The sequence below is a fragment of the Ambystoma mexicanum genome, chromosome 2p, assembly GCF_040938575.1.
Source record: "Ambystoma mexicanum isolate Mex_15411 chromosome 2p, UKY_AmexF1_1, whole genome shotgun sequence".
NCBI lineage: Eukaryota > Metazoa > Chordata > Amphibia > Caudata > Ambystomatidae > Ambystoma > Ambystoma mexicanum.
This window is the reverse complement of record NC_090923.1, coordinates 856276642-856420820: the sequence shown is the minus strand read 5'-3', so window position 1 is coordinate 856420820 and position 144179 is coordinate 856276642.

The window sequence follows — 144179 nt, the reverse complement described above, 5'->3', positions numbered from 1 at the left end:
AGACAGACAAAAAGGGATAACTATTAACCCTTTCCAGTACTCTATGTAAGATAGTTTGTACTGGGTCTGTGGTTTTAAAAAGACTAATAAAGTCAATGGCAATTTTACATGTTCAGGGAGACAGTAGTCACTCCCAGAAAATTGATTCTTAGTTGGGAAGTCGAAAAGACAACCCTGTGTCACTGCACTGAAGGTGCTGTGTAACACACAGTAAAAAGATGATGTCTATGGAGGAGGTGAGGCTCCTCGGTCTATGAACACAAAAAGTGTTAAACACACACAGCAAAGCACATGTAAGAGTGGGGAAAAAAACGCTCACACTCTTACCAGGTGAAGAAATAAATCCTAGAAATCCAGCAAAGCTGCTGAGGGACTCAGTATGTAAGGGAAATTAGCCATTCTGGGGAATTCTCCCTTACATGTACCCATGCCAGTACCCCCGTCCATAAAGTTGGAGCAATCTGCTCTGCTGTAAAACATGCCAGAAAGATGCCCACTACCACAACCTCCTTAAAACTGATTGCTGGTGCCTGGAGTTATTTTGGCAAGTCTGCCCAGATAGAGTTGCCAAATTTGCAACAGCATTATCATGCACAGCTTAAATTGATTGGCCTACAAGGGTTTATAGGATTTCTCACTATGGGTACCCCATGAACTGACTGACAAACGGAACCCATAGTCTGTTTGCCTCTTGTTTTGGAAATCTGGGAGCTCTGATGTTGTTCATCGATTAAAGTTCTACATTTTCTTGGTATGAAAACCTGCTACTCATTCATTGATTCAGAATTATTTCAAATTCAGTCAAATTCCTACCTAGTTACTTTTTCAATTTTTCCTGAGAAAGTTCACATTTGAAATATAAGTTCATGAAGCTAGAGTTACAATGATGTGATATTCAAGAAAATGTTCTCACTCCACAGCTGACCCACTGTCCCTGGCCCTGATTCACATCATTCTAGCAATGTATTGACATATTTCCATTTAGCATTAAACAGGTTTCCAAAGTTTGATCAGAGGTGATGTCTAAGATGTCAGGAAAACTGGATTCCTACTATCCTGTCAGAACTCCTAGAGTCTTCCATTATCCAGAAAGCAATGTACCTTTGACAAATTGTCTTCTGCCTTTTAGGAATATAAGGATAAGTAGAGGTTAAACTGCCTACTCAGCTCTCACACTTCCCTCGAACAGGAGTGAACAGGAAAAACAGGCACAGTTAAGAGATATACCTCCTTCACCATTTGTGGTAACATGGGCCGAGGGAAGGCTATTCTCTCAAGACTGGAGTGAATGTGATCCATAGCAACCAAAACAGCAAAGCACAACAGTCCAATATAGAGTCTAATCAAGGTTCTAAAAAAAATGTACTTTAATTAAATATATTATCACCAATAATAACCAAATAGAAAACAACATACAAAACTCACCCCTGTTGAAACAACAGAGAATATGGAAATGTATAAAGATGCAGCAATCTGGGTATTGAAGCAGGGGGAGAAAATGCAATAATTAACCACAAATTATTTCGAAAGGTATATGTTCTGGTGCAGAAAGGGATGCATGGCGATCTAGCCAGTCTTAAGTGCCCAAAGATAGGGTAATGGGCCTGTAAGCAGTCAATAGTACCTTTCTCTTTTCTTGAAGGTTTGACAACAGTGAACCAGGCTTCTAGGTGCTGCTTATGTGTCTCAAAGCGGCCCAAATGTGGAAGTCACACTGTTCCAGACAAGAAAGTGCTGTAGAGCATCATGTGAGCTGATGATCATTGTGGTTCGAAGTGATGCTTTCCGAAAAGGGGTCAATGGTGAGGGCCTCCAGAATGAGTTCAACAGTCGCTTTCACTGCAAAGATGTTGGTAACTGGATGTGCTGTTCTATGTGCATGGGGCGCTCAAAGAAGTGTGGCTTATGAGTGCTGCCAGGGTCAGTTCAACAGTCATTTCTATGGCAAAGATGCTGGAGAATGGATGATTAGTTTGTGTCAGGGGGTTTGATGCAGCAGTCAAAGTGAGTTCAAGAGGGTTGGTATGACTGGCAATGAAGATCGACAGCAAAGATGCAGGGGATTTGAACTGCAGTTCAAATGTGGCAGAGGCAATATGGACTTCTAGTTCAAGCCGAGGCAACAACATGCTCAGCTGGTCAAGTGCAACTGGTTTGAGTGTGCGAGATAGTGCTTCAAAGATCGGTCAAGTGCCAGATGCAGCTGGAGAGTGTCCTGTTGGTTTGAATGTGTTTGAACCAGCTCGAAGTATGGCTCTCAGTGATTAAATGGCAAAAACACAGGATTCCTGGCTCTTTTGGCTCTCAGGTGACGTGAGACCCCCCTCTTTGTTTATGTTTGTTGCAAAGTGAATCAAAGAGAGCCCTTTGTTCGAAGGTGAAGGTACACAGATGATTGGACTAAAGCAAGCTTTAAGGGGTCCAATCCCTATGCTTGAGACAAGTGGCCTTTACATGCTGACATCATACCCAAAGTTCAAAGGAAGTGCTGGTGACAGGAAGTAAGGGTAGCAATAGAGCCAAACAAGACCGTGAAAGCTACTTTCCACTGGTCTGAGGTCCCTCTGTCCATTGGACAGAGGTCCCTCTGTGTACACTACTTCTGCTCCATTCCCATGTCAAAATCATCAAAGGATCCTTTGGATTATGGCCCGCTGGTATGAGGGTAATCCTTTTTATGCTGAATGGGCCCTTTGAAGTCTGTTTCAGACTAAAGGTCCTGATACGAGGCTGTCCCGGAGGAGGGAGATGTTACCAGACCCCCATTCAGTCTTCTCTAATGCAATCTGCCAGTGCCAGGCTGTCTGACCAGAAAACATATAAACTTTTCATATCTGAGCTTGGCTCAAAGTGATGTTATGTTATGTTAAATTGCATTATAACACAACTGTGACTATTGGCATAGTCTCCAGGTGCTCATGTGGTTCTGTAGGAAAGAAGTTGGGGTGGGTAAGTGAGGAAAGAGGGATACAATAGTAGATGTGCTCTTCTGTTGGTACTTGAGGAACCAGGAGGAACTACCCTCTTGTGTGAGTCAGTTTTCTAAGTGGATTTGATTGTGTGCATTGGCTTGTTGTATCCAGATGGGTAAGGCTCATTGTCATGGATAGTTTGCTGTTTGCAAATGTTTGTTATGTTGGAGGTGTGTTTTGCATGCAATTTGGCTGGCACCAAGGGCATGTGTGGCATTTGGGAGGTATGCCAGAGAGGAGCAGGAGTAGGGGTGGTTAGTACATTGGCTACTCTCAATGTTATCAAAGTTTGTTACCTTGGCTACCTTCACAATATGTCCAACCTGTCATACATAGGCTAACCATCATAACTCTTCTAAGTGCAACACACTGGGTAATCTTCACAGTTCTATCTGTAGTACACTGGCTATCCCTGAGGGTTCTCCCAAGTGCAATATATAGGCCATTCGCACAACTCCTCCAGGTTTTACACATTGTTCCAATCTCAGAAACCTCCAAGTGCAACACATTGTCTATCCTCACACTTCACCTACGTATTTGATATCCTCATAAATCTGGTGTGTGCTGCGCATAGTCTAGCTTCACCATTCTTCCAAGTGCAATACATGGCTACCCTGTAATTTTAATTCTGAATGCAAAGTAATGGCCCATCAAGAGCAGTAAGGGACTATCCTTCACAGTCCATTATAGTGCTAACACACTTATGATAATAATTTGATGTGGCTTTAATAAGCATGATAGCCACTAGCCACTGTGTATTACACTCGGACGTGGCTTATATTTAAAGTGTAAAACTACCACAAGGATAGTAACTCTCGTAGTTATGTGATTTTGGGAAACAGGAGTGCATCTCTTAAATGCATCCCTCGGCTGAAGTGACTTGGCTGTCACTGCAGCTGTCAGATGGCACCTTTGACCCCTGAACTTGCTCTGTGCCACCGGAGAACAGGTGCTGTGGATCAGGAGACTGATTCAGCAGGATACAGGTGTATGCTATGCTTTTGGTATGTAGATTTTGAAAGGGAGACCTAGTTGGCAGATCAGTCTTTCTGAGAACCAGTCACATAATTGTATTAATTAATACAAAATGAAAAAGCAGGGCTCTACTACGCCCTTGTCAGATGGCTATTCTTTACAGGTCCTTCCAGGGGTTACCTTACAAGGCACTCAGCACCACTACCCAACCTTTATTGGGCATAGATTAATGTCTGTCATGGGAACCCACTGCTTTGAGTATGTGCTTCTCAAGTGATTAGGAAGCACACTGACGTGGGCTGCCTTATAACAAACCTCTCTCCCATGCTGATGGGAGTAGTAAAGACTGATAAGATAGCCTTGGATTTTTGCCTTCCCAGAACATTCTAAGTAAGTCCAAATTCATGCTGAGAAATAAGTGCTTAGTGACAGAAATACATCCATTATTACTGTCTTGATTGTGCCCATTCTCGAGAGGCTCAAACTGTTCCAGTATTGGAAATCCAATTGAATAGTTTCCCACATGGATGGGTATTTGATTTGATACAGGATGAATAAGGTGGAAGACAGCAAAATGCTAACTTATTTAATTTAATCATAAGCAGTTTTAAAGTTCCCAGCTCTACACAGAGGCCTGAGATTGATACATGAATTGTGCAGGATAAACATATCTTTATTTATCTTATAGCCCAACATTTCCCCATAAACCTGGAGCACAGAGAACAATCTTGGAACATACGTTAGCAGGAGGGTGAAATAACATTTTATCTGCAAATAGGCTAAGTTTAAATACACTGACACCAACCTGTCTACCTCTTATGCCATCATTCTGTCTGATTAACATAGCCAATGCTACAATTACCGAAACCAACCTCAGTGGCAAAAGGAGACACCCAGGCTGTCTTCTCAGCAAGTGAAGAGGTCCAGATGATGCCCAATTCACTGTGTTCAGATGCAGGTTCTGCGTCCACAACATGAGCGCAGGTATCTCCCGAGTAAGGTCCACTAACAGGGCATCAGGTCCCTGACAGTGATGTAATGCCCACGTGCCACGAGGGCAGTAGCAGTGCTGACAACCTTAGGGATATTAAATAAGAGGTAGCACAATATAATACATAGTAGTAGATTTTTGGTATTTACACAGCACAGGCAATTGTTCCACAGTAGCTTGGGGCATATTGTAGCTTTGCTTTTTACCAGTATGGTGGTACATAATGTTCTATTTCCTGCATGCCCTGCAGCTCACAGAGAGAACACAGCACATTATCCTTCATGTAGCACATGCCCCACTTCTGAGCACTAAACGCAGCATGCTGCAGAACACCACACTGACTGCACTTTGGCTGCACGACGATGGCAGGAAATATTTGGTGCATGGTACCACATTCTCAAATGCATCACATTCCCTAGACAACACACAGAATATTGTGTGGCACACCTGCCCCAATAGGGCTCACAACACCAAATCTTCGAGTTACATGGCAGCTGGACAGAAGCTGCATAGCACATGCCCAGTAACACTTTCAGCATCTAGTGCAGCAGACACACATACGCAGCTCACCAGGTTATATTTTCATGAATGATAAGGATATGCACCTTTTGGTTTTGGTAGTTTTAGAACGCCTAGTGTGAAGCACATGGCCCAGCATTATTGTGCCTTGTGCTTGTAGAGGTGTTAGGTGCTATGTGCAAGAGCATCACCATTTTAGGCTCACCTCAGTTAGAGACAAAGAGACAATGAGCTCTTATTATAAATGTATTAGGTCATAGTTGTGAGCTGAGAGCGCTTGATTGGATTTCATCTTGTCCTGCAAACAGGATGAGAGATGAAGGGAAGGTGAAGAGGGGTGCAAGATAGTTGCCAGGTCTTATTGCAAGGGAAACATTTATCAAGGGATGAATATTCGGCCCCAGGCAGCAAACTCTGACTCATCAAATATGGAAAGAATACCTGATGTTTGTGAAGGCCACAATGAGAGCTAGTGCTGGTTGTCAAGCAGCCACAATGTGAAATGAACTGAATAATATGGAGGAATTACCAGAAATGATGATCCAGGGGCGGTGTTCAGCAGTGGACAGATCATATTTTTTCTAGACGCCCATTCATCGCAGGAAGGGAAGTAGAAGATGGTGTACCATGACTGGCAACTTGTAACGAAATAGGGAGTTAAGAAATGAGCAGGTTCTGATGGTGGGAATGGGAAATGAACAGAGGAGGTGTGTGCCATGTTGTTTTTTGCTCATTGGTCCATCTCAGTGGGATGTTGCAGGCCCAATTGACGGAAGTGGCATGGTCCAATTAAAATGAAGCCCTCTATCAAAGTGTTTTCCTGAGATGGGATTGGTGCATTTTTTGAGCTGACCAACGGGGTGTGATCATGTTGAGGGTGTGGTATTCTTTTGTGATGAAATGTTAAGTGCCAATATTTTTTGAACAATGTATTTGGATGTTTAGAGGACTAGTGATGACCAGCCCATTATAATGTTAGGATGATGTTTTTGTTGCATTTCTTTTGTGATATGTTCATGTTCTGCTTATGGCTATATAAAACGTCTTGCCCGCAAGGGGCGGGTTGAATTTGAATATGTTCAGTTCATCATCCTGGCGGTGATGTAAAAATACATTTTGTGTTTTTTCCTGCATATGGTGCACTCCTTTTTGAATTTTTGTGGATAGATTTTTCCTGCATTTGGACATGTGCTGGGCGCACCCCTAGATCAACAACCTGTATCATCACAGTTGGTGTCAAAATAATGTACCTAATTCAACTTCCGCAGTGAGAGCCTAATGAAGTGTTTCCCAAATAATGAACTCCTACTGACTATTTTGAAACCCTTCTTCGCCTCAAGCCATTTAAGGACAGGGTCAGCGTGGATATTTCAGGCTGAATACATCAGATTAATGGTTTCCTGATATTATCATCACCCTGTTTTCTAGGAATCCCACCTTATCTGTATGAATCAGGGCAGGGAGATGTTGGTAAGGGATATAGGCCTGTAGCCAGCACAAGATCCTACCATTCCTTATGAAGAATTGAAATGTAGACTTTCAAAAAGATTGATCTCAAGAACGACAGTAAAAATGGTGCAAACCTTTGGAGCCAAGAGCTACATGAATATTATATAAACACTTTCAGGGAAGCCATAAGGGCCTGGTGATTTGCCAATTTTCATTCTATCATTTGCTGATTGTACCCCATGAACTATGTTCAGAGCATCTAATGGCTTGGTGCATCCTCAGAATGTTGGGGCAATCTAAGGCATAGATACTCTTTAATTTGTTCAGCTGAATAAAGGTCTTATAGTGAATATCTATGATTGCAACAAGTGGCAAATGCCTCTGTGATATCAAAAGATACTCTGGACCCCTCCTGAGAATTATCTTTCTTAAATGTCACCTGAGGTTCACTGCTTTGTTTTGTGAGATTCCTTCCTAGTAGTGTGTGTGTGGGTGTGTGTGTGCGTGTGATTTCCCCCCTCTCTAGTGCTATCAAAGCTCCCTATAAACTTCATCTAGTTGTAGATAAATAATCTACAACTTCACTGACTGGATCCTGTTCAGTTTGTCTTCAGGTTGAACCTTCCTGTGCCCTGAACCCACAACATCTACTTCCATCTAATTACATTACCTTTCCTTTTGACCCTTTCCTCCGTTGGAAGGTAGTTTTAGCTGCAACCCAAACTATGCGCTTGTTTACCTTAAATAACTATCCCCTACCCTATGAAGCATTGGGATTGCTAGTCCAGAAGTAAGACATTAATTATTACAGTTCCACCTGCTTTTCCTTGGCCTGAGGTTGGGGGATTCCGTGTTTTTTTATTTATGTATTTATATTTATTCATTTTTGCATTTATTTGAACGCACACAACCCTGGGCATCTAGGTGCTACTTACAGAAAGTGCACAATACATTAGTGAAGTGCAGGAGTACGCATATGGTTACAGACAGATTGGTGTGTGTATATACAACCTGACAAAGCCACTCCTCATGTTACGGGGGACTACATCATGTAGTACCATTAGGCATAGCAGTGGTAGATTTTTAAAACACAGCTTGATTAGTTTTTAGGCAATTCGATAGAACATGCACAAATCGGCAAAGCCACACCTCATGTTATGGGGCTACATCATGTAATATAGGTAGACATAGCAGTATCATAGTATCCCGATTGCTGCACAAGTACAGTATCTAGGATCTGTGGTTTGTTCATACCGCACACAAATGCCTCTGACATCCCTACTGAAGAGTAAAATCCTTCAACTGAGTGATCAAATGTAGAAATTGGCAAAGAAATTCTGTACATTTTCCCTCCAACCAGTCATAAAATACTATATTGGGAAAGTCATTCCTTTACTACTGTTTGGCTGAGAGTCTAATCCCCAGTCACATAACATAGATGGGGCTAGATTGGAGGGTCGCCTGTGGAAGAATGTATAACATCTTCGCCATTGTGTACCAATCGCTAGTTTATGATATGAAATAGGGCTTCAGTCCATGAAAGCATGGTTGGAATGGAAATGGATCTCCCTATATAGATTGATCTTGGTCCCCCCAAGTTATCTTTATATGAAGATATTTTGCTTACCTTGGAGGGCAATTTGAATTATTTCCTAAATAACTTGAAGTCCATGGCACTGGAAATCCTTACAGCCTGTGAATGTACAGTGGCACTCTTGATTGAGAATCCCAAGAAAGTCAAAGAGCGCATAAAAAGGGAGGACGGGATGAGAACGATAGCAGACATGCGCTCCTCAAGGGTCTCCCCTTCACTTTCTTGCTTGGATAAACCATGAATATGACTGCCCCGATATTTGAAGAGATTTCCAGATCCTGTCAATAGGTCGCACTTTTTGACATTTTGTCTAAATCCTCTATCCACTTACGAAATACTTTTCATTAGACAGAAAGAGGAGTTTGGGGGACAACTTCTGCCTCCTATGCAAGTATTCTAGTCCACAGACTTTGAAGCACTTGTTGAGTATATGCAGGGGGACTCTTCAAAAGAGAGTGAGCAGGTTGTTCCGCTTTCTGAATAAAGAGTGGTGGTTACGAACTGATTGTTTTGGGAAAGGTTAAACTCAGGCTATGAAACACTACTGACAACAGAAGTAGTGAACTTGTTGGATCAACTAACGGTGAATTGTAATTGTATTGATCAATGGGTTGAGAAGTTTTATTTTATTTTAATTTCATCGGCTATTGTTTATTGTATTCTAATGTTTTTTTCTTTTCTTATGGCACTGTTTCTTGCTTTGCTTTTATTTTGTATCTTCCTCTCTTGATATCACTTTTATCTCTCATGATTGTTATAGCTATTTCCTTTTTTTGTTCTCTTTTAAGAATGGACACTAATAGGTTCATGTGTCTTTTTTTAGAATGTATTTTAGTCATTTATTTTTTTAATTTGTACTGTTATTATTATGTTTGTGAAAAGTTCTTTTTTGGTCTATTACACAATAAAATAAAAAAATAAAAATGAATAGATTTTTTTTTAACACAGCTAGAAACGTTTTTATGTCGTCCGGGAGAACATGCACAGCTTGGCAGGCCATCTCTCTTAGTACGGCTACTGCAGGCATGCAACCCCATAGTGGGTGAGTCTACAATGTCTGTGCAAAGTTGACAAAAGTGCATACTAGCAGCATAAGGTAATACAGGGCAGGTAAAGTCTTGACCATAGGTCAGGTTTGGATGTAGCGTACAGCGCTAGAGATTGATCGGAGTGACCAGAGACGAGGACAACCATAGGTACAGTGGAGGGCATGGTATCCGAGTAGCAGTGCGACGTCGGCAGGAGGGGGAGAGCATCATGGAGGGAATCTGGGAGTATCAATGGTCAGGGTGCCGACAATGCATGTATAGAGCATAAACAAGTCAGTGCTTACCATCGTAAAGGAGCCAGGAGGAGTCATGGAGAGTGCAGAATCCAGCTAGTAGAAAGTACTTTCGCTGGCACTCTGCCACAGCGTATAGGCCGAGACAGACAATGAGCCTTAAATAGGGGCCTTCGGAGGGGGGTGCCAGCCCAGCCTGCCGGCCTGAACCCACAGCTGCATTTTCTTTGGCCATCAGCCAATCTGGAGGCAAAGGGAGCTTCCTTAAGGCAGCAAGTGGTGTAGAGCATCACGGCAGTCTCTATGGTGGAGGGCATGGTGGGCGGCCATTTTCAAGCGGAGCAGGAGCTCCTAGATTGCAAGGGAATTTGTGGCAATGGCCTCCTCCTGTGATGTGAAGTGCTGCAGGAGGGACTCAGATGCTGTGCTCCAGATGGATTTGGAGAAATAATGGCCAAGAAAGGCAACAGGCCTTAAATCCTTAAGTGTGAAAAGATCTGAGGCCCAGATTCAGTACAGGCAGCTACAGAAAGACACCACAAACCAGACACTCAAGACCAGAACAGAGACCTGTACTCCCTAACATCAAATATGGCATTACTACTCTGTAACAATCCTATTGGAAGGTCACTACAAGGGGCTCTGTGTAGAGTATAACTAGCAACATAAGAAGGGTGATAGATAGGCCTCTATTGAACCACCATGTATCACAAAATCTACATATTGACTCAGAAATGCTCTAATGAAGTTGTGTTGTTAATGCAACAATCTACTAATACAGAAACATAGACAATGGCTACAGCATCAACCATAGAAGTAGAGTATTCCTACTGTGGTATGAATGGCCAGTAGAATTATAAGTCCAAACCTATCAGAGTCTTGACTAATTTTAAACTTGGAATCAACAGATAACAATACAAGTATGAATACACACGTGTTAGTATAGAGAGTATATGCAGAGCATCAATGTATACACACCTGAGGATTGTACAGGACAACTCTAGTAAGGAGGAAACAAAAGCTATGACCAGAAAATTAAACTAAGATTAGAGACCATCATCATGTATACACATTGTATTATCTGTCTGCGGTCTGCTTATTGTTCCATGTATGTCCACCATGAGCTCAGGCCAAACCTTAAGGAAAGTAAATTAAGAATGCAGCAATAGGATGAGGACTACATATAACACACCCTCACAGTAGGTGTATCATATTTCAATGCAGAATGACCAGATCAAGTCATCTTCTTAAAATGCTCTATGTCACTGGACAAAAACAGCTCTCCACGATATGTGATGTCATCAGCGATGCTATCGTTGATGACATTTGTGATGTCATATTTGACGTCCTGTTAGTTAGGCTAGCAGTGCATGGCCGTGGCACAAGTTATGATTGCAAAGCTTACCATTACTGGTTGAATGTGTTTGCTCAATTTGACCTTCTAAGCATAAGGTCCCTTTAACAAAGTTTATTTCAATGAATTTCATAGGTTTCAATTAGTGCAACCTAACTATAACGTCCCTTTAACAATTTATTTTTATGTTAATTGCATAGGTTTAGTGGAACATGTACCACATATTGAATAAAATTGAAACACCTGAAATGCACTGACGTATAACATTGGCTGCTGTGAGGAAGATAATGTCAAAACTTTAGTAAGTAAACAGTACCGTTTCATTTAAGTTATGAGCATGCAGCATGTAATTCTAATAAGTGTGTGAACATGTTGTTTTACCTACACTAGCAAAAAGTAACCCTACTGTTCATGGGCTCTGTAGGCAGACATGATAACACTCTCATGAATTGTTGGAAATTAATGACTGTTTCGAGTCACTTAGCGCTTCATTTGCTTTGCACTCTGAAGTAAACTGCACAGAGAATCATCATGTGTCTCTGGCTGACATACCCCGAAGTAGACGTGGAGGGTAGGCCAGAGTTGGCATGCTGCAGCATAGTGGGACCTTCTGTGCACTCTCACCACCTGTCCCTGTCGAACACACCCTGGAATGGTGCAGTCAATAGCTCAGAAAGGGTGCATCCTAGTGCCTTGAAGCATGGTTTTTAAGGCCCTTTGAGTTGTGTTCCTCATGTCGAGTCTCTCAAAATGAGCTTTGTCTGCTGCTTCTATGACCACATCGATATTTCACGGATTTCACGTAATCGTCTAATGGGTGAAAGGACTGAAAATGGGGAAAGGGGTGTCCAAATGTGATATAGCCATTAAAGTCCTAAGGTGCTAACAGCTAACTATGCAAAATGTGATGCAAATTGGTGGAAAAGTGTGTAATTGTATAAGGAACAAACTAACAGAGTTTCTGCTTTATAGATTTATATAGATATAAACATTGGACATTGTAATCAAATGGCAAGCACTCTGGAATGGATAGAGTTATACTTTCCAAAAGAAGATATAACTGAAGAAGAACCTATTAATGGTAAATAATTTTATATATTTGACAAAATAATTACATTCTGTTATGTATACATAAACTATTAAACTCTATGTCAGTAGGTGTCTCTTATACCTCACAATCTACAACAAGAAAAAGAAAATAATCATGAAGAAAAAAAGAAAAAGCTTTGAAAAAAAATGAACTAATATTGAAACTCAGATAAAAAATGATAATCATCATCATGTACAGTGTTATCACACAGCGTTCCCAATCTGACCGCCATTTCCATGATTTGGACCACTTGTCGTGGAAGCTCTTGAGAGGCCAGCTGCCAGATGCTTGAGCGGGAGTGTGCTTTGCCTGATTTGTCTGAATGGAGGCGGTGAGCAGACTCTGCAGACTCCGGACTCCAGAAGTTAAGCAGGAACATATTCCAGCCCCTTCCTTCTACTACACAATTTGGCCTAACATCTGTCTGCAACACACATATGAGCCGGACAGTGCTGGTGACTCTGGTGATTGGTGTGATCCAGCAGTGAGGGAGAAGGGGATCACACTTTTTCGTGGGTCTTTTACTTTATGCCCTGACGAAAGCGGCTATCATGACTTCCATCCACACCACCAGCGAAGCACGATTTCTATGAGGCCACAGATGTGGCTTCTTTATCTGGCCAAATATTAACTATTTGGACACAACCTCTGTTCTCCACAACAACCTCCTTGTCCCCTGTCACGTTGGCAGACCCCCTCTTGTGCCAAAATACTTTTCTTCAAAGGACCCAATAATGAAACATTGGGGGTCATTCCGAGTCGGGCGGTAAGGGTTAACGGTCACTGTTAACGAGACCGGTGGCGTTAAACCCTTACCGCCCTACTCCGAGTTCCCTTTGCGGGTTGGTACTTAACGCCTGCTTTTTGCAGGTGTTAAAAAACCAACCCGCAAATGGACCTAGGAGCTAATTACGGCACCGTAATTAGCGCCTTCCCCATTGCCCTATGGGGCAAAAATGGGAATGGTGAAGGGCCCTTGGTGAATGGGGAATTACCGACCCCGCCAACCTTGGAATGGGGTGGTAATTCCGCCATTCACCATGGCGGAGTCGGAAAGATAACGGCGTCAACCAAGGCGCTAATGGCGCCTTGGTTAACGCCAGGGTCGTAATGAGGCCCATTATCCTGTTCACAAACAAGTGCATTAATGATGAATATTAATTAAAGTACCTATCTTCATGCACAATCATTTATTTCTTGCAAGTTGGGACCAATTCTGGCATTAAAGAAAAATTGTTAGGATATGAGAGTTCATACTCTGCATATAATGATTGTATTTCCTTTTTGATTGCTCTAGAAATTGACTTGTATTGACATGAATCCAACATCAACAATTTATTGGTCATTGCTCTTTGTATTATTTACATAAGTCAATATGTGAATGACTACTTTGATGAAATACCATCTCTAAATCCTCGTTTGTCTATGTCTCCTTTCTCTGAGACCGCTCGGTCTACACAGTCTGTTTTTTGGGGTCTTCTTATGCTGTGTTTTTTTCCCTTTCTTTTTTACCCTAAAACTACAACTATGATTTCACTCTTTGTTCCTTTTTCTGATTCTTTGATGTGAAATTGCAGATCGAGTCTTTTTTTAAAATTGTATTTCCTCTTTATATAAGATATGCCAAATATTGTAACTTGATGAACTGATATGTGTCTCATGTTTAGTATGTTCAACTCATTATGCATGCCTATTTTCCAACACGATATAAGAGTAAAATAAGACAACTCTTTCAGCTCTATGTGTTTTCTTCTAGCACAGAACATAAAAATAATTTGACTTAGAGTTCCTTTCAAATCAGTGGTTGATCCAATTAGGTTTTGAATAATACAACCTCTTTGTTGTCAACGTGGGCCAGGAGCTGCTTTTTCTTGTTTTTGCCATATCCATGGTGGCAATGATACACTTTTAATTAATTTGTGAACATAAAGGGATGGTCGCGGTCTCCATAGCATGCCCAAATGACGTCACCCAGCTGCACAAAACATTTGCAAACAATGAACTTGTCTGCAATGACGTGATGCTCTTTTAATTAGTTCACAAACATCAATGCTTGGCTGCAGTCCTCGCAGCTCCCCCTTGCGTTGTCATCAAAGTGTGCTAACATTCGCAAATGCCGTGATATGGTCACAGACAGCTGCGAATGATATGACGCGACCCCGCCCCTGCAGCATGATGACATGTCGATGTCTGTGCTTCGCGGACATTTTATAAAATCCAATTTTTGCCCACCCTACCAACTCTCAAGTTGAAACTTTAAACGTCCACAACTGCTAGCATTTTTCGCTGTTCTCTGAATTTTGAACAACTTTTAATGCCCTTTTTGGCCTCAAAGAGGCAGAGAGATGACAAAAGTTCCTCCAATGGGACCCACCCAAATTTCTTATATTTGTTCCCATTCTAACACGAGAGGAACCACATTTTGAGAGCTACTAAACTGTTGATATTGTCATTTGTCATGGACATCCCTCAACCTCAGGGGCAACCACCAGCACCACATAGAGGACCTAGAGAAGGGAACAGGGGCGCTGCAGCAGATGAGCTGCTGGAGTAAGAGGAGGAGGATGATGCAGTGGAGGACGTACCGTCTACGTCTAGTGGTCAGAGCAAGCCCTGGGTGTGGCAGTTTTTTACTACCATTGGGAGAGTGCCCGGAGGCTCAGGCTGCCTAAGTGCACTGCACTGAGCGTTGTGTCGTGGACAGTCATGACCAGAAGGGGCAGTACTCCTTTGGCACCACCTCCATGCATTACCACACCCGTACTTTTCACCCAACTGCCCTGAGAAAGTCAGTACCTTTCCTCTCACACATAGACGTACCTCTTCTACTGTGCCACAAGCTTCCACTACTGCCAACACTCATTCCACCTCAGTGGGGCAAATGATTCCGCCTGCTGCATTGCAGGTTACACAGAAGACACTTGATCCCTACCTTCAGAGCACAACTGTCTTATGTATAGATGGCAATACACTCATTTGCAGGGTGGAACAATTATGTAGCACATTCAATGCTTCTGTGAAGACCCACCAGAACAATAGCCTGCTACCTTAGTTTCACCAGCAGTGCTCAACATCTTCCCTTCTCCACCTGTCCATTCTTTATAGTTGGTGCCCATCCCATCCCCCACGCTACCTCCCTCACTTCCTCCTTCTGCCAAAAAATAAAAAAAGCACATAAACAAATAAAAAGGCTTTTACAACTTCCATTGTCATTACACCACCAAAGTAGAAAGTAAATGAGCTCCTTTTCTGTGTACTTCCATCCTTGATGTCCACAGACAAGAAAATATGTCTGCAGACTTCATCATAAAAAACATAGAATGGAATCTGTGTCAACCTGACTCCTGTTTTTAGTACTCTTTAATGTTGGCACTTGCAAGAGCCTTTTTGTTCTTGTAAGATTGTGATCTTGATATATATGCATGCAATGTGTACCCATACATTTTTTCATTAGGTACTCTTCATCTTCCAATTTAATTTCTTTCACAAAAAATGTTTCACGCCATTCTGAATGTTGTAAAGTAAATGGTAATTTCTAACACTTGTTAGATGTACTCCATCTTTTCTAAAAATGTTCACTCCATCATGTCATAAATTATAATTTTCAAAGGAAAACATTCCAATTAAAATGATTTTCGTCCCCCCACCCCATGACTGGAATTTGAAGGTGTCCACGGACTACTGTGCTGTCCGTAGACAATACAGGCTACAAAGGGTGAGTGACATTTTTTCTCAGTTCTATTTTTTAACTGTGAAAGGTGGCTGATGAAGGAACTGTTTTGTATGTGTTTTTTTGGTTTTGTATCTTTTTTGTGTTTTTTCCAGTAGAGGCAATGTAAACTAAGGTGGGGGAGGGAAGGAAGGGAAAGGAGGGAAGGGGCACCAACCACAGTGACAGAGGGGCAGATGGAATGAGGAAGGTGTTGGGCGGGCCTTAAATGTAAGGTAAGGGGCAGTGTTTCTCGTGCTCCTTGACAGCGGCCTCGAAAGCACTCCAAAACTGCCCCCCCCACAGATCGGTGAATTGCAGTACAAGCATAGTACTGTGAACCTCAAAAGGCAAGGGTCAACAGTATTCTGTATTGCCTGTGAGGTGGCTGCTGGGATCCTCTGCCCCAAAGGAGTGTCTTTTGTGGTGAAAGGAGCAGTTGAAGAAGATGGGTTAGAGGGTATCAACCTACTGTTCCCTTACTCAGAGAACCTGGGTGGTTAGATTTGGTGTGGTGCCACATGGAGGTGGTCCCGTAGGAATACAGCCCAGGTTTTCCATGACTGTGTACAACGCGGCACATAGTGCATCTTACCCTGGCTGCACGAGCCTTCAGTACACCCACAACGGTGGTGAAAAATTACCACACCCAGGACTCACTCCGTGTGCTGGAAATAGGGACTTTTTCCACCTCATCTTCATCTTCCTCTTCATCCTCCTCTGTATCTCCATGCCGGGTTCCCCTATCCAGGCCCTCGAGGTTGTTGTGGTGGTTGTGGTGGGGGTGGCAGCAGAGGAGGAATGGCCACAACAGATGCCATTAGAGCAACTAACAAGCTTAATAAAACAGATCTCCAAAGCAGGTGCTCTCTTCTGGATAGCCAGATTAAGAATGTGGAAAAGTAATTGGTGGGTCCCTTCAGAGGAGTTGTCCGCGGACCGCTTGACTGTCTGCATACTACTGAGTCGCTAATAGGACTTGGAAAGTTATAAAAAGTTGCCAGATAAACTAAGATATGATCTAGGAGCTCTAGAAGGGTAAACATTCAACTTGAAACACCCTAGTCCTGCTGAAAATGCAGTTTTAAACTGTGGCAGCGGACACCGTTCGCAGACAGACTGTCACTCTTCATGGGTGCAGTGACATGATGATGTCCAGGGACATCTGTGGCCCTGACGGCTGTCCGCAGAAACCCATCGGGTAGGAGATGAAGAGCACATGCGAATGGATGTCCTTAGAACTGGCGTGCTGTCCGTGGACTAATTAAAAGTGCGTCATGTGAAAATGAATATGTCCGGACACAGCGTCCCGTATGCAGACACCCCAATTTTGTAAACGGACACCCCGGACATTCGCATAGTACATGGATTATTATTTGGTCTTTTAAAAATAAATAACAACAATATACAACACATTTATACTATATAAAATACATGCATTTATGAAAGGGATGGGGTATCGGAATGGGAAACATGAATGTGAGAATTAGGAATTTCTGTACAATAATGATCAGGGGAGGAAAGGAGTGAGGTTTCATTAAAGCGTCTTTCATTTCAATTTTGGGTGATTTCTGGGGACAAATGGGACAGGTGCAAGAAGGACAGTCTTAGTGAACATTTTTATTCACATGATTATTAACATAATTTAAAAGTTCCTTAAAGTCATTAATTAGTTCGTCAAATTTTGCAGGCAAGTTCATGATTTCATTATGTACAGTTGGGGATAGGGCTTATCTTTGTGATTCTTGGGATTGTTGATATTTACATTGGGGCAACTATGTACTTTAAGAAAAAAATATTATTTCAGTGAGGTCTGTACAAATTAAACTATTTGTTTATATTAAAAGATGCATTGTATACCATTAGAGATGTTCTCATCAGTCATTTCTTCTTTTGGGAAGTTCTCCTGCAACCAATCAAGTGTGTTTGCTATTTTGGTCAAAATGAAAAAAATAGTGTGTTTTCCTTATAAGACATGTTTATATAACAAATGGTAATAATAGACAAAAAATACAGTGTATTTTCTATTGTGTAAGAGATTATTTTCAAATAAGTGCCTGCTGTATGTGATTCTGTATGCAGAGTTGTACTGAGGTGCAAAGTTAGGACTTGTGCTTGGTGAATTCCATTATGTGGTGTTGTAAATGAAAACATAATTTGTACATTTTGAAATTATCATTTTGTACAGAAACTTATTTTTGGGTGTAATAAATATATGTAATCTTGTTTTATGTATGTGTTTGTTGGTTGAAGAGTACAGCATTTTGTGTTCTCCCCTGTGCTTCTGGGCTTTGTGAATGCTGCCTGATATCTGCAGACATTCGTACTGTTAGTGGACTCTATAGCTGCTACACTGGGGGGAGAGTATAATATAAGGAATGTGTAGGAACTTAATGGTGTACTGGTAAAAACCTATGAAATTCAGTGAAAAGACTTTGTTAAAGGGACATTATGGTTAAGTTGCACTAATAAAAACCTATGAAATATGGTGAAAAAACTTTATTAAAGGGAGGTTATGGTTACAAGTAAAACCAAAAAACACCACAAATTTGCCAGTTATGGTAAGCTAAGCAACCATAACTCGTGCCAAATCTGTGCACTGCTAAGACTATCTCCCAGGACATAAAAGATGACATTGCAAATGTAATTGATGAGATCACTGAAGACATCACATATCTGGGCCACATCTTTTTGGTCACTGACATATCTAGGACACATGGTTTGGTTCAATGCTAGAGACAATTTTAGAATTCAAAAGGTGTTACATATGTAGACATTAACCTTGTTGCATGTTGTTAAGGCACTTTCCTTAGGATTTGGCATCAGCTCATTGCGCACATTCAAGGGGAAATAACCATGCCTCAAGTCAAAAATTCATGTGTACATGATGATGAAGTCTAATGTTACAGTCATTTTTTGTAGTATTGTTTATTTCCTCCTTACTGAATATTCTCTGTATGTGCCTCGGTTTTGTATGCATTGTGGTTCTTCATATGTACTGTTTGTACTAACACAAGTATGTAGTAAGTCTTGTATTATTAGCTATTTATTACATGTTTAACATTGCTCAAACGTATGATAAGGTAGCACTCACTATGTTACTATCCAAAACCTCCAGATAAAAAATATGTTACTTCTATGGTTCATGCTGCAGCCATTGCCTATGTATATGTATGATTAGGTTCCTGTATTATCAACAACACTGCAATAACACATTTTCTTTACATGAGTACATTCTTTAATACATTAAGTAGTTCATGACAGGTCTTTGGATCACCCCTGACATATTGTTACTAACATTATAAACACAACCCGTTTTAGGAACTTTCTATCAAAATCTATTTAATATGTGATGTCAGCAGCGATGTCATCTATTACATCTGTGATGTCATCTTTGATGTTCTGGGTGTTAGTGTTAGCGCAGTTATGGTTGCTTAGCTTACCATAACTGGCCATTTCTGTTGTTTTCCGGTAATACTTGTAACATATATCGTCCCTTTAATCAAGTTCTTTTTTACTGAATTTCATAGGTTATTATTAGTGCAACTTAACCATAACGTCCCAATAACAAAGTGTTCTCACTGAATAAATATATATATATACACACATTTGTATTGGACAAAAGAACATTAATGCTTGACATGCTGTATGCCATGTAAGAACCTATTTTTTAATGGCATAATAAACTTATTTTTCTCTATATTAGGTTTGCTAACTATTTCATCATAATTTGCATTGCAAACTTCAATTTCTTGCATTGCACGTTCAACTTCTTCTATGGCAAGCTCAACAACCGTTTTAATTAGCTCAGCTAGCACATTTTGACTTCCTGCTGCAGAATCTTGACTTCCCACACAAGTATCTTTTGCCAATTCAGCTGCCAAATGTTCTTCTTGATGTAATTTTTTTCTCCAGTAACTTCAAGTACTGCTCTAATTTGGGAAATGTAATTAAACTTGTTTTAGCAAAAAATGATTCTTCAAAAGTTTCAAAACTTCCAAGCAAATCAGACATGTTCCACAAGGCCTAGTGGAGCATTTTCTTTATTACATATAAAGTGTAACATAGCAACCAATCTATGATGAAAGAACTGCAATACATTTACAGGGCCCACGGAACACAATTCTCCTATTGTGACATGTTCTATGTTTTTTTTCTGTGAATTACTTTCACAAATCCACTCTGCAAGATCATCCCAACCATACTCAGGACAACCTAAAGTTAAAATACAAGTTGGAGGGCCCAGGTTTTTGATCATGGATATAACCTCGGAATGTCTCTTATACCAATGTTCCTTAGTTCCTCTCATTGTAGAAAGAACATTGGTAAGATTGCCCTCTAAAACTTCATTTTTTTCTTTCACCTGTGGCAGCATCTCACATGTAGAAAGATTATGAAATCTAGTGCCGAATTGGGAATCTTCAAAATACATTCTTATACAATGATATTCTGAAGAGGAGATTGGAACATTCTGATCATCCAATATTCCCCATGTACCAATAGGAAAAAGAAAAGGAAAACACAAGCTTCTAAAATCTTAAATGGTGTAATGTTGATACAACCTATTTCCTATTGCAACAGATAGACTTTTGGAACTGACCTTCACTGCTTTTGTTTGTTGACCCAACATCAAGCAGAGACAAGTCTTGTACAGTCAGAGTGCCTTTGTATAAATCATTGTTCACCAATAGAAACACCAATTCATTTTTCCTGTTTCCAAAATCTATAAACTGTTTTTATCTTTAGTGGCAACACCATTTACTAAAACAAACAAAGAATCTGCAATGACAACTTCACCCCTAGAGTGTTCACATTTTCTTCCGAATTGAGTGGTAAAAACACAACTTTGGCTCTCAGACCTTGCACTAATGATTTTTCAGGCAGGTTGACATCTTTGTTTGCAATGTAACAATTACTTGGAAAGAATGAACGTGTGCAATGCAATCACTTCAAACATGTGCACTGTATATTTAAAAAAAACTAACATGCCACCAACCATAGACTTTGTCCTTCACCAGTGACATCTATAAAATAAACACCAGGGATATCCCTAAATTACATTGGACATTGTCACTTTCTTAGGGAATTTGCAAATTGCTTGCTCCAACTTCACAGGAAACCTGCTCAACACAAACGGGAAAAAGCAATTAAAGAAAGGTATGACTGTGTGCATGGGAATGGTACATATTTGCCTTAAGTCCATGAAAGAATCAGTGTGCCCAGAAAATGTTCACTAACAGCTGCAGTATTTCTGTATCAAGTAGCATTGGAGAAAGAAAGACATTACAAATGTTCTATGTGTTTCATTTTGTAAGCTCTTTCAGATGTAAGCTTCCAATAAACCTTCTCAAATTTGTTCAACTTCAACTTGTTCAACTTCTAATTTGAATAATCACCTCATCCAGAAATTACGTCAATATAGAGCAACCCTATACAAAGGCTAACTTACATCAAAATGTACAAACCCATGACCTATAGTCTGGGCACATGTATCTACTGTCAAAAGGCATCACTGTTGATGCTATTCTCATGGTTAGACATGTTCCAATGTTCAACTGATGAGGAAAATATGAAATAACAAATAGCTTATTGTTAATTAATAATGTCCTGCAACACAGATGTGCAATATATTACACACTTAGACTGAAAAACAGTAATTCCCCAAACTGGTGTGTAAATTAATCGATTTACATGTTTTTCTTTTTTATTGAAAAATAATGTGCGTAAACAATACTTTATCAAAAAGCAAGCGGTAAATAAGAGTTTCCAGTGCAAAAAAAGCTGTAAATATGTACTGGAACTATCTGCTTATCCAAAAGATCCACATATGTTTACAACAACATCACAGTAAGCATATGCACAGTGTGACGTATGTAAACATACCTACATTATTATTAAGAAATTAAAAATGTTCATAACCAAACATATAAATAACATTATGTCTAACGCCATAAGTGTTTCATCTACGTACACATAATCTTTATGTTTTTTTAAGATGGAAAAAATTGCAACTTAAAACAAATATAAAGTATGACATATTTTGTGGTATTCAGGTAAACTTATCCCAATTATTAGTTGCACCACCTCTCACAGCAACCCATTTGTTGCCTCGATCACATATAAGCCTCAAAATTTAGATAGACTTAAGCAGCTGGTAAAACTAAAACATATGGAGTTGACACAGCTGCCAAAGTGTTGGTGGCATCGCACTGATGAAATCAGCTGCTAGTATTGGTGGAATTGCACTGGTGAAATCAGCTTCTGGAAGTGGTACCAATATCCATGCACGCTTTACACGAGCCCCAAGCATTTTTTTGTTGTGGTGCTCATGCAATTTCCAATAGGCATCATCCATATCCCAGGAGAATTGTACCAGATCATTTATCATGATTGATGTTCCCAAGCTTTCTGACAGAATATTACAAGTTCCACATCGTTGTGATTTCTTGCATAATTGTGAGGAAAACATAAGATAACCAAAATGACAACTCTAAAAAGACAATGCCACAAAAGATGAAGCCTCCTCTATGAACATTTCTAGCATTTGTAATGACTCTTCAAATAGATTGTCCAAGTGCTGCAGGTGTTTGAAGATTCCGGCTGTTGCTGGACGCACCTTTAATAGGTGGAGGTTGATTCTGCACAACCACCCATCAAAGATACAGTAAAGATATTACACCACATTTAAGACAAACAATGCTGCAGCCCAGTATCGACCAGACCATCTTGTACAATTTCCAATATGCTTCATCCACATCATCCAAGGAGACTCACACCAGATGATTTATCATGATTGATGTTCCCAAGCTTTCTGATGGAAAATTAGAAGGGCCAAGTCTCAGTGTTTTCTTGCACAATTGTAGGCATGTTCAAATGTCCAACTGGTGAGCAAAACATACAATAACAAAAATGACAACTCTAAAAAGGCAATGCCACAAAAAATAAAGCCTCCTCTGTGAATCAATCTAGCAAATCTAACAACTATTCAAATAGAGTGTTCCAGTGCTACCAGTGTTTGAAGACTCTGGCTGTTGCGAGCAGCACCTTTAATGGGTGAGGTTGATTATGCAAAAACACTGCTCACAGCTACAGTGAAGATAGTAGACCGCATATAAGCCAAAAAAGTCTATAGCCCAGTATGACCATCTCGTGCAATATCCAATACGCAGCATCCACATCATCCCAGGAGACTTGCACCAGATGATTAATCATGATTGATGTTCCCAAGCTTTCTGATGGAACATTATAAAGGCCACGTCTTAGTGTTTTCTTGCACAATGTTAAGCATGTTCAAATGTCCAATTGGTGAGGAAAACATAAAATAATAAAAATGACAAATCTAAAAAGACAATGCCGCTAAATATGAAGTCTTCTTTCAGAAACTCTCAAGCATTTCTAATGACTGTTCACATAGAGTATTCCAGTGCTTCAAGTGTTTGAAGACTCTGGCTGTTGCTAGCAGCACATTAATTGGATGAAGGTTGATTCTGCTCAACCACCGCTCAAAGCTACAGTGAAAATAAAAGGCCACATGTAAGCCGAAAAAGGCTGCAGCCCAGAATGGTCCAGACCATCTCATGCAATTTCCAATATGCATTATCCACATTGACCCAGGAGACTCACACCACATGATTTATCATTATTGATGTTCCCAATTGTTCTGATCGAACATTAGAAGAGCAACGTCTGAGGGTATCCTTGCACAATGTTAGACATACTCAAATGTCCAACTTCTGAGGAAAACATAACATAAAATAAATGACAACTCTAAAAAGACAATGCCACAAAAATGAAGCCCCTTTCTCTGAACCTCTCATGCATTTATAATGACTCTTCTAATAGAGTGTAACTTTGCTGCAGGTATTTGAAGACTCTGGCTGTTGCTGGAAGCACCTTTAACTACAATAAAGATATAAGACCACATATAGGCCAAAAAGGCTGCAGCCTGAGTAAAATCATTATTAAGGTATTTACTTGTCCCAATCCTTCATTGCACCACCTCCAACAAATAGCCATTGGCAGCATAGATCAGAGATAACTCTCATAACTTAGACATTGTCAGACGGTAAAACTGGAACATGTGGAGTTGACACTGCTGCCAAAGTAGAGGGCTTATTAACTGTTCGTGGTGTCAAACTAGTGGAATCACCTACTGGACGTGATGCCAATTGCCATTCACGTAACACATGAGCCTCGAGCATTGTTATAGTGGGGTTCACATACAATTTCCCATACGCATCATCGACATCATCCCAGGAGACTTGCACCACATGATTTATCATTATTCATGTTCACAATATTTCTGACAGAACATTAGAAATGCCATGTTTTACTGGTTTCTTGCACAGTGTGTAATGAACATCCTACCCCTTGCTTTTAAGGCTTAGCCTATAATCTTCTTACAGGAATATACTGTAGAAAAAACATCACTACTGCAGCTGTTCTCCAACCAAATAAAGGCACTATTACTACTCCAATCTAATGAGCCACAGTCCTAATAGCAATAAGCCCAGAGCCTTGGTGGCATTCCTGCATCAGATAATGCCCCACAATCTTTATTAAAGCCCTCATATTGGTCAGACCTGTCTCTATGGGCATGCTAAATATTCACCTTAAATCCATGGAAGAACCAGCGTGCCCAGTAAACTGCCATTGACAGTTACCACTATTTATGTATCAAGTAGCAGCAGAGTAACAAGAACATTAAAATAAATCAGTTAAAACTGTTGCACATGGAAACTTCCAATCAACCAACCTCTAATTTGTGTACTAAAATTGGATTGCTGAGCATATAGTGCACCTGCATTGATTGGAGCAATTTGCACCAGAAAATCCATTCCATTTTCTATTTTACATAATAGAAATTTGCACAACTAATATAATTCCTATATTTTTTATCGATGTATATTTAGAAATAAAACCAATCAAACATATTTTTCATGAAATTAAACACTAGGTTTCACAAAACAAGAAACAAATGAAGACAATAATGCATTTTCTCTTATAGATAATCAAACTTTAACACATTCAGCAAAAACAAATCCTTTTTAAAGCACACATATTTTCAAATCACCCCACACCAGCAAAAAATATTTTTAAACACACACATCACCCCAACAAGCATGTTAACACACACACCATAAGTGATTATAAAAACATAGCAAATAAAATCACATTTCTACTGCTCTTTGATTATTCTTTTATTTTGAGTGTAGGTAGTATACTTAATGATTCTATGTCGAGACAGGAGGCGAGCATTATGCTTATCTTTTTACTGCATGACAGCAATTTCAAATTAAAATATTTTAACACTTCACAACTTTAAACTGATCGACACATTTTCTGTTGTTTGCTTTGCACTTGCTACTAAAAAGTGGTTGTTAGTTTCTTCCCTTTAAAATGTGTCTTAAGAACTACAAAGTCCCATAACCTCCTGCTGACTTGTAGTTCAAAATGTTTCACCTAATAACCAATCAGGCTCTGACAACTCCTCTTTCTTTGTTGCTGCATGCAAAAGATAAGTAATTGCTTTGTTGTCATGTGTGTGTTACTAGCAGAGCGTTTAAACTGGATATGTGGAATATTGTCATCGATAGTATTTATGCGCCTAGTGCCCATAAGTTGATTTAAGTGCGCGTGCCTGAGAAGAGTATGAGCGAATGGAACGAAGAATATTAGAATGTTACTGATTCTGTTGACAGGTGCAGCGTTGTGTGAATAATACAAGTGGGGCGCATAGCATTAGCAACCATCTCTTCCCCCAACGTTCTGCATGTATTGGAAGCCAGATTCAGAGCCGCGAGCGAATGCAACCCCGTTAGGCAGCCGGCCCCACCTTCCTCTGCTTGTCCTTCGATTCAGGCACCCAAGAAGCATGGTACGCAGAGGTCTTTAGGACCCCGCGGATGCCGGTGGGCGGGAAGTCCCTTACCAACTTGCACAGCGTGGTTGAATCTCCTGACAGAGATTTCGTATGCACTTCTACCCACAGATCTGACATCCCTGATAACGCGGCTAGGAAAATAACACATTTACATAAAAAATGTTTTAAAAAATGAAGCGTACAGCATGTGGCTCTTAAGCTGAGTTCCCTACATCAGCCTGCAGTAGCTGTATTCTATAATGGCACACTATAAGGAGCACACAGTATCCCAAAGCACTTCTCCTGGGTGGAGTGCTGAGGAATGGCAGGAGCAGCCTGTGGCAGAGGAGGAAGATCTCTCCCTCAGCTTCAAGCGGGTTTTAGGAGACTCCCTGTCACAGGCAGTTTCGGAGGGCATGATGCCCCTAACCCAGGGGTCTGCAACCTTTGGCTCCCAGATGTGTTTGGACTACCATTCCCATCCTGCCTGTACAGCATAGTCAATGTCAGGAGATCATGGGAGTTGTAGTCCGAAACATCTGGAGAGCCACAGGTTGCAGACCCCTGCCCTAACCCAGAGGCTAGACCACATGCAAGCCATGCTTCAAAAGCAGAAAGCAGGAGAAAAATTGAGAAAGAAAAGGGTGCAGAGCCCGGTAGAGGGAACTTCAGCAAGACACCCCGATGGTGGAGTTGACCAGGGCTGTAAGAAGGATCAGAAGAGGTCTTCCTCTTTGACACCCAGAACACGTCAGAAGGGGTGGGATTAATGTACCATGAGCCAGCTGACCCAGTAAGCAGGCTAATGAAAGTTTTTTTGGTGAGGGCGGCAGTGCCGGGCTCTCAACCCCCCACCCCTGAGGTGAACAATGAGGGGGAGGAGGATGTGGGCTACTCGCCAGATGATGAGGGCGAGGAGGACTTTGTTATGCCTCAGCCCAGGAAGACAGGGAAGCCTCATGAAGATGAGGAAAAAAGTCTGCTGGACATGGTTGACACTGAGGCTATAGCGCACACGGGATCCTCAGAATAGGTGCCATTGCCCAGAGTGGCACAGTACATGGCACAGCATTTGTGGAAGCAGCTAGACAGGGAAGTCAGAGCAAAGATGAGATCAGAACGTCCCAGACCTCTGCTACCGGAGAAAATCACAAACACCCCAGAGTTGGACCCAAAAATGGTGACATTCATCACGAAGGCGGCAAAGGATATCAGGAAGGGTGTTGATAGAGCGTGGCAAGGGTGCCAGGACAGGGTACTGGACCTAGCAGGCCTGCTTGATAAAATAATGGACAGGCTAAAAAGGCTGTGGATAAGGGATAGCCAGTAGATGTGGTAGCCCTAGGAAGTTGGGCCTAACGAGCGTTGTGCCTATTGGGCAATGCTAACTGCGCCCTCTCTGCTGAAAGGAGAAGAGGAGTGTTGCAAAAAATAGATAATAAATTGAGCGATCTAGCCTCGTACAAGGCAGGTGGAGAAGCGAAGGGCTTATTGTTTGGTGATACCTTTGCCAAAGAGATGTCCCAATTCGTGGGGACATATTCAGCGCTTTAGAAAGCACAAAGCTCCATCCGGCAAATATTCCCGTGCCAGGTTTTTGCAGGAACTGGATGGCATGGAGATCGGGCGTCCAGTCGCTTCGGACAATACAGGAGACCTCAAGGACACAGAGCCCAATACTGGGAGAGTCACCAACAAGACAACTTCTTCCTGACCAGAACTCGCTTCCCAAGGGCTTGCAGAGGGAGAGGGCCTACAGCCAGCCGAATACACCATGCGGTGAGTACATAGCTAGCAGTGACAGTGAAAGTAGGATGCAGAACGCGTTGGTTCTTGAATGCATGGCAAGAATTGTCCAGCGATGCATGGGTATTGCAAGCAGTTTCAGGCATGCGATTAGAATTTGTTGGCGACTAAGCGCAAGCGCGAGAACTGGCAGCGATACACATGCCACTAGAGGAGAAACAGCTGCTACACAGCGAGCTGCGCAGTTTGGTGGACAAGGGAGCCATAGAAAGAGAGGAGCAGGAGAGCGAAGGTTTCCTCAGAAACATGTTTTTAGTACACAGGGGAGAAAAGGTCAGAGTGGTGATCAACTTGAAGAGTCTGAACGAGTGGGTAGTATACCGGCACTTCAAGATAGAAGGGATTCACCTTCTGCGAGACCTGCTCAGGACAGAGGACTGGCTGGTCAGGTTGGACCTCAAAGACGCTTATCTGACCATCCCAATAGCAGTACAACATCAGAGATACTTGTGATTCCAATGGGGGCCAGAGATTTGGAGGTTTATGTGCCTCCCTTTCGGGCTGGCATCCGCACCGTGGGCGTTTACCAAGATCATGCGCCCAGTAGCGGCAGCCATTCGAGAGAGGGGAATAAGGATTATCTTGTATCTAGACGATATCCTCATCCTAGGTCAGAGACCCACAAGCCTACGGGAACAAGCGGTTTGGGTATGCAAGCTCGTTTCTTCCCTCGGCTTCGTCGTGAACAGAGAAAAATCCAACCTCAATCCTTCTCAAAGGATGGAGTTTACGGGGTTCGTAGTAGACACCAGAAAAGCTTCGTTAGAGCTCCCATCAGCAAAGATAAAGGCCATAAAGAAAGAACTGAGAGCAGTAGTAGCAAAGAGAATAGTATTGCTTCGCAGTGTAGCATGGATAGTGGTGCTACTAGCAGCGTCCGTACAAGCCATATTCCCCGGCACACTCCATTACAGAGCCCTTCAGAGGCTGAAAATAATACATCTCAGAGGAGGGCTAGGTTATCATCAATTAGTGACATTAGGCCAAGAAGCCATCACCAAATTTCACTGGTGGCTGCAGAATATGGAAGCATGGAATGGCAGGGCCATTTGCGGGGACACCCCAGACATCGTGATAGAGTCAGACGCGAGCAGAGCCGGTTGGGGTGGGCTATGCAGATCCTTGGAAACAGGGGGAAAATGGCCCGAGGAGGAGCTGTCTCTTCACATCAACTGCTTAGAACTTCTAGCAGGGTCTTTCGCAGTATGGGCCTTTACCAAGGACCCAGCCAAGTGCTGTGTGCTGCTCAAAATGGACAATATTTCGGTGCTCCGATATATCAACAAGTTATTGGGGAACTCCTCCAAGAGGTTGGCCGAGCTGGAAAAAGATTTTTGGCACCACTGTCTATGACAACAGATATCAGTGTCAGTGGAATACTTACCAGGAGTTCAGAATACGATAGTGGACTGGAATTTGCATTATTTGGTAGACTCCAGCACCTGGAGTCACCCATCACGATTCTTCAAGCAGTTTCAGGAGTTATGGGGTACCCTGGACACCGACCTGTTTGCCTCAGGCTCAATACACAGATACCCAAGTTTTTTAGTTGGAGAATAGACCCAGCTGCAGCAGGGACGGATGCGTTTCTGCAGGTATGGAAGGGAGCAGTCCACTACACTTTTCCCCCATTCGAAATACTGACGAGGGTGCTAGCAAAAGTCTGCAGGGAGCAAGCAGAGTTAATTCTGGTAGTTCAGATATGGAAGTCACAGTCGTGGTTGCCAGTAGTGATGGAACTTTCTACGGATTTCCCGAGAGTGTTTCCTCTCACAGTCGACTTGCTTCGGGCCCAAACGGACAGGTCCACCCCTTAGTAGTGGCAAGAACCCAGCGGCCTATGGCATGCAGAGTCTTGGGCAAATATGGCAGCTGCCAGGAATTTCGCAACTGGCTGCCAAGTGTATTAGGGACTCCTGGGTGCCCTCTACCATCAGGATCTATGGTGCTGCATGGAAACAGTGGAGCACATAGTGCACAGGAGCTAGTGTTGATCCTGTTTCAGCCCCTTTAATACAGATACTGAACTTCCTAGCCCAACGATTTTCAGAAGGTGCCGCATACAGGACAATAGGAGTGTATAGATCCGCTATCTCAGCAGTGCAGGAGAGGATAGATGATAAACCGGTAGGGGAGCATCCAACCATTTTACAGTTAATAAAAGGTATCAAGATGCGGAAGTTGCCGGAACCCAAATATTCCTCTCTCTGGGACATCCAGGCGGTCTTTTGACTATTCCTAGCCTGGCCGGAGAGTCTACTTCTTTCCCAGTTGCAGTTGTCGGGAAAACTGGCTATGCTTCTGTGCCTCATAGCTTGCAGGAAAGTATCGAACGTAAAGGCTTTGGAGGTGGACAGGAAGATATTTTACCCCAAAGGGGTGGCCTTCAACGTAGCCAATAGGATGAAGTCAGACTCTAAAATCATCTCCTACCTATATTTTCCTAATAATAGCAAATTATGCGTAGTGCCGGTAAACCCTTGCCGCCTTACTAAGAGGTCCCTTTGTGGGACCCTACCTTAATGGCTGGTTTTACCAGCCGTTAAGGACGGGACCCGCAAAGGGACCTTGGAGGTAATTACGGTACCGCAATTTGCATTACCATAATTACCGCCTTCCCCATTCCCATTGAGCCCTATGGGGCAAAAATGGGTATGGGGAAGTGCCATAGTGAATGGGGAATTACCGCCCCCACACACCTTGGAATAGGGCGGTAATTCCACCATTCACCATGGCGGACTTGCTAAAATACCAGCGGCAACCATGGTGCTCATTACACGGACAGCGGTAACCATGGCGCTAATAGCGCCATGGTTACCGCTGTCCGTGTAATGAGGCCCTATGACACAGCTATGATACAGGTTAGGCCGAGAGGGGTCACAAAGCTTTTAATTGCATGCAGGAAGCCCTTCCACGCAGTAGCGACAGCCATGATAGCGAGATGTGTGTGTGAGGTGATGCACTGGGCTGGTATTGATTTATCACTATTTGGAGCACATTCAGTAAGAGGCGCAATGCCTCTAGGGCCTTTTCTGCAGTTGTTTCATTGCAAGAAATCATGAAGGCTGCTGATTGGTCGAATGAGTCCACATTCAAAACCTTCTATTTTAAGCCTATCTCTTGGATTTCGAGTACAGTGATTGACAGCTTTGAACAATCATAATGCTCGCCTCCTGTCTCGACATAGAATGAAGATTGCCCATGCTGAGAGCGCTGGGCAGTCTTAATTCTATTAAAGACTAGGAGGCAAGCATTATGTCCCGCCAAGGGGGATTTGTAAAATAATGCTACTGTGAAATATTCTGTTGCATATTTTATGTAGAGCCCGCCCTCATGATTATGTGTCCCAGTGCTTAATTTGTACAAAAATAAGTGCCAGTTCCCCAAAAATGTCTTGGCCCCATAATGCCGACCGTGGGGCTGGCGGGTGCTGCCTGCAGTGCAGCCGGCCAGGGCCAGTTCACTGCTAGACCTAGAGCGGCCCACCACCAGCCCATCACACTGCTGCTGCTCCATGTCACATGCTTTGCGCCCACTTTCCTTGAGTAAGCAAAACAATGACACCCGATTTATGCTTGGTAATTTAACCTACATCTTACCTTGTTTTCAGGGATGAGGATGCCTACCACAAAGCGGTCTGAGACTCTCAGACTCTGACTGCCACCACGATGAACCTATGATGAAGTCTCTCACTGCAAACCTAATGGGGGGGCGAAGGCACCAAGTCAATGAAATTGCAAACCGTTGGTGTGATACCTCGTATGCTAGGAAATTCAACTGCTGGAGCCAGAATTGGGATATTTTGGTTCACAAAAAAGGCTCCCTGAACTGTATGCAGCAAACGTGAGGGTAGGAAAAAGAAAGCCTCATAGGACAGAGTGGCCCAAATGTAGGCATTGCAAATGAGACATTTTACTAACAGGTCCCAGTTTCTATGGCAGAGTGAATTTAAGATGACAGGAGGTTAATATTTTACTGACCTCCATCACAGCACCCACAGACATATCAATATCATAGCATAACAGGGGAGAAAATGTAACGTTCGTTCTACCACAGTTAGTCCGCTATACTAGAATCTCTGGTGCAATGACTGGCTGGTGAGATTATGTCTGCCTGTCAAATTCTTTTTTTTTTTTGTAATGTAAACTCATGGGCTGTGGCCAGCACCATGTGGGTCTTTAGTTCTGGAGTGGCTGGCTTTCTTGTTAAAGCCCCTTACAATAAGAAGAAAAAGAAGAAAACGAGTGACACAAGTCTAACACTTTCCGCACTGACCCTAAATAAGAAATATTAGGAATAACAAATAATGTGTCTTTCTGGAATTCTATACAATAATTGCTAGACTCATTAAAGGTTTATTTCAGGCACACTTCAGTGGGTGAGTCACTGATTTAGTCTGTTCTTAAACGCCTCAACTCAGCCTTTCATCCTTCTGAGGTCGATAAATGAGTACCAACACAGGTTGGGTGATATTGGGTGTATATTTTTTCTATATAAAGCGCGTAAGCGTAAGTGCTATATAATAACACATCATTATCATTTGGTCATGGACGTCTGCTTGCATTCACAGTAATTTGGTAATATGGGCCTATATACACTGACCTTAACGGTACATATGGCGATCCATTCTTGTATGAAATGTAAATCACATTAAAGCGATATCGTAACCATATTTTTTGTAGGGTACAATGCTATGTGATAGCACTTCCTGTTTTGTCAACGGGTGAAAGGTTGCGTTCCATTGCATCCCGCGATATCACATCGGGTGGGGTCAAATAACATCACTTCCTGTGATGTCACCAGGGGCCAAGGGTCGTGTGATGTCACTTCCACTTCCCCTGGCATTTTGGTTAAATGACGTCCCTGAAAATAATATCAGTGTACCTTTATCTTCCACATCCTGAATGGTAAACTATAAGATGCAAAAGGCAAAATATTAATTTGCCCACTTTCTTTTCAGTGCTTTTAAGTCAAAATTCAGCTTGCATGTTCTTTGAGCTGGTCCTGTTCTTTAAAGAGCCAACTGAAATCTGCGTCTCTAAATGTAGCATGCAATGAACAACATATAAGCCAAATCTATCTGCTTTTTCAATGCTTGTTTATGTTTTGAGCCAAGTGCACTGCATTAAGGTTGAAGGCTATGGTTTTCAGCTTTCGCTGCTGTCCTCATTGCACATGGAGGAGGTTTTTGTGCTGCTGTATTCAGGTGTCCTTCATGAGCAGTCAACCTTTGGAATGCATGCAGTGATTTGTGATGAGTGGCCGGCGTTGTTAATTGGCAAGTTCTGGCACTGGCCATACATTGAACTGATGCAGCAATGTTAGCATGTGGCCCAAGTATCATGCCCTGTGTCGCATCCATCAGTGGGTGCTGAAGATTGATTCCATTAATGTGCAAGCCCGAGATCAGAGGTTGACCATCTTTAGCTCTGTTGTCATAGGGTCAAGTGTTGGAACATTGCTGTACATTTGCATGTCAATAACAACTGTGGTGGTTGTCCATATGTGCGTGAGGCATATATTTTATTTTTGGTGGAAGTAAAGCAAGATTTAGAGACCTGCAGTGCTCCGGAGGGCAATGGGGTGGGTGTGGTGATGGGAAAAGCTGAGATAGTCCTCGCACTCGTTTCTGTGTTACAAGCCATACACCTTCAGACTGGCAAGCATGTATGCTATGCATGTCGAATATTGTTCTGGGGGTGGTCTCAGCCTCTGGTGTTGTGAACAGGCTAATGTTTGTCGGCGCATGCCATTCCCTTCACGGTTGTAAATGCGATTGACTGGAATCCATCGGCTGTTGGGACACTAGAGACACGGATTCCTTCCTTCATGGGTGGGCTGAATTCCGTGATTCTATTCATGTTCTATGTTTGTGAAGTTTCACAGTGTATTGTTGTGCTGTAGTTTCATGCATGATACATTTCTCAGAAGCCGGCTTGTTGAAGCCCTTCCACTTGTATATGGCTTTGAAGGGGCGTTTTGTTTGCTGGTATATTCGGGGCATAGTGCTCATAAGGTGTGTACAAAGGGTGCACTCACTTTGTTGTCTGAAGTTAAGTCCCGCATTCGCACAGTGTTTGCGTTCTACACCTGTGGGTTACTTTCATTGGGTAGTGTAGGGGAAGGCAACATTTTCATGTTGTTCTTATTGTTTTAAAGAGGATTCAGTTGGCACTGACATGTCTACGATTGAGCCGTATTACTCGGAAGTCTTGGAAAAAATGAACCCGGTATAGGCGTGAGAAAGACGATGGGGTTTGTACTAGAGGGTAACCAGGATTCCGTTGAATTACATTTTGTTTTGAAATTGGTTGAAATACTGACTGCATACACATGATAAATAGTACACGGCCACTATCGTGGCCGTGTATTTATGGTTAAGTTGCTGTTTCCATAGGAAGAGCACTTTTTGGGCGGCCTATAACTCCGCTCGCCCTGGATGAATCATCACCAAACCTTGCATAAACAGTATATGGGCCGATTTGAATCTTTTTGCAAAGTTTGGTGATGTTTGGTCCAGGGGGGAAAACTTATAGGGGGGGTCCCAACACGTTTTTTTTCCCATAGACTGAATGGGGGAAAAATGTTGTGCACGCCTACAGTCTAAACCGCTGGACGGATATTCACCAAATTTGCGGCAGGGGCATGGGCTTGGTTCCGAAAGTGTGCTTTTGTAGATTTGGTGACAATCCGTGCAGTACTTTTCTTTAAAATGACCAAAAAGTAGGTCTCTAAAAGTTAGTGATATCTATGTCCGCTCCGCGGTCACACTTCCCTGTTCGCTCAGCGGATAAGATACCGATTGGCTAAGGGGCTGCCGTCCTGGACGCGGACACGCGACGTGTCTGCCAATTGGCTGCAGTGAGACGTGTTCTGCGTCAGATTGTTTGAATGCGCCCAACATCTTGGATCCGCTGACAGCCCAGTGGCGACCAGCGGGAACATGCTATTTCGAAAACTATTTTGCTGTGTCATAGTGCTTGGGGAGGTTCAGAGACTAAGAGATGGGTGAAAAACTGTATTTGTTCAGGCGGTAGGTGTTAATGATGTATTTTCTATGCCCGCCTTGTTCGAAATGTTTGCACCTACAGAAAATGAGGGGTTTAATAAGGGTCGTATTTCACACAGTGCTGTGTAAAGGCACCTTGAAACTGTTCTAAGGACACGTGTGATATTGGCGAACATTGAAATTGGGTACATATCGTTATTACATTATTTTTTCCTATGGGTGTGCTATTGATTAGTGCGTCGCCATGGGTGCAGTCAGTGCTGTGCAAAGGCACCTTGAAACTATTCTAAGGACACGCGTGGTGTTAGCGAACATTGAAATTGAGTACATATCGTTACTACATTATTTTTTCCTATGGGTGTGCTGTTGATTAGTACGCCACCATGGGTGCAGTCTGTGCTGTGAAAAGGCACCTTGAAACTGTTCTAAGGACACGCGTGGTGTTAGCGAACATTGAAATTTAGTACGTTATTAAATTACTTTTCCCAATGGGTGTGCTGTTCATTAGTACGACGCCTGGTGTGACATGCTGCGGTGGTTGTGGCCAGGGCCTAGAGTCTCGGATGTATGGCCGTAGTCTTCCAAGACTGTAGGCACCGGCCACAACCACCACAGCATGTCACACCTAAGGGATACACCTGTTGTACTGATTATCAATTAGATGGTTTTGGGGAGTGTGTATAGTCTTATAGTATAGTATAGAAGGCCATGCAACCGAGAACAAAATTGTCAACTCTAAAGTTACAAGCCAACATGGATTTCACACAGTGCGGTGGTTGTGGCCAGGACGTGCAGTTTTGGGTGCATGGTTGCAGGCTGTAGGCCATACACCAAAGACTGTAGAACCTGCCTACAAGCAGTGCAGGATATCACATTCATGCATCACACTCATACATTCTATTACGTATCTGGTAGCTGTGGGCAGGGCCTTGAGTCCTGGGTACAAAATGAGTACATGCTACAGCTATAATGTTTCATTTTATGGGTGTGTTACTCATGTATAAGCGAGCATGGGTGTAATATGCTGTGGTGGTTGTGGCCAGGGCCTAGAGTCTTGGGTGCATGGCCGTAGGCCGAAGGCCATACTTCCAAGACTGTAGGCCCTGGCCACAACCACCGCAGCATGTCACACCCATGGATACACCTGTAGTATTGCTAATGGGTTAGATGGCTGTGGAGAGTGTGCACAGATTTGGGTGCATGGCCTAAGGCCATGCACCAAAGAACAACGTTGTAAGCATGACAGTAATAAGCTACTGCACACCCATACATTGCAATATCTATGGATATACAGGTAAGAGTTTATACTCTCGCCACATCCATTGCTGCATACACACCTATAGACACACCCGTAGTGTTGCACATCACTCAGGTGATTGTGGGGAGGCCCTGCATTCTTGGGTGCATGGCCAAAGACCATGCACCCAACAGAAAAGTTATAACCTCTTAACTTATCAGCCAACATGGGTTTTACATACTACGGTGATTGTGGGCAAGACATATACTTTTGCATGTATGGCTGCAGACTGTATGCCTTATACCCAAGTATATACACTCTGCTCACAACCACTGCAGCATGTCATATTCAAACATGACTCCCATACAATCGAGTATGTATCTGGTAGGTGTGGGCAGGCCGTAAACTCTTGGGTGCATGCATGTAGGCTGTAGGCCGTAAGCCATACTTCCAAAGCTTTAGGCCCTGCCCACAACCACTGCAGCATGTCACAGCAATGGGTACACCTGTATAATTTGTTAACACTCATACGGTTGTGGTGAGTGTATAGAGTCTTGGCTGCATGGCCGAAGGCCATGCACCCAAGAACAAAATTGTAAATTCTGGATACGTAGTGTTGTTAAAAGCACAATGGGTATGATATGGTGTGCTAGTTGTGGCCCAGACGTAGAGTCTTTGGTGCATGGCCGAAGAGCATGCAGCCAAAAACAAAGTTATAAGCACTGCAGATGTAAGCCACTATGGATTTTATATACTGAATACCCATACATTGAGAAATCTATGGACTTACAGCCAAGTCTGTAACCTGTTGGCACAACTACTGCAGTATATCACAGGTATAGGTACCCTTGTACTATGAAATATTGCTCAGGTGGCTGTGGGGATGGCGTACCGTTTTGGGAGCATGGCCGAAGGCCCTGCTCCCAAAACCAAGTTTATATGTGCTGAAATTAGTTGCCAAAATGGTTGCGATATGCTTTGGTGGTTCTGTGCAGCACCCAGAGTCTTGGGTGCATGGCCAAAGGCCATACACCCAACACTGAAGTCATAAGTAGTGAGGTTATGAGTGAACATGGGCGTGGTGCGGTGGTTGTGTGCACGTTGTAGTGTCTTGGCTGCATGGTTGCAGACCATGCACCGAAAACTAAACTTAGAAGTAGTGAAAATAGAAGCAACATGGCTTTTATATGGAGTGATGGTGTGGGTTGGACCTATAGTCTTTCTTGCTTGGCTGTAGGGTGTAGGTGGTAGGTTGTTCATCAAAGATGCTAGGCCCAGCCTGCAGGCACTGCACCATATCACTGCCATAGATTAGCCGTGTACATACGCATATGTTTGAAATTACTGTTATTATACTTACTCTTCAACTTGTTCAGAATCCATTCATGTGTTACATGATTGGAGTACTTAATTTCTGTGATAAAAGAAAAAAGTATGTTAGTGTTTGCATTTTATAAAGATTTTTCACAAAGTATAATAGACAGTTCCGTTTTTTTTTTGGACCCTCAAATTTAGTTCACAAACCAGTGTATTGTGCATTGTGCTCAGTTTCTGTGTTTGTTTTTCTAATCCTTGGGTCAGGCGGAAAGAAAATACTTGTCGGATTAAAAAAAACCTTAATTTGCTATGCTACAATCTATTTCTTTGTTTTCTTTGAGTGTTTCTTTGTTCTTTCTGCTTAATGTTATGTTTGTTGCCTTGTTGCCGATTTTTAACAACAGCTAGATACCTGTTGGCGTATTCTAACTGTGCATTTATTGTTACGGTTGTGTGGTATTCATTTATCTGTGTCCTTGTTATACAGTCTTGGGCTGTTAGATACCTGATGGCGTATTCTAACTGTTTGTAGTCTTTCACTTTGTGTTTTGGTAATGTAGAAGTACACATTAGTTATTAAACCTTGGCTTCAAGAAGATTAAATACGCATTTGAAGATTAGCTGGTAATCTCTGCTTTAGAGTAATGGTGGTATCATTACATTCCACACATCCGCGTTTCTTTTTAATGTATGCAGTGTAGTGGCCTGCAACTGGTTGTTGCTCCTGCATGGTAGATTATACCTACTGTTGTAAAGATTTTCTTTCCAAGTGACACTTGACCGTGTGTGAATCCAGTCAGCTTGCAGTTGTTTTTGGTACCATCTGCTTTATAACATAGCAGCATAAGTATTATGTACTTACTATGTGTTTGTATTAGTAAGGTGGAGCGATTTTCTGAATTACACATAGTACATAATCTGCAATGGTTTGCATTCTGTACAAGATGCTGAAATGGAATGGGTTCACAATTAGGTATGGATACATACACAAAGCGCTCATTTGGGATTTGTTCCTGTATCACATGTTTCCACATGTATGAAATCTGGAATATTTCATTTATAGGTATGCTTTTGTTTTCCAGTACTTATAGTAAATACATTAGAAATTCTTGTGGATCTTCTTGTGAGTTTATAGTGAATTTCACTAGTCCAGCGCAGTAGTTCAATTCTTGTCTTATTCCGTGAACACTGTACGTGTTGTCAGGATTGTTTGTTGCGTTTCTATGAAGGACTAACATTTGTAAACACAATTGGTCTGTACTGTGTAAGTAAATGTTGTTAACAATTGGTAGCAATTGCAATAGAATATTTATTGCTGCATTTGCATAGCAATTTACACCAGTTTCTTTTGAACATTTGAATGGACCAGCTAGTTCTGTATCTGAGTGTTTTTTTCAGAGTTTGTCTTCCTTCTTTGAAGAAGTACCTGGTTTACTTTCCCTAATAGGTTCCTCTCTGCTTGTGGTACTTGAGGAAGCTTTACCTTCCTTTGTTTTCTTTGAAGTTTTTGCTGTGAGATTCTGTTGCAGTTCTGTTTCAATTAGTTTTGTTTTACCACGTTTAACTTTTTCTAGAACAGGATATTGTTTGAGATGGGGGCTGTACAGTGAATGTAGTCTATTGTATTCTAAAATGCAAGGAATATCAGCGTTCACTTTACTTGCATCAAAGTTGATTAAAGATAGACTGTCAAGTGTGCGTAAGCGTTATAGTGCTACGTAGGCCATACCTTCTTTAAAGACTGTGTTTCCTATATCTCTCAATGCTTTGTCTAGGGTAAGACCTTGGGATTTATGAATGGTGACTGCATATGCAAGAGTTAGAGAAAATTGTTCTCTACGTACATACATGTCTTTGAATAGCAGGAATCGAGCAGGTGAGCGCCCTATTCTTTTCACTTATGAAAGTTTGTCAAAGCAAATATTGACAAACTGAATGTTGGTGTCATGTGGGTATGATTGAAAGGCAACAACTGTACCTAGTGCTCCATTAACTAGTCCTTGATCTACGTCAAGGTTACGTTTAAGCATTACTCTACAATTTAAGGATAATTTTAATATTTTTTCCAACCCAGCTGTGTTGGAGATTGAATTTTCTAAGCTATTTGGTCTTGTTGTGTCTTGTTGACACATGGGTAGTGTCATACTCTGTATGCCCAGTTTGTCTGTGGAGCAAATTTCAATTATTGGTTGCATTTCTTTTTTGAACATTGTTTCATTGAATTTGTAACAGCTTGCAAGAGTTGGCATTAAGGCCATACAATTGACATTTTTGTGCGCTAATTGTTCCATAACATCAGTGGCACATGCATTATCGCCATAAAGTGCATGAATGTGCCGGTTTCTCAATATTGCTTGTGCTTCTTGAGATAGTACACCAATTCTAATATTTTTTAGGATGTTGGTATAAGTGAGATCTGCAGATTGCTGCATGTTTTCTGTTAATTACCTGTATTGGAAATGTTGCCAAAGGTTGACATGTCCTATGCTGCCAACCATTTTGCAGCAGAATTTGTGTCCTAAGGTTTTAAAAATAGGTTCACCTTTCACTGGTGTCAATTGTAGAAGATCTCCGAAAACGATAATGTGTTTCCCTGCAAAGAGTTCTTCGTAGTTTTTTTAAGTACTTCTTGCATCTGAGGTGAATCAAAGCCAGCATTAGGTTGGAGACCATGCTCACTTCATCTATTAGTAGCATTTTCATTTGCTTTAATACTCTGCGTAGTTCCATTGCAGCTTCGGCAGAAAGTTTGTAATAGTCTGATTTGTTTTGGTGTTCTACTGGAAGAAGTAGTAATCGGTGTAAAGTGACACTGCCTATGTTGTAGGCAGCTAAACCTGTGGGGGCAGTTACAACAGCTGACAGTTTGTTGTTTGTCAATTGCTGAAGGAACTTGCTGATGATTTTGATTAAGAATGTTTGTCCTGACCCAGCTTCACCACTGATGTACAGTAGTATTGGTTTGTAATTTAGGCAGGTACATTCTTTATTTTCGTGCTGTGCACCATGTTCTATTTGTTTTGTTACGTCTTCAAAAATGGTGCGCTGATCTTTGTTAAGTTTTGCTTGCTGTACAGTTAAGTCTTCTATATTTTCTTGATAGTGACACATGGTGTTTTCCACTTATGTCATAGCTAATTCTGCCTCATTTGCTATTAGCGGCTGCCCTAGTGGTTCTTGGCTTCCTGTTACAGAAGGTTGACTACTGTCGGAAGAGTCCTTATCTAGCTGGGCCTGAAGTTCTTCTTTGTGTAGCTGTTCATTGTGCTTATATGCTTTGTATTAAAATTGTATTTAACCAAACTAATAATGAAGTTAGGTTGTATTTTCCATGAACTTCTTAGCGTCACTGTTTTGCATCATGTTTTAGTGTGATAATTCGTTCAACCAGGATACAAAGTGTCCAAACCCTTATTAGGTACTGGAGCCTTTATGGTCTATTGTTTTCTAATAAGATATGTCAGGTTTTCTCCCTGACTACCTCTAGTATACCTGATTTCCCTCAAAGTGTGTACAGCTGTTCATTGTGCAACATTGTTTTGTACTGTGTAAAGTTCACATCGGTGATAGCGCTTTCATTTGCTTTGAAAGTATCTTCATAGCAGTTATCTAGTATCTCTTCCTCTTTTCTCCATGGTTTAAAAAGTTGTAGCAGAGACATGTAATATAGTTATTTCTGTTGAGGAGTTTTTAATGACAATTTAACATGATTAATTAAGCTTCGTTTGGTAAGTTTCACTAAGCTTCCTTCACAATCTGTGACTTTATATCTGCCTTTGTTTTCATTGGGTTTTATATTATTTTTGTATGCAAAGTTTATGCCTAGATTGTATAATTTCTGAGCTAGTGTTTTGTCTGATGATAGGTCATCCCACTGGTCTTGAAGCTCTGTTTTTTCTGCTTTTGTTAAGTAGGCTGTAACATATCATGCAACAGCAGTGGAATTGTCTGCAATGTACTGCACATCTATGTTTGCATTCCATAATAGGGCAATGATTGCATTGTAATCATTGATGTATTTTGATTCTTCTTTTCTTTTTTCTTCTTTTCTTTTTATGTAATACGTGTTCTTAGGTGATTTACCTTTAACAGTATGTCGAACTGAAGACATGAAGTTGTTGACTTCACCTGTTTCTGTAACTGGTCTAGGGAAACCAAAGCGGCATTTGGTGTAGTATTTCCCTTTGTTTTTGTATTTGTGATGACAATATTTGCCACATTTGTGTCTTGGAAATTGTAAAATCTGCCCATGCAGGTCACTGTGTGTCCGTTGTGAAGGGATTTCACAAGTGGCATATTTTTGGATGAATTGCAAAACAGTGGCATCAGTGTTGTGACCAAATTTAGGTGCACATTTCATCCGTAATAGCATGTGACTATGTGGTGCTCCTCTCGATTGGTATTCTTTTCTCCAAAAGATGTGTTGCACTTCTCCGAGGGGAGGAACAGTTGTATTGCAAATAAAGTGTAGCATAGCAATGAAAGGATGATGGAAATATCTTGACACATTAACTGGATCTAGAGAGCAAAGTTCTCCAGGTGTTAATAAATGTATGTCGGTTTTGTTGTTGTTTGATATGCGTAGGAACTCATGTAAATCTTCCCATGCATATTCTGCACAACTTAGTGTAACAAACCAAGTCGGTGGTCCAAGGTTTCTGATCATACAACGTACGTCTCCGTGCCGTCGGAACCAGTATTCTTTTGTACCACGCATGTTTGCCAACAAATTTGTTATATTTGATTGTAAATCCTCAACTTTTTCTTGTACTTTTTGTATTAATTGCATAGCTGACATATTTTGAAAGTGGGTTCCAGATTTCAAAATGTGTGCATCTCCGTAACATAGGGTTGCTAGTTCACTTTCAAAGAGTAGGTGGGATATGTATTCTACATTTTGTCTAAACCTGGGATCATGCGAATACATTCGTAATGGGCGGTATTCTGATGCTGCAATTTGAGTGGGTCTATCATCGTATCTTCCACTTTTGCCAGTAGGAAATAGCAGTGGAAAAGCATGTGCTTCTATACTTTTTTCCCATATGCTCATTGGTGAACCTTTGGTTTGTCGCATTTGGTAAGTTTCTAGCGCATCATCTATGCCTTCATTGGAATGCAAAGGATGAATTGTGTACTGGTCCAAAAGAATGGATACTACAGCAGGATCCAGAAGTTCAAATTGTCCAGTTTCTGTTGACTCTTCAATTATTTCAGTTGTTTCCCTTAAGCTTTCTTCAATATTTATTTCCTTGTAGTATTCGTTATTGTCTTTTAGATATTGCAAGGCTTCTCTAAATTTATATAAGTCCACCAGTTGTTGCCAAATGTTTGTGTCTTTTGTTGGTACACCATTTACCAAGACAACTAAAGAATGCTCCATTGAACGTTCCACTCCTAGAGTGCGTACATTTTCTCTTAGATCTAATGGCAAGTAAACTACTTTGCCACAATTGCTTTTCACCAATTCAGAGGCAGGTACATTTGCTGTTTTTGGATGAAGGCGTATAATTGCTTGAAATGGGTGAACTGTTTGAATTATGATGCTCTCATACTAATTGAGTAGGGTTTTTGGTAGTGGGAACAATTCCAAATTATTTGTGATAGCACGTGAAGGAGTTTGGTTGTTGTCTAGTTTTGTAGTGCAGTAACTGCAACATATTAGTGGTTCACTTATTTGATATTTATTTTCAGCTAAAAGGTAGAGAGCTAATTCAAACCATTTGGAATCTTCATTGTCTTCTATTTTGAATGCTACGTCTATATTGTTTGTGTTCCTTTTGTAAAACGTTCTGCGGCAACACACATACACATGGTTTGGTATTTCAGCTGATGCACTTTTAAATTTTAGTATTTCTTTTTTGTATGTGAGTAATAGAAGGTTGCTATGTGCAGAATTGTTGGTACTCTGTTGTACAACTATTGCATTTTGTAAGTGGGTTTCATTTCCAAAATATTTTCTCTGTATACAGTCCATTTCTTCGTGTAGATATTTGGGTGTACCATGTAGAAGAGTGTTATTTAAATTGGCTAATTCTGAAGCTGGACTTTTAGCATATTATATTTTATACACTAGATTTCTTACATTTGTATGATGTATTGCTATCCTTTTGATATCATGGAAGGTGCTTTTGCAAATAGGTCCAGAAAAGCAGGCTAATGTATATCTTTGTAGTCCTGTGTACATGCGCACTGGACAGATATCTATATTTTGCAGCACTTTAATTTTAATTTTGTATTTATCTTTCACATACTGATTGAGGAACTTACGTAAAGATTTGAATAATTGGTTAGGAATGGCACACCTTGATGTGCACGGCCATTTGTACACTGGACGTTCTGGGTCAGGCGAATCGAGAGGTAATTCTGAGTTTTCAGGGGATACTTTTCTAAGAAGTGTTTCTTGTTCCATGATGCTACGATTGATTTTTTCATACCCTCTTCTACTGCTATGGATGGCAATTGTGTTTGTTTCATTTTGTTTGTATGCTTCTTCATTAAAATATGGTTCTGTGGTTGTTGTGTGACTCCATTCACCTCCACAAATACGTAAGAAGTTATTTTGTTCATATTTCGTTTATTTATAAGTTTCTTTTGTAGTTTGGCACTTAGTTTTGTTAGTGGTTTCATCCTATGTAATACTAATATAAACAACTTTTCTTTTCAGAAGGATTGCACTATCCGCAAGAGCTTGTAAAAATTTTCTACGGTACGTTTTAAGGGTTGAGGATGATTTCGGTCCTCTTCTTATTAGATTCTGAATGACTCTATGGCGAAACATTTTGGCTAAAATACTTTTTTTACTATAGATTCTTGTCACTATATGAGGATTAATAGTAGCATTGTTAGGAGTACTGGTAGCCGATTTTTTGTGAAGAGTTTTGTCTTTCGTGCCACATTTTGTTGGAGGAGGTAACGTTTTGGTAGTTGAAGCTTCCTTTGTTTTGCTAAATGACTGTGTTAGCTGCATTGTTCCAACGTTCTCTACAAACTCAGCTACAGATGGATGGTTAGGTTGGACACTTTTATTTTTATTGGCTCTACTTCTGCGTTCCTTTCTACGGACTTGCTTTTTGGTAGACATTATTTGGGGTCTGTTGAAAAAAAGAAGGCATGGTTTGGTCTGTTGTATAATGTATGTGTCCTGTGTGCATGCGTGCATGAGTTTGATGGGGAAGCTCTTTGTGGTGGTGTGTGAATGTGCTTTGGTCTCTTACAATGATTTAGGGAGGATATTTTTCGGGTTGTATACTACTACAATGTGCTTCAGATGAGAGTACAAAGAGGCCTAGTGGTGAGGAGATGCATTAATAGTAAACGTAATGGCATGAAATTGAAACAGCTATTTGTTTTCTACTACTAACATTGTAAGGCATCTGTATGTTATTTGGGTTCCAAACAGATGGGCATTTGTGAGCCATTCTGCCTGTTAATCTTTGTTTAATAAATGGGGATTTGTGGGTAGAATGGTTCAGAAATAACTGTTTGCTTTGGTGCACACATTAAATACATAATTCACACTCTCTGTTTCAGGAATATTTAGAATATAAAAGTCGTTCTGTACTTACCTTTTTTTGCAGAATGACCAGCTTTCTTCGGATATGTCATTTGCAATGTAGATGCTGTTGATTTTGAGGACAGTAGTATTCACTGCGATTGTAAAAAGAAGAGTTAGTAACTTGTGTGTTTAAAGTAGTGATGTTACCGTAGACGTTAATTTTGCATCTGTCGTCGGAGTATTCTCCTTTGATATTTCACACAGTGCATGTGTGCATTTCACTTCACTATGTGCTGCCTTTGTATTTTACTTGCAGTATGTTAGTTGCAAGTGCTTCAGAAATGAGTACAATTTTTAGATTATGAAAATGCCTTGTTTCTTTTGAGCTGTGTTATCTGCAGCAGAGAGGTTTGTAAGCGATAGCTCATTACAGTTGCTGGGAAAAATGTCGGTACTTTCCTATTACAAGTACGATTTCGAAAGATCGGGAGACCCTCAGAGGGCCATGTCACCACAGCAATCGGGAGCGTTTATTTTTCTCATACAATCGCATTGGAAGTAGCATTGATTAAGGCGGTATTCAGTAAAAAATTGTGCCATTTTCTAATGGAAAATCTAATTTCGTACTAAATAGGGAAGGTTGTAACATATGTATAGGTTATGCAGGAAACAGTAAGAAGTAGTGCGCTTTGTTAGTGAACAATCGGACATCTTGCATTTAAAGGGGGAGCGTTGGTATGTATTGGCTATGCAGATTTAGTAGCATTAATTTGTTTAAATGAAATCACACGGGTTGTACATGTTCTCTGATTAAATTATGCATACCTGTACTTTATACGCATGCAAGTGCGCATCGATGGAGCTGTATGTAGAAATCCGCGACACTTGTACAGTACTTTTTGAAGTAGGTGCTTTGCAATGATATGCAACTTGTAGTTAGAGTGATCAATAGTACATTTGAGGCACGAAATTGTGATGACGGAGTTACATGTAGGGATGTTGAATCTGATTGGTGGATGGTTGTATGACTGCTTAAGTGTGTCCAATGAGGGAATGGATTTGTGAGTGATGTGGATAGGGTATAGGGACTTGTTAAGAATTACATGCTGCACGTACACAACACTTGTGTGCGGGTAGGGCATGTCACATACAGGTTTCTACAGCAAGTCTAGCATGGAAAGGGAACTGTAGCCATCAGCCAATCAGATGTTCACATTGCTCTTTTGTGTCGAAAGACAGTGTCTATACTGAAGATGGCAGAGGTGCAGAGGGTCAAGGTTTTGGTCGTTGGAGATACTTTTGTGCATGGTTTACAGCACTATTCCGAAAGTAGGAATGTAGCGCACCATTTCGATGTGAGAGGAGTAGAGGTGGTGTGGAGCGCTGAGACTGATTGCAATGTTGCGGCAATTCTCTGAGTTTGCACTGAGATGCGTGCGATGAGCACTCCTCATGTGGTCCTTTTGTACTACTGTGCTTGTCATTTGGGCTACGTGAGTGCACGTACTTTGTTGGACGATTTGGAACAGTTGGTGCAAGCAGTTATGAACATATTTCCAACTGCAAAATTAATTTTTTCTGGGTTACTCCCTAGAGAAAAATGGGACAACAGTTCTGTTTTCTGTCCTGATCAAGGAATTGGGAGGTGTACAATCAATCGCGGCATGCATGCTTTTATGTTACGCGCTGGTATGTTTTTCTGCAGCCAGGAGAACATTGTGCCCAGTAATGCAGCTTATTTTGAAGCAGATGGTGTTGCATTATCTTCTTTGTGAAATGCCATGTTCTTTTGGAATGTGAGGCTTGCTTTGGAGAAGGTTCTATAATGGTTTTAGGAGTATAGTTAGAAGAAAAAATATTAAAAAAATACAAAATAACAGATGTCTGTAAGGCATCTGCCCAACAAATACAAAAAAAACCCGCTCTTTTCGGAGCCCACCTTAAAGGGGAAAAGGGGAATAGTATTTAAATGTACAGTCCTCACGCTTTGATCCTGTACGTGTCCGCGAACATGGCAGTGGTTTGCAGGTGGCACCGATTCTGGGGTGGAGACGCATGCAAATGAGAATGTGCGAACCTAGGGATTGGTCAGTAAAGTTCAGTGGGTGTGTTTTGTTCAGAGATATTTAGTGAGAATGTCTTTTCACTGACAGGAGACCAGACAGCCATGGCTCTGTGTGCTCGAAAACAGATTATCTGGATTTTGGGATACTCATGGATTCATTGGTTGAAGGTGCATGCTGAAAGTTGCGGTCTATGTGCAGATCTTGGATATCCTAATGTAGAAGAGCACTGGCATGGCGTGCGTGGAATGAGATGGCTGGACTTGGTACCTCGCTGTGCAACTTTACAGACAGAGGGTCATCCAGACATCCTTATCATTAGGGAAAGGCATGGTGTTTGCAGTACTTCTGGGTGTACTGTGCATGTGCGTACATGATCTGATGACTGTACAGACAGGCCCAGGGTCCTTAGGACACCTCCATTTTGTTTGACTACAAACATGCTGACTACGGCACCTGTTCTACGGACGGTTCCATTTTGGCTGCGGACGATACGGACGGTTATAGTATCCTTAGGACACTACCACTTTGCTCTTTTACAGACATTCCCGCCTCCTGGTGTGTTCTAGGAACATGTTTTATCTCGTTTGTGAGTGGTACGGAGAGGTACAAAGTCCTTAGGACGTCCCATTCTGTTAATTTACGCATAACTTGCACAGATGGTGTGTTCTAAGATTACTTTCATCTTGGGTGGCATTGGTATGGGTAGCTGTATTGGCATTAGAACATCCATATTCTATTGCTTACGGCTAGCTTGAACAGGCACAGTGTTTGCGAACATTTTAAGTCTTTTTTAGAAGAAAAGAAATTCCTCAAACAGTTCAACTACAGTACATATACAAAAACTTTGCAAAAACAAATACACACTTTAATCAACAGAAATACCGGGGGAAGCAGATACTGACACGAATATAGAGGAATTAGGGTTCAACACGGGCTGATTGTCAGGAGATGATTTGTGAGGGGAAGAAGGAATGGATATTTCATCAAAACGTCTATTTTCTCCTTGAAGGTTTGGGGATGCTTCACTAGCAAATGGAGAATGGGGCAGGTACAGGTGGGACAGTGATAACATATTTTTCCTCTCATATACTCCTCCACAAATTGCCTTAAACTATTAAAGTTGTCACTAGTGTGTCCATTTTAAGTTCTATACTTTTCAGCCTGTCTTCCTCTGTGTTGTTTGTTGGCCTTTCTTCTTTTTTTTCCTGGTCTGTTAAAAATAAATATATATATGTTAAATGACCATACAATACTCACCATTAATTTGCATATGCAGAGCACTGTGTACCATTATTATCGCTATCTTTGGACATTTCCCCATGCAGGAAATTTTCCTCGAGCCACTCCGAAGTACTGGATATTTCTTTGTCAAAATAAGAAAACGAAATTATTTTTTCTGTCCCTCATAGCAAAAAAAGTACACACACATATAAGAAGGTCACTTACTATTTTCTTGTAATTTGTGTAGGTTGTAGTGCCTGCGTCTACTGTCGGTCCTGGCTGCAGAGTTTCTGTGAGGTAATTACGTTGGAGGCATACATTTTTTTTAATGGTATAATCCATTTAATTTCACATGGTCATTAAATGCATGTTTTTATTTCAGACGTTTAGGTTTCCCTATTTATATACTAGTACTTATAATGTCTTTGTGTGTCCTTTTTCTAAGTGGCGCATTTTTTGTGTAAGACATTAGTACAATTTCAGATATCTCCTGATTGTTTGGGTGCTGTTCGTCTCATCAGTCCGTGCCTTTCAAATATGAAGAGGAAGGGGGTTCTGTATGTTCTATGTTACATGTATATAAAGTAAGCAGATTATACATTATATCTCCCATGATCACATGATGATAGTGTATATTGAGCAAAAAAACGTTATTAACGCGATGTTATGATTAGGTTCCCCTTCAAAAAACCTGTGAAATTCACACAAAAAAAACCTTGTTAAGGACATGTGTGATGTGAAAAAAAACACAACTGAAAAAAAATTAAGCCCAGCAAGCCAGTTATGTCCATGAGTGAGAAAGTTCATTCACATCATTGCATTTGACAACAAGACTTTAATGACAAAGATTCCACCGATTCTGCTGCCATTACGGCCATACACGTCAACACGTCAACAAAGCCATCTGCTTCTATTTATAGACTGTACATTTTGTAACAGACAGTAGAATCAATCTTTCACATTATCTGGGGTGTTAGGCCCGAGATGATGCAACCCTAGCCCAGTCACTCACGGTGTGATATGCAATTCCTTCTGTGCATTCACCGAGTTAAAGGGTCTGTCAGTTAAGAACAGCTCTCAGTAACCATTCCGTACAAGCCCAAGGTAAAGCATTAATTTTACTGCGGCATCCAATGATTGCAATCAATCAGGCCCATGTTTGTGTTGCACTAATTCAGTTTGTTCAGACGTACAATCCCAGTTCTCTGTGAACGCATCACAACATGTGTAATGGGGACGGTGGATTGTAATACTCTGCCAACATGCAGGCCCGCTGAGCTCTGCATGTTTAAGCAAGGCAATGGACCAGGGAAAAAGCAACGTCTGAAGCACGTCCGTTAAAAGAAAATGGCACATTTTACGGTTGCAAGAGTATTCTTTCCGATCTATTTCTCCAGGACATAATGGTGCTGTACTCTTGCCACTTGCCAAGAGGCACAGCGGCCAGACCGGGATACCCAATTAAACCTTTTTTAAATTAATATACATTACCGTCTGCACCAGGATGAACATTTTAGCGTGATTCAGGCCCAAACTATTACAGATAATATGCTCACTGGTACGGCGTACACAGGAACGATTAGGGCAATCGTGCCCGCAAAATTCACCACGTCCCACCCACAACCTCCCTGTGGGCACAGTTACCCATTGCAGGCCGTGGAGGCCCGTATTATATGCATAACTTCAAGCGAAGCAACTAGGCCCCACCACACGTGCAGGCAGGCTCTCTCTTTCTCCTCTCACTCAGCACAATGCCACACCCTGTAACTTAAAATGAATGTGGCGCTGCACTGCCTGTGCCCAACACCCACGTGACACACCCCCACACGTCACCATGTAATTTTCATTTGCTCAGAAGAACAGCCAGTGGAGAAGTACATTCTGTGTTACTATGCATAGTAACAACAGAATGTTAGTTTACATTGGCTGTTTGTTGTTCATTGCATTCCCAGTCCCAGCCAGCCTTGCCCTGCAACTGCAAACAGAGCGTGAGATAAATCACAATGATTTATTGTACTGAAAGTAAAACAAACATGACAATTACACGTGTGCAGGCCGCAGCAATGAGTTCCGGTGCCCAAAATAGAGTGCCGGTGTTGGCCACCGCCAAACACCGGCACAAATTAAGCACTGTATAATGCAGGAGAGGATCAGAAGCAGACTTGAGAGGTGCAAAGTGATGTGGGCAACAGTGCGGATCTAACAGAGCAGTTGGATGGACAAGGATCCATAGAAGAAGTTTCAGTTCCGTTGTTAAAGCTTGACAGTTGATGTTAAATGGGAAAAGACATTGGCTTCCAAAGAAAGAGGAGTTGTGGTGAAAGACAGGACTTCATATAACAGGTGTCAGAGCCTGAATGGTCATTAGGTGGAAAGTTTTGAACTACAAGTCAGCAGGAGGTTATGGGACTTTGTAGTTCCTAAGAAACATTTTAAAGGGAAGAAACTAACAACCCCTTTTAAGTAGCAAGTGCAAAGCGAACAACAAAAAATGTGTTGATCAGTTTAAAGATGTGAAGTGTTAAAATGTTTTAATTTGAAATTGCTGTTATGCAGTAATAAAGAAAGATAAGCATAATGCTTGCCTGCTAGTCTTTAATAGAATCAAGACTGCCTAGCGCTCTCAGCATGGGCAATCTTCATTGTATATCATGCACCTCACTGACATTCATTTCCCAATAAACAACTTCCAACAATTATTCCGAGTCATTTTCAACATATACAGCATACAAAAAACAACAAAAAATACACAGAGCCCCATTATCAACAAGTTATCAACATATTATCAGCATATTGTCAAATAATACTTTTAACACACCAATGACAAACAATGATTAATGTCAATCATATTTTGTCACAGGTAACATGAAAGTGTGAGTTGGGCAGTGCACATGAGAAAAGTAGACACAATGGGGAGTAATCATACTTTCCAAAATCAAAACCACATAAAGAGGACTATATTCTAAGAAAACTAATAAAATGGCTGACATATGTTTATTGCAACCTGTCACAAAGAAGTACACATTTACAACATTAATACCAGCCAATTAGAAACACCAAAACACATACAAAACCCTACCCAGCATCACTAGCAGCCACAGATATTCAATGCAGCTACAAAGCGTACTTGAAGCCGCAGCTACACATACAATTTCTACAAACAAAAAACCAAACTAAGCCAACCTTCAAAACTTCAAATAAGATGAGACAACACCGAAGCACACAAAATAGCAGACACAGATATAATTCTGTGCTGTATCACCCACAAAACAATATGCTTATTGCACAGAAATGGTATGTTTATAGACACGCTATAAATATAACCACACCTATGGACACTACCAATAAAATGACAAAAACGGTCAGCGTGCCTATCCACATGCTTTTCATACACGCGATTATACAAAAGCCTTTCATAGACATTTGCTGTTGGCTGCAGCTATTTGCAAACATTATAATTTTAAGCATGTATTTCCACTGTCCCAAACTCGAAACAAGTGTCCCTAACACACATGCCATCCCCACACCACTCCCCATGGTCCTCCTCCTCTCTCCTGCTCTCGCCCAATCCCCCAAAACTCTCAATGCATCTATGATGCTACACCACCCAAAATGTCAGATAGCCATGGCTAAACACCTCCACAAACACACAGCATTCCATTTGCCCTAATATAGCCATGGCTGCACAGGGGAGCAAACCTACTTTTGGGTAGCAATGCCGCACACTGGAGGACTGCTGGATAGCTGCGGATAATTACAACAGTACCATCAACCAATTTCAATCTTCAAAACACACACTTCATACATGCTCATACAAACTACTAGAAATTCAAATTAGGAATCATTGTTCCTGGACAATGAGAAATATTGCAGATATCATGGCTGGTTTGAAAACTGTATGGCTGGTCGTAGACATTTGGCTGTTTTGGTTACTGGCTTTTTGTGACAAACTAAATATTAACATGGTCCTTGGTTTGAGAAAATGTACAATTAAATGGCTTGGATTGTGGAGAATGCATTGGTTGCAAGTTTTCCAAAATTGTTCATTCTGAGAAGTACAGGGCAGCCAGAAATCATTCTAATTCATTGTGGAGGCAATGATTTGGGGAATCTACAAGGTGTGTACCTTACTTCAATAATGAAACAAGACATGGGAAAACGAATGGAACTATTTCTTCACACCGTCTTTATCTCAGAGGCCAAAATGGAGATGGACCACCAGTTTTAATGTTAAAATTGAGAAATCAGGGAGAAATGTTAATAAAGTAATTTCAGCATACATGAGAGACCACAAGCAATTATGGATTTCAAACAACATACAGTTCTATATGGCCAATTGTTATAGAAATGATGGAGTAACCCTAACCAATGAAGCAAATGCAGTGCTCCTCCATAACATCAAAACAGTTCTCCAAATGTGCTACAATACTACACTCAGTGTACCCGAAAACAGTCCTTTTAAGGACTACTTATAACATATAAATACACAAATACAATAACATAATACCATAAAGCATGTATTATACCCACCGCTACAGTTCATTGACTTGTATTATGACCACGGTTCCAAATTGTTACCTAACTTTTCAAAATAAATAAAACACTGACACCCCAAAATGCATAGCTGTAGGCATGAAACTACTCTTATCCGCTGTAATCGGTAGTCCTTTCTAACCTCAAATATAGCTGGGAATATCTGTAAAATGGCAAAAATAAAATGCTTTCCTGCCCCCAAGGCCCTCACCAAGCGCCTCCTCATCTTTGTCAGCACCCCCACCCCCCAGATGCCCTTGTCATCTCCCCTGCCCTCTCTGTTTCCCCCCACAACGCATGCGGTTTCTGTGACACAGTTTGTTTTTATGTTTGCTATTCGAGGCTACAGACAGCTCTGTGTTGCAAACTCTTGTCTCTAGACCCCCTACAACTCCCAAATGTCACTCAGTGCCCTGCAGCCATCCTACCCCACCTCTAGCCTGATGACATTGCCATGCTTTTTGACCTGCAAATAGCTTTTATCCTGTGTTTCATTTTCCTATAGCCTTGGCTGTAGCGCGGATATCTCTCGCATCAAGAAAAACACAAGATGGCAGTAATTCTATTTCTAAAGAAACCCAGTTTCGGTTAAATCCCCAAGATATAGCCATCTATTTTTGAGAAGGGGTACCCCCTTCTCCATCAAATATTTAAATAACTACTGTGCAGAATAACCCCAAACCATGCATGGATCGTGAGTCAATGCTTTGTGCTCAAGTTGTTTTAGACCGGGTCCGAATTCGTCCAGCGGTTTGGGCTGTGCACTTTGGCAAAAATTGACCTTGTTTGTCTATGGTAAAATTAAGGGGCACTTTTTGAATTTGTTTATTTTACATTTAAAAACGTTCTTATTTTCTGATTAATCTTTATGGAACTTTGCAATCTGAGGTGGGGGCTGCAGGTTTTAATCACTTTAGAAAAATTCATTCAAATCCATTATTCGAATCAAAAGTTATGAACTATAGAATCAGGAATGGTTTGTGTGTGAGTTTTACTTATTTCCACTGTAAACTTGACCAAAAACAGCTTTCTTAGCAAAACCAAACTTACAAAGCACTCGATCCAACTATTTCAGTGCAAATCGCTTTATTATATTAAAAACAAATCATCATAAACATGTTGACCAGCATGTTGAGCAGCATGGACTTAACAGAAATTGCATTAAAATTCAAAAACCATCTGTCTTCACCACGCCTACCACCCCTATACAGGGAGTTCCTCAGGTAAAGTCAATCAATTTGTTTATAGCAAGCCTTCTTCTATTTATCCTCTTTTTTGGGAACTCATGTGATCAAAGTCATGTGACTTGTTCTGGAGGTAATCCTCTAACTAGCTGAAATTCTAGCAACCATCTTGGACCATATATAATTACACTAATCCAAATGGATAACAATTTACAAAGAGCTCATAACTCTGTCTGTTCTAACAGACCTTTACCAATGTCTGCTCCCATTTGAGTAAACGTAATTGTACTGTGTAGTACTGGTATATTGGTTCGCTCAACCTATAAGCCACATATTTTAATTAAATCACTACATTTCAATCTCGCCCAAGTGGGAAAAAAATAATTAAAGTGACAGGTGCTGCACTGCATACATATAATGATGGTTATATAATACTCCATCACCTCTTTAGCAGAAAGGTGAACCTCAAGTGGGCTCAATTATCCTTCTGTTTAAAGTGTCATGTGCATTATAAAGTGTATATTGTTACATTTGCTCAAATTACCTTGTTAGAGCCATACATCAGTATTCTGCATTGACATCAACAGTGCTTGTGTGCATTCATTGAAATAAAATACTTCATCACACTTAAATGAGACATGTCTCCTACAATATCACAATCTCGCCATAACGGGCTAGCTAACAATTATGCTTAAACTGGCATGTGCATATTACAGTAAAACTATTGGAGTTAGCTCATTTAACCATACAAACTGACATTTCAAAAAGTAGATACAATAGATACAATGATCATACACCGTGTAACAATCTTCTACTATACCTCCTAAAGTGACTACGTGCTACCAATCAAATTAATAATTATTATGAATTTACAATGCAATTCTAGAAGTCTAGACCAATGTTATTAATTTCCATTTCACAGATATCCTTCTTTAATCACAAAATTTGTGCATTGTACATTGTATTACTGGCCATAGAACCTCTACTCATCTACCAGATGTATGGCTAGTTCTTCCCCAGTATTGGGACCCCCCTGGCTTTTTGGTATTGATCATTATTATCAATTTGGACTCAAGTTTACGCAATTTACGTTCTCTGTTGCCTTTCCTTTTATGAATAGGTGTATGTGCTAATGCAAAACATCTCATTGATGATACATCACTGCCATGTGTTTCCGCAAAATGAACAGCTAGAGGATAGCTGTTATCCCCATTAATTATCGCACTATAATGTCGTAGAATTCGTACCTTTCGTTAACAAATAGTAGAACCAATGAACATCAATTCAGATGGACATGTAATAATAAAGACTACACATTTAGTCAAACAATTAAACTTTTGTTGCAAAACCAGTGTGTATACTTCTCTCTTTCAGCCAGTTGTTAACTTTATGAGTAACACTAGGCATACTTGGTGAGATTAGAGCTTTCAAAGATTTTTCTTTTGCAAACGTAAAAGTGTGGTCTGGGAGGCTCTCTACCAGCAAGAACCCCCCATTGTTTTGCATATTAGATAACTTCGGGTCTCACCCTAAATTACAAGGGGAATCCAGACGTGGAACCCTTGCACACTGTTCTCAGAGAGGCACAGCTCCACCTCACTGATGAGTCCCGAGTAGGCCGAAACACATGTCTGAGGTTGCTGTTGGTACTCTTGTTCAGAGGAGAACTGCCTAGCATTTCGGTTCTGGACTGCCCCAGGCCAGTACGAAGACTGATGTGCAGGAACATTTCTCTTTGAAAGGGACAGTGAGCTAAAGACTTGGTAGAGACACTCCCAGGGGCCACCCACCCAAGAACAAGTCAATGGGCTGTGTTCGTGCTGGTAGAGGGACTCCCAGAACCCCCCCTTGTTTTTCATTATCATTTAAGATTGTAATATATTGTGTTAAAGACACAAGACTACCCTTCCAGACCACGTAATGGTAATCTTTGTACCTATGCCACCAGCTAATCTGATTCACATAGATATCATTCAGTTCAGACCATGCCACCTTTAGCTCCCACCACCCCATATATAAATTGGCATAGGAGGAATAAATACAGGAACCCATAGCCGTCCCACACTTTTGTCTGTGTAGTACATCTTCAAAAAGAAATACATTGTAGAAGTTGTATAATAACACCATTATGCTGTTGTAGCTGACAGATCTGGAGTCTAAAAAGAATTGACAAGCTTTTAAATCATTATGATGCTGAATGCATGTATAACGAGTTGTGACATGTAGGGAAACCAATAAGAAACCTGCTTCCCATTCAATACTTTGTATCGTTTTATCAGTTGTATCCCTAACATATGAGTTTAGATCTTTAACAAAGGGCTGTAAAAAACATTAAGATATTTTGATACATTTTCTAATGAAGAACCCCTAGAGGAAACAATAGTTCTACCCAGAGGATCTGTAATACTTGTATGCATTTTCAGAATAAAATACAAAATGGGACTAATAGGAACATCTCTTTTCATAAAGGCAATATCATCACTCTCTACTAGGTTGGTTAATTTATATTCATTCAGCATCATATCTAGTTCAATTTTGATATCATTCATGAACTCTAATTCTTTCATCTCCTAGTTTTGAGGGTTGTCTAACTGTTTATGAGCCTCTAACAAATATTTGGTCTTGGCCCAAACAACCACACCTCCCCCCTCATCCGCTTGTCTGATGTCAATTGTACTTTCATTTTTTAATGCCAGAACAGTGATCTGTGAGGGGGCGTGGCCAAAGGACGTGCTATGAGGACGTGATTCCTCGCCGCTCTGGAGGCTGCCAACTAAATCCTTCAACAAATCCTGCACTCCTGATCGACCACAAAAGCAAGAAAAGGCTCTACCCACAGCCGAACCTATCCGCAACACACCGCTGCAAGCTGGACCAAAACCGGTGTGTACTTAGGGAAATGCACAGCGTTGAAGACGACGCGGACCATGGGTGAAGACGAACCAAGATGGCCGCCAGGAAGGAGTGCTGAGGAGGGCACGCATAGAGACGCTGCGGTGCCGCTGGTACGAATGCCTGAAGGGTCTTGGCATTGCCGCGACTCTTCAACTGCCTGGAGCGGGCAAGTGCTGGTACCGATCGCGGGGAGGCGGACGCACGTGGAGGCCCTCTGACACCAGGCGTGGAGGGTGCTGCAGCAGAGCTGGTCCCACTGCAAACGCGAAGCATGAGCGAGTTGTGGTCTACCCCCGACACACGGGAGGTGCTAATGGGACATGGTCCACCAAACAGCAGGACATCCCCGGCAACACGGATGTGCCAGCGATGTAGCAAGCGGTCTCCCCAGGCGAAAGTGAGCCAGGCGGGCGAAGCCGGAGGAGAAAGGAACTCCCAGACCTATCTGATAAGTGAGTGGGGTGGAGGGTAAAGGGACCTGTGCGCTGGAACAAAGAATAAAGACTAACGAGCCTGGCTGTAGTAGCGACTGTACCACAGCATGACAAAACACACTGCTACAACACCAAAAGTATAACAGTGGAGCGTTGCAAGACCACTGATTGTGGTGCCTGGAAGGTGGTGTGTGCCACGTGATATGTGACTGTAACATTCTGGCAATATCTTACTTAATACGCATACCGAACAAACTGAGAGCTACACCACAACACCAAGGTTGAGCACCGAAATTAAACGGTAAACAAGCGCTCTGCCCACGTCTAAGCAAAGTTCACCAGCACACCCCACAACACTACCGCAGCAGGCCACGCATCATTAGTTGAACTGGCTGTGACGCCGCACATAAGCAGAAGAGACTAACAGCAAATTACAGTGGGGCACTGGTGAGAATATTTGGAGCTAAATACCACAGCCGTCCCTGCTACCACAAGGCTTGTGCCCCTAGCCTGCGGATCCCTTGCACACAAAATATATTACCCCAGGTGGACTGAGTGACTGTAATGACGCTGAGAACGGTGTACATGCCCAAGAGCTACGCTGCAGGACTCTCATCGGCGCGTCCCTGCACAATATGGGATAAGTGCTACTCCACACAACAGTATTGCCGCTACTCAGAAGGTGGACATGACACAAATGCTTGTCCAGTGACCCCACTAAACCAACAAGGCTCAGAATGCTGAACTTAATAGCCAAACCACTGATGGAGTGAAGGGAGTGGTGCACAATAATAAGCAAGCCTGAATTGCATGAAATAGCTGCCTGCAATGAAAGTGTGTGAGGCTGATACTTCAGAAATGTAGGGCTGACCAAGCAGTGAACTATACACCCAGCTTCACAATACCACAGAGGCAAATAACCTAATACAGATTTAAAAACTGATAAGAGCGATACATGCAAAGGCAAAGATCTGACGGACTGCTCTTCACGAAACCATAGGGCAACTGTGACATCTGGAGTCATACCAGCCCATACACCTCGCCCAGAGCTCACACCCTGTCAGCATTAGAGATGGCATGGAAGACGACTGAGGAGAAACTAGATAACAGCATACTAAAGCGAGAGTGTACGCCAAGGGGAAAGACAGAGCGAGAAACCCAACAACGCAAAGCAAAATAGAACAATATACAATCTCTGCGCCACAACCACCGTAAACTGAGATGAGCAAAACACCAGAAGCAGAGGATAGAGCTATATCCCTAAAGGATGTCATGAATGCCATCACCAATTCAAGAACCTCCATGGAAAAAAAGATGGATGGCATAAGCAAGGAAGTATCGCTGCTGCGACACGATCTGCAGAAACTTACGGCCTGCACTGGTGAAGCCGAGGACGGTATATCAGAAACCGAGGATGGCTTGAGAACAATAAACCACCAAATGTCTGAAAGACTAGCACGTCTCAAGGCACTTGAAGAACGCGTTGAAGAAGGGGAAGGCAGAGCGATACGGAATAACATCCGGATCCTTTGCTTGCCGGAAAAATCAGAGGGCCCAAGTACAGAGCTGTTCCTTGACCAATGGCTTTCAGACCTGTTCGCTCTCATACCCTGTCTAAATTATTTTCTATCGAAAGAGCTCACTGTATCCCAGTGGGCAAACAAATACCTGGAGCCCCCCGCGCACGATCATAGCAAAACTCCTGAACTTCAGGGATCGAGACGCCATATTGCAGATGGCCAGAACGAAAGGCTCCATCACATACAATAGCTCCAGAATTGCCTTCTTTCCTGACTTCACCAGAGAGGTACAGAAAGGGAGACAGTCCTTCGATCCACTCAAGAAACATCTTCAAACCCTCAATATAAAATATGGATTACTATTCCCTGCACAACTGAACATTTATCATAATGGCACAACTGTGCACTTCACAGACCCCAGAGAGGCATGGAACTGGGCCGAAAGCCACCTAGAGGGGGACTGGAGACCGAACCGCAGACAAGACAATGGAAGAAACCGGCCACGACCGGAGAGAGCACCTCCTGAGAGACCACGACAAGAACCGGAGCTGCTGCCAAATGGAGAAAATAACTGACACAAAAAAGTAGTCAACTGGATAACATGGCTTTAGCAATGATAACAAAAATGAATCAGGATGCAAACAATGGCAACGTCATATTTAGATCCTATGGAAATGGCGTAGATTAAGCCACCAGAATAGTTGGCGGCCCACTTGAACGGACCCCCACTACTGCTACAGTACGAAAGGATAAGTATTACTCTCATCTACTTACCACGCACCAGCGTCTGTAGTTTGGAGTGAATGAAACATTAAAAATAGACTTGTCAAATTTATTGATTTATGTTCTGGTTTGGGCGACAGATACTCCATTTTGGGTGGTAGTATAGGGAGGGGGGAAAGAGTTAGTTAGTTGTGTTGTATTGGGCGACAGATGCTTCAAGTTGGGTGGAGTATGGGGAGGGGGGAACTAAGTTTTATCATCAAGGTTCACACAAGCTGCAGCACGTATGGCATACTGATCTCTCTATTAACAAGACACATCACACCAACAAGTAAACATGTCCCTTCAAAAAGCCACTCCACACATGAACGCAACAAGTTCCTAGCTACAATGTCAGAGCACACTGTACCCCTAGATGCTCAATATAAATTGATACCACCTATGTACATTCCAGATGACAGGGGCTCCTAACAAGAATCAAAATTAAAATAGAACCATCCGAGTTATGACATGGAGCGTGAATGGGCTTGGCAACAGTATCAAAAGGCGCTTAGTCCTACAATTACGGAACTGTCACTCTCCAGATGTGGTATTTCTTTCCGAAACACACCGAGCTGGCACAAACTGTACACTATTTAAACGCACTAATTATCGACTAACGTTACATGCTGGGTTCACTATGGGTTCGCACGGAATACTAATTTTAATACACAGAAGACTCCCCTTCACTCTCTACTGTTACACAAGACCCTGGAGGTAAATTTGTATACGCAACGGGGACTTCCTGGGAGCGCACTATAACTATGATCGCAGTATTTCAACACCCAATCTATTAACTCCCCTGACCAACGACATCACATCTCTGATTGCCAGCGACTTTACAGATCTCACGATAATTGGAGGAGACTTCAATGAAGTGATGGATGTTGACCTTGACCGAACACATGTACGATCCAGGAACTCAGACATACGCACTAAACTGCCCACATTCACCAATGCTTTGGGGCTACAAGATGTGTGGAGGAAATTGCGTCCTGACCGAAAGGAATACTCATACCACTCCGGAGCACATGCCTCATTGTCAAGACTAGATTATTTCTTCATACCATTGGTAAACATACACAAAGTTTGCGAGGCACAACTGCTTCCCAGAGGCATATCAGATCACTCTCCATTTATAATAGGAATTAAAACCAATAGACCGGTCCTACCGCCCAGTTGACGACTGAACAGCTACTACTTAGGATTCCCAGAACTGGTAGAACATATTCAAGATGTCACCAAATCGTACTTTGAAATAAATACTGGCTCTGTAGACAGCCCGGGGACGCTATGGGAGGCGCTCAAACGGTGCTCAGGGGCGAAATCATATCCTCGACCACAGCCCACAAGAAAAAGCACCTAAAAGCAATACATGAAGCCGAAGCAAAAGTACGAAACACTGATATTACCCACCTGAACCTCAAACAACCAGAAACACACTGTGCATTACAACTAGCACAGAAACTCTTACAACACATAGCCTTAGACAATACAAAACAGGCACACACAGCGATGCTGGCAAAACTGTACGAAATGGGAGATAAGGCTGGGAAACTACTGGCATGGCTGGAACACAGAGATGTGGGCCTTACCCAAGTTAGGAAGCTGACATATATGGAATCAGAGCCGTTGGTGGTAGATCGAGATATAGCAGAAGGCTTTGCAGCGTATTACGCTGATTTGTACAGAGCACCATCCTCACCGCTTAAAACCGACATCCTGGTGGAAATTACCCTTAAACGAGCAACAGTTTGACTTATTAGAACAGGAAATCACAGAGAAGGAAGTAACTCTAGCCATGTCGGAGCTCCAATCAGGTAAAACCCCAAGTCCAAACGGTTTTCCCATTGAAGTATGGAAGATTATAGGGGCAAATGTGACCACCCCACACTTATTACGTCTGTTACAGGACTCACACGCACAGGGATGTCTACCCCCAGACCTAAGAAGAGCCACGATAATAGTACTGCCGAAAGCAGACAAACCATCTGATAAATTCAGTTCTTACAGACCCATCTCTCTTATAAACAGCAAAGCCAAACTATTAGCGAATGTGCTTGCCAATCGGCTACAGCAAGTCATACACTCATTGGTACATCCGGACCAATGCGGATTTATGCCACAAAGGTCCACCAGACAGAATATATACAGATTATACACAGCACTAGAAAAACTACCCGAGCTTCAGGGTCCCTTAGCCTTACTCGCTATAGACTTTGAAAAAGTATTCGACTCGATCTACTAGGAGGCAATCTGGGAAATCATTCAGCGCATGGGAATAGGACCGCACTTCATAAGCTGGGTTAAACTGCTATATAACTCCCCGGAGGCAGTGACAAGGGTGAATGGGCATGTATCGAACCCCTTTAGATTAGGTAACGAAAACAGACAAGTCTGCCCCCTATCGGCCTTACTCTTCGTGTTAGCAATTGAACCTCTAGCAGTGCTATTAAGAACCATACAAACATGGAGTGGTTTCAACTGGTCGGATAGCTGGGAAGACAAGGTGTCCCTGTACGCGGATGACCTGCTGATATACTTAAAAGACCCAAAAACATCCTGCCCCAATGTGACGCATCTATTAAATAGATACAGTACGTTTAGAGGTCTCCGCGTCAACTGGTCCAAGTCCATATTGTTTCCATTAGGGCAAGCAGACGACATAGTACCAGACAACTGCCCCTACCGCGTGGAAAAAGAGAAATTTAGGTACCTGGGCATACAGATCACGAATAATGTAACAGATTATGGCCCTCATTCTGAGTTTGGTGGTAGTCATGGTGCTATTTGCGCCATGACTGCCAACAATAACGGTGCTGTGTCCGGTTTGGTGCAATGGGGACTTACCGGTCAAGTCAGACCTTGGTGGGACCCGTAAGTCCCCATTCACCAAACCATTCCCCATTCCCATTTGAGCCCCAATAGGGCTCAATGGGAATGGGGAGGGCGCATATGTCAAGCCCGTTATTTGCGCCCAGGTCCCTTAACCGGTCCCGCCCATAACGCCAGGTCAGACCAGACGTTAAGGAAGGGACCCGCTAAGGGACCTTGTAGTAGGGCGGTAAGGGATTACCGGCACCGGTCTCCTTACCGGTGCCCGGGATCCCTTACCGCACTACTCGGAATGAGGGCCTATGTGCCTAGAAACTTACATCCACTGACGGTGAGGTTCAAAGTAGATGTCCGACATTGGATGTCCTTACCACTGACACTACTAGGACGAGCAGCACTCTTCAAAATGATGGCCCTCCCCCGCTTTCTCTACATACTACAGAGCGCTCCACTACCTATAGCACCTAGTGAGTTTCATAGAATAGACCAAATACTAAGGAAACTGCTGTGGAACTTGGGTCACCCACGTCTAGCACTCACTAACCTTCAGAGATCCGTATGGGAGGGTAGGATTGGACTTCACCATCTACAAACGTACTATTGGGCCAGCCAAATGGCGATAGTGAACGACAAACTTCATGGAGATATCACATTACCACATAACAGAATACCAGACCCAAATGCACAAGAAAGATCTATCATGAAATACCTCTACCGCAAGAAGGACCAGCTAGCCGCCCCGTCTATTCTAACACACATAACTCAAATATGGACGGACACACATAAATACTTAGGTTGGGATAAAAAATGAACCCCGGTGCAACCACTATGGGGCAACAAACACCTCCCGGAAGTGAACAAATTACCCAAATGGCCCTCTTGGTCAGAGTTTGGCATATCAAAAATTGGAGATGTCGTGAAAGAGAAAACGATAATACCATTCGCAGATCTTGTCTCCAGCTTTAAACTTCCCCCGAATGAGCAATATCACTACACGCAACTCAAACACGCGTTACAAGCCCACCTGCCGGACATGATTGATGTGCCCGACTATACCCCACTGGAACGTAACCTATTCCCAGAAATGATCAAACACAAAGTCACATCAACTAGGTACAGCGCCATAACCTCCTTTGACACCAATGACCTGGTAGGTCTGAAAACTAAATGGGAGAGGGATGTGGGTGAAATACCTCCGTAGGAATGGCTAACCGCACTGATGTTTCCCAGAGAATTGGCTATTTCATCCAGGCTCAGGCTAATCCATTGAAAATACTACACAGAATATATTATCCAAGGGTAGTATTATTCTGATGGGGGAAAACCACCAACCCATCTTGCTTACGATGCAAAAGTGAGGAGGGCACCTTCTTCCACATCCTGTGGGAGTGTACTTTTATTCAGCAATACTGGCAGCAATGCTGCGATGAACTGTCAAGGGTAATGGGCAAAGTGATTCACAGAAACCCGAAACAACTGTTGCTGGGGATAGAAGAAGACAGTGAACTGTCACGATATGAAAAATTGTTTATATCCACCACCACCGCATTGATCAAAAGGAACATAGTGCAGCTTTGGGGCTCTGAGATAAAACCAAACTATGCGCAATGGGCTACAGACGTGGACATTGGTATTGCAATGGAAAAAAGAGTTTACACTGCTAGAGGTTGCCCCGAGAAAGCCCAGAGAATATGGCAGAAATGGGAAGACACACACTGAGAGGATGTCTGTACTAGCGAACCGAATTGTCACCTACGGATGTGATGCGGGACTCAAGTTTACATGACACTGATGTAGTAAAATGTAACCATGCGTGTTAAGAGACTATATTATGCTGTATCCATAATGTGATTCTGCCGATAGCGGATATGTAAAGGAAATGTTGCCCCACAGAGCAAGGGCGTGTTTGTATATGTTATTGTAAAAACAATAAAATGTTTCATGAAAAAAAATGTGTGATCTCTGATGTCATCATTGTGGTCATAGTCTGCGCAACAGTGGGCTCACAGTTAAGGTGGCTTTAGCTAAATTTCCAGGGTTTTGTTGCCTTAAGTTCTCATCTTAATGTCCTTGCAACTTAAGTTTTTTTCCTTGAATTTAAAGGGTTTTGTTACAAGGTATTGGTCACCATAGCGTCCCTACAACTAAAGTGTTTCTTTGAATTTCAAGGGTTTTGTTGTTCAATAAATAATTAACATTAATAATACAGACAATTTGGTTAAACAAAATAATGTATTATGTCTAGAAAGTAAAATAAAAAGCAATTGTGCAACCACATTCCCCCCAAATAAACCTGTTGTTACAAAAAATGTGTTTGCATATGTACTTAACTTTTGAATGTATTTACATGTATACGTACTGTTCATGATTAGTTATTAAAGTGTTCCAGTAAATGTGTAGAAAGACTACACTCAATACATTTTTAAATAAATATGTATAAGGCTACTGCTCATATATATGTAGATGTATATATATTTTTTATAAAAATGGTTTTATAGCCATACCTTCTAAGAATGCATGTGTGGCAACATGCAGCAGTGACTCGGGGTTACCTGTGTGTGCGAAATGAGGCAATAGATGTCGACATCCTTCAGCGTGGCTTTGTATCTTCGCACCTAATACGCCAGCCAACCATATCACGCGCTGCGGCTCTGTGCCTACACATTACTTGTATGCCGTCTGATGTAACCCGCACGTGCAAAATGAGCCAATAGGATGTTGAGGTACTTTAACACGTCTACCAATCTTCGTGCATGATCCACCAACCATTGAAATTTGCACCGTGGCTCTGCACCTACACGGAATGTTTATGCGCATCAACGAACAAGCCAATAAAATGTTGCGTTATATTGAGGCAGCGATGCTGACGCTGTTTGACGACATCCACGCGTATGAGACTGTCTAATCAGATGGCGTGGCAGTCTGTAGCCACGAATAATCACCACTCCCACAAAAAATAAATTTACATTTATCATTGCTTTCTGTATTTGCTTGTGAAAGGGTTTCTCAGTAGCTGCAAGCACTTTTGGCACTTAAATTACCCACCTTTCCCCTAATCCTATTTCCCTTTTTACTGTGATTTGTTCATTTTGTCTATTTTTTGCTTTCCTCATTTTTCTTTTTTTTAAACTTTTTTCTTTTTTGCAGCATTGTCTTTTTTGTCTTGTCTTTTTGAAAGTTTTACTATTTCCTTCCAATGAAGACATTCCAAAATGTCTGAACATTAGAGCACAAGTAGTGACAACATCATTATTTTGGTTGAGAATTCATCACCAAGGAAGTAGCACACAGGAATGAAAAAAACTGCTGTCAGTTGGCAATTATAAAGTGGAGGAACACTGCTCCAGAAAAGAGGCAGAGGAGGTACCCTACACCTTCTGTAATAAGACTCTATGTTCCATATCAAAGCATAGGAACATCAATAATGATCAACCATCTAGTGAGAGTCCATTAGGTGGATGACGAATATTGAAAAGCACACAAACATCACAAAAGGAAAATGCATGGGGACCATTCCTTGCATAGAAGGTCATCAGCACCACCTGAAGAACTTCCATCCATCAGTGCAACAACTCCAACTGGAAATTAAGCCTCAACATCAGCAGTGATATCCATTACACAAACTCCTCTCTTACCGACACCCGATCTAACCATGATTAAAGTCATGTGTAAAACATGCTGCAAATGGGTAGTCATGGAAGATGCCACATTCGCTGAATGGCAGAAGTTAATTGAACAACACCAGATTACCTGCCACAGTTCTTTTTTTTTTTAAATGCCAATTTTTCCCCTTTTTTCTAAAAAAATACAAATAAAATACTTACAATTGCATGTGTTATATGTTTCAACCTTATGTGTTTCCCTCGCCTATTGCAACCCCTCTTTCTATCCCCTAAAATGACCCTTTTAAGGGGCACCTTTTACGTTGCAAGAGTAGATCAATTTGAACACAGACTGCAAAACTATATTACAATATCTATTGTAATTTTGTTTAAGCAGTTTCAGTGCTCAAATTCCCAATTATTCTCTGTAGTCGTGTTTAACAGAGGAAATTGTTTAGCCACAAATAAAGGTACTCCAGTTGTTGCTCACTTTAGCTATGTAAGAAAAATTTGGCAATTCTTTGGCTAATACTGTAGCCACGGCTAGAAATACTATTACATACAATATACAACTGTTTGTATGTACATATATGCATTAGAGATATATATTTCTCAAAAGTCTTACCAAATATTTTAATACGTGTTTGCCCCTTTCTTCAAAATTACCAACTCTGAAAAAAAATAAAAATGTACTTTTGTATTAATGTTAAAGGCCATTTATACTGCACACTATGACCAATAGAGTGGTCCTCTGGTGTTCATCATAACAAAATAAATACAAAATTATACTGAAAGAATACTGATTGCATTACAAGTTCACAACCATTAAACGGTTCTTTTCATTAATCATGCTATAGAGGACTAAACTTCTTGTTTGTGGAAAAAAAATCTTCTCTTCTGTAAATATTTAACATTTAGATAATTACAAACTAACAAATTTGAAAAAGAATTCCCCACAACATCCTTACTTCGTAAACCGATAAAGGCATTTCACTACGATGCACAGATGTCACAATATAATTACTTTATACTACATGATGACAAATTTACAGATTACTTTATGCAACCATCACAAGGAAACCAAGACATATAACCCATCATATAACCCACCATGTCTTCAATTTTACAAATAAATAAATGAAGACATGCCAACACTCTAACATTATTTTGAGTATTCATCTTTTTAAAGTATAGCCATACCTATTGTCATGATTGTGCTACTGGTGCACCAATTGGCTCCCATCGTGGACTATTTGGGACTCATTTGTTTCCGTAATACTCCCTGGACAACACCAATTCATATTATTGTCCTTACTTTTCGTTTGCAAAGCTTTGGAACTTTCTTATTTACTTTTACAAACTACATGTCCCATAAGGCACCTTGTGGCAGTTCCCATTTCCTGGCTATTCCTATGCAGCAGTTCTAGCACTACAATCCCCAGACGCCTTAGAGAACAGTGCAGCTTTCGCTTTCCCAGGACTAGAAAGGGCGGAGGCCAATTACGTTCATGTGCGCTGCTCCAGGTGCTGCTAATTAGCCGACTTCAGCACAGGGCAGCTCAGTATTTAAGCAGCTGCCTGTAGGAGCTCAGGTCTCGTTCATTGAGCCTTCTTCCAGCCCATTGTTGCCTTTTTCCTTAGAATATTGCTGTGTCCTGTGGTTTCCAGTACCTGCTCTTGTTCCTGAGCCCTGTGCTTCCTGCCTTGCAGTCCGGCTTCTCAGCCTTCTCTTCCCTGGCTTTTGCCTGCAACTCTGTGCTTCCCATTCTGCAGCCCTGCTTCCTTGTTTGCAGCTCTCTGTTCCCTGGCTACAGCCCCTTTGCTCTCTTTCTTGTTTGGAGCCCTCTGTTCCCTGGCTACTGCTCCCTTGTTCTCTTCCTTGCCTGCAGGCCTCTGTTCATGATTCCTGTCCTTGACTTACTTGAGTCTTCAGTCCTCCCGTTTGGTTATCCACTTCAGTTGTACTTTTTACTTAATTTCCCTCTGCTAGCTTTCTCTTGTCTTTCCAGCCCTGAGTTACCGTTCTTGATTCCTGTGTATTGTTTACCGGTGGCCGTTCCCTGTATTTAGATACTAGTTCTGCCCTTCCTTTCTTCCGGTTCTCTGTCCTGAACCTTGCTCACTTTAACTTCCTTTTCCCTGGATATTTCTGTTCTTGTCTTCACTTGTGTTTTATGTAAATCCTAAGTACAGAGGTTGACTGCTGGATTTCTAGCAGGCAATCTCTGCCCCTTCCCTTGTTGCGTTTCAGTTTTGTACTTCGTGTCATTGTTTACAGTGTACTGGTTCCTGTTTCAGGAAGCAGTCATTGTTCGGTTCCTGCTGGACCTGGACAGGCTTCAGTCTTTTGAGAACAGTTACCTTGTTAGTGCGTTAGGGTTCAGATACAGACACCCACTGCTGCTGCTCCTAGCCTTGAGCATTCAGAGTGGGCCCCTGTAATAGCAGTCTGTTCAGAAGAGTTTCCCAAGTTCCGTGGAACACTCTTTCCCCATTCTGCGTACACCCCAAGAGGGAACCCAACGTGTTTGTTATCTTTGTGTTTCCTGCCCCTTTTTGTTCACAGCCTCTGTAGCCTATCCTTTCTAGTCTGCAGGACTCCTTGTAATCCAGCTTCTTGTGTGCCATTCTCCCTTTGGCTTAGTGGGCATGCCTCTACCCTCAGGCCCCTTCGGACAGAATGCAAGAGCAACATTATTATGCTTTCCCAGTAAGGGAAGGCACATTTAAGTCTAAGGTATCTGAATCCCTGCAAAAGAAACCCATGCCTAAGACTGTAGGTTCACGTACCTTTGCTGAGAGAACTGATAATCTTAGGGAGTCATATATTCAAGAAAATTACTTTTTGGGTGATGCTTATTACACACACTGGCTCAGTGATCCAACAATGTTAGATTACAATGACATATGTGATTTACGACCCTGAGCTACGATCTACAGAGGAATTGCAAGTTGAAAACCACTTTTGTATAGACATTAATAGCACAGCCCATGGGAAATTCCCATAATAGCTTTAGTGCTGCCAATGCACACATCAAGTCAGAACCTTATGACAATTTTGTACTTACCTCTCACAGCCTGCGTTCCACTGAGCCTCTCCCAGAGCACACTACTACCCATTTGAATCTACTGAATCCCCTTCACCAGGCGCTTCTCTTACCTCAGAAAGCATACCACAGCAATGCATTAATGGGATCCCTGTTGCCAAAGTAAATTTGCTCTAGATCAGCATAGCTAGCTGCAGTCACTCCAGGTTTCTAAAAACACTGATTCAATAGGACATGACACTCAGTGTTCTGAGATTAGTGTTGCTGGTCCTGGGTACAAAATACCAATACAGGTCATAGGATTTCTAAATGCTTTCCCGAAAACTACTAACCACAGTAACACAAAGGTTAGTCTTCACATTTCAACACCTTCCTCTTCTGCAACACCAGAGTCTGATATTGTAGGTCTGGAAGATGTCACAGGAACATTCCATTAGAGAAACAGCTTGTGTGCCTTAGAAGACAAACTGAAGACATCTATGATGAGTTTATCTACTTGCATAACATGAATCTAGCAAGGGGCCACAATATACCAGACCATGTAGCACTATGTAAAACACCTGACATTCTGTCTTTGAATATTGACATGGTACGGCCATGAATGGAACACAGAAACTGGTACAGACCTACACAGAGCAGAAGGAAGACCTACATTTGGCATATGCATACCAACTACAGCTTAACACAGCTCATACCCTTACCAGCCAAAGTAACTCAGACTGTTGCAAAACTAGTGAAGAATTCACTCCTCCAGTTGGTCAAACAGCGCAAACTGCCATTTCACCACAAGCCACGTGTAACGTTCTGAGTGAAGTTTCCACTGAGTTGAAGGACTTGCCCTTGATGTCAGTCCTTTACTCACACGCACAGCCTCTACTGAAGTGACCAAGTCAGATATATACTCTGCTTCTATTGACATTCCAGCACCAGACCATGAGTCAGAAATTGAGACCCATCCTGAACTTAACCCAGCACCTGTATGGAGTCCAGTTCTGTCTTCAGTCAATACCCCAGATCCATCAGTCAACCGGAGCACACAAGACTTTGAAGGCCAGCCACCTGAAAGTCAGCCCTTGCCTGATACTATCCTAAACAACAGGGAAGACATTAACTTGAACAAAGATGTCCACGACCTATTGATAAGCACAGTCCTTGGTGTCATGCTTCTTGAAGCCTTTTCTTCCGTTCACAAAGACTATATACACCTCCAAGGGAATCCTGATCTACATCTCTCAAATTACCCTGTTCTTGAGACAGATACTGTTCTAGTGGATACTGTTCCTTTCAAGAACCCTTCCAGGTACATGAATGCCAGTGAAGAATCATTTATGAGCAAAGATGCACCCTTGTTTGTACATTGCAATGAGTTTCCTGTCTTGCCTGATGTGCCTTTCAATAAGAAAATCACGCTGACTATCAATACACTGAAAGATATGGAAGAACCCCCTAAGGCAACCATCCAGCTGTAGCTCTGGTTCCACCTATCAGTGTTGTACCATTGCCAGCCCTACGGAAAATGTCTTCCTTCAAAAAAGAAGAAGCAATAGATCATGCAGCAGAGCTTCACAGTTCCTCAGTCCATGGGCGCATTGCAGTGTTTTGTGCCTCTGAAAACCTGCCTTTCCTGGATTTAAACACCATGGTTCTATTGGATGTAAAAGTGTCCTCCTTTAAAGACTCTCACCTTGAAGCCTTAAACAGGATTTGGTTCATCATGATGTGCTATCACAGTATAAGACCCTTCTACAGTGAGACAGGCCTTGGACTCAATCTTCTTTTTGGTCTTACTACATGAGGCCTGGAGAGGGGTATACTGTCATGATTGTGCCACTGGCGCACCAGTTGGCACCCATCGTGGACTATTTGGGACTCATTTGTTTCCGTAATACTTCCTGGACAACACCTATTCATATTATTGTCCTTTAAGTTTGCAAGGCTTTGGAACTTTCTTATTTACTTTTACAAACTACATGTCGCATAATGCACCTTGTGGCAGTTCCCATTTCCTGGCTATTCCTATGCAGCAGTTCTAGCAATACAATCCCCAGACACCTTAGAGAACAGTGCAGCTTTCTCTTTCCCAGGACTAGAAAGGGCGGAGGCCAATTACGTTCATGTCTGCTGCTCCAGGTGCTGCTAATTAGCCTACTTCAGCACAGGGCACCTCAGTATTTATGCAGCTGCCTGCAGGAGCTCAGGTCTCTTGCATTGAGCCTTCTACCAGCCCTTTGTTGCCTTATTCCTTGGAATATTACTGTGTCCTGTGGTTTCCAGTTCCTGCTCTTGTTCCTGAGCCCTGTGCTTCCTGCCTTGCAGTCCGGCTTCTCAGCCTTCTCTTCCCTGGATTTTGCCTGCACCTCTGTGCTTCCCATTCTGCAGCCCTGCTTCCTTGTTTGCAGCCTCTGTTCCCTGGCTACAGCCCCTTTGCTCTCTTTCTTGTTTGAAGCCCTCTGTTCCCTGGCTACTGCTCCCTCGCTCTCTTCCTGGCCTGTAGCCCTCTGTTCATGATTCCTGTCCTTGACTTACTTGAGTCTTCAGTCCTCCCATTTGGTTATCCACTTCAGTTGTACTGTTTCCTTAATTTCCCTCTGCTAGCTTTCTCTTGTTTTTCCAGCCCTGAGTTACCATTCTTGATTCCTATGTATTGTTTTCCAGTTGCCGTTCCCTGTATTTAGATACTAGTTCTGCCCTCCCTTTCTTCCATTTCTCTGTCCTGAACCTTGATCTCTTTAACTTCCTTTTCCCTGGATATTTGTGTTCTTGTCTTCACTTGTGTTTTATGTAAATCCTATGTACAGAGGTTGACTGTTGGATTTCCAGCAGGCAATCTCTGCCCCTTCCCTTGTTGCGTTTCAGTTTTGTACTTCGTGTCATTGTTTACAGTGTACTGGTTCCTTTTTCAGGAAGCAATCATTCTTCGGTTCCTGCTGGACCTGTAAAAGCTGCAGTCTTGTGAGTACTGTTAACTTGTTAGTGCCTTAGGGTTCAGATACAGACACCCACTGCTGCTGCTCCTAGACATGAGAATTCAGAGTGGATCCCTGTAATAGCAATCTGTTCAGAAGGCTGGAGTTTCCCAAGTTCCGTGGAACACTCTTTCCCCATTTTGCGTACACCCCAAGAGGGAACCCAACGTGTTTGTTATCTTTGTATTCCCTGCCCCTTTTTGTTCACAGCCTCTGTTGCCTATCCTTTCTTGTCTGCAGGACTCCTTGTAATCCAGCTTCTTGTGTGCCTTTCTCCCTTTGGCTTAGTGGGCACACCTCTACCCTCAGGCCCCTCCTGACACCTATTTCAAATAATAAGTAGACAATAAAAATGTTTCTTTGTAAACATATTAACACTTAGCAAAAACTACACTAATAACCTAACTAATGTAATTTCCATACTTCTTATACGTCCTTTGTTTGGCCAACTACTCACATTAGAAATTCATAATGACATTTCATATTGTACACATCATATTTTAAAAAATCTAAAACAAATTATTATATAAACTTCTGTTGGCACTGATACTTCTACGCAGTGTGGAATATATTTTTTACTATATCAAAGTTCATTCTAAATTATAAAAATTATATCTACATTGCCATTTCATAACTTCTTTCATATTATGGTTTGCGTCCTTTATTTCGCCACCTGCACACCTAAGGAGCTAACCTCAATTTTCTTTAAACTGCCATACAAAATTAAAAAAACATACACGGTTTAATGACTGAATAGAATATCCGACACAGATTATCCGACACACTGCACATAGAACATATTTATATATTTAACAAACTAACCTTTTTAGTGAAGTATTAATTTTTCAGCACCTATAAAGATAATAAGTAAACACAGTATATACAACTCCTTCCCTAAAACTCATATCAATAGTAATATTTCATTTATTTTTCAAACAGTGCACCATGTATGTAACCTCACACTTTTAGGGGACACTTGTATACAATAAAATATACAGTGTTATACACAATAAAACCGAAGTAGAAGATTGAAGAATTCTGTTTTCTCTTCTAATGCATTCAATCTTCAGAATATTACCTCTACATCTATTTAAACCCTATTCTTCCATTTCAAGCTTGTATTTTGCATGTTTATAATCACAAAGAATATTACACATATATTTTAAAATTTTGCTTCTAAAAACATTAAGCATTCTTTAAAATATTTGTCAATCTAGCTTGTGTACTATAGAGTCATTAAAAACAAGCCAATCTACTTCTGTATGCACCCATGTCGTGAAATGTCCAGATTCAATGGATGCCCCCTCATGAAAATAAATTGCACGTTTTGTTACTAACAGAAACTTGACCAAATGTATAATTCTTTACTGACATGTTCATTTTCTTACCATCTACACTGTATCATTGAAACACAATCAATACATACTTATTAAAACTCGGATTTTGCAGTGTTCATTGTAAATTACAACCACACTCACTGCATTGCATATTATGGAATGTTTTAATTACAACATCAGATGTGTGTACATTTTTCTGATCAGGCACATGCAGATATACAAATCTTTCACAGAGATCTGGAGTAGAATAGCATTTCTTACATGTGGACACATTTACATGCATAACTAATTTCTACATAACTATCTACATTAACAGTTTCTGTCACTAATAAATCAAAGACAATCATTACAAATGCTTGATATCTTCATGTGTATTTTGAGAAAATTGTTGATTTCCACTTGCAACAGCTACTACATTTTGGATTGACATTGCCAAATGTAAACTGTGTGGATTTTCATCTACTATTTTAAGTAGCTACTTCTCTGCTGTGGAAGCTATTTCTTGCATCAGTAGAATAATTTGAAACAACATTCACAAAGCTGTATTGCAATAGCATTCAACTCCAGTTTCATTACTAAATCTGCAATGAGAGTATGTTATAGTTGAACGACTCTCGAACTCTGTTAAATTATGTTATTTTTTTATTCTTACAAGGACTGATTTCATTTGAATGTGCTTTCACTGACTCCTTACATTCCTTGGATGAGTGCTTCACAGGTACAGGTATAAGGTTAAGGTGAGGAACATACAGTGCACTCAACCTATTATATTCTGCAATGCAAGAAATGTCAGCTGTCAGTTTTCTTACATCAAAGTTAATTAAAAATAAACCTGTATATGTCACGTGTGACAAAGCTACATTTGACATTCCTTCTTTAAACACTGCATGACCAATGTCAATACGTGCTGCTTCCAAAGTCAACCCTTGTGATGTTTGATTAGTTATTGCATCAGCAAGCCCAATAGAAACAGTGCTCCTTTCTCAAAGGTATCCTTAAAAAACATGAAACGTGCAGAGGTCAGATAAATGCAGTGAGTTCCTTCTACATGATCAAACTTAACTTTAACATGTTCGATATTTGAACTGTGAGGACAAGTGTTAAATGCAACCACTCTTCCCATTGCTCCATTGACTAGACCAATTTCAACATTCAAGTTCCTCTTTAACATTACTCGTGCATTGATGCACATTTTTAAAACTCCTTCCAGACCTGCCGTTTTAGAAATTGAATTCTCTAGTTGACCTAATTGAGTTTTTGTTCTCTTATCCAAATCTAAAAGCATAACATGAACACCTAAAACATCACACAATTTCATCTCTACAATATTCTGCTTCTCTGACAGTAGCATTGAAGAGTTAAACGTGTTACACTCTACAAGTGTTCACATCAAAGCAACGTAATACATGTTTCTTTCCTTAAGAGTCAACATGACATCAGACTGTAATCTGCATGAAACATGTTAGAAATCAATCTTCCCTTTAACACTGCTTTCACTTTTCCTCAGGAACACCTATATCAATCTTATTAAGCATTTCTGCATACTGTAAGTATGCAGATTGCTTCATATTAATGGTAAGTTCCTGGAATTCAAAACAATTCCAAAGGTTAAAATGAACAATACTTCCTATACTTGTTTGACTATCCTTAGACTGTATCATTCTGAAAACTTGTAGACCTTTCACAGGAGTCAATTGTAACAAGTCTCCAAAAACAAGTACATGCTTACCTCCAAACAGAATTTTGGAGTCAATCTACAAAACCTCTTGCATTTGTAAGTGAATGAAAGCTAGTATCAAGTTAGACACCATACTTACTGAATCTACGATCAGGCTATTTAATTTTCTAAGAACTTTTCCTACTTCTTGTGCTGCACTTGAGATATGTTTTTTATACTCCAGTTTGTTGTCATGCTCCAATGGTAATATCAACGGGCAGTGTAAAGTAACACCTCCTACATTAAATGCTGCTAAACCTGTTGAAGCAGTTACAAAGCATGACAAAAAGGAATCTGTTACTTTTTCGATCATAGCTCTTATTGCATGAATTACAAAAATATGTACCTGTTCCTGCTTGACCACTAACATACAACAATACTGGTTTGTATGGCACACAAGAACATTCACGATTGTCATGCAGTACACCATGTCAGAACCTATCTTTAACTTTATAATAAACATAATTTTGCTGTGTCATAGGTTTACTATCAATTTTATCACAATTCACATCTTGAACTTTACTTTGCTGCATTGCAATTTATACTTCCTCCATAACAAGCCCAACATCAATTTTAGTAAGTGGCTCACCAAGGACAATTTGACTTCCTGCTGCAGAATCTTGACTGTCCTCAGGAGTTTCTTTTGCCAATTTGGCTGTCAAAAGTTCTTCTTGATGTAGTTCTTTCTCTAGTAACTCCAGGTACTGTTCAAATTTAAGATATGTAATTAAGTATTTATTTTGCAAAAAATTATTCTTCAAAAGTTTTAAAACTTCCAAGCAAATCACATTCTGCATGCCATGTGAAGAACAACAGCAAAAGACAAAAATAAAATAATTCCTTTTTCTCTAGTTTAGCAAGACAGTTTCATGTGGTTAATAAGACTTACCTACTCATATCTCACTAGACAAGCACTACATCCATGTACTTTAAACCATCCTCTGTCACTGTTTGCTTCAATATTTTTATATGATTAGCATTGTGCTACTTCATATAAATAAAGATTCTCCAACATTTCAGATCGATTTGGATAATATATATCAATCAAGTTGGTTTTTAAAAACTCTGTAGTGTCAGGTGCTGCTTAAGGTAACTGCTCAATTTCAGTCAAAGGCTTTGATACCTAGGACTATCTGGTCCAAGACTTAACCAAATTACATTAATGCTATGTACATACAGAGGCAAACTCGTTAGCCAATCTGTAGCTTCATAGTTACCATACTCTCTATGTGAAAGCATCTTCAAACCAAAGCTTAGACGTTTCTGACTAAGAAATGTATCTGCTGATAAATCTGCCCATACTTCATCTGCATTGCTCTTTTCTGCTTTTGTCATGTATGCTGGAACATAACGAGCAACGGCTGTTGAATAATCAGCAATAAACTGTATATCAGTGTTTGCCTTCCATAGCTGAGCAATGACAGGATTGTAATCATTAATGAATTGGCATTCCTTATCTCTTTTTAAATTTTAGGTATTTCTCAGTGATTTACCACTAACATGGTGTCAAACAGATGACATAAAACTATTCACTCGACCAACTGGTGTCACAGGCATTGGAAAGCCAAATCTGCACTGAGTGTAGTACTTGTCTTTACTTTTGTATTTTGCATGACAGTACTTTCCACGTTAATGCTTTTTAAACCTTTCCAGCTTGTTCTGCAGACCAGCATTCGCATGCGGATCTGGAATACAACCAGTAACATATTTTTCAATGTACTTCATCACACAGCCATAACTTTCCTTACCAAACTGAGGAACATCTTTAATCCACAACAGCATATGCATATGTGGAGCCCCGCGTGCCTGGCATTCTTTCCTTCAAAAGAAATGTTCCACAGGGTCTAGTGAACCATTTTCTTTATTGCATATAAAGTGTAATATGGTTAACAATCTGTGATGAAAAAAACATGACACACTTACAGGGTCCATAGAACACAATTCTCCTGGTGTCATGCATTCTTTGTTTTCTTTCTCTGCATTAGTTTCCAGAATCCATTCTGCAAGATCATCCCAACCATACTCAGTACAACTTAAAGTAACAAACCAGGTTGGAGATCCCATGTTTCCGATCATGCATCTAAACCAGGAGTGTCTCCTATACCAATATGTTTTAGTTCTTCTCATCATAGCAATATATTCGTAGTGAAAATAAGTGAAAAATATATTCAACATTGGTGTGGAATTGTGAATCTTCTGAATACATTCTTTTACATTGATATTCAGAAGCAGAGATTTACACCTTCCCATCATCCGATCACCCTCCAGTACCATCTGAAAAAAGCATAGGGAAACAACAGGCTTCTAATGTCTTTTCCCAGAAACTAATTGGTGCACCTTTCGTTGCTTTCATTTCATACATTTCTAAACTGTCGCCTATGACTTCACGTGAGTATAGAAAATTAATCGTGTAATGTTCATACAAACTATTACCTCCTGCAACAGATAGACGCTGAAACTGACCTTCACTGCCTTTGTTTGGTGACTCAAAATCAAGTATAGACAAATCTGGTACAGTCACACTGCCTTTGTTTAAATCATTGTGCTCCAATAGAAATGCAGATGTGTTTTTTCACTTTTCCAGTATCGATAAGCTGTTGCCAAATCCTGTTATCTTTAGTGGCAACATAATTTACTGAAAACAAACAAGAATCTGCAATGTCACGCTTCACTCCTAGCGTATTAACATTTTCTTCCAAAATCAAAGGTAAATATACAACCTTGGCTCTCACACCATGCACTAATGACTTTTTAGGCAGATTTGACATCTTTGTTTGCAATATAACAATAACTTGGAAATGATAAACAGTTTGCAATGCAATCATTTCAAACATATTCAATTCTTGAAGCACAATAGGGATATCAAACACTACCATGTCATTTAAGACACTTCTTGGATGAATATGTCTTTGATTATAAAATTCAACACAATGGGCCTCATCATGAGTTTGCCGGTCCTTGACCTATGGTACCGGTAAGCTTGCTGGTACCGTAGTTCCCGGACACGCAAACTATGAGTTGGGCTCACGGGTGTCTTTCTGCCCGCCAGTTTGGACCTGGCGGGCAGAGCAGCACCTGCGAGCACAGCATGTCAGATGCACCAGCATCATTCATAACAGTGCCAGTGCATTCGGCTTCACCCATTCCCATTTGAGCCCTGTTAGGCTCAAATGGGAATGGGGAAGAATTGTTCCCGGCGCCCAGGAATGGGCAAATACTGGGTCCGGCAAGGCCAAAATGACCCAGCAATTGCCCATTTCGGGGCACCGTAAAAAAAAAAATGCAGCAGCTGTGCCTGTATCACAGGCACGGCTACCGCCAGCCTCGTAATGAGGCCCAATATCTACAAACTTAAAGTGCCTCAATTGCATCAAATTGTTCTTCTACAAACAAATACAGATAACGTTCTTTCCAAACAACTCCTACAGTATGTTTAATTTTGTTCTCAATATACACTAGTTGCTCTTGAGACTTATATAAAGTGTGTTGACAAGATACACAAACAATGTCAGGTCTTTCAGAAGGGAACAAATCAAACATTGCAATACTTCTTTTATACTGTTGATAAATCAGATCCTTTAAAAGCATAAGATCATCATTTCCACTTTCCATCTACGTACACATAGGGCCTCATTACGACCCTGGCGTTATGGGGTTAATGGCTCTGGTAGAGCTGCCGGTGCCATTAACCCCATAACGCCTCGTTATGAGGTCCGCTTGCGGGACCCGCTCAGGACACCTGGTTTTACCAGACATCCTTAGCAGGTCCCACGAGCGGCCCATCATGCTAACAACGGGCCTGTCATTAACGGGCCCATTTTTAGCATGCTCCTCATTCCCATTGACCAATATGGGGGCTCAAATGGGAATGGGGATGTACCGGGTCTGGGTTCCTTGAATGGGGAAATACCGGGCCTTCCTAGGTTGGAATGGCCCGGTATTTCCCCATTCTGGGAACCCAGACCCAAGTTTGGGGGTAGCCATGCCCTTATTAAGCTACATCCAAACTCGCAATGAGGCCCTTAAATGCATCATATTTATCAGTTGCATTGTAGAAACTAAACTTTCTGCATTTTCAGTCAGAATTATTTGATTTAAAACTGCAAGAGAGATACTTGGTGTTTTGCACTTATAAGGTTTAATCAGAAGTTATCTCATGTTAGCATCATGTGCAGCCCATATACGTATATGTTGAAACTGACTCTTACATCTACTTTTATCAAGACAAGCTAGACAGTGACCCAAACGTTCTATCTTATAACAAACTTCACAATCATCTATTCTTTGTAGCATCTTCATCTTTATTTGAACACTATCATTTTTGTGCAAAACATGCAAAAATCTCTATAACACTTTTCAAGAAAACATATTGATATTGCATACAAAATTACAAGTCCATACCTCACAATCCTTCTTTCATTTAATTTTTGACTCACCTACACTTTCCATTTATGAATTATTATACTATATAATTTCTTCTTTTTTAGTAACCAGAGCATTTTGGACTTCATAGCTACATCCACACTCATCAATAGCTAGTGGAACATTCTTTCCTTGAATATAACTCTCCTCATTAAAACATCTTTCAATATGAGCAGTGTGTTTCCACTCTCCACCAGACATCATAAAAGTTGTCACGTGTAAGTACGTGAACGGTTTCTATATTTGTATAGAATGGTGTAGTGACCTTAAGACATTTCTTAAGTTTATTCAATACAAAAATTAACAATTTTATTTTCATATCAAAAGCTTTCTTATTTATTACTTCTAATTTTTTCTTTTGCAAAAAACGTTTAACACATATCTAGATTTTGGTTTCACGCTTCTTCAAATATTTGTAAAAACTCGGGAGTGATACATATTCCTATATATATATCTTTATTCTTCTGTTTCAGATTGAAAGCATATTTGCTACCTTTGCTTCTAAGAATCTTTCTGTTTTTACTAGCTAGGGACACATTTGATACATTTTTAATTTTTTTACTTTCAAGAAAAACATTGTTGGTTCCAGCAATACTTTGTGTTGGCATATCTCTCATTTGAAATTGCATATTTTTAAAACTATCATCAACCCGAGGTATTGTTGAATTATCTAGAGGATTTGTATCTACAGATTTAAAAACACTACTTTTTTAAAATATGAAACTCTAGAACTCTAGTTCCCTGCAGATGACCCTTTCTTATGGCTCGTTGTTGATCCTTTCTTGGTGGCATCTTATAGAAAAAAATGAATAAAAAATAAAAATTTAAATGATTAATTTCACGCATTGTGTTTCTTTATATTTTCAATATATAATATAACTTTCAAGCCAAGGCTCATAGGTGGAGATAGAATTTAACAGCCGACCAACCCAGGATCTGAACCGGCAAGCCAAACAAGAGAGCTGTAAGACATAAAAGCCTGTTTCTTCCCGTCAGTCCAGGTGTGATAGTTATTCACTCCCTGGGATTTGCCTGGGGTGCAAATAATTTATTTTTATTTTTTTTCCTGTAAAGAGATATGCTTAATAGGAGTGCTCCTCCCATCAGAAAAAATAAAAAAAATTGACACCCTTTTTAAATCAAAAAGAAACCTCCTCCTATTTTGAATGACAGCAAACATAATTGGCCACCATGATTCAAAAAGGAACCTTTAAACTAATATTACTACTACTACTCAACTAAACATATCAGCATATATATCCTCCCTCCACTACCCATCCCCACTATCACTATAGTTTGAATGGCTAAGTCCCCTGGCAGCACCATAAAACTACCCTACCAAACCTAATCAATAATACTGTAATCCGCATACTACTATACACTTCTTAAATACTACCGTACATACACTACACATAACTTCAGAGTATAATTCCCAAGCAACTCCTAAACAGAAGAAATGTTCACTAGAAACAACATGACATTTCCTCATTCACATTCATAAAGGTGTTCCAAAATAATATGTAACACATCTTTGCTTTCCTATACCAACAACTATTCATTCATCTATGTTATGTTCTCAATTCAAAAGTAACATGTTAAGAGAACATAGCACCAAGATTATGCAATGCCACTTAGTTGGTCCACCCAGCTCCAGTTTTCACACCTCACAAGCCCCTACTTAACAGCTGAACGCCAGCTCAAGGAACACACCATTGAGTATACTAGTGGTCACATAACTATGCCCTACCACACCCTTCCTTCACCCTGCACCCATTTAATCACCCCTCCTTAGCCATCCTAACAAAAAACATGCACAATTAACTACCTCACCTGTTTTCACCTATTTCAGCATAATAAGACTTTCACCTACCAACTAATAACTACTACTGCTACTCAACAAAAGATATCAGTATGAATATCCTCCCTTCACTGTCCATCCCCACTCCACTAAAGCTTCAATGGCCATGTGCCCCAAGCAGCCCTAGAAAACTTTCTTAGACAACCTCATCAATAATACTGTTTCCCCCAACCCACTATGCACCCCCATTAATTTGAAATCTCTCTATGTCAGTGCATTGCCTAACAACATATTGCATTGCATAGCATGGGCCCAAATAGATTCCATGCCCTTTCAAAGCACACTGTTTGCAAGCAAATTGGAAAAATGCCAAATATGATTGTTCATTATTATTTCTAAATTACTACCAACAACTATGATATGATATAATGTGATGTGGCATTTATAACGTGCCTATAAGTGTTTCAAGGCGCGACGATGCAAGAGAGGGGGAACAGAGGGAAGACAGACAACAATCTTACTAGGCCAGGTGTCATTCAGAACGCGCAAGTGCATGGGAAGGTGAATGGGAAAGTACAGGGGGGTAGGGAGAGGGGAAAGTGCAGTACATGGGATACTAGGATAAATAAGATAAATAGCAAAAAACGTCCAGCTGGTGGCAAGTGCAAGGTAAGTGCAAACATGAGTGCTGGTAGGAGGACTGTAAGGGATACAGTAGACTGTCCCCAGGTGCAGGAGCTGCCAGGGAGGCAGTACAGGTGTGCAACTAGCGGGGCCTGGGCCTGCGATCAGATGGGTAGCCATGTAACCAGTGCAGTATCAGCCAGGAATTCAGCAGGAGAGAGGGGGAGAGAAAGGAGAGAGGGGGAGAGAAAGCAGAAACAAAGAGGAAGGTTTTAAGGTGCTTCCAGAACCGGAGATGATTCTCCTCAAGTTTCAGTGAGGCAGGGAGGCTGTTCCAGAGGCACAGATCAACCACCAATTTGTTGCTTGGAGAAGCGACTGACCCTGAGAGAGTTGGAGGCATCCGAAGAGCTTGAGAAGGAAGATATTTAGGAGGAGAGAGTTGAAGGTATTGAGGCCCCAGGCCCCAGAAGGCCTTGTGGACAATGCAGAGGGTTTTGAGATTAATCCTGGCAGCCACTGGGAGCCAGTGCAGAGATTTCAGTCCTGGAGAGTACGATCCCTGGGCTTGAGGCCAAGGACAAGTCTCACAGTCCTGTTCTGGATAAGTTGCAGAGGGTGGAGAGTAGAAGCAGGAAAATTTAGAAAGAGGCTTTTGCAATAGTCCAGCCTAGAGAGAACCAGAGCTTTGTAGACAGTGAGCTTCTGGGGAAGGAGAGGAAAGGAAGTATACCTCTGAGGAGGTGCAGCTGGTAGTGTGACTTCTTAGAGACATCAGAGATGTGAGTAGAGACTGTGGAGTTGAAGATGACCCCAAGGTTTTTAGCCTTGCAGGTGGGAGCATGAAGAGGGTATTACATGACAGTGGAAATCCTGCAGTATAATAAAATGTCACATATACTATCAAACTTAGCCACTATAAATTCACCTTCTTCACTTCATAATTTTACACTTCCACAATGCTAACACAGTAGCAAATTGCCAATATAGGGTCACAAAAAATAGTTTATTATCCAATTACAAAGCACACACACATCCACAATATATGTATCAAGGGTAGAGTTATAATGCGTGATTCTCACTAGGGTTTCGTCTGCACCCCCATTCATATGACATCTTCCAGTGTCACTGAGAAACAACATTTAGTTTCAAATATATTTTCTGTCAAACATATGCATAGCATAACATGTCATACTGCGTCATCACTCCCCTAAAAACACTGAAGTAAAATATGGAAACCCCTACTTTGCAAACAATACTTATAAACTTTACCAAATGAGACACCTAAAACATACTTAATTTATCTTACAGATACAACATTACAAAATGTACATTAAATATATAAAAAAACAATATCACTCACCTTGATCTCCTCCAAATTATGTATGTATTTATGTATTTATTTCAATTTATAAAGCGCACAACAGCCCATGGGCATCGTGGCACTGTTACAGTATATTCACTTGGATACAGTTTAAGAAAAAATCTTTAAAACACTGTTGCAGGGTAGGGAGACGATGTTGAGGAAGATTTCCATGGTTAGGGCCTCATCAGAACTTTGGCGGTAACCCTTAAATCCGGCAGTCACGCTATTACCGCCGGATTTAAGGGTCCGCCAAATCAGGACTTCTGTGGATTTCGCCCCAGCTCTTGGCTGGGGGGAAATCCGCCGAAAATTTGCGCTATTACCGACGGGGGGAAATCCGCCAGCAGGAAAGAGCGCACATTTTCCCCATTGTGCCCAATGGGGAATGGGGCATTCCCGAATGGCCTCAATGGGGAATGAGGAATTACATTACCGCCAAACTCGTGATCCGGCGCTATTAGCGCCGGGGAGTTCGGCGGTAGGGCTAATACTGCCGGCGGTAATACCGCCAGCGTTACCGCCAAAGTCGTGATCAGGCCCAAGATCTTCAGCATAGGCGAACACAGAACATGTGCACATTCTCAGTTCTGGGATCAGACTGTCAAAACTTCACAATAAGGTCACTTTCATTGCTTTCACAAATCAATAGTGCAAAAAGAGGACATTAGAAAGCAAACAAATAAAATTCCCAACACATTTTTATTACAACCTATATCAATCAATAAACCCCAACACAATCCTTCAAAGAATACTTTATACAACATGTACACACTACATCAAACAAAGGAGGTCATTCCAAGTTTGGAGGTAGCCATTGTGTTATTAGCACCATGGCTGCCTCCAAACTCGGGTCCGGGTCGGGTAGTCGGAATGGGGACTTACTGGGACATTGCGACCTATGCGGACCCGGTAAGTCCCCATTTCGAAAACCATTCCTATCTGAGCCCCCATAGAGCTCAATAGGAATGGGGAAGGAGCTATTAACGGGCCCGCAAATTGCGGGCCCGTTATTAGCTCCATGGTACCTTGACAGGTCCCGCTAAGGGCGGCTGGTAAAACCAGCTGACCCTAGTGGGGACCCGCTAAGGGACCTCGGAATGCGGCGGTAGGGGGTTAACAGCACCGGCATCCTTACCGGTGCCGTTAACCCCCTACCACCATACTCGAAATGACCCCCAAAGCCCTTTATTTGTTACTAATTTTTCCAAATAACCTAACTGTGGCTATAACCCAGTTACACAGCGAAACCCACCTATAGATGCGGTTGCATGTACATTTTCTAAATGCGCTCAAAAACACAAAATTAATTCACATTGCCTTCAGGTGAGAACCTCCAAACAGAAACACATGTACAAATCTGAGCTAAAACATCCATGATATAATATGATATGATCAATGCACCAAAATACAACCAGCTATAACCACGGGTACAGCAAACAGATTCATACCTGCGGCTATGAAAGGCCATCAACAAGTACGAAGTGCGATTGGAGCGTTCATACCCGCGAATCGAGTCAACCGCCAGTGTAAAATCAATGGAGCAACATAATCAATGCATAGAAATTTGAATCATTAAACCTGCGGCTAAAGCAATAGTTACAAATGTGGCTACACCCACCAAAAATACACAATGTGCCATTTGCTTGTCCGTAAACACGGCTAAAAGCTATCTTGCGGTTGGTACCCATTGCTTTAAAACACATGACAGGACTCAGCGTTTAAATGGCTGCTATTGTAACCACAGCTCTTTAAAAAAAAAGGCATCAAAGGTATTAAAATTAAAATAGCCTTTCTTTTTTTGGACCAACATATCACCCCAAAAAATATTTTCTATCAGAGAAATACTCTTCACCTCTAGGATGATTCAAAAATTGTTGAATAACTTGTCTGTGCTCTTTCTTTAGATGATTAATTAATTTTCTTTTCCCAAGGAGAAAACAACCTGTACTCCCTGTCTAACATATTTCTCCACATCCACAGCATATACCTCTTATTTCAAACACTCCATCTAAAATAATATTATAAAACCAAAACAAATCTTGTAAGTGAAATGCTTTGAGAACATCACTATTAATACCATTCACAGAATCCGCAAATTTTGCAGTTTCTGAACAGAGAGATTCCTCTCCTTCTGAAATTGGCTCAATTTTTCAAATATCCAATGAAACAATAAATATGCCCCAAAAACAGCACTATGGGCCTCATTACGAGTTTGGAGGTACCATGGCTGCCTCCAAACCGGGCTCCATTACCGGGTTCCTGCAATGGGGAGTTACGGGGTCATTCCGACATAGGAGGACCCGGTAATTCCTCCTTGCAGGAACCATTCCCCATTCCCATTGAGCCCCTATAGGGCTCAATGGGAATGGGGAGGGAGGTAATAACGGGCCCATTACAAGTGGCCCGTTATTACCTTCCTCTTCCCCTCGTGGGACCCGGAAAAGACGTCTGGTTTTACCAGACGTCTGATCCGGGTCCCGCAAAGGGAACCTCGTAATTGGCGCTCGCGTAATGAAGGCGGCAAGTCCCGTACTGGCCCCCTTCATTACGGGAGCGACAGGGTTAAAATTAGGCCCTATGGCCTAAAAGTACACCTCACCCTCAAACAATAAAATTGTACTATGTAGAAAAACTCTTAATATAATAATACAATATAATCTACATTTTTTTTGGCATAGCTAAACTTCACTCAAACAAATGCATACTCTTATAGGTTCAATACTCAACAACAGATGATGTACTTGACATCCTATTGGCAGCCACCCACCACACAGACAATAAACAACCAATCAGAAAGTAAATACAATCAATTCCACCTTCTTTCCTCATGTAATCTTCTTCCATTGATAATTCCAACATCCAAGGTGACAAGCAGTATTTGTGTCTATCACAGAACAATGGAAAATTACTTGGAATGGCTGGAGGACAATTATCCTACAGAGGAAGAAATTAAAAAAGAAGATACTCAAGAAAAGGAACCAAAAGAAAATACATCACATTCAGGATTTTGTGCGTACATTTTTTATATTGATATAAAATGAGTCTAGAAATAATATGTTATTGAGCACACATCAGTCACCAAACAGATATAGTTTATCTAAATACTTTTAAATGTCTATGCAGCCAACAAAAAGATTTTTAAAGTGTATCGTATCTTCAATAGTTTAAAAATATTTTAAATATTTCCAAACAGATGAAAAAGTCATTCAAGTCTCAAGAAGATTCAAGCCGGAAACACCACAACAAGTACCCACAAATTTATTTATGGATTCCTTAACAGAACTAAAATAACTATTACCTAATATTCAGCAAGAAATACAATCAATGAAAAAGGACATTCAAAAGGTAAGACAAATCATGGACAGTAAAAATCCAGATAATTGGGCTAAAGAAGAAGATTTATCATGTGTTTCAACTAAAAGAAAAAGAAAACCCACAACCACATCCCCCCAAATAAACCTGTTTCCAACAAACTGTGTTTGAATGTTTATTTACCCTTTTCAAGTATGTACACATGTATTCATTATTAATGATACACAGTATTTGAAATGTTACAAATGCTGCACTGAATACATCTCAAATTTTTTTCTCCACATTTAATGTATTTTTTTTTCTCAAAATTGATCTATAGCTGCGGTTACCAAAAATCCAATGAGGTCCCAAATCTTATAACCGCGGCTATGCTATTGAGTGTATTTCTTTTCATAACCTTAGTGCTAAATATCAATAACGGGGGAAACATTAAAAATGAGTATGTAAATAATGTGCTTTCTACACATTACAGCTATATCCCCTGCTGCGGTCATCGATACTGCGGCTAGGACCCCTCCCAGTCATTTCTGCAGTTAACCGCACCTCCAACATCCAACAGCTCATTGGACTCAAACGTAGCCGCGATTATACATCTGTGTTTAAGAAATAATAATATCCTGCTTTCTGAAAAAAATGAAAACATAATCAGTTCAATGACACACTCACTTCAATAAACAAAATGTAATACACAGGTGGTTTTTATGACCCTCATATTTTCTATGCAACACATCATATGCACTATATAACATACAACATTAGTGCATAGTACACTGTTGTTCCTTTTACACACAGTAATCAGTGGGTCATTGGGGGAAAAAGTTCAACTTGTATTAAAAGAAAAACATACAACAAGATACAAATTTATAAAAATATACCACTACAATAAACAAACAAGGATCTATAAACTGGGTGAGAAAATACAAAGGACATTATACTGGGTGGTTGCAGGACAGTGGATAGGGAAGGTTAAGTCCACTTGGAGAATAATAGAGAACAGTTTGGAATAATACAATTTAGAGAACAAAGGATAGAAAACAATCACACAGGTAGAAACATTAGTACTGTCAATTAAAAAAAAAGAATACTACTAACAATAGTTGACAATATAGAGGCAATGGGCCTCATTACGAGTATGGAGGTAGCCATGCCACTTTTAGTGGCATGGCTATCCTCATACCAGTTACCGGGTCGGGTTTCAGGAATAGGGAATTACCGGGTCATGCCGACTTTGGCGGGCCCAGTAATTCCCATTCTCTGACCCAGACCCGGTACATCCCCATTCCCATATCCGCCCCGTAGAGCTCAATGGGAATGGGGAGGATGCTAACAACGGGCCCCTCCTTTTCTGCTAGCGGGTCCCGCTAAGGACGCCAGGTCTGACCAGGTTTTCCAGAGCGGGACCCACTGCAGACCTCTTAATAGGGTTGCCCGGAATTAACGGTGCCGGTCCCTTACCAGCACCATTCATTCCGTGGCTGCCTTCCTCGTAATGAGGCCTACTGTCTTTTTAGTGTTGTCATTTTCATTTTTTTACATATCCCTCCCCGGTTGGGCATTCCAACATGTCCGACCACAAGAGTACCAGTAATGATAATATTATCATTTGAGTACCCAATTATTGCCACACAGGAAGAAAGCACCTAGGATGAAAACCACTGATGACAGTAAGTGCTTTTTTCAAAGTCAAAGAATACTGTTTCTGAGAAGAGACAGAGCAGGTACTTTGCACATTCAGCAACAAACCTCTACGCCGTTGCACTTCCACTGTTGCGTCTCAAAGCCTGGGAACATCTATTATGATTAATCATCTAGTGCAAGTCCACTGGGATGATGATCAGAAATTGCACAAACATCAGAAAAGAAAAATCCATGGGTCCCATTCCTTGCATAGACAAAGATCAGCACCAACTGCAGTACCTCCAGCCACCAGTGCAACAACATCACCAACTGCAAATGAAGCCTCAACTTCAGCAGCAGTGCCACTGCACAGCCTCCTATTTTACCAAGTCCCGATATTTCCATGATGCAAGTCAAGTGCAGGTGATGCCTCGAATGGGTAGCCAAGGGAGATGCCACATTGAAGGAATGGGAGAGGTTGATCACTGAACACCGGATTATCTGTCAACCTTATTTTGTTTTTAAGTGGCAATTTATTTTTCCCCTTCCAATTTCCATAAACAAAGACTAGGTACCTCAATACTGAGAACCCATTTAGTGTGAATCCACTGCAAAGATGAAGATGTGGATGATGCCTATCGGAAATCAAACGAACACCACAAATAAAAATGCATGAGGCTCATGCATTACGTGCACAAACATCTTCACCACCTCCAGCACCTGCATCCACCAGTACAACATCACCAACACTGAAAAAAGCCTCAACTTCTGCAGCAGTTTCAGCTGTACTTTTCCAATTTAAACAGCTGCTCCATCTCCAAAAGTGCCGCTATGTTCTGAATCTAGGTTGACCTTTCAACCATCTAGTGAGAGTCCACTGGGGTGATGAGATTGATAAAGCTACAATAAAACACACAAAAAAATTACAAAAATAAACTCGCAAACAACCATCAATTCACTACCTTATCAAACACACTAAACACCTAAGCGTACTGCATACCTGAAAGTGCATTAAAATTACAAAAAATACAATCCAATAAACCTTTCAAACTCACTAACATAAATACAAAAACGAAATGCCTGCAGACAAATGTCATTCATTGACAAATCTAATTTTATATCTCTAAAACATGAAAAATACATTACATGCATGCCACACAATCAAAGCAGATGAAAATAAATTGTAATGACCAATTAATAGCAGTGGTAAATACAACTAACACACACAAGACTGCAAATAAACCTTCACAAATTTAAAAATGTATTAACTTTGACACCAGTCACACTCCTGCCACCTCCACAGTGAGAGTTCTGGAGTAAAAAGGATTAAACGGGAGAAAATGGTGGCTTTTATACTTTCCAAAATGAATACCAAAAAAGAGGACTACATACTAATAAAACTGCTAAAATGGATGACACATTTTCCCCACAACCTATCAAAGACGGCTAAACAAATAGAACATTTCCAACAACCAATAAAAAAGAATGAAATCAAATTTTTCCCCACCTACCATCTTTCATAGCCGTGGCTATTCGATGCGGCTACTGGTCTTTGTTTGTAATCCTGGCTACACGCACATTTTTCTGCAAGCCCTAAATCAAGCTAAAGTGACCTTCAAACCTTCAAATCAAATAAGTGAACAACTAAGTACATAAAATGACACACACAAATACAATTCTGTACTGTATCATCCACATAAAAATATGATTATTGTACTGAAAATGTATATACAGTTCCAGCCACAACAAATAAAACACAGAATAATATTGACACGCCTACGCATGTGCTTTTCATGTGCCATGGTGATACCAAAAAAGCCCCTTCTGGACATTTGCTGATAACCGTTGCTAGTCGCAAAGATTATGGGTTCAACATTGTATTTCTACTCCACCAAGCTCCAAAAACTGTCCCAAACATTCCTACCAGTCCCCCTCCACTCCTCATATTCCTCCTACACTCCCCTTGTCTCTCACAATCCCCCACCCAAGATTGTGCATAGCCGCAGCTACCAGACGTCCACAAACACACAATATGCCATTTACCTGAATATTGCCGCGGCTGCAGGAGGGTGTGGTTGCGTGGGTACCTACTCACCAATTGAAATGCCGCTCAGCACCCTCTACGAATTAGAAACAACAAAACACACACACATCATATATACCCTGCTCATACAAACTACTAGAAAATCAATCTAGGAATAATTTTTCTGGAAACAGAAATACTACAGATATTATGGCTGATTTAAAAAATGTAGGGCTGATTGGAGACAACTGGCTGTTATGGTTACTGGCTTTGTGAGAGAAACTAAATATTAACATGGACCTAGGTTCAAGAGAATGTACAATTAAATGGTTTGGATTGAGGGGAATGCGTTGGTTCCAATTCTTTCCAAAATTGTTAAGTCTGAGAATTAGAGGGCACCCACACTTCATACTAATTCATTGCGGAGGCAATGATTTCTGGAATGTACGAGGGGTGTCCCTTACTTTAATGATAAAACAAGAAATGGGAAAACTAATGGAACTATTCCTGACACCATCTTTATCTTTTCCATTCTCACTCACAGGAGAAAAATGGAGATGGACCACCAGATTTAATGGTAACATTGAGAAATCCCAGAGAAATGTTAATAAAGCAGTTTCAGCATTCATGATAGACCACAACCAAATATGGATTTCAAACAACATCATACAGTTCAACATCACCAATTTGTTTAGACATGACTGAGTACACCTAACCCATGAATGGAAATGCAGTGTTCCTTCATAACATCAAAACAGTACTCCAGATGTGCTAAAGTTCTACACTCAGTGTACCCCAAAACAGTCCTTTTAAGGACTACTTATCATACTTAAATACATAAATACAATAAAAATAACAAACATTTTTTTTATAAGACACGCGGCTGCAGTTCATTGACTTTTAGCATAACCGTGGCTAAAAAAAGTCAGTTAAATGGGGCAAGTTGTATGCTACAATCCAAAGTAAATGATCAATACAGTACAACACCACTCATGTACTTATGTAATATAACTGAAAAATAAGAAACCTTAGACAAATACATAACAAAGAACTAGACAGGGAACCATTTCATAGCCATAGAATATAATAACATAAGCGAGAATACACAACCTAAAATACATTGTATGGCACATCTAAAACTAGAATACAATTGCTCCTTTTTACATTAATTTTGTTAAACTATTTTCTTCTATTTTTCTCCAAAGTCTCACATGGTCAGAAGTCTGAAAACATACATCCAAAATGAAAAATAACTCTCTATTACCTACCAGGTCACTGACCATGACATTTGGCCATGGCCAGTGATTTTACACCCTGACGTCACTAGACCTATAGAAATAACTTTTGAAAATAAATGAAACACAGACACCCCCAAAAATATAGCAGCAAATACAGAACTACTCCTACCCATGAGTATCTGTAGTCCTTCGTTGCCCTGGGTATAGATGTAAATATCGGCAAAACAACAGAAGAAAAAAGAGTCCCCTTCCCCCCAGGTCATCACCAAGTGCCCCCCCATCTGTGCCAGCCTCCCCCACATCCCAGATGGACTCCTCACCTCCCCTGCCCTCTCCCTTTCACCCCAGAACACATGCGGCTTCTGTGACACAATTTGCTTTCAGATGTCGGCTATTTGCGTCTATAGCCGAGGCTACACAAAACCTTGTGTTGCAAACTCGGTCCCTGTGCCACCTCCAACTCCCAGATTTCACTCAGTGCCCTCTAGCCATACCCCCACCTCTACGCTGATGGTATTTGTATGTTTTTTGCCATGCATATAGCGTTTCCCTGCATTTCATTTGCCCATAACCTTGGTTATAGCAGCAAATAGCTCTCGCATCAGAGAAAAACCTGGAGGCCTGCAGACTTTTAATCACTTTTTCGAAATTTCGGTCAAATACTCAAATCAAAAGTTATAAACAATAGAATTTTGAGGGGCTCCTATGTGTCTCAGACTCATGTTAACTATAGGACGGCTATCCATAGGTAGATAGGTAGAGAGAGAGAGAGAGATAGAGCGAGAGAGAGAGAGAGTGTTCGTGTACGTTACTAAACTACTAAACACGTTGCTCTCCATACACAGTTAAGCCGTGTTTTTTTCTGTTACTAAAACCTTCCATTTCATTTGTATTACTGTTAAGTCCAGGAATGTCATTTCACCAAACTGCCAGGGGTAGCGAAGTGACACCACATGACCATTGACCTGTGATGACATCACTGAAATTGATATCATTTGACCTCACCCATTTGACATCACAGGAAGTGATGGCACACGACCTTTCACCTCTGGACGAAACAGAAAGGGAGATCACATAGCATTGTTCCTCAGTACACTAAGAAAAACATGGTTACAATATCACTGTAATATCAAGGTATTCCAACTGTGGGTTCCTCCTTATCCCCCTGGATGGTGCACAGCCGCATTCCCTGGGTGGCGCAGATCCCCAGCCTGAAATGTACATTTTAAAGTAGGAAAGACAAAGCAGGGTATGGGGGAGTCCTGGGCAGGTGTGGCTCGTCGATAATAGGTGAGGGGGCATTGACCCAGTGGCCCCCTCACCTATTATGGAGGAGCCAGCCCATTCAAACACTGAGCACTCCCTCTGCTGCTTTCTCCAGCTGAGGGAGTGCTGCTGAACTGGTTGGACTGTCAAAGGGAAACGCTGGGGGTCATTCCGAGTAGGGCGGTAAGGGTTAACGGTCACCGGTAACGAGACCGGTGCTGTTAAACCCTTACCACCCTATTCCGAGTTCCCTTTGCGGGTTGGTACTTAACGCCTGCTTTTAGCAGGCGTTAAAAAACCAACCCGCAAAGGGACCTAGGAGCTAATTACGGCACCGTAATTTACAGTGCCGTAATTAGCGCCTTCCCCATTCCCATTGAGCCCTATGGGCCCAAAATAGGAATGGGGAAGGGCCCATGGTGAATGGGGAATTACTGACCCCGCCAACCTTGGAATGGGGCGGTAATTCCGCCATTCACCATGGCTGAGTCGGAAAGATAACGGCGTCAACCAAGGCGCTAATAGCGCCTTGGTTAACGCCAGGGTCGGAATGAGGTCCACTGTTTCCCTTTGGCAGTTCAGTTTCCCAGCCGCACATGGTCAATGAGCCATGCAAGGCTGGAGGCACTTTGCTTCGCCAGCATTGCATAGCTCATTGGAAATGCTGCCTGGGGAACTGCATGTCTGTATGTCAGAGGGGGTGCTCCTGCGCCTTCTTGCACATACAGACAGAGCAGGCTGGAGCAGGGCATTTCCGCACCCACACTTAGACCCCTGCATGCAGGAACCAGGAAGCTCCTGCTTTCTGATTCCTGTTTATGATGCAGGAGCTGGAGCGTGGGGAGGAAACTTCAGGGAGGGGCATACATTATGTTTATGTTAATTTATTTTGTATTTATTTATGTGTATGGATGTGTGTATGTTTGTGTTATGAGTGAGTGTATGACGATGGGTGCTCATGTGAATGATAGAGTGAGTGCTGTGTGAATGCTGTGTGAATGCATGTGTGTGTGTGTTTGTGTAGGTCCGTGGAGCAGATTTTGGTGAGTGGGAGGGTTGTACAACAAATGCATTTTAAATAACTTTGTTGAACAATCCCCCTACCCAACTGCCAACATCAGCTCTCCTTCTCAGGTGCTGAGAAGTCAAGGGGACAAGGTTGATATTTTTTTACTGGACATCTATCATAGATGACCAGTACAAAAATACCATGCTTTCCCCCTAGAACCCTTAGCGACTTTCGATCACACATTATCACTTTGATTGTGTGAACGTGTTAGGTGCTGTGAGGTCAAGTGGACAGGGATGATGTCTTTTTACTAAAAATCTATCATAGATGTCCAGTAGAAAATACCATGCCTTCCCCCTGGAACCTCCAGCACCTCGCACACACACATAATCACGTTGCTTGTGTGAGTGTGTTAGGTGCTGTGATGCCGTAGGGACAGGGATGGCATCATTTTACTAGACATCTATCATAGATGTTCAGTAAAAAATGGTATCCAGTCATTTTTTCAAAACTTATTTTCAAAACACCATTTTGTCGAAAACGTTTTGGCGAATTTTTTTTTATTTTATATGTTTTTTTATTTCATAAGTAAAAAAAAGTGTTTAAAAAAAAGAGGGTTTGGGGGAAACATACGGAAAAATAATGTGGGCAACATTGTGTTGAGAAAATGGCATTCGAAAATATGCCATTCGAAAACATCACTATAAACCATAAAAAATACCATGCCTGCCCCCTGGACCCACCAGTGCCTTGCACATAATCACTTGGATTGTGTGCATATGTTAGGCGCTGTAAGGTCCAGGGGACAGGGATGATATCTTTTTATCTTTTTACTGCCTATTTATCATAGATGTCCAGTAATAAATAGCATGCCGGCGCCCTGCCCCCCGTGCTAATTGCAAAGTGCAACATTTTAACCCATTATTTTAAAAAAGAAATCCCTTGGGGAGAACCCCCCCAGAAACCTTCTTGATGTTTTCGGCCTGCCTCGCTATGCTTGGTTGCTATGGCATATCTGGGTGAAATAGGTATACCCCTCCACTCCAAAAATTCACCAGCCACCACTGGCCCTGGGACTATGCTAGGCACATGGTGGATGAGTCCAGGGACTGTGGTAGGTGCAGGATGGGGGGCAAGGCATAGTGGTGGGAGCAGAGTGGGGAGAGCCAACGGTCTGTGGTGGTTTGGGGGAGAGCCCAAGGACTGGGCTAGCAGAAGGATGCAGTGATGTTTCACTCCCTGCTTATCGGCTGTCCCTTCAGGGGTTCCCTCCTGGGCATCTTGGAGACCCCACTAACCAGCCACGCTCTGAAGAATTTAGGGATCTTGTTTGTGGGCATCTTGCAGTTCAAAATTGGCCGATATTATTCTATTATTCTGGCGAGTGCTAGGGTCGTACATCTAGACCGAACCTTTGGCAGCTCAAAACCTCTACCCTTGCTCCCATGACTCCTCGGGACAGGCACAGCTATGTTAGTGCTCGGCCATCCACATTCTTGTTGGGTTTCGCCAGCCTGCAACATTAGGCAAATGCATTGTTTGTGGCCAGCCTGTCAGCCTCTACGTGCTGTTTCCCCGCTGGGGCTTCGGATGGGAAAGGGATTCGGAACTCATTTCCAGGTCACACTGCTACTTTCGCCATGACCTGTGGCAAACCTAGGCCTCGCTTTTAATATGGCAGTAACTTAGTATTTCTCGTGGCAGGGACCAAAACTTACATGTACATTGTTATATACTCCACTTCACCTATTATACTTTAATATAACTCATATCCGATACTGGGGACTACCTAGGTTTCCATGACTATTGGAACAGACTACATTTGTTGTTACCATGTTGCGTGCCCCCTGCAGTCACGCACATGCATTTCCTCGATCAGCATTATATTTTCTTCATTCTTAATCATTTGGGGGGACTTGGCACCTGAACAGGCATCTCAACACCCGCATGATTGTAAAGCACTCTGTTGCTTCTCAAAGCTAGGTCCACGCTCTATAAATACCATAATAATAATAACAATAATAATAATAATAATAATAATAATAATAATAATAATAATAATAATAATAATAACAGCAATAATAACAATAATAATTAAAATAATAATATAATGTTTTAACTGTACATTGTACATATGCCACATATCTTATGTTTTTTACTGCCACCCATCAATGTGTCGATCCTCCTTCTCTTGCCACCTGGTTCATGTATCAGCTATTGATTCATGGCTAAAGCCCCTAGCAATGGCACTGCACCAGGCACTGTTTGACTTATTGCAATGTATTTTTGTTCAGAATTCCACCTTGCTTCAACTAAAAAAACGTGCAAAATAAATCCTTCCCTTTGATGTGAGCATATAATGGTAGTGACTGGGTGTATGATGCTAACTGATTGATAGCAACGAATGCCCGGCAAATAAATGTTTATTCAATACACATGCTGCATCAATGTATTGGGATTCATAGCACACACCCTTTGCATGGTCTCTTGCCACTTTGGTAAGTGCCACACGACCAGACATTTGGCCATAGAAATGTTAGTCAAAACATGTCTTACATATCCATGTGCAATTAATAACAATGGTGTTATTTGTTTAGTGTTTCATTCTGGTATTCCTTTCCTGCAGCTTCTAAGTGCTCAAATGATCTTTGCCCCTATTATTACCCAACATTTGGCAAAAGGGCCTTCGGAAACAAAAATGCAATCAATAAATAACAAAACACAATGAGTAAATTCTTAAGGCCCAAGAAAAAATGGATTAATGATCGTCCACAGGGTTTTCTGGGGCCGGACCCCATACTACATCCAACTCTCTCTTCCGAAACACCTTCCTTCTCGAGCCCTTCGCTCAGCCACCTCCAACTCTCTGAGGGTCAGACACTTCTCCAGGCAGAGTGTGGGTGGTAGATCTCTCTCCTCTGCAGTTGCCTATCTCTGGAATGGGCTCCCGGCCCCTCTCAAACTTGAGCCAGACCACCGGAGGTTCCGGAAGCAGCTCAAGACCTTCCTTTTCTCTTCTGCTCTCTCTCTCTCTCTCTCTCCCCTGATGACCGACCTGTCTGCTGCACTGACTAGTGGCCTGGCTACCCTCCGAATCTCAGTGGGCACCAGGCTCCTCCACGACCAGTAGCTACTGCACTTCCTCTGTTCCTACCCCGCACTTGGGGGCTATATCTGTATCCCTACAGTCCCCTGCCTCCTTGCACTTACCCAGAGCCACGCTGCCCTGGCTGCACTTACCCAGAGCCACGCTGCCCTGGCTGCACTTACTTAGAGCAATGCTGCCCTGATTGCACTTCCCTCTTCCCTCCCCCTGGCACTTTTCCTCTCCCTCCCCCCTTACGCTTACATAAACTGAATGACACAAGGCCTAGTAAGATAATTTGCTTTGTCCTCCCTCTGTCTTCCCTACGTTGTCTTGACACGCCTAGAAACACGTGTGTACAAGCGCGTTATACATGACTCATCATATATCAAACGAGAGCTACGGTGAATGTTACCATTGGGGTACCATCGTATCCTAGGTTTCCCGTCACATGGCAGATTCATGCCAGACAATTTGTATGTGACACATGATGAAACTGCTCATCCGAGTATGAAACCCATTACATGTCGCATGGTACTGCTCCAACAGCAACTAGGCATGCAATGATTTGCTCCGAGTTCTGCTGTTTGAATGTTTTGTTGATCAGGAAATAAATACCACTGTGGTGGAGTTATTCACAATCTTCAGCGTAAACAACGTCAAACTAACTTCGTAAGCACCACAATCCGTTCCGTTCCTGTTTTGCTTGTACTAACATGAAAGTTTAGCCGTGCTTCCCTCCGGGAAGTCAAAAATCCACTTATCCGCCCATCTTCCCAAAGGGAAAGCCGAGCGCGTGCACTTATTGCATATTGCGGAAATTTGCCGGAGGCAGTAAGCTTTTCAAAGTGCCAACAGATGCTTGGACCAAGTGCCTACATCACTTTCGCTTACAATTGGCTCCCATCTCAGCAGTCAGAATGATGCTTGAGCATTATGTAAATGGAGAGGGCACAGATGGTCGAAGAGCTTGGAGGATTCGGGTAGCGATGTAGGAGACAGACTGTTTCATTAGTGGTGTTCTTATTGCCTACCTTTGTTGCATGGGGACAAAGGTGACAACACTAGAACAAGTCACATTCGATTTGGCGGGGAACCTCAAGGCCTTTCCCATGGGCTTTCCTAAGTGTTTGAATCGTGCGTCAAATTTCAAGCTTGCTTGAAAAGAAAGGATGTAAAGAAATAGAAAACACATCTTTATTGTTTTAGATAGTAGTTGCTCGAGAAGCAGCGAGGAAGAGGTTTCAACCTACCTAGTAATAGTATCAAGGGGTTGTCCATCTTGCATCTGCACAAACCCATCTGCACAAACCCAAATGGATGATGCATCTTAAATGTACACCAATGGGTGCATTTGAATGCTGCTAATCCGGACATTCAGGTAAAATTGCAAAATTATTAAGTGTATGGCGGGTTGAAATAACACGTGTAAACAGGCAAACAGTATGTTTGAGACTTTTCACAAAGGAAAGGAACTACTCATGTGATGTGTGCCCCACATATGTTATGCCTGCACATGGTTGAGGATCATATTACTGCAGACTACTTACAAAGAAACAGCTTCACCATATGTGGAATTTAAAAGGACCAGGGAGATTTTCAGTAAGAAATTGTACTGGATGTAGTGTACTGTCTGTGAGCAGACTGTATGCAATGCATTCACGTTTTAATCATAGGGCATGAAATTTGCAGTTTATGCAGAATGCATGGGGGTATATACAGACGATACAGGAGTAGCTAAACCTATAGAATTTAGCACAGGAGGTCGAATGCCTAAGGAAAGCCAATCAGAATGGCAGTGGTGGAATTGGGACAATGAGGAAGAAAAGAGTGTCGAGCAGTGTGAATTTCCTCAAATACCTACTATTGACTACTTCTGAGATTGGATTGAAGGGAATGATGATAAGGTCTCAAAAGTGATAAAATAATCACTTAAATTGATAAACCAGCAACTGTTCACAGCGCTTCAAATGGTAATCTAGTGACTATGTCAGTTTACCTAAACACATCTTTATTTTCAACGTCTTACCAACGTCTGACCAATGAATTACCATTTTGTGTTCATAACATCATCTGTAATGATAGTGATAATAATGTCTTCTTTGGTCAAGGGGGTTGGGATTCTCCAGAATTCCAATTGTATTATTGGGCCTCTCATTCTAAGAGACTAAAACGCTTGTTGTCAGGCTCTGCCAGCCTCACTGTTTCAAACAATGGCAGTTGAACATTCTTCCGGGGTACACCATACACTACATTTACATTGCAAGAAGAAAATGGCTAACCTGTTCAAAAGACCATCGATCTGTTCTGAAATGTCCAAACTTCGAGGACATCTTTAAAGGTACGAATGTGTCCCTATTCTGCGATTCAGATTTCAGAAGTATGACAATGACGTTCTTTTAATACATTAAATCACAATAAAGACGCCAGAAAATGCTGGCATTCAGATTCATGGCAATGGATATTTCTTGCCCAGGGTAAGGTCCAAGAAAGGGAAACTGATGACTCTTAGCTACAGTTTTTAAAGGTACTATGTATCGGAGATTGAGGATTGGGAAATAGGAAGTGATAAACTGACACTGATGGTTCCTATATAGGAAAGCAGAGTATGGAATTCTAAGAACTCAACGTCTAGCTTTGGACAATAATTTAAGACAGCCACTGAATCATACTGCAAAAAAATATATAATACATATAGATCATTTTTTTGGCGCATTCCCGCACATATTCGCTGCTTGAGCGGATCCGCTGCCGCTGGTGGCAGATTGTTCTGCCTATTGGATATGGCTTGCAGCACCCACAAGAGATTTGGAGTTGGATTACCCTTTCCTGCAGGCTTTTTGATGTGTGCCGGAGGACGCCCGAATGTTGGTTTTATGGTAGGTGTGTTTCCAGCTCCTGCCTTTCCCTTGATTTCTATTTAATAGTATTGTGCTTTGCATTCTATTCCGCACCAGTTTTTTTCCCTTGTTGCCAATCTACATTGCTTCCGGCGATAGGCTGACATGCCGCGTTAGGCCACTCCAATGCATTTTGTGCAATATTTTTATATTTGGGATAGCAACATTTATAACATGCAGGACGCCTCGGTGGAAGCGCAGCTACTTCAGGCCAAGGACTTGTTCAGTGAACAATAGGAGATACCAGTCACTTTGCCAACCAATGGGGCCAAAAAAAGTGATACTAACATCAGCAATGAGGTTTTCTGTGTTAAAAGAGATTGAAAAGCTTCTGAAATAGACATTTCAAAATGTTGGGATGAACATTTATTGCAGAACTATTTGGATATTGGCTGTGTACCCCATGGCCTGCATATAATGACATCACCATCTTCAAGAATGGGGAGAAGCAAGTAAAGGCTGTTCTGCACAGTTTCTAACTATTTTGGTTAAATATGCCAAACTAGACCAAGTGGTGGCACTCCAAGACTTGGAAAAAGCAGAGGCTGAACTAATCAAGTTCCCCAGCAGAGAAGAAGGTAAACAGCTATGCATCAAAATAGAAGAGGGTCTTCTTACTTACGAAGAAGAAATCAAACAGCGTAAGCATAGGAAATTTATCAGGGACAAATTTGACTATGAGACAGCACGGGTCTTCACCTTTGCCAGACGATTTGAGTCCCTATGCAAAAAAACCTGTGACACAGCCAGCATTAACCCAACCTGGAGATCTGGGCAACGTCTTGTCAGAATCGGATATCTCAGCTTCCGAAAATGATGAACCTACAGTGAGGCTCATTTTTTAGACGAAATGTGATTGCTGTGCCAAGATGGGAGGAACCAAAAATGAGGCAGTGGTCACGGCAAGGGAAGAGGAAGAGGGCAGAAATCACAGGCAGGAAGACAACCCCCCAAGGCCTATGTAGGAAACGGCTCAAAGGTGCACCAACAGAGGAGATTATTGCGTTTTGGAGTCAAACATTAAACACCGACGCCATGAAGCTCTGTCAAATTATCAATTTGTCTTTTCATGTCAAAACAAAGCCCCAACTTTCGCTCCTCCAATTAGGCCTTAACTTTTGCCCTACTATGACTTTCAATTATGTTCAGGCACGTCTTCACCTTGACAAATTTCTCTGCAAGATCAAACTAAAAAAGTTTTTTCCATCAATCCCATAGTGGTTAAGCCTTCTACATCACGGACTGGCCGAACTGATCTCCTCATCTATGATATTCCCTCGTTGGTGGAGTTGGCCTGTCTGGATGATGATCAGTTTGAATCCTCTAACTTTGATTCCATCGATTTTGATATTGATCCTAATTGGGATGTATGCACCAAGTTAAAAAACAAATCCAGATTTAATCCACAGTTTCCTGTGGGGGGCTGTATTGAGGCCTTCTATGAATTATGGAAAAAAAACTATAAACACCAAACAGAATCTCACTGCTTCACAACGCTTGGCCATTTATGGATTACAAAATCTATCCAAAATTGTCATCAAACCGGTTGGTAAAGTCTCAAACATTGTGATCCAAGATAGGGTCAATTATGTGGACGGAGCCAACCATCAGCTACGTGATCATCTGTGTTATGTGAGTTATCCAAAAACCCATTTCCGGAAATGCAGTGTGAAATCGCACTTTTGTGTGCCAAGTGTGCCAGATATAGGTCTAATTGAGGATGATTTGGTCAAATTTCTTGTTCCCTCATGTTACACTATACCCACTATTTACTTTCTACTTAAGACACATGAATCTCTTACTCATCCCCCTGGCATGCGTATAGCTACTTTGTGGGTCGTTCCGAGTTTGGAGGCAGCCATGGTGCTATCCAGCACCGAAATGCTAAGCGATTCTCCTCTGAACAAGAGTACCAACAGCACTCCAAGGCACATGTTTTGGCCTAGTCGGGCCTGATCAGTGAAGTGAAGCTGTGCCTCTCTAAGCACAGTGAGCAAGGGGTCCACGTCTGGATTAGCTTTTCAATTCTTTACACTGCCATCTGTTGAAATACAATTTGATTTATGGATCCTCTGCTTGCGTGAAACTGGTCTGTATCTGAATCTTAGTGAAATAACGACTATGAACTTAGTGGGTCAAAAACAGTAGGCAGCTTTAGCTGAAAAGAAAAGTATTTGATGTTGTGAGGTGGGGTGGTCATGAAACAAGCAGATCATTCTTTTAAATATAATTCCTTTCCTGTCAACCACACGAGATCTAAAAGCTATCTGAAGTTCCAATCAAAATGCTCCACAATGGACCAAATCACTATTCATCACAGCACCCTATTGGGCTGGCCCATATGTCATTGCCCTATTGTCTTTTAAACAAGTCTAATTATGTTGTACGTTGTCCAGCATGAATACAGGGAACTGCCAGCTTCAACCGTATTTAAACCAATATTTGTGCACTAGGCCGGGAATAACAAGGTATGGTTTGTCCTCTAAATTGTGGTGTCCAGTCAACTGGTCGACTGCAATTTGGTCGACTGCAATTTGGTCGACGCAATTTGGTCGAATGCCAAATGGTCGCATTTTTTTTTTTTTATATATATATATGTGTTTTGTGGGTTTTCGTGTGGGGAAAAAAAATAAAAAAGAAAAAAAAGGGGGTTGGGGGGGGGACCCCCCCAAAAAAAACCAAAAAATGGGTAAAAAAAAAAAAAAAAAAATTCGACCATTTGGCATTCGACCAAATGGTGTCGACCAAATTGTCTGTCGACCAAATGTTTTCGACCATTTGACTGGTAACCACAATGTTACATAAGTGGGGTGCTCCATGCCTTGCATGCACTTTAGTGGTGTCTGCATGCAGACATCTGCAAAATGAATCTGTTGTGTGTGGGGGGGTAGAACATGGCAATATGGCGCATTCATGTTTTCCTGGATTTTAAATTGTAAAAGGAACATAGAATAGTAAAAGGAAAATACTATGTCCAAAAAGAACCTATAAAAAGTCAGTACTAAATGTAATGGTCATAACCAAAGTGACATTGTGTACCACTGAGAATTGATGGGTGTTTCACTACAAAACATCTAGAGAGCCAAAGGTTGAAGACCCCTGTACTAATGTGAGGGACCTCTAATGCCAGTTGCAGTTGTGGGAGACCCTCCGGCACAAGTGAAGTACACTGATGGCTGCTTCTGTAGTCTACAAAAAAAGTAGTGGCAGCCCTGCTCCAAGACACATACAATTGATGCCATGTCTGTCTTGCTTGGCCAGTTCACTAATCACCCATGCATGTTGACCATGAGGAAACCTTTTGCAGATAAAAGGTGCACATTGTATTTAGTGATTTTAGGTAGCTGTGACAATTTTTAGTTAGATTTACAGTGACATTGGAAATAGAATATAGAAAAAACTTCCCATTTTATTCTGTCTCATAAAAACTATAAATACATACATATATACACACTAAATAACAAAAAAAACATGACAGTAAGTAAAAAATATGATTGGTGGCGTGAATCCAAACATGATATACACTTCATTGAGGTGTATACCAGGAACAACATCTAGTTCCCAATACATTATGAGTCCTCTGATCCACTATTACTGAGAACGATAGACACCTGAACACCATTAAGATTGAAGGAGGTCTCACAATGTCTTCATTGTCACAGTGTATTGTGCCAGGGCATTGTTATTATTATGACTATTATTATTAGGGTATTTATTGAGCATGGACCTAGCTCTGGGAAGCATCCGAGCAGTTTACAATTATAGGGTGAGGAACACAGTCAGAGAATCAGAGAATAAAGGAGCAGGGAGCTAACAAGCAAGGGTTAGGGTGGGAAATTGACAGCAAGGAATCTACACGCACCGTGGGAGACAATATGGATCAGATCACTGAGTCTCAGGTAGGGAAGGGAGGGAATGATGTGTGAACATAGGTGTTGAGGAGGAGGGATTCTTTGAAGAGGAATGTCTTGAGATCTTTCCTGAATGGAAAATGATGGGGCAAGTCTGATGAAGACGGGGAGGAGATTCCAGGGTATTGTAGCGTAGACATAGAAGGCATGTCTTCTGGTTCTTTCGTTCCTGCACTGTTGTAATTCAAGCCTGAACATTTCCTTACTTCGGGTGGATCACAGGCCTCTGAAAATGCTGAGTTTCTCAGTGAGGTAGCTCGGGGACTTCAAGATGACTGCCTTGTAGATGATTCAAAAGGATTTTAAGATGATACAGGCTTGGAGTGGGAGACAGTGCAGTTTGATGAGGGTCTATCTATCTATCTATCTATCTATCTATCTATCTATCTATCTATCTATCTATCTATCTATCTATCGATTTGTTTTATAGCGCCATTCGCCCATGGACCTCAAGGTGCTCACAGGACCAACAACAAAAAACATAAAAAGAATACAGAAGGATAAAGAGACCAACAAAATAATTTAACCTATGCCAATATCAAAAAGATAAGTTTTTAAACGTGTTTTTCGTTGAGCAGTTGACACACATCTCTTAAGATTGGATGGTAATGGGTTCCAAAGACTCAGTGCCCAACCATTAAAGCTTGAGCCACCAATCTTTTTAAAGAGAACTTGCAGTGGAAGAAGTAGAATGTCTTTGTTGGAGCGCAAGGCCACCTGAAAGGAACCTTTGAGACTTGTGATGAAAGATATGTAGGGGCATCACCTGCCAAGCATTTAGATGCCAGGAAGTTGCTTTCAAACGGTATTCTTTGACTGACTGAAAGCCAGTGCAGTTTTCTGCAGGCCTCAGACACTTGGGACTGATGAACAATTCCACAAACAGCACAAACAGCTCCATTTTGAATTATTTGCAGACATTTCATATTCGCTTGAGAGGTTCCCACAAGCAAGCTATTACAATAATCCAGTTTTGTGTGTAGACGAATCTGCCATAGCAAGTGAACAAAATAAGAACTGAAGGAGTTAAGGAGTTAAGGTGAGAAACATGTTTTATAAAAGAAAGATGAGAATCAAAAAAGACTCCTAGGGGGTAATTCATAGAATTTAGCGCACAAGTGGCGCACGCGGCTGGCGCACAGGGTGCGCGTGCAAATCCCTGCGCCAGCCGTGTGCGCTAAAATCCATTTCCGCGCACAGCGTATTCATGGATTCCAGCTACCAAAACCAGCCGTGGCGCACAGTGGCGCAGTGACCCTGCAGCAACGCCAGTTACGCCCCCAAGAACGCTTCTCGCGCAGGGAAAAGCCATCAAAATCCCCAATCCAGCGCAAAAGGGCTGCGCTAACCCTGTACCAGCACGGCAAGCGGGCTACGTGTATCACTGGGGTGCGCGGGAAGTACCTCACATAATTTCAGCTGGGTATGTGTATTTCAGGGGTGCGCTGGAAGTTCCACACGCGATTCCATCAGGGTACGTGTACATCAGGGGTGCGCGTGAAGTTTCACACGTGAATTCAGCAGGGTACGTGTTTATCAGGGGTGCGCGGGAAGTTCCACACGCGAATGTCCTGGCTACGTGTACTTTGGGGTGCGCGGGAATTTTCACACGCGATATCAGCAGGGTATGTGTATATTAGGGGTGCGCGGGAAGTTCCACACGCGAATGTCCTGGCTACGTGTATTTCGGGGTGCGCGGGAAGTTTCACACGCGATATCAGCAGGGTACGTGTATTCCAGGGGTGCGCTGGAAGTTCCACACGCGAATGTCCTGGCTACATGTATCTTGGGGTGCATGGGAAGTTTCAAACGCGATATCAGCAGGGTACGTGTATATCAGGGGTGCGCGGGAAGTACCACACGCGAATGTCCTGGGTACGTGTATCTTGGGCTGCGCGGGAAGTTTCACACGCGATATCAGCAGGATACGTGTATTTCAGGGGTGCGCTGGAAGTTCCACACGCGAATGTCCTGGGTACGTGTATCTTGGGGTGCGCGGGAAGTTTCACACGGACATCAGCAGGGTACGTGTATTTCAGGGGTTCCGTGGAGTACTACACGTGAATTGGCCTTGTGGGTCCTCCCAGGTGTTTGCTCCACAACCTCCACGGCCCCTGCAGGCAGCCCACACCACAGGGGATTAGCCTGCACCCCCACTCGTCCCCCTGCACTGCCACCCCCCAGCACTGTGGGGCACCCTCCACCAGGCCCCAACTCGTGTTCCCCTGCACCCCCACTCCCCAGCACTGTGGTGAACCCTCCACCAGGCCCCAACTCATGTTCCCCTGCACCCGCACACCCCAGCACTGTGGTGCACCCTCCACCAGGCTCCTGCTCATGTCTCCCATCACCCCCACCCCCCAGCACTGTGGGGCACCCTCCACCAGTCCCCAACTCATGTTCCCCTGCACCCCCACCCCCAGCACTGTGGTGCACCCTCCACCAGGCCTCAACTCATGTTCCCCTGCACCCCCACCCCCCAGCACTGTGGTGCACCCTCCACCAGGCCCCAACTCATGTTCCCCTGCACCCCCACCCCCCAGCACTGTGGGGCACCTGCCAGCAGGCCCCCACTCATGTCCAACTCATGTTCCCCTGCACCCCCACCCCCCAGCACTGTGGTGCACCCTCCACCAGGCTCCCACTCATGTCTCCCATCATCCCCACCCCCCAGCATTGTGGTGCACCCCCCACCAGGCTCCCACTCATGTCTCCCATCACCCCCACCCCCCAGCACTGTGGGGCACCCTCCACCAGGCCCCAACTCATGTTCCCCTGCACCCCTACCCCCCAGCACTGTGGTGCACCCTCCACCAGGCCCCAACTCATGTTCCCCTGCACCCCCAACCCCCAGCACTGTGGGGCACCTGCCAGCAGGCCCCCACTCATGTCCAACTCATGTTCCCCTGCACCCCCACCCCCCAGCACTGTGGAGCACCCTCCACCAGGCTCCCACTCATGTCTCCCATCACCCCCACCCCCCAGCACTGTGGTGCACCCTCCACCCGGCCCCAACTCATGTTCCCCTGCACCCCACCCCCCAGCACTGTGGGGCACCTGCCAGCAGGCCCCCACTGATGTCCAACTCATGTTCCCCTGCACCCCCACCCCCCAGCACTGTGGAGCACCCTCCACCAGGCTCCCACTCATGTCTCCCATCACCCCCACCCCCAATCACTGTGGTGCACCCTCCACCAGGCCCCAACTCATGTTCCCCTGCACCCCCACCCCCCAGCACTGTGGTGCACCCTCCACCAGGCTCCCACTCATGTCTCCCATCACCCCCAACCCCAGCACTGTGGTGCACCCTCCACCAGGCCCCAACTCATGTTCCCCTGCACCCCCACCCCCCAGCACTGTGGGGCACCCTCCACCAGGCCCCAACTCATGTTCCCCTGCACCCCCACCCCCCAGCACTGTGGTGCACCCTCCACCAGGCTCCCACTCATGTCTCCCATCACCCCCGCCCACCAGCACTGTGGGGCACCCTCCACCAGGCCCCAACTCATGTTCCCCTGCACACCCACCCCCCAGCACTGTGGTGCACCCTCCACCAGGCCCCAACTCATGTTCCCCTGCACCCCCACCCCCCAGCACTGTGGTGCACCCTCCACCAGGCCCAACACATGTTCCCCTGCTCCCCCACCCCTCAGCACTGTGGGGAACCTGCCAGCAGGCCCCCACTCATGTCCAGCTCATGTTCCCCTGCACCCCCACCCCCCAGCACTGTGGTGCACCCTCCACCAGGCCCCAACTCATGGTCCCCAGCCAACATGTCATCACAATCTAGATCCCTGGTCCCTATGGTCAGCCTCCAAAATGCAAAACACCCACCCGAGTATTACATCCACCCACTTAGAAATGGCAATAACATGATAGAACACCAATTGCAAGTTTGGAAACGAACACACATCCCTCACATACACCCAATGGGTGTCAGTGAATCTCAAAACCCATATCATGATATGCATGAAACCAATGAGATGATACTACACATTGAAGTTTGATCAAAAAATATGTATTAAAGGAAACATAAATTGAATCAAAAATAAACAAACAGAAATGGGAATGTAAAAAAATAAAAAGAAGCATGTCCGTGAAAAAATGCAAAACCAAAAATCATAATCCAAAGGAATGGTGCCCAAAGTCACAGTCCACAAAAGAAAATCCAATGGAAAATTATAATTGAAAGCCATTGCTCCATGGGTAAATTGTAAAATAAAAATAAAATCCAACAGTGAACTATGTACAGATGAACAAGCCAGGGTCCATGATCCCAACAAAAGAAATGAAACCTATCTAACAACACTACCTAATAAAAAAAAACTATATACAAAAATGTGGCCCATTGTCCAAAAGGTCCAAAAAAAATGCAAAAACAAAGGAAACCTAACACTAACTACAGAACTATGTACAAGGGCAGCGGGCTAGTCCGACGGCTCACTTTTGGATGTCCCGGGCCAGGGCATCATCGAACTCCTGCTCAATGTCCCAGAGGCAGTCCTCCTCCATGGCCCCGAGGGTCGGCAGGGCCGTCGACGTGTCCACCTCCAACCCCCTGCGGATTGCCTCGAGGCACTCGACCCGCCTCATGGCCCTCCGCATGGAGTTCTCCGCCCTGACCATCGTGAGCCATGCCTCTTCCGCCCGCTGCTGCTCCGCATCTATGGCATGGCCCAACTGATGCCACACGGAAGACACTTTCTGTCCCGGGTCCTCCTGCCCTCCGGCCGATGCCTGCCCCTCCGATGTCGAAGGCCCCGAGCCTTCATGGCTCCCACCACGTTGCTGCTGCTGCTGTGCCTCTGCCCGTGCACTGCCTCCTGCTGCCTGCACATCCTCCGCTGGCTGGGGTGCAGTCGTTGATGTGGCCACCCCTGCTGGACGTCCGACTCCCGACTGTGGCAGGGTTGCCTCCTCCACCAGCCTGGCTGCACCGTCAGAGGCAGCTCCACAGGGCACCCATGTGACTGATGGGTGGGAAGATGGCACGGAGGACGACTGGCGCATAGGGGGTTCAGTTGAGGAGGGGGTCGCAGCAAGCGCCATCAAACGGAGGAATTCGGCCTGGGTGACCTGTCCCAGTAGACCGACGCGGTCAACGAGCCATTCGAGATGACGTGCAGTCTCCTCATGAAAAGACTGCAGGTCACCTCACATGGCCCGTTGATGCAACGCCACAACAGTTAGGACAGGCTCAACCCGGACCCGGATAGCCACGTCCGCGGGCAGAGGAAGGCCAGTTGTCGTGAGCTAATCCCCTGCCTGAAAACAGGTCTGGACGTAGGCATCCCTGTTGCTGCAAGATGATGCAGGGACAGGATCAGGGACAGGATTGCACACAGGCACCTCCGCGGCGGCCTGTGCTGCCTCCTGTCCCTGGTCCTGCACTGCACCACTAGCACCAGTGGAATCCCCACCTCCAGACCCCGTCTCTGTTGCTTGCACGGCCTCCTCCTCCACCAAACCCCCCACCAACCTGGATGACTCTGTGCCATCTTCCCCCGTTGGGCCCTGTGGGGTCCCAGCTGCCCCTTCTGCTGCCGAGGAGTCCAACTCCAACCTCCGCCTCTTGGACCTCCCCCCGGCAGCTGCGGCCTGGGACGCGGCACCGGACTCCTCACTCCCTGACGAGATGACAACATGGGAGGGGAGCCGGGCCTTGCATCTCCGGCTGGCGGTGGGATCCCTGCCGCTGTGCTCCACAGCACCTTCTCCGCCCTCTTCATCAGTTGACGCTGCAGACAGGGAGAAATAAAACACAGGCATCAGGGCACTGTACAATGGACACATACACACATGACAGTTGTACATGAGTGGCATTGGCAAACCTCAGACATGCCATCACAATCCCCAACACACATGCCATTTCAACTCGTACACATGAGCCATACCACAGCCATATTGCAACTGCCAGCACCATCCATACACATACAACAGCATGAGCAGGCAAAGCTGAGCCAGACATCACATGCAACACAGGAAGTGCACTACACATGTACACACACCACCACACTTGCATGCATGTGTACACCTCTGCCAAGTGTTGCAGTGTTCAGATGGGCATCCATGTCACATCTGCCAATCAGGCTTCCACATCCCGCTGTCACATGCATCCATGTTGCATCACTGTTGCACCCTTGTCAAATACACACAAATGCACATGTACACAGTGCTGATACATGCAGCTGAAAACAACATACATGTGTGACATCACGAACATGCCTACTTACATATACATTCATCCAAACATGTGTGCCCACACAACTGCATTTGGCATGCAAGCCTACACACACAAGCACCATCCATGTCTCACACATTACAGCCCTCGCATGTGTTAGCCTCACTGTACACCCCCACCCATACTCGACCCCATACAAACAGATGTGCAACCTGCACACTACTGAAACATCACCACACGCACAGCTCACAATCAGGATGCATGTACACTTACCGCTCGACTCCAGACGGGTCTGCTTCTCAAGGACCTGGACGTGGAGCGCTGGGGATATGCGTTCCAGGACCCTCATCTGATCTTCCGACAAGTGGCCCCGGCGCCCCTTAGCATCCGCTGCCTGCAAGAGGCGCCGGGCCTTGTTCAGGGTCCTGGACCTGAAGTCCTCCCAGCGCTTCTTGACATGTTGGAAGTCGCGGACTGCCACCCCCTCCGCGTTGATGGCAGTCATGATGTCAGTCCAGATCCGAGTCCGTCCTTCCTTGTTGGCGCGCACACTTCCGAAGAGGGCATCATACTGCCCCAGGACTTGCTCCACCAGGACACCAACTTCCCTGGCACTGAAGCTGGTGCCCCTCTGCCTCTCTGGCCGGGGGTTGTCAGTGGTGCCAGATGTTGCAGTGCCCCACATGACAACCCCAGAGGCAGGAGTGGGTGGGCAACTGGGTCCTGGGGCTGGGCTGTGGAGCGATGGAATCCCAGTGGGCAGTCTTGGGTTCCAGCAGGGGTGGTCACATCAACAGCACCCCTGGCTGATGTGCAGCCAGCAAATGGCAGGGCACGTGGGCAGCAGGCAGTCAGGCAGCAGCAGATGGCAGATGGGAGCGTGCTTGGGGCTCTGGGGGGCAGTAATTCGGCCTTCTGGGCAGCAGCATGGTCTTCCGTGTGCTTACGCGTGGCCAGCTTGATACGGAGTGATTTGGCACGTGAAAATTCTGCACGTCAGCGTGTAATTCGAGGAAAGCCCTTAGCGCGTAAGCGCGTCTGCACGCAAACGCAATTTCATTGGACAGAAGGCCCCTCAAGCGCAAGCGCCCCTGTGACGTGAAGCGCGCAGGCGTGCATGGGCATTTGAGCGCACGTGAAAAACTGCACGTCCGCGTGTAATCCAAGGAAAGGGCCCATGCTCGTAAGTGACGTGACGCGCGTGGGCGTTTCCCTCAGCACGGGATAAAGGTGAGCGGGCCCAGCAGTTCGCTGTATGTGCCTTTCGTGGAGACCGACGTGTGTTTCTGCTTCCTGTTGTTTCGCGCGCCATCACAACTTCACAGCTATCAAGGACGTATCTCTTCTTTTGGCGGGGGTATTGGCTACGCGTGTTTTTCTGCATCGCTCTAGTCAGACGGTGAGTCGCACACGCTCTTTTTCCCACTGCGGGTGCCCCTGTGTATCGCACCCATTTTCAATGTCATAGTAGCCTGCGTGTCCCATGCGTACGCGTTATTCGTGTCACTGGGTGCCACCGCGTACTGCGGGAGATTGAATCCACGCACGTAAGCTGCAGGGTTGCGTGCACGGTTTTACTGCAGTTTTGGGGTGCCTGAGCGTTGCGTGACCCGTCACTACATCACCGGGGTCACATACAGCCTTGCAGGTGCAGGGGGGCTGTTAACATCTTGCTTCTCACCCCCTTCACCCCAATTGCCCAGGTCAATTGGGGTGTACACCTCCCATTGGCACCACTCCATCTGTGCTACTACATCTGTACCATGGTTGGGAGGCCACCAAAGGTGAGGGGCGCCTCAGCTGGGCGTCCTCCTCGTGGTGGGCGTGGTCGGGGACGTGGCCGTGGTGACCAGGGAGTAGGGGGACTCCAGGGTGTCCAGGGCGGCCACAGAGGGGGAAGAGGCAGGGGTGCGCCACTTGAGCACAATGTTGTGCCATGTGTCGGTGCAGTCATGCCACCACCCCCTGTGGTTCAGGGGGATGCAGCTTCTGCATCTGGCACTGGAGCCCGTGTTACCCGGCAGTCTGTTCCATCGACTGCCACGGGCCCAAGGGTAGTGGTAGCTGTAGGTGCAGCTGTGAACACCGCCACCCAGGCTCAGAGTCTGCCAGCGCAGGCTGCGTTGGCACTTGAGGAGCCCTTGGTAGATCTCCAACAGGCCAGGAGGGAAACCATAGGGGCAGGCCGGGCTGCTCAGACCAAGACACGTGTCCCTGGGGCAGTCATGTCATCTGCTGCCCCGAACAGCCGGGTGTTGGCAAGTGCAGTGGCAGATGCACCCAACAACACCCCGGTTTTGAGTCTGCCAACCAGGACTGTTGCGGTCAATGACCCTGCCACAGCTGATGTTGCTGCGCAGGGTCCATTAGAGGGCACCCAGCTGCCACTGACACAAGTCAGGCCTTTGGTCATCCCTCCACCTGCCACTCCCTTGGCTCAATCCACCAAACCCACTGACCATACTGGTCAGGGCGGCATTAGCCAGCCAGGGTCTGCGCCACAGTCCAAGAGGGGGAAGGTTGCACCTGCAGCACAGGCTGGGACCCCACACACAGCCACGACCTCCTGCATGTCGAGGAAGAAGCCTTTCTGCAAGCAGGAACTGGACTTCCTCGTGGACTACGTGCGGGGCCACAGCCGTGACATGCTACTGGGTGCCAATAGTCAGACTACGGCTGCCCAATGTGACACCCACTGGAAGCATGTTGCGGAACATGTCAGTTCATTCGGCCATGAGGTGCGCACGGCGCAAGAGTGCAAAAAGCGTTGGAATGACATCAAACGCAGCACTAAGGCTAAGCGTGCCTCTAATTACAACTTGACTCTGGTGACTGGCGTTGGGCCTGCACCAGAAGAGGAAGTGCTCACTCCGCATGAGGCACTCGTTGCGGAGTTCATACCACCTGAATTGGTCGAAGGAGTTGGAGAGATGATGGACTTTGATGCCCAGTCCAGTGAGTGTTGATGCGTGTTTGTTGAGGACGTGTGTGTTTCACTTGTGGGATGTGTTGTGCATGATTGCCACTACATGTGACGTGTACATGGTTCTGATGTGTAAGTAATGCAATGCTTCCATCATGCATGTCTCCTCTGCCTGCATGTGTGGACTCCATGTAGGCATGCTCCCTTGACCCTCCTCTGCCACTCTGCACCCCAGTTCCACCTTTGCACTGGTGTTCTTCAAACTTGCCAATGTGTACTTTCTTGTTCATGCGTCCTGTGTAGATGCTAACTTCCAGCGTAGAATCTGCCAGACATATGCCGTGTGGTACAGCCTTAGTACTTGATGCAGGGTATCTCACTTGTACTGTGCATAGGTCAGATGTCCCGCAGGGACATGAGTGCCCATTCATGCTCCATGTGCATTGCACGCATGCCCCTATCTGTCCTTGACTGAGTACCTCTTGTAATCTGAGGTGAATCAAAGCGAACATTAGGTTGGAGACCATGCTCACTTCATCTATTAGTAGCATTTTCATTTGTTTCAAAACTCTGAGTATTTCCATTGCAGCTTCTGTGGAAAGATTGTAATATTCTAATTTGTTTTGGTGTTCTACTGGAAGGAGTAGTAATCGGTGTAAAGTGACACCGCCTATGTTGTGGACAGCTAAACCCTTGGGGGCAGTTACAAGAGCTGACAGTATGTTGTTTGTCAATTGTTGAAGGAACTTGCTGATGATTTTGATTAAGAATGTTTTTCCTGAACCAGCTTCACCACTGACGTATAGCAGTATAGGTTTGTAGTTTTGGCAGGTACAGTTTTTATTTTCATGTTGTACACCATGTTCAATTTGTTTTGTCACTTCTTGGAAAATGCTATGCTGCTCAGTGTTCAGTTTTGATTTCAGTAGAGCGAAGTTTTCTGTGTTTTCTTCATAGGGACACATGGTGTTTTCTACTTCTGTCATAGCTAATTCTGCCTCATTTGCTATTAGTGGTTGTCCCAGTGGTTCTTGGCTTCCTGTTACAGAAAGTTGACTACTGTCGGGAGTGTCCTCATCTAGTTGTGCCTGGAGTTCTTCTTCGTGTTGCTGTTCATTGTGCAACGTTGTTTTGTACTGTGTAAAGTTTACATCTGTTGTAGTGCATTCATTTGCTTTGAAAACGTCTTCATAGGAGTCATAGATATCTAGTAACTCTTCTTCTTTTCTCCATGGTTTAAATTGTTTTAGCAGGGACATGTAATATAGTTCTTTATGTTGAGGAGTTTTTAATGACAATTTGATATGATTAATTAAGCTTTGTTTGGTAAGTTTCACTAAGCTGCCTTCACAATTTGTCACTCAGTATCTACCTTTGATTTGATCTGGTTTTATATTATTTTTATATGTGACGTTTTGGGCTATGTGGTATAGACACATGGTTTCCAAAGTGGTACTCCTGTTTGGGTAATATGTGTTCAGTAAATTGTTTTTCAAAATGTCTTGGCTGTTGGGATCATTTTTGGCAATTGTTTCTATGTCCTCACATGATTTGAGAACTATTTTTTTAGATTTAGCAGGACCAAGACTTAGTCATACTATATGTTCAGATTTTCCATACAAATCAGTACCGGTTAAACGGTCTGCAGCTTCATAGCAGCCACATTCTCTGAGAGAGCATTTTTATGCCTAAACTGTACAATTTCTGTGACAGTGTTTTGTCAGATGATAGGTCATCCCAGAGGTCTTGAAGCTCTGTTTTTTCTGCTTTGGTTAAGTAGGCTGTAACATATCATGCAACTGCATGGAATTGTCTGCAATGTACTGCACATCTATGTTTGCATTCAATAAGAGGGCAATGATTGCATTGTAATCATTGATATATTTTGCTTCTTCTGTTCTTTTTATATAATATGTGTTCTTAGGTGATTTACCTTTGACACTATGTCTAACTGAAGACATGAAGTTGTTTACTTGACCTGTTGCTATAACTGGTCTAGGGAAACCAAAACGCCTTTGGTAAAGTATTCCCCTTTGTTTTTATATTTGTGACGACAATATTTCCCTCATTTGTGTTTTTGAAATTATAAAATGTGTGAATGAAGGTCACTATGTGTTGTTTGTGAAGGAATTTCACAAGGGACATATTTTTTGATAAACTGTAAAACAGTGGCATCACTGTCTTGATCAAATTTAGGAGCATCTTTAATCGACAAAATCATGTGGATGTGTGGTGCTCCTCTGGCTTGGTATTCTTTTATCCAAAAGAAGTGTTCCATTTCTCCGAGGGGAGGAACAGTTTTATTACAAATAAAGTGTAGCATAGCAATGAAGTGATGATGGCAATATCTTGAGACATTAACAGGATCTAGAGAGCAGAGTTCTCCAGGTGTTAGTATATCTATGTTTGTTTTGTTTTTGTTTGCTGTGCGTAGGAAATCATGTAAATCTTCCCATGCATATTCTGCACAAATTACTGTAACAAACCAAGTGGGTGGGCCAAGGTGTCTTATCATACAAAGTACATTTCCGTGATGTCGGAACCAGTATTCTTTTATACCACGCATGTTTGCTAACAGATTTGTAATGCTTGATTGTAGAATGTCATCCTTTTCTTGTACTTTTTGTAGTAATTGTGTAGCTAACATATTTTGAAAATGGGTACCTGATTTCAATGTGTGTGCAACTCCATAGCATAGAGTTGCTAAGTTACTTTCAAAGAGTAGGTTGAATATGTATTCCACATTTTGTCTAAATCTAGGATCTTCAGAATACATTCATAAAGAGCAGTATTCTGCTGCTATCTAAGTGGGTCTATCATCATACCTTCCTCCTTTCCCAGTAGGAAAGAGTAGAGGAAAAGCTCATGCTTCTATACTTTTTTCCCATATGCTGATTGGTGATCCTTTGGTTTGTCGCATTTGGTACGTTTCCAGTGCATCATCTATGGAGTCTTTAGAGTGTAATGGATTAATTGTAAAATGGTCTAAAATATTGGATGATGTAGCAAGATCTAGAAGTTGAAATTGACCAGTTTCTGGTGACTCTTCAATTATTTCAGTGGTTTCCCTCAGGTTTTCTTCAATATTAATATCTTTGTAGTATTCATTGTTGTCTTTTAGATATTGCAAGGTTTGTCTAACTTTATGTAAGTCCACGAGTTGTTGCCAAATTGTTTTGTCTTTTGTAGGTACACCATTTACTAAGACAATTAAAGATTGATCTATTGGACGTTGCACTCCCAGAGTGTTTACATTTTCTTTCAGATCTAATGGTAAATAAACTACTTTGCCATGAATGCCTTTGACTAATTCAGAGGGAGGTATTTTTGCTGTTTTTGTTGAAGGTGTGTTGTTGCTTGAAATGGGTGCACTGTTTGAATTATGATGCTCTCATATAAATTGAGTTGTTGCAGGGGTTTTGGTAGTGGGAATAATTCCAAGTTATTTGTGATAGCACGTGAAGGAGTTTGGTTGCTGTTAAGTTTTGCAGTGCAGTAACTGCAAGTATTAAGGGGTCAGTTATTTCGTATTTGTTTTCTGCTATGAGGTAGAGAGCTAATTCAAACCATTTGGAATCTTCATTGTCTTCTATTTTGTATGTTTTGTCTGTAGTTTTTGTCCTACTTTTATAAAAAAAGTTCTGCGCAACACACACATACATGGTTTGGTACTTCAGCGGATGTACTTTACATTTTAGTATTTCTTTTTGTATATGTGTAGTAGAAGGTTGCCATCTGTACAATTTTTGCTAGTATGTTGTAAAGCTGTCATTTTGTAAGTGGCTTTCACTTCCAAAATATTTTCTCTGGCTATGCTCTATTTCTTCGAGGGGGTCTTTGGCTGTACCATGTAGAAGATTGTTATTTAAATTGGCTAGTGCTAAAGCAGGACTTTTAGCATACTACAATTTATGGACTAGATTTCTTATAGTTGAATGATGTGTTGATATCATTTTGATATGATGGAAGGGGCTTTTGCAGATAGGTCCTGAAATGCAGGCTAATGAATGTCCTTGTAGTCCTGTGTAATTCCGCACTGGACAGGTATCCATATTCTGTAGTAGTTTCATTTTGAATTTGTCTTTGCCATTCACATACTGATTGAGGAACTGGCGTAAAGATTTGAATGATTTTTTGGCAATGTTACACATTGATGTTCACAGCCATTTGTACACTGGACGTTTTGGTTCAGTTGAATGGAGAGGTGATAGTGAGTTTTCTGGGAATATTTTTGTAAGGAGCATTTCTTGTTCCATTATGGTATTATTACGTTTTTCATACCACATCCACTGCTATGTATGGCAATTGTGTTTGTTTGTTTTTTTTGTATGCTTCTTCATTAAAATATGGTTCTGTGCTCGTGGTGACTCCGTTCACCTCCACAGATGTTTAAGAAGTTATTTTTGTTGATATTTAATTTATTGAGAAGTCTTTTTTGTAGTTTAGTGTTGTTAGTGGTTTCCTTCTGTTTAAAACTAAAATAAATAACTTCCTTTTGAGAAGGATTGCACTGTCTATGAGACCTTCTAAGATTAACTTTCTATGGTAGGTTTTAAGGGTTGTGCTTGGTTTCTCTCCTGTTTTTATAAGATTCTGAAGGACTCTGTGGTGGCAAATTTTTTGTAAAATATTTTTTTTGGTATGGTTACTTGTCACTACATCAAGATTTATAGGAGCAGTGTTTAGTAATAGTGGTAGCTGAATTCTTGTTAATCCCTTTCTGTTTCGTTTTACATTTTGAAAGAGGAGGCAAAGTTTCTGTACTGGAAGCTTGTTTTGTTTCACTTAATGACTGTATTAGCTGCTTTGTTTTAACTTTTTGTACAAATTCTGCTAGAGATGGATGCTTATTTTGGACACTTTTATTTTGATTTGCTCTACTCTGCGTTGCTTTCTATGGACTTTCTTTTTGGTAGGTATTTTTTGGGGTCTGTTGGAAAAAAAGAAGGTATGGGTTGGGCTGTTGTGCAATGTTTGTGTGCTGTGTGCATGAGTGTTTGAGTATGACGGTAAGGATATATGTGGAGGTGTGTGATTGTGCAATGGCCAGCTACAACAAGTGTTATTATACTGGGGTTCAGATGACAATACAAAGTAAGCTAGTGGTGAGGAGAAGCGCTAATACTAAATCTAATGTTATAGTATTAAAACAGTTCTTTGTTCTGCAATACTAACATTCTAGGGGCTGATTTATGGAAGTTGTGTGCTGAAAAATGGGGATTTGTGTGCCATTCTGTCTGCAAATCCCTGTTTAACAAATGGATATTTGTGGGCAGAATGGCACACAAATCCCCGGTTTTCGATGCACAAATTCAATGAATCAGTCCCACAGTGTGTTTGAGTAACAATTACAACATTATGTGATTTTCTGTGTCACCCCAGTGAAGATGTATCCAATCCCCATATGTACCTCTGGTTCCTCTGGGAATGTGGGGTATACCTTACGCACAGCATCTCGCACACACTCATATTGTTGTTTCTGTCTACTCGAATTGCCCACTAGATCTCTCAAGTCTTCCCCCTGGATGAAGTGCTTGTCTATGAAAAGCTGTCCCCATTGAGTTATGCCCCGGGTGATCCAATGCCTGGCCACCTCCCCCTCCAAGCTGAAATAAATTAGGGGATCTCCCCAAATTGGCATACTTGGATGGTATAACTTGTTTGTAATGAAAATGAGCACTCCGCCAGGCAAAAATGGGAACTTGATCTGGGACAGCAAATCGAGGAGGAGGAATGGTCCCAAATCTGCAAGCTTACCAAACATATCTCATGCAATTCTAGATACAAACTTATCCATTATAAAATAATAAATAGGACGCACTACACCCATGCAAAACTCAAAAGGATTTACCCGGATGCCCAGGGAACTTGTCCGAGATGTAATGCAGACAATGCAAATCTATATCATATGATGTGGTCATGCATAAAATTGAAGGATTATTGGGATGGGGTTTGTGCAGCACTGGATGAAATGGCAGAACAGCCAGTTGAGTAGTCCCCGCAGAATTGTTTGCTGGGGGTGTTGGGGAAAATCAACCCGATATGCAGGAAATTGCTGAATTTAGGCCTTCTGATAGCTAAGAGAGCTATATTGATGAGGTGGAAAAGTGTAACCCCGCCAACCAGAGAGGACTGGGAAGGGGATATGATATGGACAAAAGATACAGAAGAACTAATCATTGCTACGGTGCTGCCCCAATCTAGACCCAGAAATATATGGGCAAGGTACAAACAATATCTATTGAACAAAGCTGGAAAGGAGGATGTGGGCTCTAAGGGAAATATATGTGTGTGATGTAAATCAATGTAATAATGTGATGTATGCATATGTATGTGCTGTTCCTGTGTGCAATAATAAATAAAATGTAAAAAAAACAAAAAACAATCACAACATTATGGTAGCATTGTACTTACTTTTTTGTACGGAACGAGTACATTTCTTCTGAGTTGTTGTTTGTAGTTCAGATACTGCTGCTTTTCAGGAGAGTGGTCTTCACTGCAATTGTAAAAGAAAGAAGTTAGTGAATATGTGTGTTTATAGCACTGTTGTTAATTTAGACGTTGATTTTTATGTTTTTGTAGTTGTAGTGTTTTTGATAACTGAACATAGAGTGTGCATGCAGTTTCTTTTGCATATGTGCAGCCTGTATATTTTACTTAGAATTTGTTAGTTGAACATGTTTTGCAAATGAGTATAATACTAAGCGTATGAAACTCACTTGGTTTTTTAAGTCTGTTTTATTGGATGTTAGGAGATAGAAGAATTAATTATATATTTATTTAGCTTTTGTATAGGGTAAATGGCAGAAACTGTATAGAAAAGCATCAAATGTAAGTATTTGTGTAGGTGTGCGTAATAAAACAGAAGGATGTGATGTAGAGGCAGTGGTATTATTTCAGCTAGGAGCTTTTCTAATGATAGTGTCTATCTGTTTGAGTGTATAAAGATGCATGAACTCATCCTGGCTGTGTGCAATTTTACAATGCACTACTAAGTGTTTTTATACAATTATACTGTTATTTCTCCCATCTTTTAATTTGAAATTACACTTTTTTAGATAGTTGTATAGCAGATAGGTTTGGAAGTGACAGTTCATTATAGCAGATGAGAAAAATGACAGTAAATTCATTTTATAGGTTATACAGGTTAAGTGGCAGTTACCCTGTTTATATGCATTTTTAAGAGTTATACGTGTCCAGTGCAGAAAATATACATACCTGCTGTTTGCATTCATGCATGTGCAAATGCATGAAGCTGCAAGTAGAAATCTTGGAGACGTGTACAGTAGTTTCTGTAGTAGCTGCTTTCCAATGGCATGAGACTTGTACTCAGAGTGATCAACAGTACATTTGAAGTACTGAACTATGATGATGGAGTTAGATGTAGAGGTCTTGGATGTGATTGGTGGATGGTTGTGTGTATCCAATGAGGGAATGGCACAGAGAGTGAAGTGGAAAGAGTAGAAGCGCTGTCTGAGAGTTACGCGCTCCACGGACACATTAGCTGTCCGCGGACAGGGTGTGCCACATCTGGGGTTTTCCAGCAAATCCAGCATGGAAAGGGGACTGTAGGGATTAGCCAATCAGCAGTTGAGGTTGTGGATTTGTGTTGAAAGAGGCTGTGTGTAGTGAAGATAGCAGAAGTAGAGAAAACCAGGGTGTTGGTATGGAGATATGTTTGTGCATGGTTTGGAGGAGTACGCTAAATGCAGGAATGCAGCAAACAATTTTGATGTTAAAGGAGTAGAGGTGGTGTGGAGCACTGTGCCTGATTTCAATTTGCAAGGAATTGTACAAGTTTGTGATGATATGGGAAGGATGAACATTCCCCATGTGGTAGTTTTGCACTGTGGTACTTTGCATTTCAGCTATGTCAGTGCTCCTACTTTGTTGGCAGATTTGGAACACTTGGTTCAAGCAGTAATGAAAGTCCTTCTAAATGCCAAAGTTATTTTTTTCTGGTTTAGTACCTAGGGCAATATGGGACAATAGTTCTGTTTTTTGTCCTCAGCGAAACATTGCTAGGTGTGGAATCAACTGAGGCATGTTTGCTTTCATGCTTAGAGCTGGTATGCTCTTTCGTAATATTGAGAACATTGATTGTGTTAATGCTGTTTATTTTAAAGAAGATGGTATTTCTTTATCTTTTATGGGAAATGCCATGCTGTTTTGGAACATAAGGGTAGCTTTGGAGAAGCTTCTGTGAACAATTTATGAGTGAAATAAGAAAACCAAAATAAATATACAAAATAAAATGTGTCTCCAAACATCTGCAAAAAAACAAAAAAAACTGCTCTTTTCAGAGCCAACCTCAAAGGGGAAATGGGTCACACTATTTAAATTAAAATTCATCACGCTATGATTTTACGATATGTCGGCGGATATGGTGGTTGTCCGCAGACAGCACGTATTACATATGGGGATTTTGGGGTGGAGAGGCATGCAAATGAGAATGAGCAGAGCAAGGGATTGGTCAATATATTTTACTGGGTTTGTTGTGTAAGGAGACAGTTTGTCAGAAATTAGTTTTCCTGAGAGAAGAACAGATAGCTATGGCTGTGTGTTTTAGAAAACAGATCATCTGGATTTTGGGAGACTCATGGATACATTGGTTGGAGATGCAAGCAGAACGCTGTGGAGTGGCTGCACATCTTGGATTCCCTCATGTGGAAGTGTACTGGAATGGAGTACGTGGAATGAAGTGGCTGGATTTGGTACCTCTCTGTGCTACTTTGGTGACACAGCGTCATCCAGACATAAATGTGGCTGCGTTCTCCTTTATTTGGTCCACAAATGGAGAAAGCGAGGCACAATGTCAATAAAGCTGTTTCTGCCTTTTTAAGAGATGTTGGTATGTCCTCTTTTCACAATGAAAATATTATGTTTCGTAGCACTTACATTTTTCGCAGAGATGGAGTACATCTTACATATGCTGGCAATCAGATTTTTCTGCAAAATATACAAAATGCATTGCGAAATTTTTTGGAATTGCATTGATACATTTTGCAGTAGGTGTTAATCATTTGAAGTTTTTGAAACACAAAAAAACACCACCAAAAGGCTCTTTTCAGAGCCACCACTTCTTCCCATAGAAAAGTGCAATGGTTATGATAGGGCAGCACCCCCAAAAAATAAATGTCAGTAGACTTCTAGAAAATGCACAGGGCCCTGCACTATTTATTTGTCACTTCTATTTTTAAACTGTGAAAGGCGGCTCTGAAAAGAGCCTTTTCTGGGGGTTTTTGTTGTTTTATTTTGTTTTTGGTTTTTTACACATGAAGCAGAAGGAAAGGATGAAAATGAGGGTAAGGAAGGGACACCAACCACAGGGATAAGAAAGGGTAGATGGAGAGAGGAAGATGTAGGGTGGGCCTGATTCAGGTAGTTGGCAGACCTTCTTGTGCTCCTTGACCGTAGTTTCGAAAGCACTCCGAAGATTCTCCCCCCTGCAGAGTACTGCATCGCAGTACATACACAATATTGTGACCCTTTAAAGGTAAGGGTCAATAGCATCATGAATGGCCTGTGAGGCAGCTGGGGGGATGAGCTGTCCCACAGGAGTGTCTCTTGTGGTGACAGGAGCGGAAACGGAGGATGTTGTAGAGGAACTCAACCTACTACATTTATCACAAGGTACAACCAAATGGATATGAGTAGAGTGAGCCTCTACACCGCAGGAGAAGGATCTGGTCGAAGCGTTCCGACTAACGAGCTGCGGCAATAATGTCCGGTGCTTCGAGCAACAAGAGGTGCAGCGAGAGCACAATTCAATATTAAGACACACGGGTTTCCGTGTCATCAGATGCAAGTCAGTTCATAAGGTCCCTCTAATGAAGAGGAATTGAGTAGTCCTACACAATGGTTGGGACTCTCCCCTAAACTAACCGATGTCGACTGATTTTGTAGAAGAACGACATGGTCAAGAAGTGTGTAGCAAAGTGCCCCCTGCAATATTCTTGTGTTGGGTGGCATATATCCAGTTGAGTGTAGTGTTGTACAGTGGTGAACCCACCATAGATGAAGAGACATGAGAGAAGGGAATAGATGGTCCCCCTGATGAAGTTCTGGTATAATATATGAAATGGAATGAAGAAGAACGAAACATGTTGGGCAATCAAAATGTATTGTGATATAGTGACAATATACTAGCAAAACAATATATCGAGTTGTTTTCACCCCAGCATAGCATTGATTGGGGTTGAGTGTATTTAACAGACGGTATACTGTACATGTGGTATCCTTTAGTCAAGAGGAACCATTGGGCTATCGACCATTTTTTGTCTTCCGAGACAGTGTCATCTCTCTTTTTTGTATATGGTTTAGCTTTGTATAGGCAGGATGTCACAGGGTTGAGCACAACACAGGTTGTTTTACATATGGAAAATGGTTTTAGGATACACTTTGTTAAATGAATTTTAGAATTGTTTACACATTTTAGGAGTTGTTCTTAGAAGGTTATTTCATTTGGTATTGTGATTTATATGAAATAAAGACGTTTAGTATAATTTGTGTGTGGTGACCTAGCAGTTACTTGTTAAAATATACTAAGTAGCATTGACCTGGGAGCAAGAGAAAGGGGTAGCAAGTGGACGTGGGTTGATCTTTCTGTCATAGGATTTTCCTGTAGTTGTTCTTAAGGAGCCAGGTCAAACACGTCGGTAAAACGGCTCTACGTCTCTGTATGTATTGTGTATAACCTTGCGAATAGCCACACCGTAGAACGACCTTAGGTGTCGCTTCATTGATGTCGTACCAAAGCTGTATGAACCAGGCCTCCCACGACTCAGCACCATGTGGCACTGACCTTATTCGCACGTGCTTTTGTCACTCCACCAAGAGTGGTGAACAACTGCCACACCCAAGACTCACGGCGAGTGCTGGTAGTAGGGACTTCCACTACCTCATCCTCTTCATCTCCTTCATCTTGCTCCTCTACAACCTCATGTCTGTTCCCCTCTGCAGGCCCTTAGGGAGGTGGTGGTGGTGGAGGGGGTGGGGGTGGTGCTGAGGCAGAAGTAGCACCAACAGGAGCAGCAGCAGCCATGGATGCCATCAGCTTTGATGAAGCAAGCGCAGCAAGAGGAGCAAAAGCAGGTCAATCTTCAATAGTAGAAAGACAGAATGAAGATGAGCTCTGGGGTGTGGCCTTTTATAGGGGTGCAGGTGCACGCTGCACGAACAGCCGCACTGTTCACGGACAGATCAAACACCCAAAAAAGGCTAAAAAAGTTCCAAAAAGTATGTAGAAAGCCAGGTAAATTGTCTGGGACATGTGCAATTATGAACTTTTACTGTAAAATACTTTGGATTGCCCCAAAAAGTACTTTTAAAATGTTTGGGGACCCAGACAGTGTCCACAAATCAGGACACATGCTCAGCATGTGTGCGGTCACATGATGACATCGCGGACACGTTCGCGAATGGGACGACTGTCCGCAGGACACCAAATGTTCACGGACGGTTGTGCGAATGCGCGCGGGTGTTCTACGAACAGTGTTCTGGTCCTCAAATTAATTAAAAGTATGACACACATGCGATGGACAGTTACGGACAGGCACGGACAGGCACGATGTTCGTAGGACCGATGGGTTTAGTGCGGACAGTACGGACACTCCCATTATAATCACAAACAGTACAAACAGGTATTGTGTCCTTAGTACACCTCCATTTCGGTTAATTACGGACATCCCGGACACCAAGTGTGTTCTAAGAACAGTTCCATCTTGCTTGTGGACAGTATGGACAGGTATAGTGTCCTTAGGACACCTCCATTTTGGTTAATTGTGGATATTCCGGACACCGATTGTGTTCTAAGAACAGTTCCATTTTGCTTGCGAACCGTACAGACAGGTATAGTGTCCTTAGGACACCTCCATTCTGGTTAATTGCGGACATTCTGGACACCGATCATGTTCTAAGAACAGTTTCATCTTGCTTGCAGACAGTACGGACAGGTATAGTGTCCTTGGGACACCTCCATTTTGGTTAATTGCGGACATTCCGGACCCCAAGTGTGTTCTAAGAACAGTTCAATTTTGCTTGTGGACAGTACGGACAGGTATATTGTCCTTAGGACACCCCCATTGTGGTTAATTGCGGACATCCTGGGCACCCGTGCTGTCCGCAGACCACCCAACTGCCTTTTTAAAAAAAAATAAGACACAAAGGACTGATTTAAAACACACATAATATTTTTTTTTAATTATTTACAGATATAAGATTTATGAAAGAGAGGGGGAAGATGAAACTGACACAAATACAGGGGAATTAGGGGCTTGGAGAGGATGGATGGGAGGGGAAGAAGGGATGGAAGTCTCATCATAATGTTTTTCTAGGTAATGAGGGTTTGGGGATAGTTCACTGGGACATGGAGAGGGGGAACAGGTGCATGTGGGGCAATGATATTTATTTATTTTCTTTTATGTGGTCCCCGACAAAATGTTTTATAAGATTGAAATTTTCCATAAGCATATCCAATTTTTGTTCCATGCGCTGCAGAGCATTTTCTAATGTCTCTTTTGCTATATTATTTTCAATGTTTGTTTTGTCTGTTAAAACAAAAAAAAATATGTTTAGTACACATAAAGTAATGATTACTTTTATAGATAAGTGTCTACCATTAGTATCACTGTCTTCAGTCATTTCCTCACATGGGAAATTGGGAAATTTTCTTCAAGCCATTCCAAAGTACTGGACATTTCTGTGTAAAAAAAAATGCTTTTAGTGTATCTAATTCAGAAAGTTTAGAAATATATAAGAAACTAGATTACTTACTAGTTTCTGGTAAGTTTTGTTGTTACTGTTGTGTAGGTCTACTGTTGCTTCTTGCTGTGCAGTTTCTGTCAGGTAATTATGTTGGAGGCATATCTTTTTAGTTTCGGTATATTCCATTTTAGTACATGTGCTATTTAAATGGACGTTTGATGTGTTACATTTATAGGTTCCACTTCTTATTTATTATTACAGATAATGTGTTTACGTGCTGCTTTTTGAACTTGTTCAGTGTTTATATGGCATGATAGAACAATTTAAGATACCCCCTGAGTTTTTGGGTAGTGTTGATGTTGTCCGCATCTGTCCGCGGACATACGCACAGTCTGCAGACATCAAAATCACTAGCTGGGGGTTCAGTATATTCTATGTTACGTGTATATAAAGTAAGGGAATCCTAGTAAACATCTATCAAATTCACACTATGAATATGTATATTCAGTAAAATAAACTTTGATAAAGGGAGGTTATGGTTAAGTTGCGCTATTGAAAACCATATGCTGTGAGTGTACCCCAAATGAATTACTGTAAGAACATGTTTGAAGTATAAGTCTACAAATATAGTACTTTTTGATTTTGTTGTTCCTAAGTATTATGGCTAAGATATATCACTAAAGGAAAATAGAGGGAGCCAGACATGTGATGTCATCAGTGATGTCATCAATGACATTTGTGATGTCATCTTTGATGTCCTGGGTGTTAGTCTTAGCAATGCACGGTGGTGGCACGAGGTACGGTTGCTTAGCTTACCATAAGTAGCAAATTTCAGGGGTTTTTCTGTTTTACTTGGAACCATAACATCCCTTTAAGAAAGTTTTTTGCTGAATTTCATAGGTTTTTAGTAGCGCAACTTAACCATAACATCCCTTTAACAAAGTTTTTTTTACTGAATATATATATATATATATATATATATATATATATATATATATATTACTCGGTCTGCGGTAGCAGCCGTTTAGTTATGGTTATGTTGCTAAACTCATTGGAAGATCACTTTTTTGGTGGCTAATAACATCGCTCCCCCTGGACGAATCCTCTGCAAACTTTGCAAAATAAGTATATGGGCCACTTTCACCAACTTTGGTGAGGTTTTGTGCGTGAGGGAGTTATAGGGGAGTTCCAAAACATTCCATAGACTGACTGGGGAAAAACCTTGTGCATGCCTACAGGCTGAACTGCTGGACGGATTTGCATCAAATTTGCGGCTTTTATGTGTTTGATGGAAATCACACCAGTTCCTTTGTTGCAAAGGACTGAAATGCACATGTGTGATATCCCATTTCCCTGTTCGCTGCGAAAAAACCTACCTTTTATTGGCCTGCAGTACGCCGTGCTGTCGGTGAACAGTGGAAGCAGCCGGTGGTTGGCTGAAGGGAAGCGTGCTGTGCGTCAAAGGTTTTGGGAAACTCCACCAAGGTGTATCGGAGGATAGTGTTGCAGTGTGTGTGGCAAGGCTCTGAGCTAATGTGTGCTTGGCTGCGCCTCTTTTACGTAGCAGTGTGCACAATAAAAGTAGTCATATCTGGCTCCGCTCCAGCGTGCCATTTCCCTGTTTGCAGCGCAGTCAAAACTTTGATTGCACTGCACTGTGCGGTGACAGGATGTGTGAAAAGTGTTCCATGACGGCGGGACGTTGTATCAGAGGACAATGCAGTGGCAAAAGGATCTGAAAAACATAGTGGTGGGACGAAGGAATGGAAAGTGTGCGGGAGTGAGAAGAGCTTCACGTAATATATATCATTATACAAGAAGACGTGGTCTGCCAACGCTATCCGTGCATGCTCTGTCAATGCACTGATACCTCAACAGGTAACTATCTTGTGTGGTAATTGTAGGTAACCTTCGTTATGGCATGCAAGCTACAGCTGCAATGTCTTTCTGTCATGAGTGGTGGCAGGCACATTTGCAGAAGGGGAGTGCATTCCACGAGACTTGAGGATTCAAACATAGTGTGTACTATGGTGTGCTGTGTGAGGTAAGTCCATAGCCCCTTGGATTCATCGTTGCAGCCCTAGCATTGAAAATAAAATCCACTGGTGCCACATTAGTGCTTATTGTATGTGGTTTGGCTGCAATGCACACAATGTTAGTTGCATGTGTGCAGTGATTGGTAGAACAACCTACAGTTGTCAGTGTATGGGTGGAGATGGTGCAGTGACCAGTCGTGCAGTGTGTCCATTGGGTGTATTAACAGAATAGTGTACATATGGAAGAGGTACCGGTGCAAATGTTTCTTCTATGTGTTTGCGTAGTATCCATTGTGCAGATTAGTAAGTGTTGCAGTGCAGTACACACCATTGGTTCTTTGCACGTACTAGAGTTTTGGGAGCAGGCTCAATTGTGTGAAGATTGTCTTGTTTGGTTGGCATACTTAAAATGCTTTGTGATTGGAAGTGGGTAGCGATGCCAAACACAGCAATATGTTGCAGCATTACGGTAAGTGGAACACTTGTCCTTGCGTCCCTGCTTTTTGGTGTGGCAGTTAGGTGGAAGTGCTGGTGCGTATGTTGCCTTTGTGATTCCTGGCACATGCGTACCTTGCCGCCTGCATGGCTCTGTTGTGTTGGGTTGAGTGTGGCATAGGCCTAGACTGTTGAGTGCATGGCCAAAGGCCGTAGGCCATGGGAACAGCAGAAGTGAGCTGTTATGCGCACATTACCAACTGGTGTACATCATTGCCCCTGTTTCACAACAGGGAGCCACATGTCACCATGTGCGGTTGCTATGGTTAGGCCCGTTTAACACCCTTGCTTGAGAAAGTGTTGTACTTGAAGATGTGGACAGGGTGAAAGTTGGCAGGTGCACTTGCAGATGGGAACCAACAACACAAAAAGGTAGAAGGGAAAGGGAACCCATATTCAACCAACCCTCAGAAAGGTCAACAACCTTTAGTAAGCAACATTAGGGTCAAAGCGGCATCTCGATTCCATTTCACACAGGTAACCACAGGACCAAACAATGCTATTGGATGATGGTCTAACCCTTATTTCATTAAATGATCAGGCAGTGTCAACAGACTAAAAAAATATATAATTTGTATTAATGTACAAAAGTCAATCGCATATAAAAACAAGGAAGAACACAATACACTATTAATATTGTACTAACAGAAAATAATTCTGGAAGAAGGAGTAGTGTGGTTTACTTCCACTCTATTCTGCCCCTCCTGTTCTTCAGCTCCAACAATAAACAAAGAGCAGTGCAAGACATAGAGCAGACAGTAAGTCTTATAGGTATAAGGGGCTAGATAAAGTGGCAGCCCTCTATGGTCTGAGGTATTCGCAAAAAGTGTTGTGTACTTGTGCAAATAGGCAGCTGTTTAACCAAACAAACAAGGTTTTTTCAAACAATGTTACATTCTCTCACTCAAAATGTTACATACACACCCTTCTCAACACAAAATCATCCAACATGTTTCTTTCCAGCAAAAAAAAAAAAAAGTATAAACCAAGTGTGGGGAAATTCATCAGGGAACTGTCAAGGTAGTCAAGTCTATGCCGTCAAGTTACACACTGTGTAGCACCTAACGCGCTGTGAGCTACGATAGATGAAAAAAGCCAAGCCCCTCAACTGGGTGCTTTAGAGTTCCATACTATCAACAAAGAAATACAAGCAATAGCGTGAGATAAATTTGCTACAGGTATTTTCTAATACAGATGCATCCAGAAAAAAGAACTTTGTCAGTCAACATGTTACCTGAGGAAAAGAGAAAACAAGAAAGGACAATCAGAACATATATCCAAATGTCAAGCCAAATCTAACTAGGACTGAATTACCAGCTACGAGTTTCTTAATAACGCGACATGGCTTATAAACTAAATTAGTGTGAGTTAAATAAACACTAGATGCCAACACGGGGGTCACACAAGAATCCGAAAGATAGACAGTTTACAAGACTCTATGAAAAAGACTCCTCCAATGGAACCTAATTCAGAAAACAGGTAGTAAAATTCTCACGACTGCACAGTCACCGCTTTCATCTCTATGGATATGTCTGAGAGTGGCTTACCATCTGATAGATGGTCTAAGTTGACACTTCATGCAGTCCACCGGGGGACACTGTCATGACGATAATCACGCAAAAAAGTGAAGTCTTCACTGCTTGGTATTGTAGGACAGTGCTGTCTGCATAAAATAAAGAGTAAAAGGGCAGAAAAATACCCACATCAGAAACTGAGAGAGGGAGAGTACTGCTCACATTGATTTCAGGCCAGAGAGTTTACCTGAAAGGTATTAGTCCCAAAATCCTAATCAGGGTGTCACTGTGTACTGAGGAGAATCCGCTCGGCGGCGGGGAGGCGTATCTTTACAACAGAAACTAGTCTTGCTGGTCGAGAAACAAACGCGGCAACTAAGTCTGCCAGGTACTTGAAACTAGCAGAAAAGGGAAGAGAAAAAGGCAAGCTGACTTCTGCCCAGACATACATATAGTGAGGCAAGCTGGGGCTATGGGCAAAGAGAAAACAAGAAAGGACAATCAGAACATGTATCCAAATGTCAAGCCAAATCTAACTAGTACTGAATTACCAGCTACGAGTTTCTTAATAACGCGACATGGCTTTTAAACTAAATTTGTGTGCGTAAAATAAACACTAGATGCCAACACAGGGGTCACACAAGAATCCGAAAGATAGACAGTTTACAAGACTCTATGAAAAAGACTCCTCCAATGGAACCTAATTCAGAAACAGGTAGTAAATTTCTCACGACTGCACAGTCACCGCTTTCATCTCTACGGATATGTCTGAGAGTGGCTTACCATCTGATAGATGGTCTAAGTTGACACTTGATGCAGTCCACCGGGGGACACTGTCATGACGATAATCACGCAGAAAAGTGAAGTCTTCACTGCTTGGTATTGTAGGACAGTGCTGTCTGCATAAAATAAAGAGTAAAAGGGCAGAAAAATACCCACATCAGAAACTGAGAGAGGGAGAGTACTGCTCACATTGATTTCAGGCCAGAGAGTTTACCTGAAAGGTATTAGTCCCAAAATCCTAATCAGGGTGTCACTGTGTACTGTGGAGAATCCGCTGGGCGGCGGGGAGCCGTATCTTTACAACAGAAACTAGTCTTGCTGGTCGAGAAACAAACGCGGCAACTAAGTCTGCCAGGTACTTGAAAATAGCAGAAAAGGGAAGCGAAAAAGGCAAGCTGACTTCTGCCCAGACAAACGTATAGTGAGGCAAGCTGGGGCTATGGGCAGAGAGCGGTCGCCTAGTTGTAAGCATCTTGTTCTTACCTATGAAAATTCGTCCTCGTTCCATTCAGCGCCATCTTCCGGATTCGACGTGGGCGTGGCTCATGGTGCGTGTGTCATGTGCTCCCGACGTCTCCTTAAATACGAAAGGACGTCAGAGGGGTTGGATTCTGATTGAAGCCTGGAATGTCACGTGATACTAAGTTGTCTTGGTGGGCGTTATGCAAACAGCACTGGCAATCATCGGTCGTAAGCCGCCCTTCATTGTATTTTGGTGCGGTGCTCATCTATTTGTCCTTTCGTGCAAGTTTCCAGATTGCGCAATGCGGAGAACAAGGAATTCAAATTGAGACCACGTAAAACGGAGTGGCTAAGCCCTTGTCAGAGTGCTGTGGCAGGTATGCAGTAGCCGAGTCCAAACAGGGTCAGAAAAACAAACGTGCAAAAGTGAGGACCAATTGCACATAGGTATAGCTGTGAGCCCCCAAGAAGAACACAAACGTGTGAACGAGATACATGCATGCATATCTGTATTTCACCCGTAATCAGTAAACTGAGTATGATCTCAGCTCTGTATGTGTGTGAAGCGTTCACCAACTGGGGAAGCGGCATACTGTTTCATATGTTTATGGAATAATCAATGTTTGTGGAATAATCCATATACTATTGAACAGTGAAGCCTGGTGTAATTGATTCAGCTCTATGTTCAAATGTTTAGCCAATCACTTTTGTCATTTAGCCCTGGGTTCGCACTCTTGGTCAAAAAGATGATTTGCTGTTCTTTGCGAAAAAGTAAACATTTGTCTCTGTTGGTATCTCGCCTGGGTGTCAGTTTGTACAAAACTGTCCATTTGACATGTATGGCCAAATTCAATCCAATGGTCCACCAGTGGGGCATTTGCTGTTCTATTCCTTAAGCAACTCTTATGCTCCCTGATCCTCAATTTGACCTTCCTGTCCATCTTCCCAATGTAGAATTTCTTGCACGGGCACCAGATGGCATAAATAACCATGCTTGTATTGCAGTTTGTGTGTTTATTTTGTTTACAAGGGGAGCGTAGACCCAAATCGACTTATGTGCTTCGTTTTGTCGAGCTGCAGTAGATGTAATGGCCACACGGAAAATGGCCTGATATTGGAGGCATATTCCGTAAGACTTCTTTGTTGTTGGGTTCTTGGCGTGATGTCATTCTGGGTGATGTGGTTTTTGATGTTTTTGCTGCGTTTGAATGCTACCACAGGTCTCGGGGTCTCACTTTTGTTCAATACAGACCATTTTTTTAAAGATAATCTTCCTGATTTTGTTCGACATATTGCTGTAGGTGTTCACGAACACTAGTTTTGTGTCTTGATTTTTTCGAGAGCTATGTTCTTTGTATTCCAAGAGAGATTCTCGATGATTATTTTTTTATCTTTTTAGAGCTTGTGTGGTTATTTGTTTAGGGTAACCTCTTAATTCCAAGTTGTTTTTCATGTTTTTTGCTATCGCTAGGAAATCCTCTTTGCTGGAGCTATTCCTTTTCAATCTCAAAAACTGACTTAGAGGTAGGTTATCACACACGTGTTTCGGGTGAAAACTCTCGTAGTTGAGCATTGAGTTTGTCCGTTAGTTTGTTGTATGGTTTCACAAACAAAGTTTTGGAATGTATGTCTACTGTTATTGTGATGTCCAGAAATTTCTTCTCTATTCGAGTTTGAGGTGAATTGAAGAAACCTGTTTTGGATTTTGATCCAGGTGAGAAAATCTTGGAGTTCTGTTGGTGTGCTCTTCCAAATGACGAAAATTTCATCAATGTATCTTTTCCATTGTGTGACATTCTTCAGAAAAGGGTTAGTGATATGAAATCTCTTAGATAGCTCCAAGAATTCCATATATAGATTGGCAATGCTGGGTACCATTGTAGCCCCCATTGCCGTCCCCTGGATCTGTTGGTAAATGTTACCGTCGAAGTGAAAGTAATTTTCTTGTAAGCTCATTTCGGCGCACCAGAGGATGAATGAAATTGGGGTTTTGCCTACTGTATGGTCATTCAGGAGTTTTTCTTCAAGCATCTCAATAGACTCTTTCTGTGGAATGCTGGTGTATAGGGCCACCACATCTAAACCCAGGAGAATTTCTGTGTTGGTGTCAAAAGGCAGGCCCTCCACTAGTTTAATCATTTGGGTGGTGTACTGTATGTATGATTCCATCTTTCAAACGAAAGGTTGAAGAAATGTATCCGTAAAGCTAGACAAAGGTTCAAGTACTGATTCCACACCTGACACGATCGGTCTACCAGGCGGATTAGACAAAGATTTGTGAATATTGGGCAAGGTATAGAACTGGGGGATTCTTGGTTTGATTTTAGTAACAAAGTCTGCTTCCTTTGATGTGATCCACCCCCTTTGTTTGTCTTTTTTCAACGTTTGCCCGATGAGATGTTTAAGTTTGTCAGTGGGGTCACAGTCTAGATGACAATAATTATCCAAATCGAGTAATTGCCTGTTGCATTCCCGTACATATTTATCTTTGTCTTGTAGTACTATTGCTCCCCCTTTGTCTGCCTTTCGGATAACAATTTTTTTTATTCATGAAGAGATCTCTCATTGCGTTTTTCTCGCGTGTACTCATGTTCATGAATGTCCTTTTGTTTTTAGTCTTCTTTTCCAATTGCATTGTAGATGGGGCCTGCATTACACATGATATGAGAAGTAAAACATGGCTTGTACCAGGGTGAGCTGTGTGTGGTGAGGCCTCAGTGGCCAATGATGGTAGAGCAATGGCAGAAGGGGAGTACAATTGAGACAACATGAAACTTGCATCGTACACTGGAAGTTCTGGTGCGTACGTGTCCTTTGTGATTTCTGGCACATGCGTACCTGGTCACCTGTATGTTTTGGTGAGTGTGGCCTAGGCCTAGACAGGTGGGTGCATAGGCCATGCACCCAACAGCCTAGGTCTTCATCACAGCCTCCACAATATAGTGCAACAATGCAGTTGTTACTGTGCATGCATTTGGAGTTGGTGAGTAGCACACAATGGTTGCGGAGGACATTGTGCACTTGGTGGAACAGCAGAAGTGAGCTGCTAAGCATATGTTACCAAATGGTGTACATCATTGCCCCTGTTGCAAAATAGGGAGCCACATGTCACCATGTGCGTTTGCTATGGTTAGCCCTTATAAGACACTTGCTTGAGGAAGTGTTGTACGTGAAGATGTGACCAGGGTGGAAGTTGGCAGGTGCACTTGCAGATGGGGCCTGCATCACACATGACATGAGAAGTAAAACATGGTTTGCACTACTGTGTGTGGTGAGGCCCCAGCAGTCAGTGATGGTAGAGCAATGGCAGAAGGGGAGTACAATGGAGAACACATGAAATTTGCAACGTACACTGGAAGTGCTGGTGCATATGTTGCCTTTGTGATTTCTGGCACATGCGTACCTGGTCGCCTGTATGGCTCTGTTATGTTTTGGTGAGTGTGTCCTAGGCCTAGACTTTTGGGTGTATGGCCAAAGGCTATAGGCCCTAGGCCATGCACCCAACAGCCTAGGCCTTCATCACAGCCTCCACAATATAATGCAGCAATGCAGTTGTTACTGGGCATGCATAAGGAGTTGGTGAGTAGCACACAATGGTTTTGGAGGGCATTGTGCACTTGGTGGAACAGCAGAAGTGAGCTGCTATGCGTACATTACCATATGGTGTACATCATTGCCCCTGTTGCACAATAGGGAGACACTTGTCACTTGCATTTGCTATGGTTAGGCCCTTATAAGACCATTGCTTGAGGAAGTGTTTTGCCACATTGTGCCATGAAAGGAAGTCATCAGCATCAGAAAGTTGCAATATGGACAATTTACACAGCCACTCACATACCGTTCTGCACAGGCAACACAATGTAATTGAGCCATGTATGTAAAGATGTGGCCAGGGTGAAAGTTGGCAGGCACATTTGCATATGAGGCTTGCATTACACATGACATGAGAAGTAAAACATGGTTTGTACTAGGGTGTGCAGTGTGTGGTGAGGCCCAGCGGTCAGTGATGGTAGAGCAATGGCAGAAGGGGAATACAATGGGGAACACATGAAACTTAAAATGTACACTGCCGTATGGTGTGTTGCATGTGCTAAGCCTGTAGGTCCTTTGATGAATGGGTGGCCACCTTGCACTGCCAAATATGTGCCGTGGGGTGAAGTAGGTTTTACAATGTTGACTTTGATGTGCGGTTTGTGATCATTGCATAAAATGTTGCTTTTACGGTTGTGGGGATTGGTTGCAGTTCTTACACTGTGTAGTATATGCCTGGACCTGATGGAGTGACGACTCCTCTAGTGTGTCCTGTGGGAGGAGTGGTGAAGTAGAGGATGCTTAGAAGTGGCTAGGGGTGACTTGCATGTACCTGGCCACTTGTTCACCTGCATAACTCTGTTATGTTGAGCTGGGTGTGGCCAAGGGCTACACTGTTGGGTGTATGGCAAAAGGCCATAGCCCGTAGGCCTGTCACCGAAGATGCTAGGCCTGATCCCTAGCACGCCACTTTAACACAGACATGCAGTTTTAAGTATGGATGTTTCCGATGGTGGTGATGATGAACAAATGCTTGTGCAGGACCTTGTAGATGTGGTTGAACAGCACAAGTGACCTGATATGCATCCGGTACCATATGGTACCCATTATGCCACCACCTTGGGCATTAGGGAGCCACATGGTGCTATTTGTGGTTGCAATGAGTTGCCTTTGCACCACCCATCAAATGTTACCTTTGTAGATTGTGGTATGTGGGAAATGTTATCGTCCATGAGGCCATTATGTAGTGCTGGGTATAGGTAAGGCCTACAGTATTGGGTACATGGCCAAAGGCCATAGGCCGTTGGTTATGCATCCAAGAACCTATCCCTTGATGATAGCCTGCACACCATCCTGCAGGCATGCAGAGTTGCCTCTGTTTCTCTCAGAGAATAGTGACCTTTGAATAATGGGTACGGAGAGCATTTTACACTTGGTGAGTGAGAGTGAGGTGCTATGCGTTCGCGATCACATGGTGTAGGTAATTGCACGTGTTGCAAATAAAGGTGTAATTTGCCCACAGCCAGAGGTAGGGAGGTGTTTTATAATCAGAAGCATGTGTGCCTTTATGTGCAGTGCTGGGATGCTCAGCACTGACTATGACAGCTTTAAGGAGCAAGATTTGCAGTGGGTCCAAGCAAATGGAATTTGTTTGACCTCCATTGGCAATGCTGTTTTGTTTGCCACTCTGCACGCAGCACCCCATACAATCCTGTAGAACTGTAAGAGAAGTGTTGACGTTCAGTCCGTACAAATGTGAGGAGTAGAAGGGAACATAAATACATCGAAAGACTTAAAACACAAAAAAATGCATGTACATAACAAAAACAGTACTACAGACCCAAGTCCCTATCCTGTTTTACATTTAAACCCCCACTCCCCTCCCTCCCTAGCATGAAAAATCAGTTGTTTACACTGTACTTTCACGCTTCCACGTTCCACATCCAGCCATTTTCTGGATGAGAGACATGGAAAGGAAACTGTGGAGTGAAAGACACTGTTTATAAGGTTGGTGGGTCAGGTGTGTACTCAATAAATGTGCCAGAAGGTCTCTTTGCAGAAAGAAGTGCAGAAGGCTATGGTGGAAGTGAGCAATGTAAGGAGCAGGCATCCTGGCTGTATGCATCAACTTTATGTATTTCTTTGCAGTTAGTAACATGCAAGGTGTGCTGCGTGTGCCCAATATTTTGTGAAAAGTGTGCAGCAAGTGGGGTAGTGCAGAAAACAAAAAACAACTTTGCAGTGTACACGGTAAGTGGCAGGCATCCTACCAGTGGCGGCTGCTTACATTGGGTGGGCGGAGTCGGGTCATGGGCACACAGTGCCTCGCCTTCTCTTCTAGTTCTTTCTTTCCAGGCCCTACCCCCTTGGTGGTGTGGTGTCGACGTTCTTCCAGGGATCCAGGCCCATCCACAGACCGGACATGCTACCTCGCTGCCTGCCCTCCTCCTGAGCGACGACGCTGACGGAGTCCAGGCCAGATTAACAAGGTAAGTTAAGTAACTTGTTTAAAAGCTAGTAATTGAAATGAATGAACTCTTGGTCGCTGCTGAATGTTGAATCCTGATTCAGTGCCCGTCTGAATATGCGCGGTGGCCCGCACAATGGTCGTGTACTTGTGTGGGCCGCGGCGCGCGTTCAGGGTTGCAGTGAATGCTTCAAATTCTTAAGCTTGTAGGTTTGTAAGCTTTCACTGCCTGAGAGGCAAACACTGCAACCAGGGACCGGTGTACATAGTTCTCCCCTTTTAGTCCCGGTTTCGTGGTTGCTCTGCGAGTTACACACTTTGGTCGCCCCGTACCGTGGAAAGGCTTGTGTACAGGCACGTTAATAAAATGCCATATCATCATATATCATACCCTCGGCAAGGGTATGATATGATGATATGATGGCGTATGTCAAGTTCCAAGGTCGTTATAAAACGAGTCGACTGACTTCTAACTTCTCTCCAACAACCACTCAATAAATAGCGCAGCACGTTTTATGCACAGCTCCCGGTAAGAGACCCACTCCACACCTTCTACCGTGACCACCTCTGCGGCCCCATCGAGCAGCATTTGCTAAAGGGAGGGAGTGGGACAGTGCCTGTGGCCCCTGAGAGGAGCTCAGGGAGACCTCATGCAGTCTCATGCCAGAGATCGGATGAGTCTCGTTTCACAGGCCTGTCATTGGCCAGCCCATCCTGGGTGCATGTGTCTGCTGTCTCTTCCTAAACTGTGCATGCGTGCAGAGACCAGTACTTTCACAGTGGGCTTCAGGGTCCCCTGTGTGTGGGCACCCTCTGAAAATATCCACACAGCAGCACTCTACTCTAGAATGGGGGACACACTGGGTCCAGTAAAAAGTTCCAGGAGAAGGGAATTATCGCATTTCCCCACCAGTTTCTCGCCCGTGGGAATCCTCCATGAGCGATGATGTACTCACAGGGCCCCAGGGACACGGGGAATATCATCACCTGTGTGGCAGCAATGCCACCAGATAGACCTGCAGACCCGCCTGACCAATGTTCAAGGCCTAGCGGGAGTTTCAGCAAGTGTTTCCTTACACCAAACTGGCCTTCCCTTTAGTTTGCCGGAAGCACACTCGTGAAAGTGTGCATTTCACTGAGCTCCTGCTGTACCCCTCTCGCACCCCCCAGCTTGCCTGATGTGCAGATGAGGGTGTAGAGCGGTGAAAAGCCATCTGCATGGAGAAGGGGAGGGCATCCCTGTGACCTTGGGCAACAATGCTTAAGCTGAGCTCTAGCGTTCACCACGAACACAACAACATGAAAGAATAACACATTGATGATGGTGAACTAGAACCCTGCTGCTCTGCACTTAAAACTCGCACCGGGCCCATGGGACCCAGAGCAGCCTCAATCGCCACAAGCGACAGCCTCATAACATGGGAGTGATCTTAAAAGTGTGAACACATCCAACGGTGACAATACTGTGTCCGCGTCTGCTGTGCGGCCTGCGAGCTGTTTAGCTGCAGCTCATGCGTCCTGGGCATTGCCTGGTCCTAGTGAACCTTTTCATTTGATCTCTGCGTGACTTAACTGTAAAACAGCGGGCACACTCACTGTTGCTCTTTGACTGGCATGGCAGGGGCGGGGGATTTCTGGTGGGTGAAAAGAAAAAACAAGCCGAGGTGCATCCTCGTTTTTGGCCAAAGTGAGCTGAATCTCAATCTGCTGTCTAAATAATGGGGGTTTCCGCCATAGTAGTGGAACATTTCTAAGAGAGCAATTTAAAAACACAGGCAGGAGAACAGATTCACTGTTGGGGCCCACTGCGCCACCACCTAAAGATTAGGATCTGGCGCTAAACGTGGAAAGGAATACATAGTAAAAAGCACTAAAGTTTGAAGCCAAAACGGAGAATACATGGCGATAAGTTTAAAAACAATAAGCAACAAGTAACATAATTGGGAGGGGGCGTTCACGTGGAGATTATATAGTTTGCATTAGATTTCTTTAAGAAGGTCAGATGGATGCGTGGGTTTGGGGGAAATGACGATGAAGGATTGGCTGGGCACAACAGCGGAGGGGGGCGAGGTGTGCCCCTTGTTATAAAATGCGCTGCGTGATGGAAATACATGGGCAAAAGGATCGGAGGGGGTGGGGTTGGGAATTTCGGGACGGCAGCAGAGGGAAAAAGCGCCCAATAGACCTGACACGTTTGGATGAAGGGCACGCCGCATGGGATATGTCCGGCCACTAAACCACTAAGGCAGGCACTCACAGGAAGCACTGGACGAGCGGGTAACGATACGCTCAGAGATCCCCGAGGGTTCGTCCAATTCCGGCTCGATGCTAGGGTGCTCACGAGGGTTACACGTTATTTATGCAATGAAAGAGTATGTCAGAAGCAAGAGGAACCAGACTGCAAGTGCTGCATAACATGTTCAGATTGTAAAAAGTTTCAACATTAAAATTCGGAAATGCATCTTTTGTACACGTTGCTTTGTTTTCAATACATTCAAATTCGAAAGCTTGAAAATACTTTTGTTTTCTTTGTTACTTTAAGTTGCTAATGATTCCTCTCCGTGGGTGCCTTCCCTCTGTGCTGTGTCTTCTAAAGGACAGGTTTCTGCACACATGCATAGATCATAAAACATATACAATAAGGCGGCCATCAGTTTTGCTATTTTTTTATTAAATGGTTATATTGCGTGTGATATCTGCTGCCTTGTTGTTCGTATAATTGGGGAGAGGGAGGCAGGGTTGAAGGCAGCTAGTGATCCTTTGTAAACATCTCACCCCAGGACTTTGGAATCATGGTGGGGAGAAGACTGCTAGATCGGGAGTTGGCAAGACAGTCCACATCCGTCGAGGACCTGAGAATAGATAGTACTGGCTGCTACCTTAAAGCAAACATGAAATGTTCCAGTAGAGAGGGAGAGGCTGAAACAGAGATGAGATTTTGAAGCATGTTAGTGGGGATTGGGAACTTCCTTAGATTGCTTACCGAGCCAAAGTGTCCACTGGACCACACAGAGTTTGCTATCCAGATAAGAGCCAATTCAGTACGTGCCATGGTGGAGAAACAGTGACAGCTAGAGAGGGAATAGATGGTAAGGGGCGACAGGGAGTATACTGGCTGTCCTGGATCTTTAACTATTGTGATGACAGTGTAATTAGAGGGAAGTCTACATTGCAAAAAAATATATGAAATAAGTGCATAGAAAGGTGCAGATGCATGACTGCTGCATACACCATAGTACCAGCTATTCTCAATACAAGCTGCTGTAAAATACACTGGTCCTCATTAGGTTGGCGGACTTACCGCCCCAGGCCGACCTTGGCGGGGCGGTAAGTCCCCAATCCCCATTTTACCCTTCCCCATTCCCATTCTTGCCCCATAGGGTATAATGGGAGTGGGGAAGGCGTTAATTACGCCACCGTAAATTACGGTGGCGTAATTAACATCAAGATCCCGTAGCGCCATGGATTTCTCCGCCTGCAAATAGCAGGCGTAAAAATCATCCATGGCGCTACGGGAACTCGTAGTCTGGCGGAGAGGTACGCCATGCACTACGCCGGCGTAAAACCCTCTCCGCCAGGGTCCTAATGAGGGCCACTGTCATGCTTGCACATGTAACAATATTGTACCACCATTAGTATGTAAAACCTAAGGCTTTTTGTCATATTTCGGTGTTCTTTTTGTACAGTAAATTGCACACTTTGGAGGCCATTTTTCAAAAAATGTCCCAGGTGAGAACTCCCCTGCACACTCCTTGGGTGGTGTAGGCTCACGTGCTGCGCATGCACGCTCAAAAATTGCCCTGGGGAAATGTACACCCCCCCCCCCAGGTTTCAAACTCACCAGCCGCCACTGCATCCTACCGTTGTGCATGTATTGTGTATGATATCATATGATGTGGGATTGTATGCTACGGCATTTTCAATGCGCCTACACACACATCTAGCAAAGCACAATGAAGCAAAGGAGAGCGAACAGAGCATAGACAGAGACAAAGAACCTACTAGGTCAGGTGTGACTTAGATCGCCAAAGTGCAGGGGTGGAGGGTTCGGAAGGTACAGTACATGGGAAGAAGAACAAATCACACTAAGTAAAAATACGGGCCAATTACGCCAAGTGCATGGATAAGTGTACACAAGGTGGTGGATGCACTGTTAGGCAAACAGGAACCTGTCCTCAAGAGCTGGGTTTGCTAGAAAGCCAGTGTAGGGGTTCACCTGGCAGGGGGTGATGACATGGGTCTGACATCACATAGTCGTCAGGTAAGTAGTGCACATTCAGTTTACGTCATGCAGTTAGCCGGGGAGATGAGCAGAAACAGCAGACACTAAGAGAAATACTTTGAGGCGGTTTCGGAACCGGCGATGGTTCCCCTCAAGTGTCAGGGAGGCACAGAGCCTGTTGCAGAGGGAGCCCTCAGGCAAAAAAGCACATCTACCAACAACAGTTTTTTTGCAGAAGCGCATGACTTTGAGGGAGTTGAAGACAGATGAGGGAAGAGCTTGCACACGCAGATATATGGGGAGTTAGATTTGAAGGTATTGTGGTCCAGGGGCCAGAAGGCCTTCTGCATAATGCACAGTCTTCTCACTTTATTTCTCGCAGCTACTGGGACCTATTGGTGACATTTCAGTGCTGGAAAGATACCATCCCAAGTCACGCACTTCTCTTCTGTATGCGCTCCAGAGGGCGGAGAGTAGAATGGGCAGATTTAAAAAGAGCCTGCGGTAATAGTGCAGCCTACACAGAAGTACAGCTGGGTAGACAATGACCATTTGGAAAGTTGGTTTCCCTTGGTATGATACATTCAATGCTGCTATTGATGTCATATTTGTACGATTTACAGAGGAGGTGGGTTAGTGGGGAAACATTTCGTAGCATTGTCAGAAGCAAAGCAGAGAGTTCCTGTGTCAATATTACACTGTATGAGATGGGTCAATGAGAATGATTCAAGCATATACCACTAACGTGCTACTTCATGGTAGGGGATGGGAAAAAAAAACAGTATGAGTTTAAAGAACGTAATGGCTGCTCAGTGGCAGATAACTTGTTCAGAGGCACTTATAACACAGTAATACGCATATTGCAGAAGTGAGTACCTTAAATTTGTGGAAGTGGGTGAGCAAGTGGATGAATGTGGATGCACACATTTTCAATCTATTACTGAAATTTGTACTGGACGTGCTGGTAAGTGACAGTACACTAGCATGTTGATTTTCTAACAGTACCTATGAAGTGTTGTGCAGCACTGACAGTGTTAGATGGTAATGTCTTGGATGGCATTGGTGGAATCGTGTGTGCCCATTTACCCGTACCCAATGAGGTTGTGCTGGACAAAAGGTAGTGGAAAGTGAAGAAGGACTGCTACTGCTTTACTGGGGTGCGGCCCTCATGGTACTTTGGGCAACGCATGTGCCACAATCTGGGCTTTTTACGTTGCTGTCCAAAGCACATGGGACTTTCGGGATTATCCAATCAGGTACTGTGGGTGTGGATAACAGGAGGGGGTGCTCAAACTGCTGTACATTATACTCTGCGTAGCGAGGCTGGCTGACATGGCAAAACGCATTGTGTTGCCTATAGGTGATGCCTTTCTATTAGAGCTGCACAAGTATGCCCTGGAAAGAAATGTTGATGGAAATTTCGGGTTTGAAGGAGTGGTCGTATTATGGAACGGTGTCTACAAGCGCAGTTTCGCCAACATGGATGCACTTTGCAAAGACCTGGCCAATTCCAGTAGAGGTGATTCTATCGTCATCCACTATGGTGGCAAGCATATGGATTACATGTTTGGTTTAGGCTTGTTCTGTCGACTAAAGAGGTTGCTAAAACTAGTGAAGAGGCTTTCTCTCACTGCCAAGGTGCTGTTCTCATTGATAACACCACGTAGAGTGTGGCCCACTGCTCATTGATTTTGTTCTGAGCCAGGCGCAGGAAGATGTCACATCAACAAAGCATGAATACTTTTTTGTCCGCTGCTGGGATTTTCTTCTGCAACAATGACCTCATTAGTTGTGGAAATGCAGAATTTTTCCAACCAGATGGCATTTCTTTGTCGTCCATTGGTAATACTGTTTTGTTTTCCCGTCTACAAGATGGGGTGACAAGATTACTGTAACAATGGGCCTCATTCCGAGATTGGAGGTAGTCATGACTGCCTCCAATAACGGGTCCGAGTCCAGTGTTGTTCAATGGGGACTTACCGGTGTAGTCCGACCCTGGCGGGACCGGTAAGTCCCCATTGAACAAACCATTCCCCATTCCCATTTGAGCCCTCATAGGGCTCAATGCAAATGGGGAAGGCGCTATTTACGGGCCTGCTAATGGCAGGCCCGTAACTAGCGGCCTGGTCCCCTAACGGGACCCGTAAGGTATTTATAGGGTACATCAGGTGGGAAGTTTATTTGTATAGCTACCTGTAGGACGTGGTTGGATGCCACAACCTAATTAACCTTCCTTCACATATGCTGCACAGTGGTGATGTCCGCAGGACACAGAGGAACAATACACATGCATAAACGTACGGGCCTACACGCATTGATAGGTTGTGGACAAAGTGGGGAGCATGCTAGCGGTATAAAGATACCTCCATTGTCATTGTGGATAGGCCAGACAGCTGCAGTGTCTGTAGGACACCTACCTTTTTCTTACTTGCGGTCATTGCAATGAGGATTGTGTGCCGCTGAATCAGAACCTCATTTCAGGTAAAAAAGATTACCACTCAAACAGTCAGCAGCATTCTTATTATTATTGTTTACTTGTACACATGCATGAACCCCATTTGGAAAGAAATGGGTAGCAGAAGTACTTATTGTGGGGAAATGGGGATTTGCACAATTTGGTTGTGAGGGGAGGAAGAGATTAAGGTATTACCGTAACCACTCCTATGAAACGATTTTTGAGGGAATGACGGGCTCTGACATTGGGAAGGAGTACACATGCAGGTGTGCCGGTGCTGTGTTATTTTGTCCACATGATATCCTTGTACACAACCTTTAAAGCAGCACAATTGTTCAGCAATTGCTCCACTTTGACTTCCACGCTGTCCATTTCCATATGCACAGAGTGTCTTTCCTTTCCTATGCCCGTATGCTGTTGTGGAAGGGTTGCTGTTTGTACTGCCTTGCTTTCCTTTCCAATATGTTGTCTTACCGAAAAGAAAATGTGTTGGATGTACATGCATCAATATAAATTACATATTATACTGTTGACAGCACTATGCTTACCAATGGGGGTAATATAGAAAGTACTTGCGTTATGAGGGACATTTTTTCCAGCCACTGTAAGGTGCTTGCCATTGCTGCATTACACCAAGCCACGTTATGCTTCCGTTCTATTGCATGCTGAAGCACCTGTGCAATTATTTTACAAAGTTTAGGGTCCTTACTACATTGTACTGATGTTCAGGTCTGTACATTTTCCAGTAGTTACTCTGGCAGTTCATTCTTTGTTCCCCTTTAAAGTAGCAGTACGGTAAGATTGGTGAAGGCAGACATCCCTTCTGTTGTTGACGCATTCTGTTATTATGTACTTCCTATCCCTTTGTCCTGTTTGCTTCATAAATGCAGAATTTGAAAAACTTCTCTATTTTCCCTGCCAATTTTTGCACATGGTGCTGTGTGTCTATGTTATTTGCGTTTGGTGATTGGTACCACTATGTAAGAGAGCACCTGCCTTCCTCAGTGGTTGGATGCCACACGATCTCTACAAACAGACGCACAGTCCGTGACTG